We start from the raw sequence: 144,179 nt of genomic DNA on the forward strand, positions 1-144,179 counted from the left end.
ACAAAGCTACCTCCCTGGGTGTTATTTTGTGGTCCCTGCCTTGCTAAATAGGTGTGATGTGGCAAGTTGTGGTATCCCCTGCCGACATCTACAGTCCTTGATACGACAACAATGGTTCACTTCAACCATCTACAAATTGGGCCAAGTTTTTCTAACCTTACCCCTTTTTCTTACCAAACTCAGTCATGTTTTAAGTGTGGGGATGTACATGTATGAGTTGTGATCAAGTGTCATGCCCATATTGATCAAGTCAATCTGATCTATTAAGGTTTTAAGTGTGGGGATGTGTCCCGGCGCGTCTGCTTTGTAGACCCTCATGGACACATCCCTGTTGGACGATTTGGAACCACAATTTGATGATATAGCCCTGACCTACACCTTTCCTTTGACCTTTTTTTTTACTGCTCACAATTCTGATGTCTAGTTTGTCCGTTATTAAATTTTCCATCATTTTGGGTATTTTAATGTGTGTTTTTTACTATTTTTTCATGTGAACCTAACTTTATCACCTCAGAATTCAATTTTGATTGAATAGCCCTATTGGGCTTGCTCCCTTGCATACTTTTATTTTTCCCCCTTCTATTTTGGCTCACCGATTTTATTTTATTAATTTTTTCAGTGTGTTTTTGTGTTCGTTTTTTCTAATTTTTTCCATGTGAACACCCTTTAGTGCTACCAAAATGTGTTTTGACCTGACACCACTGTCCCAGAAGTTTCCTCTTTTTTAAAAAAATTTGGTTACCCTCCGTTATGATGCACAAATTTTCTCATATTAATTTTTGACTTTGTTTTTATATGTGTTTTTGTTGTTTTTCCCATGTGAACACAATCTACCACCCTTGCAATTGCGTTCTACCTTTCCCATTCTGTCTAACCCCTCAATGCATACCTTTTTTTTCACCTCATCAAGTTGCTCCCTAAGGATCTCTCCATATTAATTTTTATTTCTCGTTTTGAGTGTGTTTTTTTTCGGTTCTTTCCATGTGAACGGGTCCTATCTCCATCAAAACTACGTTCTCACCTGATAGCCATGTTCGGCACGTCATTTTGCACACTTTTTCTTCTTTTTCTGCTTCATTTCGGTGGCTGGATTTTTCAAAATTAATTTTTCTATTATTCATGTTTCAATATTCTGCGTGTTTGCACGCAAACATCCCGATTTACGTCTTCTAATGCACTCGATAGGTCCATCATGCCGTCCTCCACCCGCACATGTGCCTGCACGCCCTCTCAATCCCAACAACGCAAAAAAAAAAAAAAAACCCCACCCCATGCACACACACGAGACGAGCAGGACGATGGTCATTAAAAAAAAACAAAACAAAAGAACCACATAATTCCTTAATTAATATTAAAAAGAAGAATGGGAAAATAAAGAGCAAACAAACCACATTCCACCTCTCGCCCATAACCACCCCTTTTCCCTCCTCTCTCTCCTCTCTCCTTTTCTTTCTCTCTCCCGGTGACCTCTCCCTCCCTACCTTCCTCTACCCTCCCCCCACCTTGCAGGTCGCCCTTCTATTGAGAAGTAAGCATGGGAACTCTCCTTACATTAGAGAGGATAAGGGTAGCTAGGTGTAAATGGACTGGAGGACAGGGGAGCAAGGAGAAACCCTAACCCTAACTTCTCCAGAGGCTATATAAGCAACCCGAACTACAGACTCACTGTTGAGGAGAGTGTACTAGTTGTACCTTGAACAACTGACTAAGCAAGATCTTGTTCTTGTACTTGAGCTCTCTCTCTCTCCCTCTTGTGCACAATATCTCATGCTTCCAACTTTGATTTGCAACATGGTATCAGAGCCATTTGTGATCCTTTAGCTTCCCTCAACTTCCCTACATCAGTTAAGTGCACATGAGGTTTCAATTTCTACCTCTTTCCTCTTGACCACCATAGCCACAGCTTGACCCACCTCTGTTGGAGGACCTAGGGAGGGCAAATGAGAGCATTTTAGCTCAAGGTTTCTTCTGGGTGATTTGGTGTGGCACATCAAAGGTTGGGATTAGGAGATGAGGAGGGTAGCATTGCAGCAAACACATAAAACGGTGTAGATCTACAAGCGACATCTCCCAGCTTTCATAGTCCCCCTAGTGGGCTATCTCCCTCTTAGAGGGTTTGAAGAAATTCTCCCTCTATTGACTACTATGAGCCAAACCCTAACTATGAGTTTCTAGCAACCATAGCCAGAAAGCTTCAAGCTTTTCCATTTTTCAAAATTTTCAATTTATAATCATTAACAATGATTCTAATCACTGAAGCACATGCTTTGAAGTGTGTTCCTGATCTGTGAGTGGCACCAACACTTAGGAGACATCATAAGCTCACCGAGAAGTGTGAGTTCAATGTCGGTAATAAGACCATATAGTAGCATCCAAGTTAATGCAAGATCGGTAAGTGGCATAAGATCTTGCAATGGTCAAGCTCTAGAAGAAGCCCAAGTATATTTACAACAACATCCAAATAAGTGGCTCTACAAAGTACATGACAGTAGACAAAGTGCATAGCTAGGTAAGCATCAAGAGCAATTGCTCTCTAACCTATATGGGCAAAAACAACCCAACTAGCATAGAACCTAGGCAATGCAGAAGCAACAAAGCCATAACTGCTAAACCTAAGCACTGTCAAGAAGTCTAGTGATCAAGGAGTAACTTGCAAAGAACTAAGCATCAATGAGTGATGAAATCTCAATAACCAACTACCAAGACAATGGAGCAAGCACTACTCAAAACATGTATCTGCATCCAAGTAAATCTAAGATCCATAATCGGGGCATTAAGGGCCAAATAGCATCCAAGCTGCATAAGTGATAAGCCAACCAAATGCAAATTGCTCCACAAAATTCTCAAATGCAAGTCAATTCAAGCCCAAATATCTGTCATACTACAGCCAAACCCAAAAGCATCCACATTAGACATCAGTCCCATAATGGGTAGCATGGGGCATAAAGCTTGTCAAGTGAAATGCCAACTGCAAAGAAAATGATAGTCAACCAAGAATTGAGCTCTACTCTTTGCTCAAGAAGCATTTGGGAGCATAAACATCAAAGTGGCATCATCCAAATACATTAGCATATCATCCCAAGTAGTCATAAGCACTCGTAGACCATAGGCATAACCAAACTGGAGGTAAAAGAACATGTCAACCAAGGTAGCATAAATCCCAACCAACAACGAAGTGTCCGCATCCAAATCAAGGCTCAAAGCTCTCAAATAGCATATCCAGGCATAAACCATGATGACCAAGCATCAATACATCCAACAGTACACCTGAATATTAACAAAGAGCATTATGCATAAGTCGTCCATGATAAAACCTTGTTGCCTAAACAATGTATAGCCGTAAATCCCTACATAAATCGAGCTATGGAAGCTCAAAACAAGTCCCAAAGCATCTTAAAACATTGGGCAAACATCCCCAAAGCATTTGGGCATCAAATACCAAGCCTCGAGAGCATCACATAAGCTAAGAGCATGACATTTTCTTGTTGTAAATCAACTCAGATCTATTACAAAAAATTTTGCAATCTGAATTTGGCAGATTTGACATCACAATTGCATCCAAAGCGTGCCAAAACCCCAAGTTAAAGTCTTACCTTGCCTAAATCAGGTTCCAGATGCTCGATATATGAGAAAAAATGGGATTTTAAAGCCAGTTTTTGAAACAGGTGAAAAAAAACTGTGAGCTACTACTATGGGGCGTGCTGGTTATGCTGAGAATAAGGGGGCAAATGGGGGCATACAAGGTTCCCAATGAAGCCAAGAAACACCTGCAAGGAGGCTATGAGGGCCGGGGAGAGGCAGAGATGAATCTTACCTCGAGGGGAAGAAGTCATGGCTGGCATTGAAGCTCCAAGCTCTAGGTCTTCAATCCGGGCTGAAGTAATGTCGGGGCCAAGCTCCACGATCAAGCTCTGATCCAAAGCTCTGACACCAGTTGAAGGGGATGCAATGGCATTGGGGAAGGAGAAGAGGAAGATGCAGGAGAGAAGAACACACACAATGTAGGTGCTGTTCAACTGAACTGATAGCCTTATTGCACTATCATATTACATATGAATAAAAAATGGACGGTCATAGTGTACACACGGGTAGGCCCAAAGGCCTTTTACCCCAACAATGCTTACTTCTCAACACCCCCCTCAATGCCAGGTGGCATTGGATAAAGCATGATAGGATATCCCTCCTTAATCCACAATGAGATGCCTTTATAAATTAGGCTACAAAAGAAGGTTATAGATAGAGAGTGTTAGAAGACTCAAAAGAGTCGGTCATTTGTGGATTGGGAGGTAAAGTTGGCCTCCAATTCCCTAGGTACTTTTGAAACACTGAGACACTTACTGGTGATATCCGGTCTTTTTACATTTATTGCGCTTCATTTTGTCAGGATATATCTTCCAGAAATTGCTTACAATATGCAATTTTTTGTGACAGAAGGAGCACTTAGTAGAAGTTGTATGGACTAACACTTGCTCATGGAAAGTAAATGCTGAAGTCCCTTCAGTATGGTTTCTCTTTTCTTCATCCAAGCAAGATTGGATGGTACTTGCCAAGGTTGGGTTTGGGATATTAATTAGGGTAGTCACAAGAGTCAGAAATACCTTCTTCATGGACTTCAGAAGGATGGCAATGGCATCTTCATGAAGGTCAGGTGTGCCATGAGCCCCTTCATATGTGAAATAAACTTGCTTAGATCTTCTCCCTATTTGTACTCCAAGCTAAAAAACTCAATCTTTAGAAAGATCTTTAAGTTCTTCCCTATAGCCCCATAGAGCCTTTCAAGCTCATCCCACTTCTCCTTGGCAGTGGAGAGTTGGTCAATATGATGAATTAAAGATTCATCCAAATGAAGCATGACGATGGCCTAAGCCCTTTCATCATCTTCTACATCAAGAGGACTGGATGGGTCAATAACTTTGGTCCCTTTTATGAAGGGCCAGTAGCCTCGTTCTATCATTTTATATTTTGCCAAGTCTTGCCAATGATGGAAATCTTTTTCATTGAGCTTGCGAATTCGAGGCCTTACATCTACATAGGTCATAGCCATTATAGGAAGGTCTTACATAGTGGCTTGACTAATGGTAGTGTCAAGTCCTTTACAGGTGGCCAAGTACAAACCAAATAGCAGAACTGATAGCCCTACAAATGATAACCAACTTTAAAGCTGCAGAGATGAAAAAGGTTGGAAATCATACATATGTAATATCTCAAGTTTTGATTTTGGAGGTCTTGTTCTTCGAACAACCCTTGATTTAAGCTTTACTATTTTTCTAGGTTTCAATGAGGTGAGCTTTGACTGGACTTCAGGCTCTTCGTCTCCTTGTGGTTTAGTATACGAGCATTTGGTTGAGCAAGGTCGATTAGTGACCTCGACACTCAATTAAGAGTCCGAAGAGATTTCAATCACATCAATATTCGTAGGGTAGTAGTATTGATGTCAGTAAATGTCTTTTCAATGCTTAGAAGCACTCATCTCAAGATTGAGATGTTTAGGTATTACTTTGTCAAGCTTAGTGAGACACTTATGGTTATGGGCTGATTTCATGGCTGAATACCATATGCTCTTATGACAAATGTCTTATGCTTTACCGTACTGTGGTTGGTTATGTCATGCAGTTGGCTATGACTCTTCTTCATGTGGGAGCTTTTGCATCCTTGGTTGATGTTTTTATGTCCTCCCGTCTGTTGAGGTTTCATGAGCCTTTGTAGCATGCTCCTACCACTGATATACTTGCATATGATTGTCTTTATGAGCAGATTCCCTCTGTTGGGATAGCTCTCGACTACTTGAGCTCTGTGGATGCTATGGATAGCCCTATTCATGATGACTTGGATTCATTTTCGTCTTCTACAGGTTCTTCTACTTCAGATGTTGTATGCTTCCATTGTGGGAAGCTTGGGCATGTTCATAGAAAATGCTTTAGATGGATTAGAGAGCAGCAAAGACAGAGACGGACTCAACATGAGCAAAGAGTCAAAGATACATCAAATGCAACAGGTGTTACCACTCTTACTAGTGGTGAGATACATGTAGTTATTCATGATGATGCAATTGAGCATGTACTTCTATCATCTTGTTTCCCTCTTACTAGTGGTGAGATACATGTAGTTATTTGTGATGATGCAGGTGTTACCACTCTTACTAGTGGTGAGATACATGTAGTTATTCATGATGATGCAGTTGAGCATGTACTTCTATCATCTTGTTTCCCTACAGCTTACTTGCTTAGTGATAAAGCCTATGCATTTGATTGGCTTTTGGACTCTATGGCATCTTGTCGTGTTACCCCTCATAGAGCATGGTTCTCTTCTTACATGGAGGTTGACGAATGTATTGATTTGGGCATTGAGCAGTCTTATGCTATTCTTGGTACAAGGGGATATACACCTAGCTTTGCCTAATGGTACTTTTCTTATACTTAGGGATGTTTTACATGTTCCCATACTCAGTAAGAGCTTGATTTCTGTTAGTCAGTTGCATAATGCAGGATATACTATTTCTCTTCAGGATAGGTCATAGAAGATCTGTCATGGTTGCTTGGTTTTGGCCAGAGGTTCTAGAGTTGGTTCTCATTACCCATTGCATGTCTCTCATGTGGGAGATTCTATTGCAATTATTCAGATACCACATGCATTGTTATGGCATTATCGCCTAGCTATATGCACAATAGAGAGATGGAGATCTTGCCTCGGTTAGACTCATTGTTGCCTCCTATGTCACTTCCAGATCTTGATGCTTGCCCTGATTGTACTCTTGGTCCTTGCAGAGCCCCCTTGGCTTATGGCAATCATACGAGGCATGCTCCTCTAGATCTTGTCCGTTGTGTAGTATATGGACCTATGCCTTCCCAGTCACTTGGTGGAGCATCGTACTTTGTGACCTTTGTTGATCATGCTACCCACCGTGTTTGGGCTTTTCTCTCGGTGCAGATTGAGGATACTGCAGTTATGCTTGACAAGTTTATGGATTCTGCTGGTACCAGGCCTAGGTGCTTGCAAATGGATTATGAGAGTCATGCTCTCTCTCCTAGCTTTTGGACCTCTTGTCAACAATATGGCATTGATTTCTTGTGCCCACGGTATTATGGGATTGATTTCTTGTCAACAATATGGCATTGATTTCTTGTGCCCATGGTATTATGGGATTGCTCATGGCATGTGCCTGACCGTACAAGCAAAGGTTGCTTCTATGCTTACCATAGCTGGGTTGTCTTATGGATTTTGGGCTGAGGCCCTTCTAACGATAGTCTATTTGGTTAACAGGACGCCATGCTTGACCTTGGATGGTATTACACCCCATGAGGAATAAAGTGGTATGCAGGACTCCTATGATTACTTGAGGATGTTTGGCTGCCAAGCATCTGTACATATGTCACATGACCCTATGTCGCATAGATGTATCCTCCTTGGTTACGGAGATAGTGACTTTAAGGCCTACAAATTATGGAATTGTGATGCCTAGTAGGTCATACGCAATCATCATGCTATCTTCTATGAGATGCAGATACCTATCAGGCCTCTTGATGAGCGTTCAGTATGCTTTATGGTTGATTTTACAGCAGTTATAATGCCATTACATCAAGTTGTTTATGCTAAAAATGAGGCACTTATTGGCCCAGATGACATAGCTATGCATAGCAGTCAGGGTCAAGATGTTGATGGTCAGTTTGCTAGACCCCTTGCAAGCTCATGAGAGCCATTTTCTTGTAGTTTTGCAAGTTGGACAGCCAGCCATATGTCAGTCTTCTGCTTTGCTGAGGCCACATGTAGCCTTGAGACTGCGTTGGACGAGTGCGTGGGATGTTGGCTCTCTTTTAGTGATTGACTCTGGAGAGTTTGACTGCTCTCCACTGTCTTGTATGCACTACAGTGATGCTATGCGCGACTCTGATGCTTTACAGCCGTGCACTGATGAGTTTTGCTTGCTTCATGAGAAGCATTCTTGGATTGCTCCATTGTATGGAGCTACGGGATTGCTTATCTCCTAGATATCATGGATTGAGGGATGCTTGACTCTTCTTCTCCAGAGGTTCTCCACACTTCTTACATAGCTTGCTTTCCGATTGGGTGTTGGATGAGATGTCATGATTCCTCACCTTGTCTTTTTTTAAAAAAAATTTCTTTGTTTTCACTCCCCAGCAACATTGGCCTTTTAGTGGGAGGTTCTTGGGGTAAAATGCCTTTGGGCCTACCCTTGTACATTGTGACCGCCCATTCTTTATTCATATATAATATGATAGTGCAATAAGGCTGTCAGTTCAATTGGACAGCACCTACATTGTGTGTGCTCTTCTCTCCCGCATCTTCCTCTTCTCCTTCTCCACTGCCATTGCATCCCCTTCAAGCATGGGAACTCTCCTTACACTGAGAGGATAAGGGTAGCTAGGTGTAAATGGACTGAAGGACAGGGGAGCAAGGGGAAACCCTAACCTTAAATTCTCTAGAGGCTATATAAATAGCCCAAAGTACAAACTCATTGTTGAGGAGAGTGTACTAGTTGTACCTTGAACAACTGACTAAGCAAGATCTTGTTCTTGTACTTGAGCTCTCTCTCTCCCTCTTGTGCACAATCTCTCATGCTTCAAACTCTAATTTGCAACACCTACTTCCTTCTCCCCCCCCCCCCCACCCTCCCTTCTTCCTCCCTCTCCTCCTCCTCCTCCTTCCCCTTCCCCTTCCCCTTCCCTACTCTCCTCTCCCTCCTCCCCTCTCCCCCTTTCTACCGCCCGCAACCGCTCACTCGAGTTTGCTCGCCTCCCCCAACAACGATGCCGCCCGCAATCACCACCATCAATGCCTGTTGTTAACACTGCAGTCTCGCCATCCCACACAGCGTCACCAACTCCCTTGCCCACCACCCTCACCGTGCCCCCTATTCGCCATCCTCTTTGGCCCCCCACCCGCGCCCCCACCAACCCATGCTACTCTTCATGACGAACATCATGTACTAGCTCTCACAAAAAACCTTATCTTTGTAGTTGGCACTTTGGATGATGCAAGTTATGTAGTTTCTTTTGGTGATTCCTCATGGAAGATTACCTTGGGAATCTTGTCATCGCACATGGTGCTAAGTCTAATACTCTCTACCCCTTGCTTGTATCTAGGTCAATTAACCATATTTTGGCAATGGATGTAGTTCCACATGGATGTAGTTCCATATTTTGGCAATGGATGTAGTTCCACATGTATCTTTGTGGTATCGTTGCCTTGGGTACATGTCCTTGAAAGGAATAAAAATTCTTACCGAGTTGCATTATCTTCCATTCCTTAACTATAAATATTTTGACTATTGTGATCATTGTTTATATGGCACACAGACATGTAATATGCATAAAAAGTCTGGCATGACACACATGGGTGAGCCAATGGTCCTTGTTCATTTGGATGACTATATACATAAGGTCTAGGCATATCCTAGTAAGCAGAAATCAGAAGTCTTAGCTACATTTCAACATTAGCTTGCTTTGGTTGAGAACCAGTCTAGGTATAGGGGGTTGAAATGCCTTAAGGTCAAATAATGGAAGTAAGCATGTCTCTAAAGCCTTTGAGAAATTTTGTGACAAGAGGGGTATTAAGCATTAGTTGACCGCCCCATACACACAACCTTAGAATGGTACAACACTGAGCACATGAATAGGAAAATTTAGGAGTGAGTTCACAGTATCCTTAGCCAAGTAGGCTTACCATAGTATTTTTGGGTTGAGGTAGCTACCATTGTCCTACACTTGATAAATCGGTCCCCATGTACTACTATTGACTATCAGGTTGCAAAGAAGGTATGGCCTAGAAAAGCTCCCTCATATGCTCATTTGCGTGTCTTTAGTTGTGAGGCTTTCTACCATGTACCTAAGGACAAGCACAATAAATAGGATCCTAAGTCTAGAAAATGCATCTTTCTTGGTTATGGGGATGTAAGTAAGATGGGCTATCGCCTATGGGATGTGTAGGCTAGGAAGGTTATCCATAGCCATGATGTTGTTTTCGACGAGGAAAAAATGCATAAGTAGCCTGAGCTATCATTGAGGTACATAGGGTGATATTTCAAGAGGAGTCTCCTGCTACAATATAGCCACTAGATAGCCTGCAGAGCAGTGAGGCTGATGCTCCAGTGGCCCAAGTCCCTAATGCTTCATAGGATGTATAGGCTCCACAACCTGTTTTGAGGCAGTCTACTAGAGATAGATGATAGCTTGCGTGGTTTGAGCCCTCTATGAATTATACTATGGTGAGAGATGCTAGTAAGCCTCCTACTTATGATGAGGCCAGGTGTAGAGGTGATAGTCACACTTAGGAGAGAGCCATGCATTCAAAGTATGACTCACTGCAAAAAAAACATGTGTGAGATTTGGTTCCTTTTCCTAGCAACAAGTGTGCTTTGCCATGAAAGTGGGTATACAAGTTGAAAAGTACCTCGGATGCCCCAAGCTGAGATACAAGGCTAGATTGGCTTCTAAGGGCTTCAAGCAAGAACATGATGTAGACTTTGATGAAGTATTTTCTCCTGTTGTGAAGATGACTACCCTATGCTTTGTATTGGCTTTGGTTGCTCAGCTCGACTTGGATCTTTATCAGATGAATGTCAAGACGACTTTTCTTTATAGGGACTTTCATGATGAGATTTACATGGAGTAGCCTAAGAGCTATGGAAACCTTGGCAAGGAACATCTAGTGTGTGGATTGCAAAAGAGTCTTTATGGCCTTAAGAAGGCACCTAGAGGATGGTATCACAAGTTCGATGCCTTTATGCATTCACAAGGATATTCCCACAGTGATATGGATATGTGTTTATACACGAAGAAGGCTCATGATGCCAACCTTATGATATTCCCACAATGATATGGATTTGTGTTTATACATGAAGAAGGCTTGTGATGGTAGCCTTATGATTTTGATCCTTTATGTGGATGATATGTTGATCGTTGGGAGTGCTCATAATGAGTTGGATGCCTTGAAAGGTCAACTCGGGAAGAGATTTGAGATGACGCCTCACATGTTCTTGGGATGGACATTATGTGTGATTGCTCAAAGGGGCTCCTCTACTTGTTACATAAGGAGTGCATCCATAGGGTCCTTGAGTGTTTTCATCTGTGCATGACGTTAAGCCTATTGACTATCCTTTAACTTCTCATATAAAGGTTAGTCAAATCGATTGTTCACTATTCAATGCTGATGAGCAGAAGGCTGAGATGGCCAAGATCCCTAATGCATCTACAATGAGCAATTTGAGTTATGGAACTAAAAGGCCCTTGAGTTGGGTAGGGGCCCTAGTGTTGAAGGGATTTATGGATATGTTAGAGGGATTTATGGAACTAAAAGGCCATGGAGTTGGATATGATACTTGGTGTTGGAGGGATGTTGAGGGGTGGGTCCATCTTGGAAATTCAAAATGGTGTTAGATGGATCTGTCATTTAACTCTCCGTGGTTAAGTTCACCTGCGTTGTTCCAAAGGAGCTTCGTCATTCGCTTTCTGATCATGGCTGTTGCGTTCGCCCCTTGGTAGGTTGTGCTTTGTCTAATGGCACATGGTGGAGGATAGGGAGGCCATTGCATGGATGATGGGGTCTCTGAAGCTGGTAGTGGGGCCTTCGATTGTACTTGGAAAGAAAAGAAAGGTGCATTACATGTGGGTGTGTCCCATTGTTGCGTGATGCATTGTGCGCGTGCTAGTGGGATGGAGCTTAGGGTGATAGGTCTAACCAGAAGCGAGTGTTACTTCCTCGGGTGTGTCCTGGCCTTGATGTGACCTAAGTAGAAAGTGGGGGATCAAAATGAGACTAGGGGGTTAGGAAAGGAGCTGGCCGACCACGGCCACCAGATGCGCCTAACTTGAGGACCCCTAGGTGCAGTGGCTATGGTGGATTTGCAACTTGCAATGGTGACGTGTTTTTTTTAATACCACAGGGGTGCTCTCAGACTGTACCCTGATCTTACTCGGATGAGTAGCAAGGTGGCTTTAGGGATTTAGTTAAGAAGGCGTGGCTCTGCAGGTACTCCTTGATGTTAGCCCTCGCATTAGGCAGTATGGTTGAGAAAAAAGGGTGGTTGCACCTCGTAAAGTGGCTATCATTCATGTCTTCAATGATCCTCATGCAAAACAAGGGAAGTAGGGTTGCCCTCATCACGAGCCTAGCCATAACACAACTATCTATTCCTAGGTTAATGTCAAAAAAGAGTGGGGGGAGGTCGGCTTCCTCAGCTACTAGCTTTTGTTTAAGCAGAAACCTAATGATCCTCAAGTAATTACAAGTGGTTATAAAGACTGGGTCTAGGCAGGAAGAGGACTCCTAGAGGAAGTGATTAATAGAAGGGCACATGTCCCCTACTCTAAAGGTCATACATTCCCCGGGAGTTGCTGCATTGACATTGTAGATCTTTGGAAAGTCATACCTGCCAAGCATCCCCCTATTGTAATCCACCCCATGTTTGCGAGGGTAGGGCATGTAGATGGGATCATTCCGTTCTTCCTGTAGCGTGCCACAGAAAGCCATCCATGCATCCAAGTTGGTGTCCCAAATCCTTCTCTACCACTTTGGCTGCATCTCATAGCCTTGGATGGTTTTGGAAACGTGATAGACCTTGTCATGCTAGTAGTCTGTGGGCTCCTACCTCCATTGGGTGATGAGGATATCCTCATCCCATTGGTTTGCTAGGGTATTGCCCAAACAAATGATTCCTTCAACTACTTCTAGGGGTAAGACTCGGTTTAAGGCCCATGGGAAGAGGAAGGAGAACTCAAAGGGTTAGGATTGGAGCCCTTGCTGTTGTTAGACAGTCAACTCCTATGGCTAGTTAACATGGTAGTGATCCTCGCGTGGTGGCATGGGCTCGTTAGGAAGTTGTTGTGGTCGTGCCTGCGCCTTGTGCTAGGCTTGCTCCACAAGTTCCGTCTTCTTCTTCTTCTTGCAACAATAATGCGCTTGAAAACCTAGGTACCCTCCAGCTCTTATGGGGGTAGATTAGGTGAGGGCGGATTGGCCTCCCAAATTTGCAGTTCTTTTTTGAATGCTTGCTCGAGGTCACGCCCTTCCTTAGTGTCTTGTTCCACAAGGAGTTGGATTAGGGGTGGTTGGGGCTGCTCTTGTTCCTCGAATCCAAGTTCTCGGAGCTCATCGGTGGAGAGGCCAGTTTGTCGCAAGTAGCTACATTGCTGCTCCTTGGTTATGCCCATGCTAGTTGGAAGTGTGCGCTCTTACAAGCCATATCTTAAAGCTCTACTTGTCAGTTCTAGCTTCCTCCTCATTCTCTCCACCGAGTCCTCACCTTCAACTTGTGTGACATGAAGCACAATGCTCAAAAAGGCTTGTCTCTATGTGTTGAAACACGCTTCAGCAACCTTACCTTTGGACTCTGCAAGCACCCTTTCACATTCTAATACTACTAGGCACTCTATCAGTCCTTGCACTCTTTCAAGGTTATGTTCCTTCCACTACTGTGCCTTTTCTTCCATGTTTTCCTTACCCCTCTCCATCTCTTGAGACAGCATCATTACCACTTGTTGCTGCTCCCTCTAGATTTCCATAATCTAGGTCTTTTTCTTATCCCAATGATTCAGCTGCTCCTCGGTCATCCTCCTATCTTGCTCAGCCATAGAGTACTATTGGTAGGTGAAAGGGATGCAAGAGACGCGGGAGAGAAGAGCACACACAATGTAGGTGCTGTCAACAATGTTATGACATCCTTATTGCACTTTCATATATATATGAATAAAGAATATGGGTAGTCACTATACACGGGCAGGCCCAAGGGCCTTTTACGCCAACAATCTCCCACTAAAAGGCCAATGGGTCAGGGAGTCAAAAAGAAAAAAAGAAAAAAAGAGATAGGGTGAGGAATCATGACATCTTACCTAACGCCCTATCGGAAAGCGAGCTGTGCAATAAGTGTCGAGAATCTTCGAGTCCAAGACATCTAAGAGGCAAGTGATCCCACAGCTCCATACAACGGAGCAATCTAGCACAACTCATGAGTGCAAGGCTGTACATCATCATCATCATCAGAGTAGCGCATAGCATCAGCATGGCGCATACAAGAAAGTGGAGAGCATCCAAACTCTCCAGAGTTAATCACTAAAAGAGAGCTAGCATCGTGGACACAAGTCAGACCGGGTCTCAAGATAGTATGAAGCCTCAGCAAAGTGGAAGACTAACATATGGCTGTAGAATCAGCCATAAAGCATACTGAACGAGCATCAAGAGGCTTGATAGGTGTCTGCATCCATAAAAGACAGCATGATGGCTGCTAGAACCTGCTGGGCATCTAAATCCCAAAACCTGTAAGCCGTTAAGTCACCATCTCCATAACCAAGGAGTATGCATCTACGTGACATAGGCTCATGTGGCATACTGGGCAGATGCCTGGCAGCCAAACATCCTCAAGTGATCATAGGAGGGTCTCATGCCACTCTATGCCTCATGCGGAGTAATAACATCCAAAGAGAAACACGACATCTGATTAACCAAGTAGACTGCTGTCATAAGGGCCTCAGACCAAAAGCCATAAAAAAACCTAGTTGTGGTAAGCATAGAAGCAACCTTTGCCTGTAAAGCCACACACATGCCATGAGAAATCCCATAATACCATGGGCATAAGAAATCAATGCCATATTGCTGACAAGAGATCCGTAAGCTGGGAGAGATAGCACGAATCTCATAATTCTTTTGCAAGCATCTAGGCATGTTACCAGTAGAATCCATAAACCTGTCAAGCATAGTAATAGCATCCTCAATCTATACCAAAGGGTAAGCCCAAACACGGTGGGTAGCATGATTCATGAAGGTCACAAAATACGATGCTCCACCAAGTGACTGGGAAGGCATATGTCAATATACTACAACATGGACTAGATCTAGAGGAGCATGCCTCACATGATCGCCATAAGCCAAAGAGGCTATGCACGGACCATGAGTACAATGAGGGTAAGTAGCATGGGGAAAAGCAAGCAATAAGTCCATATCACATAAAGCATCCATCTCAGTGTGTCATACATGGCCTAGGTGACAATGCCATAACAATGCATTTTGTCTCTGCGTAATTACAACCATAGAATCTCCCACATGAGAGACATGCACTACATAATCAGTGCCATATCTAGCACCTCTGGCCAATACCAAGCAACCATGACAGATTTTCCATGAAGTATCCCCAAGAGAGACATAATATCTTGCACTATGCAACTAACTGACAGAGATCATGCTCTTACTGAGCGTAGGTATATGCAAGACATCATGGAGCATAAGAGAAGACCCATTTGGCAAAGCCAAGTGTATATCCCCTATACCAATAACATGAGAATCTTCCTCAAGGCCCAAAGAAATACATTCATCAACCTCCCTGTAAGAAGAGAACCAAGCTCTATGCGGAGTAACATGATAAGATGCCATACTATCTAAAAGCCAATCAAAGGTATAAGTCATATCACTGAGCAAGCAATCTGCAGGGTGACATGATGCCAGGAGTCTAGGCTCAGCTGCATCATCATGGGTAACTACATGCACCATACCACTATCAATAGTGGTCTCACCTACTGTATCATTGACTCTGCTCTCATGTCTAGTGCGGCGAAATCTTTTATGCTCTCTAATCCACTTGAAGAATTTATGCTTCACATGCCCTGTCTTTCCACAATGAAAGCAAACAGAACCTGTAAAACCTATAGAAGAGGACAACTGCTTTGTAATAGCAGGAGTAGGGCTGTCTAATACATCCAAGGAGCCCAAAGAATAAGGGAACTCTCATCAGAGAGAACAAGCTCATCAAGAGGACTGTCTGCATGACTAGAAGAGCTGGAGGTCATCATAGCATATTGCAAAGGGGACTCATCCAAACCAGAAGGGGAGAACACAAAGGCATCAACCACGGATGCAAAAGCTCCCACACAGTAGACAAAAGCATGACATATTCAACCATTGTAGCTCACAGTCATAAAATCATAAGCATGCCTTGGAGCCATAAATGCATAAACATCTTCGAAACATAGGAGTATACATAATTTTGCATTGTCTCATACCATGTACTGGCATACATGTCTAGCCAAGAATGGCAGGTGGCAAATAAACTTGCAAGAATCAAGCTCCAATAAAAGCCCAAATATTTGTGTAAAAGCATCCAGGTATAAGAGACTCTGTAAAATACATAGCAGCACACCATGTGCATACACAAGTGGCCATAAAGAGCAACTGCTCCCTGACATACACGGGCAATAACATCCCAAATAGCATATATGCCATACAACAGAGAAGCAGGATGGCCATAACTATAAATCCCAAGCACTATCCAAGTCCACTGATCAGTATGTATCTTGCATATCAAATGCAAACGAGCAATCATAGCTCAATAGGCAATTGCCAAAACAAGGGAGCAGTTCACTGCTCAATACCTATAACTGCATCCAAGTAATAGCCAAGATCCATAATCAAAGCATCAAATCCCATATAGCATCCAAGGTCGTAACAAAAAAAGCCAAGTCATAACGGAAAAAGCCAAGTCAATGTCCAACTGCTCAAGGGAATACTCAAATGAATGTCGAGACGAGCTCAAACAACTGCCATCCACAACCAAAGCATAAAGCATTCACCAAGACATCATAACTCGTACTAGGTAGCCTAGGCATAAACCATGTCATAGATGAAATACCAGCTGCAAAGAAGTGACAATCAAACCCAAATCGATCTCTAATCTCAGCTCAAAAGCATTTCGGAGCATAAACAAGACATGTGGCATAGTCGAAATACATCATGACATCATACGAGTAGCCGGGAGCACCCCGTGAGACCAATAGGCATAACCCAACTTAGCATAAATAGCTTCAGTCCTGAAGTTTCCAATAGCAAATAACCTCTGTAAATTGAGAAAATTAGTGCTCAATCCAAGCTCAAATCCATAGGCAAACCATAGGCATACATTTTCGTATGTATAGGCACCAACCGGACATAATCGGGCATCAAATGCCAAGACCTGTAAGCATAAAATTGAAGTAACAGGTGGCTTCCCTATTTTAGATAGATCTGGAATTGTTCAAAACAATCAATGGCTAAGCTAAATCATCTCCAAATGTGTCTCACATAAGAGGCATAACATCCACAAGTGATCCGGTATCAATAGACATCAGTAGAAGCATCACATAAGCCATAGGTATACAAATACATGATGTCTTAGACCTGAAATCTATTGCAAAATATTTTGTTATCAAAATTTGGTAAATCCAATATCACCATCACGTCCAAAGCGTGCCAAAACCCCAACTTAGACTCTTACCTTGCCTGAATCGAGTTCCGAATGTCCGAGATATGACAAAAAGAGTGATTTTTGAGCCATTTTTGCAAACATGCGCAAATAAAACGTGAGCATGTTGCTATACCTGAGGGGCTAAATCAAGGTGGGTAGGGATAAGCAAGAGCCCAATGAAGGCCTACAATATGCCTACACAATCCTATGACAAGTCCAAGCAAGAGGTGAAGAGAACAAGCTTCAATGATGGAAGCTATGGTTGCCTCTTCATGAAACCCTGTTGTTCATATCAAAGAATGGCTGAGAACTAAGTAAGAAGCAAGCTCTCATACCTTGTGTAGTTGCCGGGAAGGCTGGGAAGCGCTCGCGAGGGACCTACTCTGATACTGGTTGAAAGGGATGCAAGAGACGCGGGAGAGAAGAGCACACACAATGTAGGTGCTGTCAACACTGTTATGACAGCCTTATTGCACTTTCATACATATATGAATAAAGAATATGAGCGGTCACTGTACACGGGCAAGCCCAAGGGCCTTTTACCCCAACAGTAGGCTTATGCGATCTGTTATGATAGATCTTCAGTAGTTTGCGCACAACTTTCAAGCTCTGCCTGGTGCAGCTTTCTTTTGGTCATGGCCATGGCCATTAGTGCGTCCACCTCCTCCTGCGCGTTCTTTAGGTTGTCTTGTAGGCTTCCAGTGAGTTTGTTGATGGCCTCAGTCCTCATTTCTGACATGGCTTCTATTTTTCTCTCTAGCCATCCTTGCTCTTCCAATGTGGTCCACAGCTGGAATACCAGGGCATCCTCCTGTTCTTGGTATTTAGGCGATCTTCATTTTCTTGAGCCTTCTTTTCTTGGGCATTGAGTTACTCTTTCAAGCTCCAAATTTCTTTCTGATGCTCAGAGGATTGTCGTGTCATCTCTAGTCGTAGGGCTGCTGCAACCTCTCTTTCGGCCTCCAACTCCACAACAGTGGCCTTCTTCTCTTCCTTGGTCCTCTCTAGTTGAGCTAGGAGTTCAACCACATAGGTGTCATAGTCCGCGACTGGGTGCATCATTGGCATTGCTGTGCTGGACGCTTTGAGCTTTTGCCGCTTAGGGTTCTGCCTGGACACTCGACGTCCAACTGTAAATAACCTTTTGGCTCTTGTCCTTGGCGCCATCTCTTGTACTTTTGTGACCAAAAACTGCATCATGGACATGAGCTGAGTGGTGTCCATGGCAGACGCTAGCTCATGTGTGGTGGAGATAGTGGCAATTTGAGGCATGAGAGACGATGGGAAGGGGTGCAACAGGGCCTTTCCCTTTCCCACCAAACCTAATGGTGGATGCTTTGGAGGAGGACTTTTTTCAAACTGAACTTGCTTTGGAGGTCGAGGATTCTCCTCTTGCTATCGTTCTACTAGTGGTCAAAGCTTTTGTTGAGCTCTCAATAGTTTTGCACATAAAGGTGTTCCAATGTATTTCATCTAGGGATCTTGCTGCGATGCTCTCCAACAACGACACCCCGATTCTGTTTATAAGGGCATTGTACCTTTGGCCGGAGAAGAGAGTATGGACCATCTTTGCCGGCATCTTGATCTCAGGATTTGGAATATCCGCTAAACTTACCCCACCCATTGTGCATATGACAGCCTTGTTCATCCCTAACATGCTGTACACATCCCTTTTTGGGCATCGCTCGGTCCTATTGGTTAAGCCTAAGACCTTCTCCACCACCTCATGGCTCAATTCCACCTCTACTTGGTGGGCTTCTTCCCCTTTCATGATTGTCACCATGCCACAATTCCTTTTGGCATTGAAGCTCCTGACAAACTCTACGCATTTTTCATAGTTGACCTCCTGCCCAACCTTTTCTACATACTTCGGTAGGCTACACTGGTCCAAGAGTCATTTTATGGGTGGCTCTTCCATGATGACGTCCTCTAGGTTCATGGCGTGCTTGAATGTGAATTGGCTGTAGCGCCTTATTTCTACCATCAAGCCATACTTAGCTTGCTCTTTCTCTGTGAACAGAAGCTTTCTGCCTTTATCTTGCCCTCCCATTTTAGGTTCCTGTCATATATCATGGTTCACCATTAGTATTCCTAAGACATTTTCTTGTTGGAAAATAAACAAGAATCAATCATGCTTTTATGGCAAGAAGAACATGCTTTAAACAACAAAAGGAATTTTCCCTTGAGCAGTTCTATTCATTTCCAAGATCTTATGACACTTTTCCTTGAGTTCACATTTCTTCATGTTTACCGTCTCCCCCCTTGGGAATGAGAAGAATCCTCCTAGGATTGGGCATGGGAGAAGCAAGACATTTGAGCACCGTAGGGTGCTATTTACTTGGGCATCAACCAATTATAGAAATTAGGGTTGTATTCCAATTGGGCATGACGATCGAGATTACGAGGGCTAATGCATACTTGGGTAATGTAAGTCAAGTCATCGATTAGAAAGTCACCTGAGTTGATGCAGCTAGCCACATGTAGCTCTTCTTCCGCCGTAAGGATATGATCAATGCAAGGATTTGGTCATCTAGGTGTTTGGAACGAGTGGTGTCCAAGACCCTAAACGAGGTCGGTGCTACATAAGTCGGGTCATACTCAGTTGTCTTGATGGCACGTCACTGCTCAGCATTAGTCATTATTTGGCAACCCCGCTTCTCCCATTAGAGACGAAGGTTACCCCATTTTTGTAGGAACGAGGAGTTAGAGTTAGTGAGGCGAGTAAGTTCCTCGATCTCAACGGTTGACGAAGGCCTTTGGGGCTTGCGATATGATGTTATTAGTTGTATGATGAATGCATGCTCTTTTGAGATTTCGCCGTTATCAATCAACTCCTTTGAGACCTTGGGGAATGTCACCAACATGAACTCGTATTCTTCCCAAGTGCAAGGTAAGGAATGAACCTCAAGGGCAAGGGCTTCATCAAGCAAGCCGAGGTCAAGTCTTTCGTAGCTCCTAGTGAATGTGGTAAAGGTGTTATCCAAGAGCTTGATGCAAGTCACCGAGCCATCTCCCATATTCTTAGCAAGGTCCTTGGCGATTGATAGAAATGAACGTTTATCGTAGGAAGCCCTAAGGCCTGTTGGTGGTTGGGGTGGAATTGGGCTAGACAATGATGGTTCTAGTGGCAACAGACTTAACAATGGTGTGTCTAAGGGTAGCTCCATAGTTTGATCTGTGTGTCCAATGCTGCTTTGGTGTACTAAGGGTGGCTCTAGTGGTATAGATGGTGTGTTGCCTTCCTCTTGTGTAGCTACTGGGGTGCTAAGTTCTCTGGGCTTAGATAATTTTGGGGCATCAAGTTGTTGTTTGGGTCGATAGATTGGTTGGGATTTTTTTACCACAGCCATCGCGGTTCTGTAGTCTTGGCTGCTCGGGTTTTTTGGGTGTTCACAGCATTAGCAAGAGCGGGGCTTCCTAGAGATGGGGTGGCAAACGATGGTTGTGGTTGGGATATGCTTCTAGGATTTCTCTTCTTAGGCACCCATATCCAGGTGTTGCCTTCGTAGTATCCTTGGGCTTGCAACAAATCTTTGGGGATCCATCATGGCTGGATTGTGAGCCTATGACGATAGCATTAGATCGGTCGCTTAGGTTTTGAATGATAGTTGTTAGCCCTGCGAGGTTGTGTTTGTTTGCTGCATGTAGGCCACTTTTGGTTCCTTGGCACCCATTTAAGCATGGGATTTGCGGCCTTGGGGATGGCCTTAGTTGGTGGTGGTTTTGTGGTTTGGGTGGGATGTGATGACTCACGACCCCCCTCCTTAGGCTCAGTCCTAGGTAACTCTATTGGTGGCATGGCAGGCTTGGGTGGAGCCTCGCTGCCCTTGCTGAAGGCCGTCACGATTCGAATGTTGCCACTGGCAAGGTGAATACGTTGTAGATCGTAGTCCACGTTGCAGTGTGCTTGCTTCTTGAAAGTGTATCCTAATAGCGTTTCTTGATCTACATCCTTCGTATTTGGCAACACATAGAAGATGACTCGTAGGCTCTTAGACTCAATAGAGAGTGCAATCTTGCACTTCCCTAGGAGTGCATATGGCTTGCCCCCGAATGGGCTAAGTTTAGCATTGGTGGGTTATAACTGTGGCTAACCAATGAGGGTACAATGTGCATAGGTCAAGACATTGAAGTCAAATCCCTCGTCAATCAAGACATCAAAAGCATGCATGTGCCGAGCAGTGGCCGTGATATGTAGGTATGCTAGCGCTACTACCTCTTCATCCTTGTCCTCTAGTTCAGTGATGGTGGCTACACGGACATTGATAGGGGATTCTAGCTTAGGGGGCTCATGCAATGGGTGTGTGGGAGGAGAATACTTCTTTATGCGACTGCCATTAAAGACACCTATGCCCTCACCTTCAGTGTCGAATTCTATGGTGTCTACCTCCTCCCTGGTCTTCCCACTACTAGAGTATCAATCCTCATACTCATCATCAGAATTGGCTTATCCTGTTTGCTCGGACTCTCATCTCTGGCATGTCCGTCATTGATAACTAAGTCCCAATTGTACATTAAGTCTAGGTTATGCACCTTAGTCCATCTCCACTTAGGAGCATTTAGGAGATCTCTAAGGGGCTTGAGATTAGCAGCGGAATTGGCCAGTCAACTTGCCCACCCAATACTCAAGGGTCTCGTGCAGTTCTAGCTTGTTGCTAGGAATATGGGAAGGGATAGGTCTAGATTGGCTGCTTGAGCTCTTGGCCATCGTACAAAGGGTCACTACAAGCTCCCTCCTTGAGACACTTGTGGTTTTTGTAGCATGTTTGTACGTCTCCCCCTCGTCTACGAATGGGAAATCAATAGTTGCCAGGACGTGCATCCAATCTCGCTCATCGTCACAGCAAGGAATGTGTTGGGTCAGGGGTTCGTAGGACTTCCTTATTGGTGTGTCACCCTTGAGCATGTCAGAGATGGCATCCAGGTCGATAGGGGTTGTCTTCCAAGTGTCCATCTCAACCTTTACCGCTTCCGAGAATCTCTTAATGAACAAATCTTTTAGTCGGGAAAAGTTCGCTCACTCCACCGCATCTAAGCTAGTGTACCACATCCTACCTTTATCACCTAAGCAGAGCCCAAATGCCTGGGAGCATTGTGCAAGGTTCGTGAGACCATTGGCCTTGCAAACTTACTCAGACTGCTCTACGAAGTTATATGGGTCACTATTAGGCAGCTGCTTAGCTACTGCATGGATTTTTGATTGGCTCTTCGCCCCTTGAGTAATTCCTAGGCTTGAGAGGTTGCTAGTGCTACTGCACTCTATTCAACAGCCTTGTTGTCCATGAGCCACTTGGTCACAAGCTCGCTCAACGTGAGGTCTGTTTCTAGTGCACTCTCTCTCCCCATTTGGTCTCGCCTTGCTTTTACTAGCTCGAACTTTGTATACATCTATGTTACACTACAGCTTCCTAGCTCTCTGCTCGCTGTTGTAGGTTGCTATGCCCTGCAACGCTTTCCTAACTACTTTCCTTTCTTCCTCTAGGCTTGCCACCACTGCCTCGTTTATTGGTCTACCATGGATTACTGTTCTGGTCAGCGGGTCATATTCATTGACCATGTATTGGACCGCAATTGGGAATTCACCCACGTCCAGTAGATTGTCTTCTTGGTCTATGTTTGCTCTTGACATCATTCTTGCTTCCTGATCCACGAGGTTGTCAATCAATCCGAGCAGATTTGGTAGCGCTTTGCCCTCAATCTTGTTGTCCTTTTAGTCCCCTTGTTGTCTTCATGAGTCTTATTAATGGGACTCTGAGGTACCTGACTATGTTTCCGGGCTCCTCCTACTGGTGGGTTCTTCGAGTTATTACGTCTGAGTGTGTTCCTTATTATTGAAAACAGTCCTCAACTTTTGTACACTCAATGTTGGGTGCTCTATTGTGTACTGTGCAAATTTAGGATTTTTATCCTTTTCCAGTGCACTTATGTGGGAGAAATCATTGTGCAGGGTGCACTGCAAAGTGATTATGCAATTCTAGCTATCCCCCCTTCTTGTCTATGACCTAATATGACTCTAAGTGCGGTCTTTGGTCGCTCTCCTAAGGATTTTTTGGGGTCCATGTTGCTCCCTCTATGTTCTATCAAGGCTAGGTTACAGTCTAGAGGCCAACCTTTGGGCTACATGTCTAGTAGCCCGAGCTCCTATAGTTTGCCTCTAGGACATGCCTCTAGGCCGTACGGTCATGATTTCCTCTAGTTACAAGCTTTGACGAGCTAGGATGGGTTTCCACGGGTGTTTTGGTTTCGATCTTGGCTGGTCCTTAATGTCAAACTTCTTGTGCAATCCATACTTTACTTCAAATCACTCTCTCTAGAGCACCTATAATGATGAGATCATTGACATAGATTATCAAAACAACCACTCTATCTCTTTTATATCTGATATTAAGTGAATAATCAACCATGCTTTGTTGAGATCCCATGTTGCATAAGAACTTACTGATCCTCTCACACCAGGCTCTTGGTACTTGTTTCAATCCATATAATGCCTTTCTCAATTTGTATACATAATGTGGATATTTGTGTGTCCGATTGGAGTTGGTTGTCAGATTCCTATGGTTGGTCCAACTATAGAGTGTTCCAATTGTTGTGCGTGTCCGACTGGACAATCAAACAATTAGTCCGATCGGCCCCAAAGGTATGGTCTGACTCTCGCAGTCAAACGGTCCAACTACTCGATTTTAGGAGTCGGACACCAGTGGTCCGCTGTGAAACGACAGGGCGCACACGACGATTTTGATCAATTTCTTCAAGCTTGGTCCACGGCTACCTGTAAGGCTCTCCACATCACATCTATGCCAATCAAGGGAAGGTTTTGCATACCTGGGTCACATGAATAGCTCGAAAATTGAGTGCCCCAATCTCTTCTACTCAACATCTCTCTCTCTCTCTCTCTCTCTCTCTCTCTCTCTCTCTCTCTCTCTCTCTCTCTCTCTCTCTCTCTCTCTCTCTCTCTCTCTCTCTCTCTCTCTCTCTCAAGCTCTCAAGCTCTCCTTAAATCTCTCAAATGCAAAATGAGGTCTCCCTTGCCACTCCTGGCCTCTTATTGCCCTGGCCCAAGTTTTACATTCACCTTAGTCTTACTCCTCTCACCAGCATTTAACCCATAATTTTATTTTTATCCTTCTTTTCCCTGTTTCAACTTGTTATACAACAGCATAAACCCTACTATGTGCTCATACTGTTTTTCTCCTACCCTACCTAAATGTAAATAAAAATCATAAAGAAAACACCTACACTACTCCAACCTGCTTTTCCAAATCCAAAAAACCAAAAACTTACTTGGTAAGGAGATCAAATACCTCTTCAAACTCCCTCGCTTCCTACCTATCTACCTCAAGCACCGGTTCAGGGATAACCCTACTTTAATGCTCGATTCGAAGCGCGCAAGCGCTCAAGGCTTGAATCTGTTGATCCCGGCAATGGAACCAAAATGTAGAGGCAATCAACCACTAAGACCCATGGACCACTTATTGTTTCAAGCATTCCACGTCGAGTTCTAATGGCTACCTCTCACATAGCCGGCTTGCTATCTATCTCCGAGTGTAGTGAGCTTACCTCCATGCCCGATCGAGTTGCCTTCTCTCTTGAGCACTTCGATAGCTTCATGATCCAAGTGTAAGCTTCAAGCGAGCTCCATCCTCAAGCTCCATGCTCCAAGCTCCATTGCCGCAAGCAAGAGAAGAGAAGAGAAAAAGAGAGGAGAAGATGGAGAGCTTCTCCACCACAGTCCCTCACCCTCACACACTTACTCCCTCATACTCTCACACTCCCTCTCTCAAGCACAAGCTCAAGCAAGCAAGAAGAAGAAGATAGCTAGTTTTGGCCACACACAAGAATGAGCTCTCATTCATCTTTTGAACTTTATATACAAAGCCCTAAATCCCATTTGGGTGGTCATCTCCTTTTTACATGGCCGGCCATAGCCTAGGCCCTTTTTTCCATTGTCCTCCTATCTTCTTAACTTCCTTCCTACCGTCCATCTACCTTTACAATTTGCACGAGTGAGAGCCGAGCACTCTTAAAATAAATCGTGGTGCACCTTGCATTCTTTTACAAAAGCATTGACTTGCGCTTTTTTTTGTGTGCCTTTCTCCTTGATTCAAAACTTTTCTGCACTTCTTGTGTTTCCATATTTTTTCTAGTGCGCCTTCGTCTCCCATTTCACTTTTTCCTTGGCCTTATCTTCTGCTTTAGATTTTCCCGATTTTCCACCTTGTTCAACAAGGGTGCAGATGTGCACAACCTTATCTACTACTAAGGTAGAGTATATTGCAACTACTAAGCCTTGCAAGAAGGCTCTATGGTTAGACCATTTGGTGGCAGACCTTGATATTGATGTTACTCCTACACTACATTTGTCAAGATCTCGATTGACGAGAATCATATAGATCTACTCACTAAAAGTATCTCAATGGAATATTTTGCCTTCCTAAGGAAGATGGTGGGCATAAAATGAGATGATATCTATTCCTCATTCGATTGTACTTTATGTACATTTGTACTTTGCCACTTTTTTCTTTTTCTCTTCTCATTAGAGACACATTCACCTTTAAGTGGTTGATTATTGGGGGTAAAAGCATGCATGTATATGCCATCTTATTTTCATTACACATATTATGACTACACACCTGTATACTATAGGTAGTGAACACCCATCATTGTCACTTTATTCTTTGTTCTTTTAGTGATTATTGAATAAGGATAGGCCAGTCACACATTGTGATTGTTGGAGTTTCCATATATAGTGTCTCTCTCTCTTGCTTTCTTACTCTATCCACCATAGCTCTTGCTTCTACTTGTGTGCTTCCACTCGCGCTCTACCCTTGATTTGATTAGCAAATACTTATCATGTGGACCTTCATAAAAGTGACTAGTCTACCCAAATAAAAATATCAAAGAGTGTACATATGGCAATAGTGAAGATATTTGAGGATGTTCAATTGCTTGTGACACCTAGAAGGGGGGGGGGAGATAATTTACATTCGTCAAGAAAATGCAACATGAGGAACCCTTGTTACTATTTAGGAATCATTTGAGGAAGTTTATAGAGCATAATTTTGACTGTTCATGGCCAACATTGTGATTTCAAGAGTATTTTCTTTGATTCTATACATAGATCTTGTGGAGAATTACACATTCAAAGAACAAAATGAAGTGCAGGTGTTGTGGGAGCTCACACTCAATCGCCAAGACCCACGGACCGCTTATTGCTTCAAGCATTTCAAGCCGAATGCTAATGGCTACCTCTCACATAGCCTATGCGCTCTCATGCCTACTGGGTGTAGTGAGCTTACCTTCATGCCGATCGAGTTGCCTCCTCTCCCACACACTCCGGTAGCTCCACGATCCAAGTGCAAGCTTCAAGCAAGCTCAATCCTCCTACTCCAAGCTCCAAGCTCCATCGCCGCGAGCAAGATAAAAGAAGAGAAGAGAAGAGAAGAAGAGAGGATAAGATGGAGAGCTTCTCCACCCCATGGTCCCTCACCCTCACACACTCACTCCCTCACACTCTCACACTCCCTCTCTCATGCACAAGCTCAAGCAAGCAAGAAGAAGAAGAAGAAGAAGAAGAGGAGACCTACTTTTGGCCAGACACAAGAACAAGAAGAACAAGAATAAGAACAAGAAGAAGAAGAAGAAGAAGAGGAAGAAGAGGAGACTTTTGGCCACACACAAGAATGAGCTTCTCATTCCACTTTTTGGCTTTTATACATGCCCTACTCCTCCTTGGGCAGTCATCCCCTTTTTACATGACCGGCCATTGGTCTAGGTCCTCTTTTCCTATTTCCTTCCTATCCTTCTTGCTTCTTCTCCACTTCCCGTCTATCTTTACAATTTGCACATGAGAGAGCCTGGCACTCTTTTACAAGATTTCAGCGTGCGCCTTTGTATTTTAAAATGCACCTTTCCCCTTTTGCATTTGCCTTGGACTTTTAAGGTTGCCCTTGCACTTTTGGCCTTTTCTCCTCTTCTTTCTTCAATCAGGCTATCTTTTTTCCGCCTTTGCCCTGCGTCTTTTTTATTTCCTTTTGCTTTCTTCGTGTTGGGGTTAACATTACCCCCCTCCTATATGAGTGCTAGTCCCATGGCACTCTTCATCGAAGGTAGCATGCAGAGCTTGCACCGAAGACGTGGGTGGAAGGGACTGTTGTGGTTTGCCTTGGAGGAGTTCTGATGTTGGTGCGGATGAAGGTCGTTGGTGGCACTTTGCTGTTCTGATTGGCTGGTGATATGATTGTTGTAGGTGGCGATAGGGCTACTCTTTGTTGGGAATGGTCACTCATAGCTGGCACGGGTGTTGGTGTTCTTGGGATACTCATGGTGGATTCTGCTCATGATGATTCTCTGGTGGTCTTGCATGATGAAGTAAAGGACAAGAGTTCAGAGTTGAGTGTTGATGTAGAGCTGACGGCGCCTTCGTTGGAGTCTTTAATACCTGCAATTGGAAAATCTCTCATGTGGTCTCTCCCTAAGGGGTAGTGCTAGTCTTCTTATCGTGCACAAGACATATTTTGATTAGTTTGGGAGACAGGTCGAACTCTAAGCAAACCTGGAGTATTGTTCTGCACCACTTGAGCACCCAAACTATGTATAGGTTATAGTGTGAATATTAAGTGAGTACACGTGCATATTTAGGTATTACTTAGTTAGAAGACTGTCGGCCTGGTTCCTTGTATAGCAATGGGTCAGTGAAGCAAGGGGCTAAGTTGATGGAAAAATTTGTCAATGAAGACAGGGAGTACACTTGAAGATTGCTTGAGACATCATTATGGTCTTGTCAAGGCAATGTATCATAATTGAGCTCCTTGATGTCTTAGCTTTTGGTAGCTAGTGGCTACTTGTAGTGCTTGAAAATTATGGTGTACTTTTCCATTGTCTTTCATTCCTTGCTTACCACTGTTGATTGTAATGGCATTGAGATGGAGTGCAAAAGAATTGTGCAAGTGATTCAGGGTGACAGCTCTAACCATAGGCGAGGCGAGCTCCCTAGGTATGTCCTACCCTTGATGTGCCCTGAAAAATTGTGGGGGATGTACAAAGGGCTAGGGGATTAGGGACGGAGCCAGCCGACCAAGGTCACTGGACGTACCTAATTTGAGGACCCCTAGGTGCGGTGTTGTGATCGTGTGTGTTTTTTTTTCTTCTTTTTTTTCTTTTTTTTCTTTCTTTCTTTTTTTTTGGTGGAAAAAATGAATACAATCAATGCCATACATTGAGGCTGTTAGCCTTTCATTTGGATTGAGAAATGTTGGGATCCAAAGGCTATGAAGAATGGATATTACAGAGATGATTGTGTCACTAGCCTTGATACTAGAGGAACTGTTGTTGAGATGAAGAGATACACTTGAGATTTTGCAAACCTCTTTGTAACATGTGAGACATCGAACAATTGAGGTAGCATTTGGAGTAAGCTGTGCATGGACAAGGGCAGAGCATCTTGCGAATTGAATCCTGGATGATGAAGAGACGTTCGCCCTTGTTGAGAGTGTGGCTCCTGCCCGAACATAGACTTTGGCCAAGAAGGAGGAGGTAATCGATGATTATGCTTTGGCCATGCTCAGTTGCAATATGTGCTTTCTGCAAAGGTGTCCTTGGGTTCTCATCCAATGGCACTTCCGTCATGGCTTTTGTTTCTTGGTATTCCTGTCACTTCCTCCATAATGATTCTTTGTGGGATTGGTGGTCTTGTGGTGACTTGGATATTAAACGCTTCTAGGCATTGACTTGTGTCATTTTGCATTCACTTGGAAAGGCGTGAGAGTACATGCAAGCCACATGCTTCAACCATAATGAAAATGCCCAGCTAAACAAGACATCGCCAACCTGAATCCCTTAGTTTTGACTTGATGCGTATCACCTGCACTTGGTCATCGTTGCTCATGGGGTGTGTTGGCCTTTGCTTCTTTTGGTATTATTTACACAGTCACAAAACACGTTGTTTATTTATGTACATGTTCATGAAACCATGTCACTCCGTGAGGATAAAAACCAATTGTAAAACTCAGGATTGTACTCGAGTGTGGCACACATATCTAGCTTTTGTGGTAGCCTACTTAGCAATAATAAATATTTGGCAACATCGAGTAGCATGGTGCCTTGTCCGAGTCTACTGGAAACATGTAACTCCTCCTCAGTGAGAACTTTATCAATCAAAGGGCTCTCTAAGCTAGTTCCAGCTAGGTCCATACCTCAAACTATAGCTAGAACTCGAAATGAAGTTGGTGCCACATAGGTCGGGTCTCTTTGGGACCGCCATTTGGCCAGTCGCTCCTCTGAGACTGTCATGATTTGGGCTCCAAGTTCGGCCATTGTAGCGTGGTTTTCAAACCAACGTTTTTCAAATTGGCTTCTACCCTCTAATTGTCGCTTTAATTGCTCTATCTCTAAGAGATTTGGCTGGTAGAGCATTTCATTAAATGTCACAGTTAAGCATAGTTCGTCAGTCTCCTCGTCAAAGATGAGTCGCATGCGTTCCTATAAGAGCTTGTCATAATGTCCATCAAGATATTCTTGCTCTTCCCACGATAACGGATAAGGCAAATATTCCTCAGGCTGCTCCCTAGGGAATGTGCCCATGTCTGCATGAACATAGACACGTGCAAATAATTTCAGTTTAGTGTCCCACTCGATCAAGCACTCTACCACATCTCTATGTTCTATGAGGGCTTGCTCAGTTGCTATCTCATGCAAAGTTCTAAGGGTTTCCTTAGGCTTTAGCATAGCTGGGGGCTTAGGCCTAGATGAGCAAGATTGATCAATGCTAGGATTGCTTATGCCTTCGAGGTTTTCATGTTTCTCCTGAGGCTTTATGGTAGTTGTGTCATGCTTCTCCTCGGATGTGACCGGTGTGGTCTTAACATCCTGTTGTGACAGTGTTGTATCCACTCTTGATTGATCAATGCGAGTTTCTCTATCGGTGGATTGAGTGTCGCAAGCAACAGTTGACGGTAATTATTGCTTTGATTTATCAGAACACATGGATGTGTCTGAGATTTCACTGCTGTTAGGAGAGATGGCAATGGGTTTATCTATGGATAAACCAGACGCTTTGTTCATCATCTCTTCAGTATTCTTGATCCCAATCTTCTTGTCGTCTGCAGTAGCTTGCAGTTGTCATTGTTTTTGTTGTTTTCTTCTCTTTCTATTGGGCACTAGAGGTGTATCCTTTAAGGACTTAGGATCCTGAACTAGGTTAGTAGTTGATGTGCTTGGTTGGGCCTTAGCATTCTCTTTTTGTGGCATGTCATCATGGGATTTTGCTACGGTCTCACTAGGTTGAATAGCCTTGCTAGGTTGCGAGGGTTCAACTACCTCTCTTTTTGGAGAGTCTAGCTGTCCAGCTAATTCTCCTCTGTTCAGCCCCGCATTCGATTGCATTGACAGTTGCTCCTAGCTAGGTATTTGCTCTAGATTTTTGTCCTTATCTATTAGAGCATGTCTCCATTACTTCTTATCAAGGTGAGTGTTGTGTTTAGAGCTGTTGTTCTCTTGCTCTGGAGGTTTGGGTGACTCTAGTGTAGAACCATGAGACGGTTTAGGGTTTTTGTCATGTAGGCTTGGAAGAAACCAATTGAAGAAGTCAGGGTTGTATTGATGGGAAGCATAGAGATCTAGGATTGCAGGGTCTTGAGTGAGGCAGAAGACATATGCGCTGACATCAAGTACCATGCTTCCTACTCCTAGCCTGCTAGCCACGTGTAGATCTTCTTCTAGAAGTACTTTATCATACAAGGGATGTTTTTGGACAGTGGTAGAAAGCTGGACATCATGGGCAGTTGCCAACACTCTCAATGATCGGGGAAACGTACGTGAAATCATGTATTGATGTCCAAAGGGCTTTCCTTTGCTCAGCAGTGTCATTAGTCGGTGGCCAATTTCGGCTGCCAAACTTTGGTTGGAGTACCAATTTTGTGCAAATGTACCTTGTCCTTTCCCTTTTCGTTTGATTGCTTCAAGCATTTCCTTGTTTGTCTCACATAGAGCTGTATAAAATGAGGGTATCAAGCGCAGTTTCTCTAGCTGTGGCTTTTGGGATGTCCTTCATGACTTCTTCAACAATAGCTGCATAGCAGAAACAAACATACTGCTGCTCATACCAAGTCAGTGGTTCAGCTATGAGCTTGTGTGCTCTGGTGTTGGCCTTCCGATGTCCACATGGATGTATACACATGTGATGGCTGTCAGCTTGTGATCAAGCTTCACCATGCACTTCATCTCTGGTTCATTGGTCAGATGCGCCATTTATTTGGCCAAGTCTTCGAGAGATCTATCCTCAAGCCTAGGCTTTAGGTGCTTTGAAAGGATTGGAGGTGTCAAGGATGTTTGTTGTGACATCTCTTTCAAAGGTGAATTGCTAAGGACATGTTCCGCAATGGGTGTTGTCACAGCCAAAGGTTGTGACTGCTGTTGTCCCTGATTGGAAGTAGTGATGGCTAGTTCAGTGGACTGGCTACCATTGGTAGACTGCGGTGTCAAGTCCTTAGGCAGATTAGAAGTGGTCATGTCTTTTGTTGCCCTTTGCACATTCACTTGTGCAGGTTGAGCAGTGGCACAAGGTTGCTGCTGCCGTGCTTCCCGTGTCCATTTAGGTAAAGAGGATGTAGGAGATTTGGGACTCCTACGTGGGCTTGGCACTGACTGGAGAATTTGCTCATGATTGTTAGACGATTTTGTCATTAGCTTTGTTGAGCAATCAGCCTTATCATGAGCAATGTTGTGCATGTGGTGCTCATTATCCTCTTGGGAAGTCAAAGGCTCCTTGGACACTAGTGGAACTTGTGCACGCTCTACAGTTACCTCTGATATTTGATTGCTAAGCATGCTAGGCTGGGGATCTAATTTTTGATAGGTCATGTTTGGTTTCTTGATTTCAATCGTGAGGAGCTCAATCACTCCAATATTTTTGGTTCGAGACTTGGATTTTCGTTTAGGTTTCCTCCTACGCCTCTTTGCTTTTGACATAATTTGGGCTTCTAACAGAGGTGGTTCAGCAGGGGGTTTGGTACCCAAATCCATCGGTTGCCTGCATAATACCCTTGAGCACAAAGCAATGCCTTGGATATCCATCGTGGCGTTGTGCTAGCTCTCCATCGATGCCTTCGTCTATAAGGCTTGGGCTTCTTTCGTGGTCTTCTACGATATTTGTAAGTCCAAACCCTATCCTTGGCCTTGTCTCCTAACATTTTTGTTTCAAGTATGGCCTCACTCACTGGTTCTCTCCGTTCAACCTGCGCTTGTATCAACTCTTTCAACAACTCCTTGCTCTCATTACTAGGCTTGCTCGGTATGTCAGAATGCTCCTTGCCCTTCCCTCGAGGTTTGGTGAGGTCACCCTTGCTAAAAGTCATGATTATCCGCACACCTGGTAGTGTTAGGTGTATCCTCTGTGCTATATAGCCGGCTTCACACTTCATTGCCTTTTTGAAGGGCCTTCCTAGGAGGATTTCCTTTCCACAATTCTTGCTATTTGAAGGAACATAGAACATGACTGGCAAGCTTTCTGTTTCAATAGTTACAAGGATTCTTCACTTCCCTAGAAGTGCTTGTGAGTGTTCCCCATAATAAGGATTAAGAGTTGCATCAGTCGGTTTGAGCTCTGGATGACCTAGTAGAGTCCATGCTTCGTAAGTCAAGATATTGAAATGTGCTCCTTCATCAATGAGAGCATCAATGCTATGCTCTCTTTTTGCAGTGAGTTTGACCCTAAGATAAGTATGTGGCACTATGTCTTCATCTTTCGGGACTTGGTTTACAGCTTCAAGCCTTCTGATACATGCCTTTGAGTCCCTAACTGCACAATCAGACGTGGATTCTCTACTAAGGTATTGGGTCGTATGTGTAGCACTACTCAAGGTACATCTACTGTCAGGACTGTCATGTGTAGTCATCCTCGCATTGATAGCTTGATGATGTTGCATTCTGCTTCAACTAGACACAGTTTGAACACAATGTACATGTGTTCTTGTGGTGTGGCCTTTTTGCCCTTGATGGCTAGATTGGCACATTGAGGTTCTAGGGTCTTTGTTTGTCTTTGTTTGGGTACGGGCTTCTGTTTGCTGCTTTGCAAGTGAATATCTATGCTTGTGTAGAGCCATTACTACACTAGGGCCTAATCTGGAGGACCTGTTACGGCGCGCATTTTCTCTCCAACCTACTGGGGGAGGTGCGGAGGGGGCCCCCTCTGTGAGGGTCCGGGTCCTCCGGCCCAAAGGGCCGTTACAGTAAATACCATGCATGATTGGGAGGACCTCTAGTAGCTAATTTTTGAACTATTTGTTGTGGATTTTAGCCTAGTGATAGATATATGATGTGCCTTTGGCTGTATACGATTTCTGGAGTCTATTTTGGTGGTGGCAACTCAATTTCTAGCCAAAATGGAATTCTGAAAAAATTGCAGTTTTTGGGCCGAGTCCCAAATTCCACCGACTGAGGGCCGAGTGGGCCGAGGGCCGAATGGGTGTGGGCCGAGGGCCGAGTGGATCGCTCGGACGGGCCGAGTCAAAGTTAGAGCCGAGTTATGCGGGCCGACGGCCGAATGTGAATGGGCCGAGTCAGCCGACCGGGCCGAATGAGTTTTTGGGCCGAGGGCCAATTGTGGGGTTCGGCCCAGAATGACCATCATTCAGACGGCAAACGCAGCGCAGTTTTGGTAGATTTGATTAATAATGATTCGTTTTTTATGATTTTGGTCTTGAGGGGTCACATAAACTTCCAGAATGCAAGAATAGACATGAATGAAGGATTCTATATCCCTGGAATAGCAAATAACCTCCAAAGTACAAATCGGCAAGCAAATCAAACCCTCTTTCCCTGTTTTGACAGCAGAAACCCTAATGCTTATTTTCTTTGTTTTTCTTTGTTTTCTCCTACTCTAATGCATCCAAATCACAAAGTAAATACCTACACTACTCCATCTCAGAACATAAACCTCAAAAAAGCAAAAAACCTACTTGCCAAGGAGATCGAATACCATCTTCAACCCCCTCACTTCCTACCTATCTCAAGCACCAGTTCGGGGAAAACCCTACTTCAATGCTCGATGTGGAGCGGGCAAGCACTCGAGGCTTGAATCTGTTGGTCCTGGCAATTGAACCAAAATGTAGTGGGAGCTCACGCTCAACCGCCAAGACCACGGACTGCTTATTGCTTCAAGCATTTCAAGCCAAATGCTAATGGCTACCTCTCACATAGCCTATGCGCTCTCATGCTTACCGGGTGTAGTGAGCTTACCTTCATGCCAATCGAGTTACCTCTTCTCCCGCACACTCCGGTAGCTCCACGATCCAAGTGCAAGCTTCAAGCAAGCTCGATCCTCCTGCTCCAAGCTCCAAGCTCCATCGCCGCGAGCAAGATAAGAGAAGAGAAGAGAAGAGAAGAGAAGAGAAGAAGAGAGGAGAAGATAGAGAGCTTCTCCACCCCACGGTCCCTCACCCTCACACACTCACTCCCTCACACCCTCACACTCCCTCTCTCAAGCACAAGCTCAAGCAAGCAAGAAGAAGAAGAAGAAGAAGAAGAGGAGAGCTACTTTTGGCCACACACAAGAATGAGCTTCTCATTCCACTTTTTGGCTTTTATACATGCCCTACTCCTCCTTGGGCGGTCATCCCCTTTTTACATAACCGGCCATTGGCCTAGGTCCTCTTTTCCTATTTCCTTCCTATCCTTCTTGCTTCTTCTCCACTGCTCGTCTATCTTTACAATTTGCACAAGAGAAAGCCTGGCACTCTTTTACAAGATTTCAAGGTGTGCATTTGTATTTTAAAATGCACTTTTCCCCTTTTGCATTTGCCTTGGACTTTTAAGGTTGCCCTTGCGCTTTTGGCCTTTTCTCCTCTTCTTTCTTCAGTTGGGCTACCTTTTTTCTGCCTTTGCCCTGCGTCTTTTTTATTTCCTTTTGCTTTCTTTGTGTTGGGGTTAACAACAGGCTGTGAATTCATTTTCTAGCCAAGTTACAATCATTCTCCACATCTCATATATGTGTTTTGTAGCTAATGTCCAATAATACTATCATTTTCTATATATCTGATGATAAAAGGCATCATCACCTTTTTGTTCAATATTGTTTTATGCTTCCTTGTCGATGATTAAAAGAGCTAGGAATATATATAATTGAATATGGGGTGTAGCTACATGGTAGAGCATCACAATTCAGATAGCAAAGAGGCCTTTCTACTTTTTAAATCGATGTAGGATAGTGACGTGTATAATGATTAAAGGAGAGTGATGTGCATAAAAATGATAGATCATTTTTTAGATTTGGATCACAAAAAGAGAGAGCATGATGATGTAGGTGCTATTATAAACAGGCTTGAGACTTAAGAGTAACTAAAGCCAAACTCTATGGAGTTGTAATGTGCTATTGATATGGGGCCATTTTTTAGATAAACCATATCTAGAGGGGCTACTATTAGATATAATTTTAAATTATGAACATTGTTGAAGTGTTTTGGGAGGTTAAGGAAGGTGAGGTGGATAGATTTATGCATTGGGATTGCAAACCTATGCCTAATGCATATGGAGTACATTATGTATTTGGCTACTCCTTCACAAATGAAAAGGCTATATGGATAGGCAACTTTCATTATTTTGTAGTTGCTTGTATACAAGGCCTTTGGAGGAGGTATTGAATTATAACACATGTTCCTTCTTGGGAGTATGTTACCCTTGAATCCTCAAATAATGTAGGCGATCATGATGAGATTGAAGATCCAATATACGGGGAACACAATGATGCTTTGATTGATGCATTTTGTGTTCATAATAAGTTTTTAGCTGTAGCTTCATATGATAATGAAGAGCTTGTGGATTCTATATCTTGAAATGCACAAAGACAAAGACAAGGATTGGTACTTTGTTTACAGATGCATGCTTGTCAAGGGGGTTGGGTGCTAGTAAGCACAAGAAAATGCCTATGAATTCAAGTTCTTACAATCAAAGCCCAAAGTTACATTGCAATCCCATGTTGACAAAGCTATTAAGTTTCCAATGCAAAGAGTAGGATGTGGGAAAAAATTCATGTTATTGTTAGAAGTATATGAGGCTATCTACTATACATCATTGGTCCATTTAATCTAAGATACTTTCTCTATTACTACTAAGTATGCATGTTATGCTTGTGTGTCATGTATGGAGTTTCTAAAATCTTAATTGATTGAGGCTTTTATATATGCTTCTTATATACTAAACATATAGTGGGGTTTTTTACTTTCTTTTTTACAAGACCACAATTCATGTGGTTGGAGTCATTGCAAAGCTCTCAAGGCTATGCCTCCCTCACTTCACATTTTTGTGACCAAAGGCAAGTAGCTATGTAGGTGGTCACTTCCCTTTGCTCACAAAAACTCAATTAAACAATGTGATTCACACAGAATCATTAAAGTACTCTTTAGTATCACAATATGGGCCCCTTATTGTTGACCATATTTTGTGTACAAAAGCATAATTATAAAGCTACTTGTTTCTTTTAGCTTATTTATCTTAAAATCATACAATGTATACTATCAAAAGATGTGGTTTTCAACCTAAAAGGATCTCATCTTTTAAGGATTCATAATGAAACATGGAGGAGGCATTGTCCATATGACATACATGCAAGGATGCACAAAATCAAACAAAGTAAAGAGGTGACAATTCTTAGTTTTCAATACTCAAATTTATTATCAATGACTATTATAGTTCTCAAAAGGAAAACAGCACACCTTTCAAGGATTCCTAGGGAATTTAATGCCAAAGAATTGCAAATGTGAAACAAATGAATTGCAATCATTAGGCATTGAATGCCAGGACAAAAGTGAGATAATATAAAGCAAACTAAGGCTAATTGTAAGATACAAAAACGCAAAGATGTATGGTTTAACAATAGAAATTTAAAAATACCTTCTTTTTGGAAAATGTGTTTTATCGGCAAGAATTGGTACATCTATGATATTGTGCATGGAAAAGTTATTAGTGTATTATTTGGTTATTGTAAACTTCAACAATTTCTCCACATCCTCATAGTCAAGAATAATAGATCAATGTACACAAAGTTAGAAGGAAAAAAGGTCTAGACTTATACCTCATCAAAGGGAGTATGGAAATTTCGTACTATAGACATACAGCCTTGTCTACTTAGTCATGGGCCTCAACTCCATATAAAGATCATAGCCAAGTAAAGTGGGGAGAGAGAGAGAGAGTGTGTGTGTGTGTGTGTGAGAGAGAGAGAGAGAGAGAGAGAGAGAGAGATAGTGAGTGAGTGAGAGAGAGTGTGTGTGTGAGAGAGAGAGAGAGTGAGTGAGTGCGTGCGTGCATGCGTGTGTGTGTTATATGACATTGAAATGATTTCATAATACTAACATTATAACAATGACACAGAAGCCCAACTCCAACGTCTGATTTATTCACTTGTGATAGGGAGGATAGCAATAGATCTTGCTTATGTAATAGCTTCACATTTTTTAGATAGCATGGACTTTTTTTTTTGGCTTGCAAAACATCAAGGTAGGTGCATCTCACAACATGCTTCACATGCATACTTAGGCTAGATGTATAAAGGCTTAAAAACTTGAGTTAAATTTTAGTTTCTTTATTGATAGTCTATCTGTACATAGAGATCTAGTTGCACATGTATAGAATTGAGCATATACACACTCACTATGTATATATGTATACATGTTAGTTTAGAAATATATTTACCAAAGTATTAATGACAACTCGAGCTAATAATCATTGGGGATTGTTTATTATTATTATTATTCTCTCATTTCACATTAATAAGAATGCATAGACACACAAATACATACTCTATTAATCATGCTAATCTCTCCCTTCATAGTTATAAGAATGCGTAGACACACATATACATACTTTATTAATCATACTAATCTCTTCCTTCACATTAATAAGAATGCATAAATACACAAATACATGCATTAGTCACTATGATCTTTAGGTAGATGCTATATCCAATTACAACTAAGCATGTTATTTGACAATTTATTAATTCATATTTGAACACGCACACCCCTTGTGTAGCATGTCTTTGATAATCCACATTTCAAACTTCAAGATGCATATTTTCTAGCACACACACACGCGCGCGTGCGCACACACACACACACACAGAGGTATCAATGTAATATTTAACATGTCTTTCCTTCTCTTGCAAATGAAATCTATCAATGCTACTTGGCACGTTGGCTATAGTATGCTTTGTATACATTTTGTTGTATTCATGGCTATCTTCAACACACTGGAATTTACCTCACTATCCTTGTTGCAAGTAACCTAGCCTCACCATACTTAGCTTACGAACCCAATACTAGTATGCACATAGGATCACTTTTCTTTTAACAAAGCAGGCAAATCATTATGTGATAGGTGGTGTATATTAAATATACATCAGTGATAGTAAAAATGATGGGACATAGTAAAAATGATGGGATACTTGCCTAAACATTGTTGACTCTAAATCAAATCTGTGAAGCTATACATACATACATACATGAGAGAGAGAGAGAGAGAGAGAGAGAGAGAGAGAGAGAGAGAGAGAGAGAGAGAGAGAGAGAGAGAGAGAGAGAGAGAGAGAGAGAGAGAGAGAGAGAGGGGAGAGGAGGGGGGAGGGGGAGGGGGAGGGGGAGAGGGAGGGAGGTGAGGGGATGTTAAAAGTAATACACATTATGATAAGACATCAAGGAAAGTTTTGAATTGAAAACTGGTTTTACATATGGACATGCATAGGTGGTTCACTTGCATTAGGAACCATTGACATGCATGGGTGGCTACTTGCATTGAGAAGCATGTCCATTCTACTCATTATGGTTCTATACGTTGACCATGATCTTGCATAATACTTACTTTAAGCTTCATATGCACATATCACAAAGGGAATTTCAACCAAGGTAGGTACATTCTTTACATGTATTCTTTGCAAACCCTTTGCCACTTCCAAAATAGCTAGAAAACTCTTAGATACATAGAAACATGATACAAAAAAATAGTTGCTTAACAAATGCCCCATGTGGTTCTATTTACTATAATCATGATGAACATGGCATCGAGGGGTTTGAAGCTATGCAATAATGTCAATACTATACAACATCATTGAAGGGAATGAGCCCTGAAGTGGAAGCATGGACCGAAAGCAAGAGCTTTGGTGGAAGGAGCAAGAGTAAGAGAGAGAGACACACACAATGTGGGAACTCCAACAGTCACAATGTGTGTTCGGCATTCCCTTTATTCAAATGTCACTGAAAGAATAAAGAACTAAGTGACAGTGATGGGCACCAGCCACTTGCAAAGTATAGGTGTGTGGGTATGTGGGTACTGTCAACATAACTAATACACGGGTGGCTAGGCACAAGTGGCTTTACCCCCAACAACCTCCCACACTTAAAGGCCAATGTGTCCCTAGTGAGGAGAGAACAATAAAAATGTGAAAAAGTACAAATGTACATAAGTACAATAGGATGAGGTAAGACGTCATCTCATCCAATGCCCATCAACTTCCTAAGGAAGGCAAAGCGCTCCATTGAGAGACTTTTAGTGAGTAGATTTGCAGGATTTTGGTTAGTTGAGATCTTGACAAGCTCAATGGACTTGTCCTCAATGACCTCTCGTACAACCTCTCGTATAAAGTGGTAACACACCTCAATGTGCTTCGTCTTCGCATGGAAGACCGAATTCTTGGCCAATTGAATAGCACTCATATAATCGGTCCAGAAATTCCTCCAACACACCCCCACCATGGTATGTCCATAACCTCAAGAAACCCCTAGCATCCTCGCACCACCATCCCCCTCACCATCAGCAAGTGCCATGGGACTGGCACTCCCCTAAGACGGGGGTAATGTTAACCCTCAAACAAATAAGGTGGAAAATTAGGAAAATCTAAAGCAAAAGATAAGGCCAAGGCAAAAGTGAAACGGGAAACGAAGACGTGCCATGAGAAATATGGAACACAAGAAGTGCAGAAAAGTCTTGAATCAATGAGAGAGATGCACAAGAAAAACTGCAAGTCAATGCTTTTTTAAAAGAACGCAAGACGCACCACGATTTAATTTAAGAGTGTTAGGATCTCACCCATGCAAATTGTAAAGGTAGATGGACGGTAGGAAGGAAGCTAGGAAGATAAGAGGACAATAGAAAAAATGGCCTAGGCTATGGTCAACCATGTAAAAAGGGGATAACCATCCAAATGGGATTTAGGACTTTGTATATAAAGTTCAAAAGATGAATGAGAGCTCATTCTTGTGTGTGGCCAAAAGTAGCCCTATTCTTCTTCTTCTTGCTTGCTTGCTTGAGCATGTGCTTGAGAGAGGGAGTGTGAGAGTGTGAGGGACCATGGTGGAGAAGCTCTCCATCTTCTCCTCTCTTCTTCTCTTCTCTTGTCTTGCTCATGGCAATGGAGCTTGGAAAATGGAGCTTGCTTGAAGCTTGCACTTGGATCATGGAGCTATTGGAGTGCTCGAGAGAGGAGGCAACTCGATCAGGCATGAAGGTAAGCTCACTACACTCGGAGATAGATAGCGCGTCTATTATGTGAGAGGTAGCCATTAGTGCTCGGCTTGGAACGCTTGAAACAATAAGTGGTCCGTGGGTCTTGGCAGTTGATTGCCTCTACAACCCTAGACATCCAAGAAACAACACCTCAGTAAAAGTGAAGGCATACCTAGAGCTGGACTTTCCACTATTTGCATATCATGCATAGTTGAAGTCAATGTAACTCACAACTGTAGTATCTTGGCCACCATAACAAATGCAAATATCTACAATGACTTTTAGGTACCTCATGATACACAACATCCTAATGTCGTCACCTAGGTGTAGCTACATAGTGTGCCTAACTCCCATTGCAAAGGCTATGTCAAGATGAGTGGCTATCATGGCATACATCAAATTCTCTACTGCATATACATAAGTGTGATCTTGGCCATCTTGGCCTTCTACTCATGTGATTGGGGAAAATTGGTTTGACTAGCCTTCACATGGAAAGGTAAAGAACAGCCAATAGGCTTAACATCTTATATATGGAATCACACCAGCACCTTTTCTATGTACTTCTGTTGTGACAGGTAAAGTAGCCCCTTAGAGAGATCGTGTGTGATGCGCATGCCAAGAATATATGAGGCATGTCCCATGCCATTCATCTCAAAGCTCTTCTTGACATGAGTCTTCAGAGACCATCCATCTCTTCATGAGTTCTCCTAGTAATCAACATATCATTGATATGAAGTACCAAGATAATAAAACTATTATCACGAGCCTTCTTTGTGTATAAACACGAATCCATATCACTGCGAGCATATCCTTGTGAATTTGTGAAAGTATCAAACTTTTGGTACAATTGTCTAGGCATCTACTTATAGCCATAAAGGCTCTTTCTCAACTTGCACACTAGGTGTTCCCTGCCCTTTTTCATAAAGCCCTTAGGCTACTACATATAGATATCCTCATGCAAGTCCCCATGCAAAAAAGTTGTTTTCACACCCATCTAATAAAGGTCTAGATCTAACTACACAAGCAAAGCCAAAACCAAGCATAGGGTAGTCATCTTGACTACATGAGAAAAGACTTCATAAAATTCAACACCATGCTTTTACTTAAAACCCTTAGCAACCAATTTTCCCTTATATGTTGGCTCGGGTGTCCAAGGGTACTCTTTCAAGTTATACACCCATTTGTATATCAATGCATGTTTTCCACTAGGCAAAGAAACCAAATCCCATGTATGGTTTTTCTATAGCGAATCAAACTTAAATGGTATGGCCCTCTCCCAAGAGTGACTATCACCTTTGCATGTGGCCTCCTCATAAGTAAGCAACTCGCCAAAAGATGTCATCATAACATGGTCCATGGAGGGTGTAAACCAATCAAGCTGACATCTATCTATCTCTAGTAGATCATCTCAAAATGGGATGTGGGGTTTTTACATCTTGTCCAATATCATGATCATGGGCCACTTGAACATTAGCTTTACAAGATGTCTAGCTAGTTGTACAGTAACAAGAGGACCCTCTTGAAAGATCACCATGTGTACCTCAACTACATTCTCGGGCTACTTATGTATTTTCTCCTCACGGAAAACAACATCATGGTTGTAGATAACCTTCCAAGCCTATGGATCCCATAGGTGATAGCCTATCTTACTTACATCCCCATGACCAAAAAAGATGCATTTCACTAACTTAAGATCTAGCTTATTATATTTGTCCTTGGGTACATGGCAAAAAGCCTCACATTCAAAGGCTCTAAGATGTACATATAAGGGAGGTTTTGTAGACCATACCTCCTCTATAACATGATGACCAGTAGAAGTACATGGGGATCTATTTATCAAATGTACAATTGTATTAACTACCTCAATCCAAAAATGATGTGGTAACCTACCAAAGTAAGCATATTGCACACTCTTTCCTAAATGATCATGTTCATGCACTTTGCAACACCATTTTGGGTTGGGGTGTATAGGGTGGTCAACTAATGCTTAATACCCCTCTCATCACAAAATTGTTCAAATGCTTTAGAAACATACTCATCCCCATTATTAGACCTTAGGCATTTCAATGTATAGCCAATTTGATTCTCAATAAGAGCAAGTCAACAATAAAAGATAGATAAGACATCTAATTTTTGCTTAATAGGATATGCCCATACCTCATGTGAATAATCATTGATGAACATAACAAAGTACTTCGCACCATCTAATGATTGATAAGGCATGGGACCACAAACATTAGAATGCAAAAGAGGTAGAGGCTCACCCATGTGCATAATGCCAAACTTCTTATGAGAACTACAGGTATGCCTGCCATAAAGACAATGGTCACAAGAATCAAAACATGTGTAATCAAGAAGTAGAAGATACTACAAAACAAGTAAGAATTTTCATTCCCTTTAAGGACATGTGCCCAAGGAAATGATGCCATAAAGATACATGTGGTATGCCAACCACAGCCAAAACATGATCAAGGGATTCAAATACAAATAAATAATAGAGGTTGTGAGCCATGGCACCTTGAGCAAAAACAAGATTCCCACAAGTAATCTTCCATGCAAAATCACCAAAAGATACATAAATAGCCTACATCATCCAACTAGTCAGTAGATAGAAAGCTTTTGGTCAAAGTCAGTACATAACATACATTATGCAAAGTAAAAGAGCTACCTAAAGGAAACTATAGTCTTACATCCCTAATGCCAATAATATCCCATACCACATCATCTTTTAGTCATACGATACCTGTCATGCTATGATAGGATTGAAACCAATCTTTATGTGGGGTGAGATGAAAGGAAGCAATGATTTTAAAGAAAAGAAAATTCTCTTAAAACAAGTCAAATACCTTGAGTTCAATGGCAAAGGATCCAAGGTAGAGAATAACACGAAAGTTTGGGTTGAAATTCTAGAAGAGTATTTCTCCACACATCTGACACTAGTTCCACGAATTAAGCAATTAGCTCCTAACTATGCCTAATAGGCGAAGCTCACCTTTGGTGGAAGTAATGGTTCCAAAGACAAGGCAATCACTAAAAGCTCTCAAACTTAGGAACAGATCAAAGATGCAGTGCCAAAAAGATAGCTTCCCCTTCCTTCAAGACCATGAAGATGGATGAAATTTTCAACCTACAATAGGGAGACATAACCTTAGAAGCCTACTATTCTAAGTTTGTAACTATAACAAATGCATCCTTTAGGAGGCTGGAGCTAAAAGCAGCCTTCTGGGAGAAGTTGACAGCTAGCAAGAGAAAATTGGAGTAGAAAACTACATTGTAAGGCTAAAAATACGTGCAAAATGGATGAAGAGAGTGTCAGGCAACCTCGGCTAAGATGTCCTCCACGAATAGGGTATAGGAAAAGGCTAGATTACCTAAAACCTACAAAAATGAGATTGACTCAATGGGAGGGAAAGCTGTCTATTTATTGAAAGTTTAGGGCCTCCTAAATTAGGGTTTACATTTGGGACATGCCCATCCAAGGCTTCAAGTTAAAGGTCATCAAAGATATTGAAAGTTCTATGAAGATTGGGAGAATATCAAGGAGAGTCCATTTATCTTGGTTTATTTGAATTCGTGTTTTTGGATCAATCTTTCAGCAATAAACAAGTTTGTAAAGAACAACAACAATGTGGTTGGGTAGAAAAATCTCATCCATGAAATTAATTAACATCTTTGAGAAACTAGGGAAAGAAGTTTGATTGCTTGTGCCCTAACTAGCCAGACATAGTCTTCTTATCTTTAGCAAACTCCAAATATAAGAGAATGGTTTAAGCAACATATGAATGATTTATAAGGATGGCACTACTCTAATGTGATTTTCATGAGTTTAAATATAATGGTATTTTAGATATTTCAAATCAACTTTCAGGTTCAACCTCTTGACAAAACATTATCAAAAGATTTAAATTACCCCTCATTAGAAGAAATGATTACATACTAGGCATCCCCAATATTTAACTCGTGTAAGAAGAACTCCATACAAAACGCATTTACCTTTGTAGATATTAGAGGATCCACCACATATACTTTTTTCTACTTGTCGATGAGAGGAAGAATGAGCATAAGCCACCTTTTTAAAAATTTCAAGATTAGATGAGATAGGACTCAAGACTAATAAAATATACTTGAAAAATGCATCATGTTTACTCAAAAAGGGCCCAACATTTGTGGAAACCTTGTATAGCTATATAAACACAAAAGAGGGCAAAATGGGACCCAAACCCTATGGCCGGGGGGAGACAATCCGCCACTATCGAAATGCCTCCCTACATGCCATAGGGTTGAAGTCCCATTTTTCATTTCTTTATACTCGCAATATGCTTGGATTAGTTTTTTACAATGTTTGAAACATCTAAGAGTGGTCAAGATAACTTTTAAAAGTTTAAGCACTACCCAATAGTTAGTTCTCTATGAGTTAACATTATGTAAAGGATCACTAAATGAAATTTGAGTATACCTTAGGAGGACCAGCATTTGTTGTGTCATTGATCTTCTTATTATTCCTATGTAAGACTATGGTGTCCTCTAGAGATATGTTGAGATACTATGAGTTGCCTCTTCACCTCAACATCCATCACCACTCGGCCTAGAATCTGATCAAGTCACCTAGTATTTTCTTTCCTCAAGATCCATTCTCTTGTTAAACATTTTGTTTTCCTCTTTGAGCCTATCATCTTGCATTTTTTTGGCCTCCTCGTCCTGCAATTCATTCTCTCTCAATCCATCCCTTTCACCTTTTCTTTGTCCATACTATCATATTCCTTCTCTTGCCCTTTTTCTTTCTTTGCACTATCATCTTCCTTCTCTTTCACCATTTCTTTTTGGATTTGCTTCTTCTAGTCTTGCACCATATGTAGAGTTTGCCTCTTCTTGAGTGTGTGCTCTAGCCCTCTCTAGTGTTCTAGGGCCTTTAAAACCTTTCTTCTCATGTGGCTCATCCTTGCCTTTGTATGAAATTAACTTCTAGATCTAAAAAACACCAAAATAAGTGACAAATATGAGAAAATGTAACAAATAAGAGCATCTATAAGCATGACACTTGAAATAGGGAACTCAAACCCTATAATACACAAGAACACATGAAGGTTGACTCACATGTAGGGTTTGGATCCCCTACAGAGGGTAAAGCCTCTTAAACCTTGATGTGAAGGTTGTGAATGGTAAACCTTTGGATATGGTGGAGATTGATGCAATAAGTTGGATCCAAGATTGAAAGTCCTCAATGGCAATTTGGAAAGAGGAGGCAATATGCACTAAAGGTAGGGGTTAACAATTTGGAAGAAAAGAGGGGCAACACGCACAAGATGTTATTTGATGGTGAAAAGTTAAGAGTTGCAAGATTATGTATGCCCTAAAAGTGAATAGACATGTATACAAGGCTAGGGGGAAAAAACATCCTAAAGAAGGAAAAAAGGTGTCCTCACAATTCTAAGTGTGCTCACACACATCACTCCAAAATATAGTAACAAATCCCCCATTGGAGTGATGCAATGAAGGAGATCTGGCACTCATATATAGGGAATACCATGCCCACAATCAACAAAGGGGAGTAAGCCCAAAGCTTTATGGAAAGCTTCAAACTTCTCACAAGGCACATCCTTTGTGAAAATATTGTAGCTTTGAAAGCTTCTTTGTACTCAGCTTCACAACTAGAAATGGCCACAAAGGGCTGCTTCTTGCTCAACCATGATATGCATGACTATCAAGCATGAAGCAATAACCACTTGTGGGTACACAAGTATCATAATAACCATCCCAGTCATAGTCTAAAAAAGCATGTAAATCTTGTGGTAATGAATTCAAGTTCGCCTTAAATTTGGCAATATGTGTCTCATTAGGACCAATGAGTAGCATAATATCAACATAAACCACAATAGTTGAAGGCACATCACCCTCGTGTCTAAAATATAATGTGCTCTTAGTGGATTGTTCAAATAATTGTGTGCAATCAAGTATGCATGTACCATCTATTACCAAGCCCAAGGTACTTGCCAAACCATGCAAAGCCTTTTTCAGATTACATGCTTTATTTTCTTGCCCCTTCTACATAAAACCATTAGGTTAAAAACTTATACTTCCTTGTGTAAATCACCATTCAAAAATGTAGTTTTGATGTCTAACTTATGTACATTCCCACCATTATGAGTTGTTAATATGAAAATGCTACAAATATTTTTCATATGGTAAGTGGGAGCAAAGGTTTCCTTAAAAACCCTTCGCCACAAGTGTAAAGTTGTAGTGAACAACATTACCATCTAGCTTGTGCTTTAACTTGTAAACCCACTTAGTACTAATGGCCTCCTTTCTGTGAGCAAAGCACATAAGAACCAAGTACCCTTTTTTATAATAGCATCGTACTCAGATTGCATGACAACCATCCAATTTCTAAATTTCATATCTCTTCGAAAGTCATAGGCTCATCCTCATCACACAAACTAGAAACAACTAGTGCATATAAAATTTTAATGCATAAGAGGTACTATGAGAGTGCGAACAAGTACAACTAGCCAAAGATGCATCTAACTTACTATCACACAATTTTTGCACAAGCCATTTTGGCATAGTCCAAATTGCTCTATCTCTACTTTCTCGTCAAGAAGTATAACATTCACACTTACATCAGAAATATGTTGGTCTGTGTTATCATGAGAAACTTGTATATATTGAAAAACTGCATCATTTGGCACTACATGTGACTGCACACTACTGAAAAAAGAGACAACAATGTGTCATAGATATCATGTGAGCATGTATCTATCTCTTTTATACATGAAAGTAAAAGTTTAACAATAACTTCCGTGAAGACAATAGCATAATTGACCAATATATACTTACTTTGTGGATGGTATGACCTCATTACTACACTCGACAAAAATACATTTTATAGCCTTGTCATTCAACTTCTTGCATTGTTACATTGTAACCAAAGCATAAGCCAAGTAACCAAAAACATTCAAGTGAGCAACATAGTTTTTTAACCATGCCAAGCCTCACAGGGAGTTATAGAACTGCAAAGCCTTAATGAAACACCTATTAAGTACATAAGTTGCACATAAAACATATTCAAGGTAGAAACTATGTGGCAAAGATTGACTCTTAATCATACATTATGCCACCTCCATAAGTGATTTGTTTTCCTCTCAGCTACACCATTTTGCCACAATGTACATGGTATTGTACATTGGTGCGTTATCCCACATTCACCTAGATATGCATTGAATTCCCTAGATATACACTCCCCCCCCCCCCCCCCCCCAAATCAGAATAGAGGGTGCCCATTTTTTATATCCTTACAAATATTTAGCCATGTTAACAAATTGCTTGAAGCACAAAAAGACTTCAGATTTAGCTTTTAACCCATATACCCATGCATGGCTGGAGTAGTCACCAATGAAAGTCATGAAATACAAGTAGTTGCCAAAGTATGTTGTTTGCATTAGACCACAAACATCACATCGTACAAGCCATAGTTTGCGAACAACTCTCATATGAACCATATTTTGGAAATGAAGCACACTATTTTATCCAATATGCAGTCTTCACAAATGTATCCTATGCCTCCTACACATCAAAAGAGAGAAATGCCTCCCCTAACTTTGATTCTTTTGAGCACGTGTACGGTCATAATTGTATTGTGCTTTGAATTCCCATTCTGTATCCCACACAACATTTGCAGATCGAACTTGGAGGGAGAGGCATGCGCAATAGCTACACTAGTCTCTTTCTTCTTGGCCTCTTTCACGGCCAATTTAGGATAGTCCTTTACGACATGATCTTTTGCCTTATAATACCTACAAGACATTTAACTCTCTTTTCTTGTCTCATCCTTATCAACCTTCTTTATCTAAGAAGCAGTTGTAGAATTCTGCTTACTAGTAGAAAAGGAAGCTTTTTCTTTAGGATTTTGACTAGCTACAAAAGCTTAGTTTGCAACATGCATGATGGACATTTTTTGTCTAAATTGTTCTTACAACAAAATAGAAACCAAATCATCAAATGACAAGGCATTCGGATTGCCTTTCATCATCAAATGAACAGTGGATGCAAAATTCTGATAAAAATTAGGAAGTCCATTGAGAACAATATGCATAAGTGAGCTGTTAGGAAAAATCTCATTTGTAGCAATCAGCTACTCCTTAAGATATTTGATATTTGTCAAAAAGCTATCCATGGAGTCACCTTCATCCATATGTTCACTTTCTAAATGGTTTCTAAAGAGAAAGGTTTAAGGAATTGGTAACAAGTTCAACATGTTTTGCATAACAATGTGTTTGCTAACAAGAATAAACCTTACTTCATGCTTATTTTAATGATCAAAAGTTGTATTCTAAGTGGTTCTTAGGACCTTTGCGTGATCAAAATGAATCCACATTGTGATGATTCATTGAATGGGAGAGTTGATGATCAATCATATTGTTCTTGAAGCTATTATCCATGATACAAAATACTAAGTTAAGCAAGAAAATAGTGAAGAAGTATGGGGGAGTAATGACACTATGAAGCTGCATGAGAGTGACAATCAAGCTCAAGAGATGCATGTATTCAAACTAGAAGACTTTATTGTTGTTACATGGTTGTTTTCCATTCATGATATTAGTACCCATATCTAGTTTGTGAAATTTGCTACACTATGATGCAAGACGATTACTAGAACCATACCATAGCATCATAATCTATATTTTATTACTTGGCATGGCTCACTTCGGTATGCAAGGCATCAAGTGTGGTCCAATCGATTCTTCTATATCCTTAATTACATTCAAGAAGAATTGATAAATTATGGGTTCAAGTATTGGTATTCACAAAGCCAATCTTTGGGCTATGCATATTTTTAAAGGCCTAGTTGAACCTTAGTCATAAGCACTCCCATATGTGAGAGTGCCTTAGTTATCATGAGGAAAGTAGTTCTATGTGACGATCGAATTACCCATACATATCATGTTTCTTTTTTTAGAATGTATATACTATTGTATCATTACTTTTTAGATTGGGATCCTACATTGCACAGAGTATGTCCATCAACCATCTTATCTAAAGGTTACTATCATCCTATTCACCATATGGTTATGTCTACCATGTAAACCAAGTATCTACTAGTTGTGATATGTGTCATGTATGGTCATCTCTTACATGTGAGCCTCAATCAAAGTTAGGAAAGAACATTTGAAGCTTGATAATGTACTTTTCTTTCATTTTATTTGTCCCAAATATTTTAGGTTGAGGTCTCTTCTTGCATTTGTCTCATTAGGCAACCTATCTTTTTCATTTCCAAGGATGCATCTATTGTCTTAGGTAGGGTGCATATTTTTCAGTAGAGCCACGCCACATTTAATGCATAACATTTGGCATTTTTCATGCAAGTTTGAGGCCACTTTCTTAGTTGTGCCCTATTTATAGCTAACCCTGTTTCACTCTAGTCAGTCATTCATTCATTCTCAACCAACTTTCCACATCATCTTCTTCTTCTCCTACCTATATAGTACCCTCAATTGATGCTTCAAGTTGCATGTTGGGATTGGCTATTTTGCAACCTTGTACCATCAAATCTTCCATCAATTTTGTTCCTTTATTCTACTTCTTTTCTATTGTCTTGTGCTCAATTTGCTCCAAATTCACTTTCCTTTCTATTGTGCACTTTCACATGGTATTAGAGCCTTACTGGGAACCTTGTCGAAAGTTGGATATGATTTAAGAGGAGCATTTTTTGTGGCAAAGCTAAGCAACATAATCCAAGAGCTATAGGTAAGCTTTTTCAAGTAGGGCAACTGGTTTTCAATCATCGCCTCCAATTACATTTTCATTTGGATATTCATCAACCAACTATGTTTTTTCTTTACTGGGAGCACCATCAAAGTGGCAAGTGGTATTATTGGTTTCTAGGAAACCATTCTAGCCACTCATTGTTCACAAGTGCACCAAATCAATGTTTAGATTAGGGTGGCCTATTTTTCAAGCTATCTGGATCTGAATTGGCCTAAAATCCAGTGCATTTTTTATCCTAGATTTTACCCTCCAATGATTGTGTTTTGACATTCCATCTCTGGAGACTCTTTGACTAATCCATTGCACATTAGATTACTATTGTACAACAACCAAGCAAACCCCAAACAAGCTGACATAATCATCCTAAATCTCATTTTTACATTAACAAAACAAGGTTTTCTTGAAGGATATATATGACAAACTAGTATAACTAACAAGATCATGTGGATTGGATCCATTAGGATCATTGAGCTGAAGATCAAGACCAAGACAAGTGCTCATTTGATTATTGTGAGTGTGAGGATCATCGAGAAGATGACTAAGATCAAGAAAGAGATTGTGATCTAGATCGATAGATGGATAGGTTTTCTATTTTACCACCTTCATATCACTTTATTACCCTTTCCATGGCTTCAAGTCCACAATTGGAGATTATGGTACCACCTATTCAAGTGTTCATCCTCCCATCTCTCCCCACTCCCAAAAAGTTGGATAGGACAAATTATTATTTATGGTCATGCAAAGTCAAGTGCATCCTTTACATCTTTGACCTATGGGATTTCATCACAATCCTTCATCACTCACCAACCATGGAACCCCATGTTGGAGTGGGTGTGGACTCGGTGTTTTTATGGGATTGGCTCGATGTTAGAGTTTTCCTTCTTCTCCTTTTGAGTTATATAGATCCTATGGTCATGAATATTATATGAATCTACACTTCCACAAGGGTTTGAATGAGCTTGGCATCTCTTTATCAAGTTTAGACATTTGTGCATTGCATGACTCTCAAGTTGAAATCTACAATATCTCTCTATTATAGATTCTCATATGTGAAGGGCCACATCAACAAGATTAAGAGATTTGGGATGATCTTGCATCCCTTAGGAAGATCATGGCTTCAAATGACCCTAACTTATGACTCTTCCATCACATTTCATATCACCAAAGTGTGATGTCTTCTTCACTAGTCTTCTGGCCTCTCATTCAAGGGATATTATCACTTGTTGGGAGGAGCTAGTCCCCATGGTGGTAAAGCAACACATGCATCATAATAAGGAGATAGATTTTCATGGAGCAAGTACATAGAGTTGTGCTTTTATGGCATCATCTTTGGGTAAAGGATAAGCCAAGTAAGAGAAAGGGAAGAAAGAGTTGAAGAGATTGGAGTCGTCTTCCAACTTTGGTACTGATACAAAGAGACAACAAAAAGGATATTCCAAGTATCCATATTGTGGGAAGACCTCACACCCCGAGGAGAAGTGCCAGAGGAAATACTCTCAAATTTGTTTAGGAGCAAAGGAAGAAGCAATAATGAAGCATCCATCTACATCTATTCTTACCATCGAGCTAGTGTTCCTTCATATCCATCAATTAGAAGAGCATTGGTCAGCTCTATTATCTTATGGGATCCTAGATTATTGACAACGGTGCTTTAAGTCATGTGAATCCTTGACAAGATTGGCTCAAGATCTTCATACTCAATAGGGTACAATTGCTGTGATGACATCTCATTAGTGCTTGTTTATGGTGTTGGCACCTCGCTTGTGTTTTTTGGTAAGCTTTGTATTAGATGTCCTCCATGTCCAAAGTTGGGCTTCCATCTCCTCTCTATTCATGGCCTTACAAGATTGAATACTCAAGTTCTTGTCCCTTAGCATGCCATATTTGTTGAGTATTATTCTTCACTAGGACCTATTGTTGTGACAAGTTGTTGGTAGGAGAGGGGGCTATATTGGCTCCATTCCCCTTCCAGTGTGTGAAGCACCCTCTGAGAGGCATCTTCTCCCAACTACACCCATTCCTAGTTGTGCACTACTAATCCCACACATATTATCCCATCCTCCACCATCTCCTTTAGTGGTTCCCTCATACCCTCCATCCCTTTCAAAGGATGATGATATTGGAGATGTCATTGCCAATTCCCTTGCCCTTTATGTTCCAAGGGGGAGATTCTTAGAACCATGAGGAGCTTCTTTAAGGATGGCAATCTTATATGTGCATTTATTTCGTGTGGCAGTCTCTTTCCTTCGTCCTTAGGCCACTATCCCCTACAATCACTTGCATGTCCATCCCATGGTCCTTTGTCCATGTTGCTTGTTTTTGGCAAGTTACCATGCATTCAATAGCTACTCACCATCATCTCTCAATTGGGTTAGAGGCTTGCCTCATCTTTTTCAGATTGGACATCCTTGGAGTGATACATTCAAGATCTGTCCACTCCCATCACCCTATGGTAGCCTTGGTTGGATCAGTCTTTTATGATGAGATAGGATCTTACTCCTTATCTAGCATCTTCATTAGCCAACTTCATCCATAGCAACACTCCTCCCACCACCCTTAGTTCCACTCCATTTCCTTTGGCCTTCTGCCACATTTAAGATTTGAGAGCAGTTGTTAGTAGTCCTATGTGTCATGTATGGTCGTCTCTTGCATGTGAGCCTTAATTTGAGTCAAAGAGGACATTTGGACCTTTGAAAATGTATTTGCCTATTATTTCATCTATCCCATATGTATTAGGTGGAAGTCTTCTCATGCATTTGTCATCAAGCAACATGTCTTTTTCATTTCCAAGTAGACATCCATTGCCTTGGGTGAGTAGCTAGCTAGGCAACATTTAGTGCATTTTGTTTAGCATCTATTGCACTTTCTACAAGTTTGACTTGCATTAAATGCATGTCAACCAGTTTCTTGATCATGCCCTATTTATGGCCACCCTTGTTCCACTCCACTCAATCTTCATTCTCAACTAGTGCTCCACATCATCTTCTTCATCTCCTACCTCCATCTCATGCCCTCACTACTACTTTGAGCAATGTGTTGGGGCTAACTATTACAACCTTATATCATTCAATCTTTTGGCAATCTTGTTTCTTCATTATATTGTCTCTCTTATCTCCTTCTTATGTGTTCACTCTATATTCACTTTCCTTTCCATGTTGTGCACTTTCCAATAACATCCATGTACACCATATTGCAAATCACATGACACTTCAATATGGGATAACACTTTAGCACTACTTGATTTTATATGCAATGCTTTCTTAGACCCACTTTGTATTTGGGGGCCATTAATTTGTCATCATCTCCCTTTCTTTCTTACTCCTTTACATTAGCTTGGTTACTAAGATTATAGCATCAAGAGTGGTGTTAAAGAGAACTCAAATTCTTGAATTCAATTACTTTTTGTAGACATATCATATGCTTAAACACTACACTTTGATATTAAGATCTCTTATCATATGTCATCATACAAGTACACAAAATATGCCTATATGACCATAATTCTTGTTAGCAAAACATGAGTATCTCACTTTGGTATGTTCACAACTACTTTTGCCTTTTGTTTATTTTCATTTAGAACTTGCTTACCATCCAATGTTCTTCGAGAATGAACTTTGAGGACTCTTAACAAGATTGTTGGTTTTACTGCACCACAATATAGCATCATTGGAGCATTATGAAAGAGACTTTGCTCAATTTGTGTTCAATTTCAAGGTGCCATAATGTTAGATTACATGACATATTGGCATAAAGGTAGTTCTAACCATCAATGTGGCAAATTTAAATTCATCATCTCATGCATTAGACAAAAGCTAAAAGCTACGAGCACATACACTGGCATCACTTGCACATTTATGAGCCCATATGTTGGCTTCTTTAGCATATTTGTGTTTTACTTATTTTTTAAGCAATATTCACTAAAACCACTTTTATATATTTGAGATTTGAGGTGTTCAAGCAAATGGTTGGACAAAAAAGAAACTAGTTCCACCATAGAAAGAAAAATGGAACTAAAGCCAAGCACACAAACATTTGGGCAAAGCTATAGACATCTTAGAAGCAAATGGGAATTGTGTACATAGGTCCAATGGTCTTTTAGGCAAGCAAACATGAGTTATTGAAGCCTAAGGTATCCCTACTTTACACTATCATGCAATAAAATTTGTGAGTCATGCATGCAATTTTTGTTTAGCTTAGCCATGTTATAAGCTTGTTGGGACTTGTGGAGTAATAAGATATTTACAATGCTAGAAGTCAATGACTCCATACTCCCTTTTTGTTGTAAAACAATGAAGCTAGTCATAGTCAAAGCATTATTTGAATGAGAATGTGGATCACAAGTGCACATGCAGTCTTGATGCTTCATTGATCTAAGAAAGAGTGGGTGCAACTACTCCTTAGGTTGGAAGTTGACAATGTTTACCATTGGGTGCCATGTGGAAAATTTTCTTAAGCAAACAAGTTGGCCATGACGACCTTCATTACATAAAGAAGATGTCACTATTACAGACAAAAAGGTTGCCTTTATGCAAAGATGGTAGGACAATGTAATGTTTGTGCTAGCAACGATGGGACTATAACACATGGTGTGTATGTAGTTTGATGTTGATTGAGGTTTTCTATCATGAGTCATGGATTTTCAAGCAATAATGTTGATGAGAATGTTATCATTCCTTTCTAGATAACATAATCATATAATTTGTAATATATAGCTTACTTGTAAGGTTGATATTGCAAGGTCTCTCATAATGTAACATTGATTGATTTGAATTAAAGAAGGTATTGAAGGGGTTGCGTAATTAGGACATGCTTCTACTTTATGTGTTTCTTCACTAGTCAATGCACTTAAGTGGACCAACGTTAGTTTTAAGATACACATCGTTTTTGTTTAAACATTAGTTTTCCATATAAGTAATGCAAGTGAGCAAAATGGGATTTGATATCAATGGGGAGATAATATTTTGAAATATCATGAACAAGGAAGAAAAGACAACACTTATTTATGATAGTTGGGACAATTAGCTAGAGTATCCAGCCAATATCATATAGTGTTTCCCTGGTGTGATGTCACTTGTTCTTGAACCATCTTGTGAAGAATTTTCAAATTGCAAAGAGAAAGTATACAACCCAAAGTGGTTTTGGTGGGGTGAGGGGTGTGGAGGACTTCTTTTGCACCTACTCCACATCTTAAAAGTAAATACTTTACAATACTTATTGGTTTAAACATGAAACATGTCCACTTCTTGTCTCTACCTCATGAGTGGCTTTCCCAAATGGATGCCTTTCTAGTTTTCATTATATTACTGTCTAGTTTGAGACAATCATTAAGGATTGGCTTATTCACTTCTTGGACATAAAATGACAAAAAGTAATAATTTATCATTTTTTAAAAAATTCCCAAAATGCTCTCAATGTTTATGAGTATCCTAGATTGTATTTGTAATCACAAAACATCTAAATTACCAATATGGTAATTGCCAAATTGGCCACATGTTTTTCTCAAGTTCTTTCATCGATCTCCATATAATGAGCTGCAAAACTTTATAAGAGCCTTACATTTCATTACATTAAGACCAACGGATTAGAAATAGGAGAACGTGTAACATTTCCTTCACTAGAAAATGTGAATTTATAAGTTCATAACCTTATGAGAACAGACCAACACTCTATTCATGATACGATAATATTCATGATTTCATAGCATGGAATCAAAATGACAAACTTTATATGTCCAACTTGTAATTTACGAGGCCAAAAGCGAACTTGGGAGTACAACCAAATTAATTGTGCAACATTGTGAGATTCTCAAGATAATCCTAGTTTTCCCCAAAAATCTATAAACCTTGGAGCGAAGTTCTAGGTTTTGGTAGTTTCCTTATACCAATGACCATTCTAACAATGGAGTGGGTCGTGAAGCCAACCAAAATCTCTTCCCTTAGGGAGGAGGGTTGCTTTATTGACTCGTGATAAACTACAAGTGTTAGATGAATGATGTTTATTCATTGGCTTGTATAAGCAAGCAAGCTCTTCATGAGAAGCATGTGAGCCTTGTCACACATCTTGATGATAGACACACCTAGAAAAGGGTTGCTTTGGTGTTGGCTTTGTTTGGCCTTATTGGATGGGCACATGCAACACTTGTCATACCTATGCACAAGATGCAGGACAAGGGGGTTCACTATTGAGGCATATTAGAATTCGAGGTAATAATGTGAGCACCCTCACACCGACATTGCCAACCTCATGTGATAAGGTTTCTCCAAGGCGAGTTTCTTCACACCAACATTGCCAACTCATGTGATAAGGTTTCTCCAAGGTGATCTTGCATCCTGAGTGTTGCAAAGCCCTTTCCAAAAGGGAAACAAGGCTTAAACTGCACAAATTGTGAATTGATCAAGGACAAGTAAACATAAGAATGTATTTATTTATGGAGGTTTTTATCTCACTCAAGAAGAAACAATTGTAGAATGAACGACAATAATATAAAATGCACGAAACTAGACCTTCCACAAGGAAATATAATCAGTAGTACTTGAAATACAATAGTTTCAAAAAGTGAAGGCACACACAATGATCTTATGGTTTTAGTCAATGGTGATCTACTTGAAATATAACAATTTCATATACTAAAACCACACAATGATTTTATTTTCCAAGTCAATGTTGGTTTACTATAATGGGCAAGAATGAGCTAAACTTCTTCGATCAAGTGTAGTGCTAACAAAAAATTCAGGTTAGTGGATAGGCAAACTTCTAAAACGGGGAAAAAGCATCTAAATTTTTGTATGGAGGCTTTAAACCTTATAAATATACATTTAAGCTATAATTTGTGGAATGTGGAGAAAAATGTACAAAGTTTAAATGTCTCGAAAATGATTTTTAGTGATATACCTGGTTGGTTACTATCGATAAAACAAGAAGAGAATGATTGTTATTAAATAACATCAAACTTCATGGTTGGAAGCTAAACTTAGTGTGTAGTATGTATTGTGTGTTGGTGTTTTGAAAAACAAACTTGTATCAACTCAAATAACAAATATAATCAATTAATAATAAAGTGATACATAACAACAACTGCAATAATAATTAAATTGACTTGACTTTGTGAAGCTAAAGTCAATATATATTTTTGTATAGGATTCTCATATTTGGAAATGGGGTGTGAAAAGAAAAGGGGCTCTTTGAAAAAACACCAGATTCAAATCAATCAAGTAACAGTAACTTTAACAAGGGCCTCTTTGAAAACTACATGGAGAGTGTACTTTGTAAGTGTCCATGGCTCTTATTATCGATGGAAAATATGAAAATAAATCAAATGAATATAAAAATAACAACAAATCACTCATTATTAGTTATTCGGCAATAATTCCAAATTGGCTATTTGAAAAACTGTAAATTCTATGTGAATGTCTGTATCGAGTTCATGTTTTCGTTGAACACATATGTGGAAAAGACAAAACAAATCAAATAAAAAAAAGTAAAAACGACACAAATGGCACATTAGTAATATATTGCAATAATGGCAGTTTGAAAATTTCCAAATTCATTCTTCTTTTTGGTATTGGATTCATGCTTTTTATTTGAAAATATATCAAAGAATCTATTAAAAGATTATGTGGAAAAAAAAACATATCAAATGAAAATAAAAGACTATGAGTTCAATGTGTATTTTTGATGCTTTTATTAAAAGGATATGTGGAAAAAACAAAACATATAAAAAACAAATAAAAGGAACAACAAAATCACAATAAAAGCTAAACTGGCTGTTTAAGAGAAAATCTAAAATTGAGTGTGTGAATTTTTTATGTTGGGTTCTCATTTTTTGGGGGGGGGGGGGGGGGGGGGGGGGAAAGAGACTTTAGACAAAAAGAAAAAAAAGAAGAGAAGGGGCAGAGAGAGAAGAGTGATGAGATCATTTTCCCTCTAAAATACAGGTTTGTCTTTTCTATCATGATGGTGGTGATGATAATGGTGAATAATGAATGATGCAACATATCAATTCATGCCCCCAATTCCCAACCATATTTTTTTTGGGTTTTGGCTCCCCCTTCTTCCCTTCTTCCTCGGTTATGGAGAAAATAGAGCAGAAGAGAGGGAGCTCTGTTTCCTAACCATAGCACCACCAATGGTGCATCATCACCACCCAACTTTATCTTCCCTGCTTGTGCCCTTGCGGAGTGACAGATTGTTGTCTATGCCTCATTAGGAGAACCCCACCTCCTCAAAACCCTAGTTTGCTCTCTGGAATTCTTCAAATCCCTGTCCTCTGTTCCCCTCCCATTGCCAATTCTCTCTCTTTTAGCCCTGTTTTGGTACCGCCATTCGAAGCGCAGGAGCAGAATTCTCTCATTGTCCTGTTTTGCGACCTCTATTTGAAGTGCGGGAGCAGAATTGCTCAGAAATTCGCGAAGGTGCAGGAGCAGGGGAGTCTCAAGCCCAAGGTAAAGCAAAAGGGAAGGCTGCTTCCTATCTGCATTTCTTCATTTTTCCGGAACGATCTGTCTGCCCAGGTTACAATTCGGACAATTCTGTACCATCTGGTTTGTTGCATTTCTGTAGAAGAGCAAGAAGAGAAGGGAAGCTCCATAGCTGTTCCTGTCAAATGGTGCTTCAAGACTAAATTTTTCCTTTTCAGCCTGGAAAAGAGCAAGAAGAGCAGGGGAAGCTCATTACCTATTCCTGTCAGATGGTGCTCCAAGTCTGAATTTTTCCTTTTGGGCCCTGGAAGTACACGGCATTTTGGTAATTGAACTACACAGCATTTGGTAATTCACGCTGTTCTATACCATCTGGCAGCCTCCATTGTTGCATTTTTGTAGAAGAAGCCAGGGGCCAAAGAAGGAAGCAAAGAAGAGAACGGAAGCTCCCTCCAATTCCTGTAAGATGATACTCTGAAACTGAAATTTGGCCTGCAAGCATACAAAAAGGAAGTCTTGCAATTCTTTGTTACCTTGATCATGATTGCAATGTTCCCAGCAGCAAAGTTCTTTGTCACTTTGATTATGATTGCGATGTTCCCAGCAGTAAAGTTTGCAGCTTTTGACAGGCATTTCTTTCGATTCCTGGCAGCTCATTCTCTCTCATAGATGAAAGGCGGTTCCATTTTGTTGCAAGAACCTTCCCACTCTCTCAACAGACGCACAAAGAGCCTGCCTCTTTGGGTAGCACTGGGTCGGAAATTGCCATACTTGAACAGACTGCATCTTATTGCTACGCTGACTACCTGCTTCATTCCACGCACCTCCTCGAGCCATCAAACTGTGTCTTACTGCTGGCAGATATATGGTAGGAGCAGTGCATTTGTTCAAACATATCAGTGGCTTGTTCTCAAAGCACATTTAAACTACCTCTGCTGGTTTTTCAGTTAAGGATTTAATGTACCGGGATTTTGAAGCTTGCTTTCATCATTGTCTTGAAATTTTCAAGTCTCACAACTAGCTAATTGATGCACGCCTTTTGTTTTCTGACTGTCTAAAGGTTCTAATCCCCATCAGTTTTTCACGTTATTGTTATACTCCTTTTAGTTCATAACAACCTTTCAGCGAGCTACTTATATACATAATTGCTTGTGGCAATCTAGTATTTTATGAGTTGGACAAGGCATGTAGAATCACAGTCCTTGAACAGCATTCTTCTGAAGATGTGCTTCTATTGTAGCTATTTTAGGGGTGTGTCCTGTGGGTTTAGCTCCTGGTTGTGGCTAGTGATTGATATGGCATACATGAACACACAGGTTTAGTGCACGTTGCATTATGCTGTTCTCAGGTAAGAATGCAGCTCGATCTAATCAGTAACATGTTCTGCTCCAATGAAGGTATAGGAAAAGTCGGTGGTTGACTTGCAGCAAGTTGAGCAATAAGAGCTGCATAAACAAAGGATGGCACCAGGAACGCGCCCTTCGGACATGTCAGTTATCGTACCCAAAGCTGAACAGGCACATTGGGCTTTTCCTGGAGAAGAATGGATTACAGGATCTTCTAACAAAGTGTTACTTGAACGTGATGGACATGCTTTCAGTTTAGAGAAAAGTACAAGTTTACTGTCCAATTCATGGAATGCATCTCATGAAATGTCAGGGCTAAACTATACTTCACATAAGGCTGCTTTATCAGCACAAACGAATCTTGGTGACAGGAGTTTAAATCACTGGAATAGTGAGGACTCAGCATTGAACTCAATCCCTGCTCTTTTTCAAAGCAAATGTAAGTCCTCTCATGTTCCAGCTAGCCGTTTTAACTTTTTCCCAATTTAACTCTGCATCATGTTGATCGGTGCAACAATCTCCATACAGTGCAACATTTGCATGTGAAAGATTGCAACTAGAAGGGCTAAACAAACCTTGTGGTTACTTAAGTTTTCAGAAATCATATCAATTATTGCAGTGTGCTTGGTGTTGCGACAGTATGTTCAACTCATTACTTTTGTTTCAGATTCCAAACTTGTGTTCGTGTCATATGCCTTGTTTTGTGCATTTTCAACCCATTTATCTAATGTCAACTAGGCCTTATTGCTTTTGTTTTGTTTATGTTAGCCTCTTCCACAGAGGTGTATGAAGTCTCTATCCTACTCTATCACCACTATCCTCTGCGCCCTGAGGTTTATGTCCAACCTATTGATATATCTTCTCCCTTTTTAAGTGTTTTGAAATGTAATTTGATCTGGACTCTACAATATGGGCCTGGTTGCTAGATTGTTTAATTGATAAAACTTTGATTAGTTAGGACCAACACAGATAAAACTTTGCTTTACAGTGAGGCTTTCCACCCCGGACATGGCTACAGTTGATGTTGGCCCTGTTCCAACAAAGAAAAGTCTTCCCCAGTTTGATCTCCTCACAGAGTTGGAATGGCGAACAGTTGGAAATATTCTTCCAGATGATGAGGAACTCTTTTCCAATGTTGTTAATGATCTAGATGTCAGTGCTTCTGTGAATGGCATGGGTGTAAATGAGGAATTGGATTTATTCAGCAGTGGAGGGGGGATGGAGCTAGAAGGAGATGCACAAGATTCAGTCGGCAGCTTGAAGAACAGTTCAAAGTTCTTTGAGTCCATTTCAGTAGGTTCCACTATGCAGAATGGATCAACTGCTGTTGCAGGAGAGCACCCTTTTGGGGAACATCCATCAAGGACTCTCTTTGTCAGGAATATCAATAGCAGTGTTGAAGATACTGAGTTACGAGCCCTGTTTGAGGTAATGCTCTTTATGGACTCCTTTGCATAGGTGTGAATAATGACAGTTTTCCATGCTAAAGCTGAAGTGAAAAGAAAAGAGAGTTTCATATAGTTTCTTCAAGAACACGGGTGATTGGTGAATATATGTTGACATTCTGAGATCCTCTTTCTCCCTTGTATTACAGTCTCTCCTTTCTTGATGCTTCTTACACAAACTTTTGTAATTTGCAGTGTGCTCCACTCTCAGAATGTTCTATCTCTCTTTCCCTCTTTCTTTTCCACACCCCCCAGCCCTACAACAATCCTGTCCCCCCCTCCTCTCTCTCTCTCTCGTGATATTTCTTGCTATGCGCACGGTATTGTGTATTGATCAATGACTTGTGTATGGTCTTGGTATTTTTCTGTACTATGTGCACACTAATATGCCTTGATTGATGACTTGTATTTAGTCTTAGTCTTTTTTTCTGTGCTGTCTGTGCAGCAATATGGAGACATACGCACACTTTATACTGCTTGTAAACATCGTGGATTTGTGATGATATCTTATTACGATATACGAGCTGCTAGGAGTGCAATGCGAGCTCTACAAAACAAACCTCTTAGGCGGCGTAAGCTGGACATACATTTTTCCATTCCCAAGGTAAGTGATCACTGTTTTGGATTAGTACCAGACAGTTGGTTTTTAATGTTCCACAGCTTGCCAGCATGATAAAAGCATCAATTGCTTTGCAGAATATGGAGTGGCTGTTTCTGTTTTTGATGGGTATTTTATTAAATAAATGGTGAATTTTTTCGATACTGAAAGCTTTTGCACCTTAGTAGCAAAGCATCACAAAAGGTATTGTCCAAAGTTCTGATTATCTTTTAATACATAGTTAATTCTTTTGTGTAGAAACGAGAAAGACCACTTCACAATTGACCAAGGGTTCACTAGTGTTTGTAAGTGAGGCATACAAGTGAAAATGAAATATAGACCCATGGTCTCAACATCTCTTCTCACCTTTGGGCAATAGCTTCATTCACTAGTGCTTGTAAGTGAGGCATACATGTGAAGATGATATGTACACCCATGGTCTCAACGTCCCTTCTCAGCTTTGCACAATACTGATGCTGAAGTAGAATGGTGCCTCTTCCTTGATACTTCAGAAGTTTGTGCCGTGTTGTTTTGTCTCCTTTATATATAGCTGGACAGCTCCAGTGTCTGTATATGATTAATGCATTTCTCACTTTTGTTGGATGCAATGACCAGAAGATCTCATCACTAAAAGTGCACATACTGATATTCAGGATTTGCAAAGCACTGGTTATAGCTTCTATATAATTACCTCATCTGATTTCTGGCTGCCCATATTCTTTTGACCATTTGTTCTTCACAAGCAGCCAGCTTAACTCGGAAACAAGTTCCATGAGAATTTGAAGGGTGGTTATATGCCAGGAAAAGTTGCTCACTCCTTTTCCTACTTACTTTTCAGTGCAAGTTGTATAAAAGGCTTATGTGAGTGAAAGTTTTAAATGGTAGTACCAAGGTGACCAATACAATGCCGGCTCATTTTTTAATAAGCTATCTAAATGGTGCAAGTACTGGCAGATAGTGTACAATCTGATGCAGATAATTTCTGTATGTAGGTCTAAGGTAGGAAAGTTCTTGAATGGTTTATCAAAGTGACAGATGCAGCGTTGCCTCATTTTGTTCATTAGCTGTAAAATGGTGCAAATACCGGTGGGTCATCAGTGTTTACTCTTGTATTCATACATGGTCTCACGAAAACAATTTCAGTTAGTTGGACCATATATTCTTCTTTAGATAGCTTCTTTGAAAGTAAGTTTATACTAGCTTGCACAAAAATAATATGAGTTACCCCAGCTGGCTGATCACAAGGGCAGTCTTCTTTACTCTTGAGACATTTAGTCTGAGTGAGAAAATGTCACAAATTTATTGATCTCTTTGTACAACAAGATCAGCCCCAAGCAAATAGTATTTCCAAGTACAAAGAACATTAACTACAGCCAACAAATCTTTCTCATAGACCTATAAATTTTTCTTGGTCCTTGTAACACTCTACTATCATAGGCTAAAACATGTCCCTGTTGCATAAGATCTGCACTGATCACATTAGACAGCAGAAGCTCGAAGGTTTGGCAAGATCGACACAGGATCCATAGGAAGCTTTTATTTCATATTTTTGAAAGCTGCAATTTCTTTCTTAGCCCACTTAAAATGCACACCCTTTTTCTGCAAAGCATGAAGAGATGATGCAATCTCTGCAAAGTAGCATATAAAGTTATGATAATACAGACACAAGATAAAAAATTGAGCATGCATGATAATACAGACACAAGATCAAAAATTGAGCATGCATCATACAGATTGTTAAATGAGTCCAACTATGTATTGCATCCACTTTTGCATGGTCCATATGCTCATCACTCTTGGATATTATGTCTCAAGAGGTGAATCTCTTTCGAAAAGAATTCACTATTTTTTAGCATCTTGAACCGGCCTATGCTTTCTAAGTTCTACAAAAACAGTTGCCAAATGCTTCCTATGCTCTGCCTCATTCTTTGAGTATACAATGATTTCTTTAAAGAAAGTGCCAACAAAAGACCTATGTGGTTGAAAAATGTGGTCCACCATGCAATTAAACATTGCGAGAGCATGTAAGCCCAAACGGCATAACCAAGAACTCATATGAGCTAGGTCTATCCCACGATCTGCATGCCTCTTAAGGGGAAGTCCTCCTAGCATATTCTCTTCAAAGCAACCCTTAAATTCATTTAAGAATTCAGTCCTATCTTTATTGAGCATAGAAATATTTGATTTTTAATCCACTCAATGACTTTCTTAGCAAAAACTATGTAAGCTCAAAAGTGATTTTTCATTCTGAAGAAGTAGTTGGAATAGATGCAAAAGGGATTGACTCTCCCTTAAGCTTAACATTCAAAACTTGTTGCTCTCCTTTGCATGTAAGAGAAGTCTTCGTGTTGTGATACAATTCTACACATCCATCATAGCATGGACACTCTGATGCTAAGGGATGCTTTGGAGCAAACAAATCTTTCCAGCAGCTGTTTTGCCTTCCACAAATGGCCCTTTTGGTTGCCTACTTGCATTGTAGGATGGCTTGAACCGTTTCCCCACCTTTTACCCTTTTATTGAATAATTTAGACTTGCTGCCCTAAATTCAATTTGGCTATTCTTATTTTCAGAACTGTCTTTTAAAGCAATACCTTAAAACATGTAGCATGTCCTTTATCAATGCATAGGTTGTATTTACATTTTTAGTCAGCTAGGCCATGCTGATCATCTATTGTCTTTGTACAATAATCATAGATATTTTTAGGCAGACCACAATAGTAGGTCTCTATTTGCTTTGCCATTGTGACCTCATGAAAAGAGCTGAATGACAACAAAGCTCTTGAAACTCATTCGTGTATTCTTCTGCCACATTGAATTTGTCTCCTCCACTTTAAAGTGTTTGTGAGCCATTGAGAGGAGAAACCTGTTTAAAGTGTACTCACTTTGCCAGTGCCTTGCCTTGTATTAAAAGGGCAGCTCACTGCAGTGCATCCCCTTTGAAAAAAGTGGTCGCCTTGCTCACTTTGGATGCTTATGAAAATCACCCTGAGAGTAGGCTGCATTAAATTGTTAAATGAAGGTCAAACCCTTGAGTGTATCATGTACACCATTGAAGGTTTCAAACTTGACTATTGCATCACCTTCTCTGTAATCTTTGACCTTGCCCAAAAGTGTCAAATCGTCATAAATTTGTGGCTGCAAAAATGGTGGCCCTAGTGATGCTGTTGCTACGTTTGCATTTATCAATTGCCTTATAGGGCCTCCCAACTGGCCAAACATTCTGATTTGCATACTTGGCTGTATACCAATGTTGCATTTCTGATTGCAATGTCCAATTGCATATTGTACCAAACTTTCACACTGATGTGAAAGCTTCACTTGAATCTTAGAAATGGACATTTTTAAAGTTCCTTTAACCTTGCCCTTGGCCTATAAAGTTCCTGGCAGGTCCTTTGGTTGTGCCCTTGAGCCACCAACCTCGTGACAGTATCAAGTGCCCATTGACCATGCAGCTGATTACCATGCCAACAGCGAGGGGTTTTAAAATTCATATTTTAATCAAAGATATTAGTTGCAATTACCAAAAATTTAGAGTTCTTTTACATTTTGGTGATATCTTCCACAAGATATGTTCACCCAGTTTTCACAAGTTAAATTAAGTGCAAAGTAGGCGATGATGTCAAGATGGTTAGTTTTGAAGACTTTGAGAAACTGTTTTGGGACTCTTTTGCTTCCACACAAGCTACAATACAACTTGGCTTATTGTGAGAGAAGAACTAGGCATTTTCTGCTTCCACATAAGCCATGATGTAAGTGGGCTTATAGTAAGTGTTTAGTCAAGTGGGAAAATCAGCTTGAAGATGCTTCTGCCCAGGAGAGGGTGAGAGTTATCAATAGAAGTTTCCATACCATGTTTTCGAGGACAAATTTTTTCTTAGGGCTCTTGGAAAAAGAAGCATTTCTTAGGGCAGAAGGTTACTGTATACATGGATTATGGATGTTGTGGCTATGTATGTGACACATGGGTGGTAGTCAGCATGCCCCTCACGCTCTGGGCGACACACGTGCTACAATGGCCGGGACAGAGGGTCGCGACCGACTGTATATGGGGAGACTGACGGACCCACAGTGGAGTATCAGACTAGTGGATGGACACTTGTAGGGCAAGTGGGCCTAAGCTAGCAGACATGATTAGAGCAGGATCCAATATGCAATAGAAAACTCATTGGTGCCCACAATCTGTTGTCACATTTGTGGTTTGAGGATTTTTGGGGGACTTATCATGAAGGATTCTGAACTGGAGGGAAAACGTGAGTAGGAGGGTGATTTTTTGTTTGAGTTGTGTGTGTTTTCGAACATCTTTACAACCTCCTTATTCCATTTAGTCTTTTTATTTGGCCACTTGATTATTTCTCTGCCACATTGTTACCTCGTTCCCCTATCAATGCACTAGTTTTAACCCTCTCGTTGCACTGGACTGTCTTCAGTCAGACTTTGGGCAGTCTCTATGTACTTTTGATTAAAACAATTTCACAAGACACCTTACCTCTCCTCAAATTTTATATGGTGGAACACTCGCAACATATTGAATTGGAATCTTTTGACTTCCTTATCTTTAAGTCCAAGGTCAGGGGTCTTGAATATGCTGAGTCAAATGTGAGACCATTGTAACAGCAAGCTCAGGGTGAAACTTGCAGCACAGTGTATGGCGAGAAGTGATTCTTGGTAACTAGATCCAAGCCTTGAGGACTACTTGAAAGCTGAGAAGAGACTATATCCAAGATATAGCCAAGATACTCCAATAACCCGGAAAGATTGTCCTCTTCAAGGGATATGTGAGATTTACCCACAAGTGCATGCAAAAGAAACGTAGCATTTTGGTTATGCAGTGGAACAGCAAGCATTCACACAACATTGAATCTTTGACTTCCTTATCTTTTAAGTCTAAGCTCATGGCACTTGCATAGCCTGATTCAAATTGTGAGACTATATGGCAGCCTTTTCAGGATGAAACTTGCAGTGCAGTGTATGGCAAGCAGTGATGTTTGGTAACCAGATCTAAACCTTGAGGAATACGCAAGGCATCCAAGATAGTGCCAAGACATCCCAATACCATAAGTGACCTGGAAAATTGTGCCTCTTTAAGCAGTATGTAACGAGGTACCTGCAACTAAGAGTAAAAGAAACATATCATTTTGGCTGCAAATAGAAGCATCTAGGCATTCCTTCTAGGGTACATTGTTGTCAAGGGTGAGCCTACATTTTTGAATATGGGATCCTATGTTTCTGGCTGCAAATACAAGGATCTAGATGTTAATTCCAGGCTACATTTTAGTCAAGGGTGAGCTTTACATCATTAAATAATAAGGGTCTGTCTTTGATTTTGGATTTGTGGTGGTCTTTGCTCTGATGTGTGTTCAAAAAGGCTCTTCCTCCACTACAGGTTTTCTTTGGTCAGTTTTCCATAACTCACAGAATGCAATTTTCTTGATGAGAATCCTTGTGGTTTGTACATGATTGATTAAGGGATCCTATGTCTGGCTGCAAATATAAGCATCTAGTTGTTGGTTCCGGGTTACATTTTTGTCAAGGGTGAGCTTACATCATTGAATAATAAGGGATCTGTGCATAATATTGGATCTGTGGTGATCTCTTCTCCAATATGTCTGCCCAACATTTTTCCTTTAACTGACAGAATGTAATTTTCTGGATGGGAATCCTGGTGATTTATGCTTGGTTTTTCTTCTGAGGCATACCAGTGTTTTTGTATGCTGAGTATACTCTTCTTTCGTAAAGATATCTTAGTATCTCTGTAAAGTTGTAGACCTTGTAGCTAGCAGAGGAATAGACGGGGGTGAGGTGGATATTTACATCCAGGAGACTAATTGATTGTGGTTTACTCAAATCTGATCACAGGACAATCCTTCTGATAAAGATGTAAATCAGGGGACTTTGGTTGTGTTCAACCTTGATGCATCTGTTTCAAATGATGACCTTAGGCAAATTTTTGGCATTTATGGTGAAGTCAAAGAGGTTTGTGTGTTTATCTTGTTACAGATTGATAGGATCTAATCTCTGATATAATTTCTATTCTCATCTGGCTTGTACACTGACAGATCCGTGAAACCCCACACAAGCGCCATCATAAATTCATTGAGTTTTACGATGTAAGGGCTGCGGAGGCAGCCCTGAGAGCACTAAACAGGTCAGACATTGCTGGGAAAAGGATCAAATTGGAACCTAGCCGACCAGGGGGTGCAAGAAGAAGGTATGTAATGGCATTGTGAGTTGTCTTAGTAATCGACTACTGTTGATTTGTGTTTTTAATCTTTGTTTTGAACAGTCTCATGCAGCAGTTAACACATGAACTTGAACAAGAAGAAAATGGCTTGTTGCGTGAATTTTCCGGATCTCCACTAACAAAATCGGCACCAGGTGTGATTCATCTGATAGCCTTTTATAGGGACTTAATTAGAGAAAATTCTAGTGAATGCTCTTTGTATGACTTGTTGGATGGCTTGACATTAACCTGACAAATCTTATCATTATGCATTTTATTTGTGGTGAGGTCTATTGAATCTAGTAGTGGGCATGTAAGTGAGATAGCAGGGGTTAGGTTGATTTTCTCTCTTGTATGTGGAGAGAGGAGTAATACATGGGGTAAGGAAGACAATTTTGATGGAATTTTTGGGTCATAAGCATATGGATTTTGAAACCAATTGCAACATCTCAAAAACATGTATTGAAGGCGATACTTGTCTATGAAACATGAGATAAATGGTATATAAAAAAACAGTAGTACTGCTTAAGTTGGGTGAATGAGAAGTTGTGACATGATGATCATGTTCTCACAAGTTCTAGGATAACAAAGAGGTAGATACGATGAAGGAGAGCCATGTTAGATATGATGAGTTCCATTGTAAAATAGTAGGCCCATTGGCAAATCATCCTTCTGATGTAAGCATCAGTGATGCTAAAAAAAATGGGTTGATTAAGGTGTCACATAATGAGAGAACTAATTAGGACTATAATGCATGAACTTCATCTTGGAAAGAAGAGAGACAAAATGGAAGCAAAGGCTTACATACTAGATTGTTCAATACTAGTTGCCTCTTAAATAGACTTTCGATATATAAGTTTGGTAGCTCAAAAACCTCTCAAGTTACAACCCTACATTGTGGCTGCATCCTCATGGGATTACAACTACAATTGCTCCACCTCTTGACCTCCTTTAATTGCTTTATTAGTTAAATCACCGATGATGTCACCTAGACCACTAGCATGCATTGGACTAAAGTTCATTTGCTTCATTTTGAGAGTTCATCCAATTGAATTGACCCTTGCTTCTCAACACCTCAACTCAAGGGTAGGTTGTGTTGATCTATTACATTGTTTTGAAACAATAGTCCCCTCCTTAATCTTGACCTAAAGCTACAAGAAAGAACCCATGACTTAATAGCTTCTATAGAGTTCAATGGTGGGACAAACAAAGCCCCTCCCATTTTGGGTGGTTGGCTCCTCCCATTTTGGGTGGTTGGCTTCCCACACAATGTGGGAGAAGTTACGAGGGCTTTTGAAGTAAGTCTTCTGAGTTCGAGTTTGGAGTAGATTGCTCTTCATGATTCTACATGAGGTTGGCTTGTTTATCATGCCAATAGTGCTGAGAATAGTGTAGCCAAGATTTTTGCACTTTATACACTTTGATTTGTTCCTATTATTGCATTTAGCTACCTCATGCCTTACCTTTTCACAATCAGTGCAAGTTGGTTTTGAAGGTTTCCTCTTGCCGAAGAGAGCAATTTCTTTCGCAGTCATTGTCGTGCTTGTAGTTTCCTTTAGTTCTTTTTTTTGGAGTAGAAGAGCTGATACGCAATGTTCAAGTGTAACATTTTTTAATGTTCTTGAGAGTATCTTTCATGGAGTCATATTCTTGGAAAGACTAACTGTAAGCTTTGCCAGTGCATCCTTTTTAAGAAATATTGCATCAATTTCTACTAATTGTGCTGTAAAGTACTCATTTTGTTCAGGTATTACGTAAGATAGTCATTGAAATCATATTTTAAACCATAAAATTCTATCTTAAAATGAAGCTCTTGGTTCTTTGCTTTTGGGCCAAAGATCTTGTTGAGTTCTTGCCATGCCTTTTTTGTTGTGCCCTAAACATTAATGTAGTGTATTAGACTAGGTGTTGCGAACACGGAGAGAAAAGTGAATGCAGAGAGAGCAAAGTGAACATGGAGAGGAGGAGACAAAGAGAGAATGTAGGGAGAGGTGGGAAAGGTCCCTCTGAGACAAAAAGGGCTAGAGAATCCATACCCGCCATTACCAATATCGTTCCCCTCTAAAAGGGATGGGAGACAAGGGAACCACTAGAGGAGACGGTGGGGGATGGGATGGAACCTGTGGGATAAATGGTGCACAATCGGAAATGGGTGCAACAATAGAAAGTTGCCTCTCAGGGCCTTGCACAAGGGAAGGGGAAGGGAGCATGGATAGCTTGCTCTTTTGCCAACCTATCACTAAGGTGGCTCTTGTAAAAGAATCCTCAACAATGATACTTGGCTCGGTGAAGATGTGGGTCCCAAGTCTAGGAAGGCCATAATTTGAGAGGAGAGGGATGCCCAAGTTCAGAACATGTAAGGCCTTAGAAATGGAGCTCAATGGATGGTTAGACAATAGAGGCAAGGTGCTTACACCACTGATAGGCACCGAAGAGATGTTACTAAGAGTGAGGATATCCTTTGGCGGATGGAGATCTTGCAACAAATCACCTCGGAGAGTTATAGGACTCGATGCACCATGTCAATGAGCCAAGGCTTCTTAGAACACGAGACAGTTGAAGAAGGCTCCTCCACCTGATCAATGTGTAGAAACACGGATTCAACAATAATAGCGGGTGGTGAACGTAGAGATAGATGAAGGCTTTGATGTAGATCCATAAGGTGAGGGTTTTTTCTCGAGCACTTTTCCTCGGGGGTGTGAGTAGGTCTTCCCACAATGAGGACACGTGGGATATGCTCGATGCTTCTCTACAAAAATTGTATCAGAGTTGGAAGATGACTTCAACTTTTTCATCTATCTTTTCTTCTGCTCGGCTTGTCCTATACATGGAGATAATGGTGCATAAGTATGGTCATGTGCATAGGCTCTACTAGAATCTGGCTCACTGTGACGTGCATCTTGCTTAAGCACCAATGGGACTAGTGCCTCCCAAGTGAGTCTCTCCCGGCTACAGGAAGTGAGGAGATTGGTGTAGAACACACCATATGTTGGTGACGGAAGATGTGAGAGAAGTCTAACAGCTATGTCTTGGAAGCAATGTCCGTACCAAGGGATGCAAGTGCATACCAAAGCTCCTCCCCATCCTGTGGATATGAGCCCTCATTATAGGGGAATCTACGATAGAAAGTTGTCGTAGCTTCAACTTGAGAGATAATCGATGGTCAAATGTCTGGATCTGGAAGAGAGATGCGAATATGTGTAACATGCACGAGCATAAAATCTGTACAACTCAAAAAGATTAAAGAGCTGGTTCTGGCATTCAACCGATCCCATAAAGTTGTCGAATCTGTGGTAACACCATCATGAGGATCCACTGCAGGGCTCGATACTTAGTAGAGAGGAGGAGCAGTAAACACAGATGAGTATAGGTCTTCAACCTGTAAATGCAGCCAATCTAGGGGCTAGTAAGAGACTAGGAGTGCCCGGAAGTGGAATACCTGCAATAGATGCAGATCTGCCCTGCTTCAGTCTTGACAAAGAGGCTGCCTAGCACCAATAACAAGTCGCCTAGGTCACAAAAGACCAGCCAATATAAAACACAGCTAAAAAGCCTAGTCTGTCTGCCTGAAAACAGGCCCGCCCAGCCTGCAAAGGTGCCGTCCGACCTGAATAGCTGCCACCCAGGAGGAATGATGGCCTGGCACACGAAATGCAGACCAAAGACAGCTGCCTGCACTAAAATGCTGGCCTGTACCTGCAGAAATGGTGCTGCCCAGCATGAAAGAAGCTATCCAGGTCAAAACACAGATTGTCCCTGGTAAACGCAGCCTATAGTGGGCTGGAAACAGGCCGCCCTGCACTGTTTGATGCCAAACGTAGGGGCTGCAACATGTGTGGATGGCCCCTGGCTGGTTTTAAAGTTAGATCAAGCATAGTAAACTAGAAGGAAAAAGATCATGGATTACACCTTCCACCTATTTTGATTCACCACTTGATGTCTAGGGAACAGCAAAAGAAGCATAGCAAGAACTCAATAGGATTTCTGAACAAAGAACTAGTAATGCCACTTAAAGATAGAATTTATGGGTTCAAATGTGACTCCAAGGATTCTCTAATTGTATACACAAACAAAATGAGAAGAATTATGACACATCTAGCAAGAATAGATGCAAAAATTCCTGAAAGGAATGCAATAGTAATCCTTATTGTAAGTCTTTCCAAAGAGTATGATTCAGCTAAGGACACTCTGAGGAACATGGATAATGTTTCCTTGGAACACTACATGTTTGTTTTCTTACTCAAAGAAAAGAAACTCAAAGGAACTACAACTGTGAGAATGAGATGGCAACCTTTCTTGTAATTGTAAGGGCGACCCATGCTCAAGCAACATTGATATCATGAGTTGAAATTTGATGGTTGAATTCGATGTCTGAGCTTATGAGACATTTGTAACACCATCAAACTTTGAAAGCTGTTTGTAGAGTATAGTTGCCACAAGATGGGCTTTAGGAGATGCGGATTGCATGTTGCAAAGCTGATATTGGATGTGTGTCACTTGAGTCGTAATAGTCATATCGAACTAAGTGATCTCTAGTTATTTGTAAATTGTAGCAGCTCTCATGGTTGACCGAGCATTGTACATAAGTTGGAGCTTTACTTAGACCCTAGGAGATGGCCCACAAGAGGTGGCTGCTGAAAGTGCATCCTTCAAGATTCATGGAAGAAGTGATGAATACGTTTTGGTATTATTGTTGTCCCAACAGATAATTGCTTCATCATAATCATCTTCCTCTTAGTTGGATGGAACATGAGAGGATTTTTGAAGACGTAGGACGAAACTTGGAACTATATATTAGAGTTGCTTTTGCACAAACCCTGCTTTCATCAGTGTAGTCTAGGCTAGATAGTGAGGGCCTTTAAGCTTGTCACCAATGTTGCAATATGGAGGAGCCATTGATAGATGATATATTGAGAAGATAAGTAGGGGTCTAGAGAGAATACTTGGAGTACTTATGGTTAATAAGCTTGAAATTTTGAATTAAGAGTTCAACAATTCAAGCAAGAGATAGTTTAGATTGAAGATAAGGGAGGGACAAGATGCGAAGTGAGTGTAGTGGATAGAGGCACAAGGTGAATTGGGTGGTTTGCAACGGTGGCCATACTATGATAGCGTATTTGCGAGAGCTTGAGGAGTTTTCTTCTACATATTAGGGAAATATGGATGGGACATGTTTGTCATTGCCACGAGAGTTTGGTTTGGTTTTCTTGCCTTGGTAGTTGCCCCCATCATGATTGGAAGATTTTCAGGGCTGAGTTCAAGGTTGCATTGTGTGCGCGAATGGTATGTTGTATATGGTACTGTTCCGTACAATCGTACCATATGGTGCTATTCGGGTAGCAGTATTAAGAAATACCCTAACGCAAACATAAACAGAAACCGTAGGACAAAGCACAGACTGATAAAAGAACATAGTTAGGGTTAGGGTAACTTAGAGACAATGAACACAGTGAATAAATGAAGTGATATAACTACTGAATAATACGATGCTCATGCAGCAAACACACTATGCAGTGAATGAATACTGAACCTCGAACTCTTGTATCTCAAGGATTAGAGCAGGGGGAATGAGTTGGAGAGTGTGTCGTACTCTAAACGGATCCCGAATCGTAGCAAGGCAGTCTGCGGATGTCGAACACCAGCAAACGCATAGTGAGAAGTTGGATCTGATGCAGACAACAGTGAGGAGAGAGAAAGACTAAAAATGCAGGCATCAGGTGAGAGAAAGACTATAAACGCAGGCAAGATAGCCTGTAGGAGAGAGAAATACTAAAAACGAAGATAGTAGGTGAGAGAAAGACTAAAACGCAAGCAAGACAGCTTGGAGGAGAGAAAAATATTGAAAACATAGGCAATAGGACTGTGATGACGTGGTAGGTTGTACGGCAGCAGGTCTGCACAGGAAGAATAGTCACCTGACTAAAATCAGCTCCAAATTGTGTGAAGAGGATTGGAAATCAAGCGCCAACTGATGGAGACAGCAATGGACAGCTTTGGCTGAGATGTCCTACGCGAACGGGGTGTAGGCAGCAAGCTGAAACACCTGAAATCTGTAAAAACGAGATTGAGGGAAGAGTGGAGGACTGGCTACCAATTTATAGAAAATTAGGGTTCTAGATCCTCTTCCACTTAACTCTCTCGATCTGTGCATTTCTTAGCACAACACCCCGTGATTTGAAAATACATAAGGAATATAGGGGAAGCGGCCGATTAAGTGACAGATAGGAAATGATAAAAGAGAGTTTTAAATCCAAGTTATTCACAAAACTAGCAAACCAATCCCTCACACTGACTAGGATAAGTGCCTAAGGATGATAAAATTGTGTGTGCGCCAATCATATGGTAAATATATGTAGAGGCAAAAAAGATGATGGTGGGCTTAGCAAGACAAGCAAAGCGAGCAAGCAAGCAAGGATAGGGGAAGTGTCTTTTAGGAGAACTACCATGTGGTATGCCACAAATATGGTGAATTTTAGAGTCGATCACTCCAATAGACCGAAGACGGATAAATGCGCACAGATGCACGTTTACATGAACAGAATGCCAATGCATGGGGTAATGCAAAGGGAGATGCAAGATGACATGCTCGTGCAATGTGCTATGCAATGGTGCTACTTGGACAGTGCCCTCGTAGAGGAACTGTTCACTTGTCCAAGTGCCTTTTTACAATCACGTCATCTTGACAGTGCGGATGAAGTTACAAATGTCCATAATACAATACAAAAGAATAAATGAATGTAATGTCTAAAAAATGGAAGCATCATCACTGTCACTATCAAGAGTAGAAGCCACCCCCTCTCAAACTGGAAGGGAAAGCAAGAGGGAAGTACCCTCTCCTCGTCAAGCTGAAGAAGTAGGGGAGGGTGTACCCAAGCCGATCCTTCTCCCCCTCTCCCTCTCTCTCACTTTTAAGTTTCATTTATACATATTACATCCTCTTCCCCTCCTCCTCCCTCTTTCTTTTCCAAATCCCTCTCTCTCTCCCTCTCCTCCTTTCTCCTTATTCTTTTCCATAATTCCTAGGCCTCTTCATGAAGCTTTTCATCTCTGCACCACAAATCTTGAGATGACCACAGGCAAGTCAAATTGCTATCATTGGACTTGCAAGTTTTGTGGGAAGGTGATGACAAGTAGTATGATAAGGCTCATCATCCATTGGACCAAGGTGGGTGGTCAATGTGGCCCATGTTCTAAATCCTTGGCCGATGAAATCATGAAGTACTCTCCCTTACCCAATCAAAGTGGTCATGTGTTATCAAGCATGACAAAGCCTTAAGAGGAGGTGGTCACCTCCGATATGGAAGTGGATACTTCTAAGACTTCTAATCATAGTCCATGTGCCTCAATAGCCTCGGGCTCTGTCGCTAGTGTTGGAAGTAAAAGCCCATGCAGACAAGCTTCGCTACAAGAAGCTATAGGTGGTATTTCCAGTCCTTTGTCTTTCCTCAAAGAGAGGCAAATGAATGCAAAGATAGAGATTGCATGTACTATCATAGAGAGGGAAATGAATGTAAAGATAGAGATTGTATGCACTATCATTGAGATGTCCTCATCTCGAGATAAACTGGGGATATTGATGGTTGAAAGTGCCTTCATCTATCCAAGTGGCATCCTCTTCGGGATAATCTTTCCACTGGACGAGGCATTCTCTCAAGGTTCTGGATCTCAATTGTCTCTCCCTAACATCTAAGATCCTGTCAGGCCTTAGTTTAAGGACTCCTTGACTAGGCATTACAACTTGTTGGTCATCAAGTACATGGTTAGGATTAGGTACATACTTTTTCAATAGGTTGATATGGAATACATTATGAACTTTTAGGTTCTCAGGGAGCTGCAGTTGATAAGCATTAGGTCCTAGGCACTTGAGGATCTTGTATGGTCTACAATACCTTGGACTTAGCTTCTTGCAATCTTCTAAGGATAGGGAGCTCTTCTTAGGGCATACGCGAATGAAGACCATGTCCCCCTCTTTGAAGACTCTATCTTGATGCTTCAAATCCGCGTAGGCCTTCTGTCTATCCTTGGCAGCTTGGATGTCCTGCCTTATTGACTTTATTTGGTCATCCATCTCTTCCAACATCTGCCTTGAAGCTTCAACCCTCAAGATTGGATCTGAGAAGTTTAGGGGACTTCGACAGTCATGACCATACAATGCCTGGAAAGGGGTCATCTGAATGCTTTGTTGGTAAGAAGCATTGTAGGAAAATTCAACCAAAGGCAAGTATTGAATCCACCTCTTCGGCTCACGACAACACTATGTCCTAAGCATATCCTCGATGACTTGATTTACTCGCTTTGTTTGGCCATCTGTTTGGGGATGGTAAGCTGTGCTAAAACAGAGTTGAGTTCCAATGGCTTCAAAGATAGCTCTCCAGAAGTGTGATGTGAAGAGAGAATTACGATCACTAATGATTCTTCTGGGTAGCCCATGTATCTTGAATATTTCCTTGATAAACAATCGTGCAATGTCTGAGACTTTATAGTTTGTCTTGATTGGAATAAGGTGTGCAACCTTAGTAAGCATGTCAACCACAACCATGATGGAGTTGTATTCTCCCTGAACTTGGGGTAGGCCAACAACAAAGTCCATACTGATGAATTCTCATTTCATTTGGGGGATGTCAAGCGGTTGCAGCTTCCCTGGCATCTTGACATATTCAGCTTTGATACGTTGGCAAGACAAACACTCCGTGACATACTTGAAAACGTCACCTTTTCCTATTCCATTTGCTTCGGGTGGATAGGTGGAAAATAATGGTCAAAGCTATTGCCATACTTGGTCCATGCGAGGGGTGGTATGGCGTCACCTACAACGACATGTGGACCAAGAAGCTCGATGAGAAGAGGGAGAGAATTAACATATCTCTCAAGCCAATGTGTGCTGGATGGGCAAAGTATGGTTGCACCATACTTTTCGATGGATGGAGTGATAGGAAGAAATGAGGTATTATCAACATCCTTGTTTCTTTACCTCTTGGCACCTTTTTCTTGTGGGCCGTGGATGCGAGGCAAAGAGGACGAAAAACAATGGGGGCTTTCGTATAGGCACATATCCAACAAGCTATTATTGAGGTAATCTTAAAAATCAAAAGTTAAATTTTAGTTTATAGTGCATTATTCATTATTCATTTCAATCTATATTTTTTAGAATCTTTTAATCTAGATTACTTGTAAGTTGTCATGACTCATGACTCATGAATGATGAGTCATGAGTCATTCTTCTATCTCCCCGAAATCTAATTTCCATCTCTTATCTTATTATTCATAATCATGAATCGTGATTCATCTATCCCAATACCTCTTTCACTTCATCTATACCCTTAATCTCGATTCTCACTTACCTTCGCTTTCTCTTGTGCCATGTAGGTTGGTGTGGGCAACGTGGTACAAGTGGTCATCGACAATGCTTCTAACTATCGGAGGATGGGACTCTTGCTTGAAGTGCAGTTCCCATCCATTCTTTGGACCCCTTGTGCCACCCACTGCATTGACCTTCTCATGGGAGACATTGGGTCATTGACTCTAGTTATGGTTTACCTGACTCTAGTTTCAACTGTTATATGGCCTTGCAATTGTTGTCTAAACTCAAATTCATGGAAGCTTTGTGCTTTCCACAATCTGTCTTTAAGTTGCACAGTTTATATGCATGTGGGCTGATTTTATATATAATTTTATATGTATTTTTTAATTGTACTAAACATATGAAACCACCCTGGTTGAGTTAATATCAAGAGTGGAACCTCCCTCAAAGACACCCTACTAGATAAGCAAGAAGGAACTTCAGGATCTTTAAGCGTGGGGTTGCTTACTCGGAGTGACTGAGCACTATGGTTGGTAATTTGGTCATGGCAGATATTTATGGTGGCTATGACAGGCATTAAGGAAATAGGACACTTTCAGAGAGAAGGTACAATGAGAAGTTTAGGTACTGGTTTCCATACCTAGATCATTGTGGAAGCTTTCAAAGAGGCTGGTTGCATGACATGGTTTTGGACGAGTTCAGCACAACCAAGGACAATTAGAATTCTAATGGGAGAGAATGTAGTGCACTGTGAGGTGACAAAACAGATACTTTTTGGCAATAGAAAGAGTTAGAACCTTATGAGAAATTCTCTTATACCATGGATACAATGTTTTGGACATTTAAAATGGCCCTAGATGGTCATTTTAATGGTAAAAAAAGTGGCTTTTAATGATTTGACCGACTTTCTAATTCTTTAAAAAGTTTGGCCTGATTTGTAATTTACTTTAAGAGTTTTGGGCCATTTAAAGCTACTCTTGGTCTTTAGTCAGTCAATTGGCCGGTTGTGGTTGGGAACAAGTTCAGCGATGCAACCTTCTTCCCTCCTCCTGTTTGTGCCTACTGTGAGGAGCAGGGAAGAGAAGTCTAGCTGGTGAGCTGGAGTGTTGTGGCAGATTGTGGCTGAACAGTGAAGTCTGATTGAGGATGGGCATGTGGTGTACAAGTGTCTCAGATTGGACAATGTGGCTTTGAGGATATTGAATTGAAGAGTGTCATTTCATTCTGGGCTCTCAGAGCTGTTACTTGTAGCTGTGTGTTAGGTGATCATCATTCCTCTTTTCCACTGAAATGGTAACCGATGTTATCAGTAAGTCAAATCTAGAATTGTAGGTGCAAGACAAGCATTGCAAAAAGACCATTCATTAAAGTTTCTATAAATGGCCCTTGATTGCTAACCTTTTGTATGCCAAGTTGGAAAGATCTAGACATGATTTGACAAATGCAATTTGTTGAGTTAATAATGGGTAGATCAACAGTATCATTGCAATTGTGTCGACTAAAAGCTCACTAAGAATAAAGAATCTGATTTTTCTGAGAATGCTGTATGCTCTTTGACGTGTGGAATAACTTGCTTTTACTTGGTATACTATATGTGGACACTGATATGATCATAATAGGAATGCACATATTTTAATGCAAAATACCATGCATGTGTGCTGATATAGTTGTACCTATCTTGGGATTGTGAGTATTGCTTTTCTGATTATGATAAAATAACATCGTCAACTGATAGTTTGTCTCTCTTTAATTACCATGTGGAACTAGCTGTTGTTGCATCTATTTATTAACTCAGTGCTGCTTGTGTGTCCAATTTTTCAGTGGGGCTAGGAAATATGAACAACTTCCCTTTCAATATTCCAACTGAAGCTTGCCATTCTCCAGCCATTGGACTTGGCCTCCATCAGAAGTCTCGTCTTCCTTCAAACACGTACCAAGAGTTTAGTGATTATCTGGCAGAATCCCTGCAGTATAGTCAGTCATTAACAGCAGTCTCTGCATTGAAGGCTCAGATGGCTTCTTTTAATAATCAGAAAGGAGAAACCACTGGCTTCAAAAGTGCAGCTTCACTTGAGCTGAGAAATGGAGGTACTTGTGACATTTTGCTCATTATCTGCTTAAGTTGATGATATGCTGTTTTATAATTATTGCACACATGTCCTCAATTTCATTTTGTATGCAGGCAGCAGGGCAACTTCATCATCATATGCTCATCTGGCAGGGTCATTACCCGTCTCTGACTTGTGCAGCAGCTTAAATTCTTTGCATCAGAAACAATGTCCTCAAAGTATGTGGCCAGTTCCACAAGTTAGACCATATGGTCTGAGTGGACATGCAGTGCAGCCTACTTTTGTCAGTGCCGGACCTCCTCCCAATCTTTTGAGTGCAGCAGCTTGTTCTCAGCATACTCATGTTGGCTCAGCTCCTATAACTTCATATCCTCTGCTTAATAGGTATCAAGGTTATCTCAAAGAATCTGTAGATGCATCTTCCATCTTAATGGGAAGTGGCTCTTTTGGTACAGCTGGTCTAGGCATAGGTAGTGCTCCAGTTCAAGTTCTAAATAGTTCCTCAGCTCAAGTTCTTGGCAATACTACCAATATGGGCCCAGGGGCTATGCTAAGTAATAGCCTTGTAGATTGTGGGGTTTATTCAAATTTGTGGCTTATGGCGCAAGCAAGAAAGAGTTTGCCCTCACACGGTGTACATGACACAACACCTTGTCCTTCTCACGGGGTGAATGACAGGGGCAGGGGTCGTAAAAGTGAGAATCCAGTTTCACAAAATGATAAGAAACAGTACGAGCTGGATATTGATCGAATATTGCGAGGAGAGGACCTTCGAACAACCCTGATGATTAAGAACATACCAAACAAGTAAGTTCTAATCTTTTGGATCTTTTAGCGAGTTGAGTTTGTTTTCGGATTATAATTTCAGGATTGCTCCTCGCTTTCTTTTCAAACTTTTGCAGGTATACATCAAAAATGCTGTTGGCAGCTATTGATGAACTTCACAAAGGCACATATGATTTTATTTACCTTCCCATAGACTTCAAGGTTCATCATCTGGTCTCTGCAACTGTCGATTCATGTGTCCTTGCATTGGATTGATCTGTCTAATGGCCATCCTTCCTGAGGCTTCTTCTGTACCCCGCCATATATCTAGAACAAAGTGCATGCTGCAACAAGTAAATCCAATGGTTTTGAAATAGGCGATTGATTTTGTTATTCCATGCTTTGGACCTGTTTGATAATTAGTAAAGTTGTCCAGGTCCTACTTCGAAGCAATGCCTTTATTGAACCGATGCGGTAAAAGGACCAAATGGTCGCAGGGGCAGTTGTGCTGGATGCATAGGACATTGTTACAATTACTGGTTTCAGATCTAGTTTTAGAACGTCAGTGAGTTACTAGAAAAATAGACATAGGGCACTTTGTTCTCCTTTTGAAAAGAGTTTTTGTTGAGTAGGGTCTGGTTTATCATGAGCTTGCCTTTGCCTAGGCGTTTCATCTTCATGACAGGTGTTCCCTTCTTGCCCTGTACAAAAACCTTTCTCAATTCAGTAACATGTTATCCATCACTTAAATATTCCACCAGTCTGCATTCTTTGTCAAGTAGTTTGTAGATAATACCAATGGTTGCTTCTCAATTAAAACAGCCTTGTTATCTCTTAGCTTAGTCTGTGCCAGTGTTTCCTTCAGTAATTGCTTTTGATTTTGGGATACTTATTGGGGGGCAACTGAGGCCACCTTTACAAGCAATAATCATTCATTGTATGTTACATTCTGGTACAGCACCATGTGTTAGAATTCATTATGACAGTGAGTCTGGACTCTCTAATCAGACTGCATCTATTCCGCATGTCTGTCTCAATTCTGGTAAGCGTGTTACATATTGAACAGTGACATTACACTAGGCTTCTGTGTGCACATGTAGCACTGGCAATGGATTGCGTATTCTGTGAAGTTTTTTTGTTCACTCCAACCTAGAACTAAGGACATGCCTGCGCCACTACTCTGAGAGTAGTACTCTAGTACTAGCTGTAGGCTGAGATAAAACACAATCATTTTCTGTGTGCTGCTGGTAAATTCTTGTGGATGTAGCAATTAGGAGGCTAGCTTGTTCAAAGCAATACTGTAGTGTGTATGTCACAGACTAGTCCTGTATGCAGACAGGTGGACAGCCCTGATTCTAGTTGATGCTCCGATTTTGAAGCCCTTTGTTTGAAAACGGAACCCCCAGTACAAATTTGCCACTAACTCTGCCAGGAGTATTTGTCATAGAAAGCTAGGCTTCATTGAATGGAGGATTTAGTTGAGTATTTTCAAGGAAAGTTCAATATAACTACAAATAGATTTCTAAAATATATGGTCATAGTTCTAATCTTTTCTTGAAAAGGTAGGATTTGTTGCTTTTATTTGGGACACAAAAACTGATGTTTTCCATGGTACTGCACAGAAACTGATGTATTTGTTGTTCCTTAACTGTACAGAACAAATGCAACGTTGGCTATGCATTTATCAACATGACAGAGCCATCACGGATAGTACCATTTTTTCAGGTTCTTTCATTTTCATTACCATTAACACATTTCTATACATTCTGTGCTTGTGGAAAATGTTTGAATCAGATGAATGAGTGGATGAGGTGAAGAAAAATGATCAATTTCCTGGGTTATCTTATGCAAGCTAGAGCTCAGTCTTTGTGCTTAATAAAGAGGACTTGTCAAGCATGCCTTTGATTCCCAATATGAGTTGTGTGCAGTGTTGATCAAATGTAAGCTTGCTACAAGTTTCTGCATTTCTAAACTTTTCTGCACAAATGGAAATTGATATCTCAGGCTTTTAATGGAAAAAGATGGGAAAAGTTTAACAGTGAGAAGGTGGCCTCTTTAGCATATGCAAGAATACAAGGGAAAGCAGCTCTTATTGCTCATTTTCAGAATTCAAGTTTAATGAATGAAGATAAGAGATGCCGCCCTATTCTTTTCCATTCGGGAGGACCTAATGTGGGAGACCAGGTATTACCTTAGCTTGTTCCTTGGCACAAGAAGTTTTAGACAGATTCCCACAATAATTCTCACATTGTGAATTACAACAATGACACGAGCTTCTGCAATACCCCAGGCTGGCAGCCCCCTGCTCCAACTGCACCTAGCTAGGTATGGGGTGCCACCTGAGCAGAAGCTCATGATGTTGAATGCTATAGGAAAAGGAAGGTAAAAGAGACCCTTTTCCCAGTAGATATTTGTCAGATATAACTTGAACAGCTTCAGGAAGCTGGTGATTAGGACAGTCACTTTGCATGGCATTTCTATCAAATTTTGTAGCATGTTTGCTATGAACTTAAGAATTTCAACCTTTTTCTCTGTCTCATTGTAAAGGAGCCATTTCCAGTCGGGACGAATCCTCGCTCTCGCTCTAACAAGTCTCGTGGAAATAATGGCACCCACCAAGGGAGTCCAATGGGGATTAACATTAGAGATTGATCGCTTCTGAAGTTTCTTGATCCAAGGGAAGTATGGATTGATGTGGTGCAAGCTTTGAGAGCACTCATTGTTGGCAGCTGGTCTTTCAAAGGAAAGATGGGCTGATAGAGTCAGCAATGCCAAAGAGTGTACACTGGTTTCTAGTTACGGCATTAGTGATGGCCACCTGAGCAGTCTCGTGCTTGCTTGTGCCAGATTATTTGGAGTGTACAGGCTACGTGCATTGGATTTTTTTTGTATCATTCATAGGATGACAGCAGTGTCTCACTGGAAGGGTAATTGTAAGCGGGCCTTTCAAGCATTACTGCTCATCAATTTGTAATTTCCATACAGAGGAAGTTTTTGAGTTGACGTTACGTCAAAATGTTCAAACATGCACTGATTGACTTCAGCAGCGACCGATTTCCATGTATTAGTGCTTTAGTCGCATGGAAGATTTTTTGTTCCCACCTGCCACAGGTATAGATACTTGCAGATTGTAGGTTTATCATGAAAACAGGCTAATTTGCTGCAGCAGTAAATCGCACATGCTCAAGTTCAAAATTTTAGTCTTACTATGAAAACAGGTTAATTTGCTGCAGTGATACATCATACAAGCTAAAGTTGAACTCCACTTTGATTGTCATGCAGAAGGTACCATGAATTGTTGTGCACATAAATGCAAATATAAATCATGCATGTACCCAAAGACCGGACTTTGAAGAATACATGATTCCTCGCTTTCCATACTGTCCAAAGCAACAAATATCTAATCAACTTGAAGTTCTTTGACACTCACGGAGGAAAAATTGCAAAAATAACCTAAACTATTTCCCATGCAGTTGGGAGGTAAAACTAGCATTTAAGTAGCCCAATAGTGCATTTGAAGGAACTCTATTGGCTTCGTAGTGACAAAGTAGGTGTTATTGTGTCTATGTGTGTGAGCATCTCAAATACTGTGTCTATATAGGTGTGAGCATCTCAAGTGAGGTGATATCTTAGCTAGATGATGTGACCATTCCATCTGTAGCAAGGTTTTTGGCTTGATCAAAAGCATAGCCTTTGTTTAAGGGCAAAATTTTAAATCTTTATTTTGCCAACAATTATGTAATGGCTTATTCATATGCCAAAGAAGAGTTGCATGCTGGTCCACCCATGGATGGGGTAAATTGTCTCTATGAACTTGAATAGAAGACATTTAGTGCCTTGCAAAGAAAGTGCTTCAAAACTAGGAACATCACTATCGATTTTCCAATTTAAAAGTAGATCCATTGGATTGAGTGGAGGGATAGGTTGATAAAGTTTTGAACTTGACCTTTGCTCATTTGCTTGTGATACATTTAAAGCCTATGTCTGTGTTATCTCTTGAAAATGGAAATATGTCTATCATGTCAATTGTATAACATAAATATGTTCAATCTTCAACTTTTAGACAAATAATGAGGTCTATACATGATCTCCAATGTATATTGACACATAAAGTTGCATTTTGATGGTCTATTTACACTATGGGATGTCAAGATGAACTTTCTTCTCGAATTTGTACTAGAGGTGAGTTGACTCAAGGCAAACTTGGAAGTGTGCTTATGAGAGCTTGCAAAACCATCTAGTGAGTGACATGTTTTGTTTTCATATTGATGTGCATGATTGCCAACATGATTGGCGAAGGTTACTCTTGGTTTTGTTTTCATGCAAGAGCGTGATAGAAAAAATGCAATCGTTGGTGAAATTAGCTTATCCTCAAGTAATTAGCATGAAATTCTATGAAATTTGATTTCCCAAAAGTTCCAATGCTTGAAATGTAAATACATTGGTATCTCTTTGCTTTGAAGCACGCGGCAAATGCAATTGAACATTTAGTATGGATTACACAGTTATGAGCCTTAGATGTAAAGGCCATGTGAAATGTATTGAACAATTGTGAGCCTCACATGCAAAGGTCATGTGAGTGGCTTTTAGTATTTCAAATTTTGATTAAGTTTTGCAATACCAAACTTAACTCTTATTTTATTGATATCTAGTCTATTCGATACCCAAAGTGTCTTAATAATCTCATCGATTTGGCTAAAGCACTCTATACAAATTATGATTTGAAGTTAGAAGCTACAATTTCTATATGAAGGGAAATTAGACATCTATTTTTGGGAATATTTTAATAATACTTGGTGCCACATTGACTTGTGTAAAAGGATATATGAGACTATTTTAGGCATACCATATTGTAATACAGAGTCTTAATCTTTCAAGTTCTCTCTCTTAGCTTTCATGGCCACTCTTGCTTTCTCTCTTCGCTCTCTCTCTCTCTCTCTCTCTCTCTCTCTCTCTCTAGATTGTCTTTTCTCTTCTCTCTCTTTGTAAAGTAATTTCTCTCTCCACATTAGCTTCTTACATTTGTGATCAAAGCTCATCTTTGATCCATTTTCTTTCCATTTTTCAATGTCCTATTTTATTTTTTATTTAGAAAAATACAAGATAGTTTGGTGCAATAGGTATAGGCTATTGGAGTATCTCTTGTATGATAGGAAGGTTTGCTTTAGGTGGAAAGGACCAAGCTTGGAGTCTTTGACAAATAGAATGGACAAAAATGGCAAGAAAAGGATCATTTTAGTAGGCTGTATATCATTATACCATTTAAAAGGCATTTTAGTAGCCATTTTGGAGAAAAGGGGCTCACTAGAGTTGGAGAGGATTTTAGTTAATTTCTCTTTAGGCTTGTAGAGAGTTTTTATATGAGAGTTTCGAAGTAGTAGGCACTACTATGAAGTAGCTCAACTTAGGGAAGCTGTTAGGCCAAGTAGTGTCAAAAACAATGTAGATTTAGGGGACCTTAGTATTGATCATCAATTATATTTCAACCATCAATCATTCAAAGGGACATTGCTCCTATGCTAGACATTAATTTGGCATGGTTTTTTGGCTAGTACTAGAGCTAATGTAACAAGGCAATCATTAAAGCTTTGCTTCAAGCTTTATTTACCTTCAAGAGAGCTTCATCAAGTATCTCCAAAGAAGCCTAAAAATTGAAGACATTGAAGGCCACTTTCACCAAGATTGCAAGATGAAGCAATATTTGGGGCAAATACTCAAATTAGCCCATTCGTCCATCTTTAAGCTTTGAAGACCACTACAGAGTATCGGACATTTATATCAAAGTTGCCTACAAAGTATTATTGCCATTGCATTATGTAATGGGGAGCTCTGAGCATTCTGACATTTAATTGTTTGATTTTTTTGCACATATTTGTAATAATTTGAGAATATTATTGAATAATTTATTTGAAGCATATTCAATTGGAAAAGCTATTTGATCAGTCTGTGTTTTATAAATTTTAATTGAAAAACTTGTACAAGTAGTATCTAAGGTTGCATTTTTTATTGAAATTTCATTACCAATACGTTTGATAGACCACTATTTCACACAATTGCCATAACTTTTATCATTAATGTAATAAGCACCATTTATTTTAAAATTTTTAAAAGATAACTAACTTGTTTAAACTTAATTGATAAAATAAATTCACAAGGTGTGTAAATATCTTGAACGTGCATATGCTAATAAAATTATTAAAAATAAGTGATTCAATTTTAATTTTAAGTATAGTTTACAATTACATTAACATAATTTAAGTTATATACGTTTTCAAATAATTAAGAGTAAAATTTTTTGAAGGTGTGAATGTGTCTTAATGTGCACATGCCAAGAGAATTTAATTAAAAAAATAAGGAATAAATTTATTTCATATAAATTATACTTAGATTTAACAAGTTAATTAGTCTTAAGACTTAGTTCACTACTTGATGTGTTCATGCTTTTGTAAGTTTGTGTCAATTAGTTTGATCGACATACCTATGGTTACTCATGCTTTAAAGATTATTTTTCTATGTGTTAATTCATTGTCAAGAGGTACATGTGCATGCTTTAAAACTGTGCAATAATTAGTACACATGTCCATCAATTACTAACTTGTTCATACTTACTCATGCCTAAAAAGGTGTATCATAATTGTGTGTGTGACCATCTATGATTGAGATATGTACCCTTACTCGTGCTTAGTGTATATTGTAAGGGTGCATGTGTTATGATTGACACGTGTGTGAGTGTGGTCATACATTTTGAGATAAGCATGGCCATAGAAGTTTAGGATTGATGCAAGCATGCTTAAAATTTTATTGGAAGTCATGCATGTATTAACTCATTTATGCTAATTTGTTTTTGTGGTTCTTTGTATTGAATAATCTATCAAAAATAAATTTAAATAATATTGAGAATATTTTAATGATTTTAAATAGTGATCTACATACTCATTTACATGAGTTTATTTTTATGGGCTTTCACATTGAAAAAAATATTTAAATAAATTTAATGATCTTTAAAATTTTTTGATAGCTTTAATTATCAACTTATATATGTTATGATGTTTAATATGATTTACTTTTGGGAAAATAAGTTAGTATCTATTAAATCTTATTTTTTAGAGTTCAATATTATTTTCTATTTGCCACATGGTGACAATGACTTGCTGCACGTGTATACATGTAACATTGCTCATATTAGCTTGTTAGATAGGTGGTATTTAAGTTTTATGCTTTTGCTGAGTAGATTATTAGTAGTTGGTTTTACAGAGAATGTAATGATTTTTGTATTTACCAATGGAGTGCGTTTAGTGCATAGAATACTAATTTGTTGCCACTGTTATGCAAATTAGTATTCATAAGTGCATCAATTATTTATATGTATGTGACTAGTGATTATTTTTGCAACCTCTGGACAATTGCTGAACAACTTGATGAAGGAGGCAAATAATGATAGAAAGTCTCTTGGTTGGATTAGTTAGTTGGTGTTTGGGTTTGGCAATAATATTGTGGATCTTGAAGAAGTTGTACCTCACATACTTTTTAGCATTGATGGAAGTCCATGCAAGTTGGTCCCCATAAGCATCCTTGGGCCTCAGTGCAAAATTGGTTCTTCACACTTTGTTATCTTTGCCATGACAAAAGCCTCTTTTATTTATTTGGACATACCATCTCCTCACTATAAATATTCCTTTGGTAAGCTATTAATGATTGAAATAGAAAGCACTCTCTTGAGATTTTGGAGAATCACAAAGTCGAAGGTGATAAGGATATCAACTTAGACTTGCATTGATTTTAATTCCTCAACAAGCACGCCAAACTTTTCAAGTTTTCTATCTTAGACATTCTAATGGAATTTGAATGATTGAGGATCTAAACGTTCTCACCATTTTGTTAACTACCAATATGTTGTGGGCTCTCTATAGCATGGTCCTAAGTTTGCTTGTAGGATGTGTCCTCTAGGTCCATGTCCTGAGACTGATCATAAAAGATTGGTAATGGAGAGCTCATTCTTGGTGGTTCTAGGGTCTCTTCTAGGTCATTTTTTGGCTCCTTAGATTTAACACTAGAGCTAGATGGATCTCCTAATATTGTTACTATGGTGAATCCCATATCTTTAATTTCCCAATTGATGTAGTTAGGCTTCTTGTAAGTTTTGATTAGATCCTCTTTGAAACGTTCTAGTTCTATCCTTAGCAATGTTGTGCCAAAATCGTACTAGAGTGTGGTGTGAGTTATAGCATATTTCTTCATAGGCTCTTCACATTTGCCTCCTCCATTGGTTTAGTGCCAATTCGTATGGTGTTTAAGCACACATGTTGTCCAATGAACATGATAGGTAGCCTGTGACTACCTCTTGTTCCTTCAATAGCTCTACCCAAAGTCACTTGATTTAGTCTCAAGTCTAGTTCTTGTCTCTTCTCTTGTCCTTGCCCAGTCTCTACTTCTAGGATCTTTGTGTTGTGTATGAACGATTTCCTAATAGTACCTTGTATACCCTTGAAGGCATGTTCCAACTACGTGGGGGTTGCTTGTTGATGTTTTGTAGCTTTGTGGCGAGAATATTAGGTTTTCCTTCTTGTGTTAGTTGTGCATGGAGATCAATCGTCTACTACCAAGTGTGCTAGTTAACTCTCTAGTTTCTTTAGGTCTATAATATCTTCTTACTCCAAATTGTTTGTTCCCACACCTCCAAGGTTCCTTTATGAGTATGTTGGGGGTTAAAGGATGCATGTGCCTTGCCGCCTACATTTTCTTGTATACATACCCACACACGGACACTGTAGGTGGTGGGCACCCATCGCTCTCACTTTATTCTTTATTCTTTTAGTGACAAATAGAGTAAGTGAAGGTAGGTCACACATTGTGACTATTAGAGTTCCCACATATCGGTCTCTCTCTTTTTGTTTGAACATCCATAGCTTTTGCTCTATTCTTACTTCTACTTGTCCTTCCACCTTATGGTCACCTTTCAAATGGTATTGGAGTGGACATTCAAGGAGCTTCATCAATCATTTGCTTCAGCCCTTGAAGGAGCTTCAACTCTGGGTTTCATGGTAGCCATTGTCCCTTCTTCCTGAGGTATGCATTGAGTTCTTCCACCTCCCGGCTTACTTAGCTTGCTCCAATACCTCATTACAGATGTGTTGAGAACCATTGTGTGCTTGGTTACCTTTATTAGTGGCCATAGGGTAGCCACCCAACAACAAACATGCATGCTATGCCTATTTTCAATGCTCTTACATCTGATTTGCAAGCTGCTCGCTCTCTTGGTGCCCATTGGCTCCTATTTCAACTCTTGGACACACTAGACATTGTCTTGGCATCATTGGTTTACATTTGGCCATCATTTAGAGTTGTTAAACGATGTGGATCTAGGACATGACACAAGCTATGGTGGATCAAAGATGTAAACCAAGTTCATAATTACATGGACAAGTAGAGATAAACTATTACACAAGTGAATTAGGTTCCAAGATAGATTGGCTTGGACTCATAAACACAATCTTGTGTAGAATTGACACTGACAGACACTTAACTGAAAGTACAAAGCATCATGATATTGTGTTCATTTCATAGTCAAGTACAATGCTTTATAGGCTTTGAGTTGTTCCACTCTCCTCACTGCGCATATGGGATTCAGGACAGCTCCTCTTGGAGCATACATCATTTGTCTATTTCTCAACAAGAGTGTTACAATCTCTATCATTACTATAATACACAACATACCCATTGTATACAGGTTTGGGATAGCAATATCTTCACTGTTTGAGCTTCATGAATGCTCATATGCTCATGTACTAGTGTTGAGATCATTAGTGGATGTATTGAGGTGCTATTTGGGATGTAGAGTTTCATATCTAAGCTTTGATAGGATTTTACTATTGTAAACACTTGGACAACAAGCATTTTAATGAAAGCTTTATGCCTATTATGTCTACATATACTTTTGGTATGCTACATGGCTATAGTGATGCTTAGTATTGATCTACATGCCCAAATATGCTTATGATATGCTTGGAGGCTTGGATTCGAGCTATACTTGATGCATTTGAGCTTTGGTTAGTCACTTTAGTAATCCTAGTTATTATTAGTATTGAAGACTTATTGGATACTTGTGCTCCTAGATGTATCATTGATATGCTTGGGATTTTGGGACGCTTTAATATATTTTCATTGAGCTTGGCTTGCTCACTTACCGTTCTTGATTTGCTTTAGTGGATCTGATTTGATTCTTTTATGTAGAGCTTGGTTCTTTGAGATAGTGGGACTCTTTTGACACATGTTTGTGCTCTCATGTATGTTACTTGATGCAATCACTTTTTCTTGTGGGCCGATTTGACTTCATATGCTTTGGACATTGGCACTTGCCTCCGTCAATAGTTTGTTAGTGATGTATATATGCGTATTGGTTATGTACTGAGCATCATTTCTCTTTGACCCATTCATTATGCATTTAGAAGATCTTTGCAATTGCTCTTGAGATCTTTTACATGTATGATGTATATGGTTATGAGGTATATGATTTACTGACACTTTTAGTTCTTAACCATATTTGATGTTGGTGGTCTATGCCTATTCAATCCTATCTGCATTATTTATAATTTGGTTGCTATTTGGATATTTTTCTGTAGTTGGATTAACATACACTATTGCATTTACTACAATAATGATGTAATTATTGTTTTCAACATTCTTTTGGAGAGTAGACACTTTGATTTGGCACCCTCTTAATTATATTTTGTGGATAGCTATACCCTCTTTTGCTCCCACCCTTTTTCCCTCCCTTTTGGCTTAGTTTTGGGATTGTTTTGTTATAATTATAGTAGCCCATACTCTTGTGATTTGCAGTCATTATGCTAGGTACTTCTGTTGCATCAACCACCCGATAGTGATGTTTTCAACATTGAAAAGCTTAATGGTAATAACTTCCAATATTGGTAGACACAAATATAGTAAGTATTGGTGCAAAAGAAGTAGGTTAGGCCATTGAAGACAAAGGGAAAAAAGGCAAAAGGTTGGGGTAGAGAAGACTGGAATGAGCTTGATGAGTTATGCAACTCCACTGTCATATTGTCTTTGTTTAAGTAGATGTACTTCAATGTTATCTCTACGGAGGTATGCATATGAGTTATGGAAAAAGTGCCTTGATCTTTATGACAAGGAGAGTCTTGCATCTTAGTTTTATTGGTTGAAGAAGCTTGTGGAACTTCGCATGAAGGAGGACACTCCTATATCTATTCGTTTGAATGAGTTTCACTCTATTTTTCAGCTAGCTTGTCTCATAGGACATTAAGTTTGAGGATAACATAAAGTCTTTGTTCTTACTTGCCACACTGCTTGAGCCATGGGATACATTTTGTATTCCTATGAGTGCTAGTCCCCTTGAGGGTGGATTTGAATGCAATGACGTAGATAGTTCTTTACTCACAAAAGATGTAAACATGAAGAATATTGATGTAGCCCGCACTTCTTATGCACTTATTGCTAGAGGCAGAAAAGGTGGAAATGGTAATGATACTCATGGTAGAGACTCACAACCCAACAAGGGTAAGTATTAGTCTCGTGGGCAATTTCATAGTAAGTCATGTGATTGTAAGTTTTCTTTGATATTTCATTATTGTGGGTTATATGGTCACATTAGGCCACAATGCCATAAAATGCACAATGAGAAAGGCAAGGGAAAAGTACATGAAAATGCAAAGTCCAATGAGATTGTACCTAAGTCCAATGAGATTGTACCTAAGTCCAATGTGAATATTAAGGAGATAAATACCTTGGAGTACAGTTCTAATGACTACATTCTTGCAACTTCATCTCTTGATGCTACTTAGTTGATTGATGCACCTAGTTACTCTCATTGTTGGCTTTTTGATCAGGGGATTCCTTTCATGTTACCTTGCATTGCCATTAGTTTCATGGCTATTGTAATGTTATGGGTTTTGTTAAACTAGGAAATGACACTGCATTGGATACCATTAGTATAGATGATGTTAGATTGTAGTTTGGTTTTTGGTGCTTCTTTTGTACTTCATGATGTACATAATGTGCTAGCTTTGATGACAAGCCTTATTTTAGCCGGACAATTGGATGATGATAGATACAATGTATCTTTTGGTGATTCTTCATGGAAGATCACCCATGAAAACCTTGCTTTTCCTAGAGGTGCTAAGGTTGGTAGCCCCTACCTTTTGCTTGTTTTTGGCTTGTTTCTTCTACATGTATCTTTATGGCATTGTTGCCTTGGGCATATGTTTTTGTAATGAATGAAAGTATTGACATGTTTGTAGTATCTCCCACCTTTGGATTATTCTTGTTTTGACTTGTGTGATCATTGTTTGTATGGCATGCATACTCATAATTTTCATAAGAAGTCAGGTTCTATGTGTGTAGGTGAGCCATTAGCTTTTGTGCATTTAGAAATTTGTGGCCCCATGCCATGTGTCCTTGGGTAGCACAAAGTATCTTATTACATTTGTATATGATTTTTTGCATAATATTTGGACATATCCTATTAAGGAGAAATTGGATGTTTTGCCTACGTTTCACACTCTCTCACCATGGTTGAAAACCAATCCGAGTTAGGCTAAAATACCTACAGTCTAATAATCGGGGTAAATATGTATCTAAGGCTTTTGAGAAGCTATGTAATGAGAGGGGTATTGAATATCAGTTGATCGCTCCATACACCCCACCCTAGAATGGTATTACTACTATAGAGCGCATGAATATGACTATCTAGGAAAGAGTCCATAGTATGCTTAGTCAAGCAAGCTTAGCACAACACTTTTGGACTAAGGCAACTACTATGGCCGTGTAGCTCATTAGTAGATCCCCATGCATTGCTCTTAGTGGTAGAGTTACATAGGAGGTATGGTATGGTAAACCTCCCTTGTATGTTGGATGTGAGGCTTTCTGCCATATTCCCAAAGACAAGTGTAATAAGTTGGATTCAAAGTATAGAATAAACCTTTGTAAGAAGAATTGGGAGGTAGTGAAGAGTATGACGAGATACTTGTGTAGCACTAGAGCTATATGCATATGCTTTGGAAGGAAGGATGCATCTGTTCTTAGATATGTAGATGTTGATTTTGTAGAAGGTGCAGACTCTAGGAGATCTACGTAGATGTTCATTTTGTTGGGAGTGTAAACTCTAGGAGATCTATTATGGGTTTTGCATTTACTTTCACAAGTGGTATAGTCTCTTGGGTCTCTCATTTGTAGCCATCTACAACTTTAATTGAGTGTAAGTATGTTGCAGCACCATAGAGGCAGGCCTGCACAAGAAAGCTATATGTCTTACTCATTTAGTGAGAGACTTGGGTATGATAGGAGAGATGCCTACATCCCATTGTGATAGTCAAAGTGCAATTTAATTGGCATCGGGTCTTATCTTTCATGCAAAGATAAAGTGCATTGAGGTGAAGTATCATTTCATGAGGGAGATGCTTGAGGACAAGTGCAGAGCTTATCAAGATCCATATGAATGATAACCTTTTAGATTTCTTCAAGAAGATTTTACCTTTTGAGTGCATTGTATACTACAGAGTGTTGATAAGAGGTTGTTGGGTAAAGACCAATGGCCTATAGCTAGGTGGGTATATTGTATAGTCATATAGAAGTGAAGATAACAAAGAATAAGCGTACCATTCATTGTACTTATAAAATTCTCTTGTGTGCTTTTCTTTCTCAATCTTCTTGCATCCCAAAGCTTCTACTTCGCATCTCAGAATTGTTTCCCTTTGGGTTTTTGGCAAGCCACATTTGGTAAAAGTGATTGCTTTGGCATCTTGTTAGTTTTTAGGGAAATTGAGACTTTGTCAACTCTATCCCTTAAGGGGTAGAATTCATGAAATCATGAAGGTGACTAGGAAGGCCCCCCAAATATCAACTATCAAAGCACTATTAACTATACTAGTCTAGTATTAATTAGCATCATACATGTGCAAAGGTGATTTCGAAGGAATGTTGTATATGATAAAACTTTCTTTTGGTGTACATGGGATAGATTGTATATTTCAATGGGATATTTTTGTTCAAGATGAGAAATGAAACTCTCACACAAAAGTTTCCAAGGTTACTGTTGGGGTAAAAGGTCCTTGGGCCTGCCTGTGTACACTAACCGCCCATATTCTTTATTCATATATATGAGATAGTGCAATAAGGTTGTCATATATCATTATTGACAGCACCTACATTGTGTGTGCTCTTCTCTCCCGCATCTTCCTCTTCTCCTTCTCCACTGCCATTGCATCCCCTTCAACTGGTATCAAAGCTTTGGATTAGAGCTTGATCGTGGAGCTTCGCCTGGCATTACTTCAGCCTGGATTGAAGACCTAGAGTTTGGAGCTTCAATGCCAGCCATGGCTTCTTCCCCTCGAGGTAAGATTTCATCTCCCGCCTCTCCTCGGCCCTCATAGGCTCTTTGTAGGTGTTCTTTGGCTTCATTGGGCACCTTGTATGCCCCCATTTCCCCCCCTATCCCCGGGATAACCAACAGCCCCCACTGTAGTAGCAGCTCACATTTTTATGCGTTTGTTTCAAAATTTGGCTCAAAAATCCCATTTTTTCTCATTTTTTGGGCATCCGGAACCCAATTTAGGCAAGATAAGAGTCTAACTTGGGGTTTTGACGTGCTTCGGATGCAATGATGATGTCAGATCTACCAAATTCTAATCACAGAATGTTCTGCAATAGATTTGAGTTAATTTACAGTAAGATAATGTTATGCTCTTAGCTTATGTGATGCTCTCGAGGCTTGGTATGTTTTCCCAACGTTTTTGAGATGCTTTTGGGGATGAATTTGCTCAGCCATTGACTATTTTACACAGTCCATAGGCAACCTAAAACAGGGAAGCCCCCTGTCATAACATTTTATGCTTATGCCCGATTTTGTCCGGTTGGTGCCTATACATATGTGAATGTATGCCTATGGTTTGCCTATCGATTTGAGCTTGGTTTGAGTACTGATTTGCTTAGTTTACAGAGGTTATTTGTTGTTGGAATATTTAGGGCTGAAGCTATTTATGCTATAGTTGGGTTATGCCTATTGGTCACGGGGTGCTCCCGGCTATTTGAGGTTATGTACCGATGTATTTCGATGATGCCACATGGTTCTTTTTGCTCCCGGAACGGTTTTGAGAAAGAATTAGAGCTCATTTATATGGTTCACTATCAATTTTTTATTTGCAGTTGGCATTCCACTTATGATTGCTTATGCTTAGGCTAGGTTTATGTCTTGGTGGATGCTTGGCTGCAGTATGGTAGATGTTTCGGCTTGTCAAGACTTGAATTTGAGGACTTTTGTGGAGCAGTTGGACATCGATTTGGCTTTTTCCATTATGACCTTGGATGCTAGTTGGCCTTATGCTCCGATGTTATGGGTCACTGGATGTTTGGTTGATGTAGACATGTATTGAGCAGAGTTGCTTCATTGTCTTGTCAAAGTTTTATTGAGCTTTGTATGCTCATTGATGCTTGGATTTATTGCGGGTTATTTTGGTCGATTAGTGGAGTTTATAGTGCTTGCAATTATGGCTTTATACAAAAAGAAGCAACTTATGATTTATCATGTGCATCTTGCTAACTATGAAAAATATAAGTGTGATATATGTAATTTAAGAAAATTACTTTTTCAATATTATTTTTAGGTTATGGCTACATAAAAAGTAAGTCTTTAACTGGTAAATTAATTTTGTATATAATATATTATATCAATATAAGTATCTTTTAAATATTTATTAATTAATTATAAAATTTAGCTAATTATACAAGTCAATTATATTAACTAACTTTAAGCTACTGGTTTTCAATAATTTTTGAAGGGAGCAAGCCTTGAAGTGGAAGTATGGAGCAAAAGCAAGAGCTATGGTGGAAAGAGCAAGAGTAAGAGAGAAAGAGAGACATACACAATGTGGGAACTCCAAGAGTTACAATGTGTAGTTGACCTTCCCTTTATATTCAAATGTCACTGAAAGAATAAAGAATGAAGTGACAATGATGGGCGCCTACTACCTATAGTGTATAGATGTGTGGGTATGCGGATGTGCCCCTAGTGAGGGAGAGTAAGAAAAAAGTGAAAGAGCACAAGTGTATATAGGTACAATAGGATGACGAAAGACGTCATCTCATCTAATGCCCATTAACTTCCTAAGGAAGGAAAAACGCTCCATTGAAAAACTTTTAGTGAGTAGAGTAGGATTTTGGTCGATTGATATCTTGACAATTCAATAGACTTGTCCTTAACAACCTCTCTGATGAAGTGGTAATGCACCTCGATGTGTTCCATCTTCACATGGAAGATCAGATTCCTAGCTAACTGAATAGCACTCATAGAATCTGAATACAGTGTAGAGACCACATGAGTAATGCCATGCCTACTTAGAGAGCCTTCTTACAAGCCTTAGTGGTGGCTTTAATATACTCTACCTTTGTAGTAAATAGGGCATGCATTTTTGCACCCTAGATATCCAAGAAATAACACCTCTAGAAAAAGTGAAAACATAGCTAGAGATGGACTTCCTACTGTTTGCATGTGCTTCATAATCAGAGTTAGTGTACCCCAGAGCTCTTGTATCCTGGTCACCATAACAGATGCACATAGTTGCTATGCCTTTTACCTCATGATACCCTTGACAACATCCCAATTTCATCTACTAGGTGTAGCTATATAGTGTGCCACAACTCCCACTACAAATGCTATGTTAGGAGACGAGTGGCTACCATGGGATACATCAAACTACAAACAATTGGTTTGACTAGCCTTCACATGAGAAGGTAAAGGATAGTTGACAAGGCTTAACATCTTGTAGATAAAACCACTCAAGGACATTCTGGATGTACTCCTTCTTTAACAAGTAGAGGAGCCCTTAGAGCGATCATATGTAATGCACATCCGAAGAATATGTGAGGCATGTCCCATATCCTTCATCTCAAAGCTCTTCTTGAGCTGACCTATCAAGACATCCAGCTCATCATGAGCACATAGAGGATCAAAATCATAAGGCTTCCATCATGAGCATTTTTCCTGTATAAACATGGATCCATATCATTGCAGGAATATCCATGTGAATGCATAAAAGCATCAAAATTGTGGTAGCATTTCCTAGGTGCGTACTTAAGTCCATAAAGGCTCTTCCTCAATCTATACACTAGGTATTCCTTGCCATGTTCTGCAAAGCCCTTAGCCTACTCCATGTAAATCTCATCATGCAAGTCCCCATGAAGAAAAGCCATCATGATATTCATTTGATAGAGATCCAAGTCAAGCTGAGCAACCAAAGCCAGTACCAAGCATAGAGTAGTCATCTTCACAATAGGAGAAAAGACTTAATCAAAGTCCACATCGTGTTCCTGCTTGAACCCCTTAGCAAACTAATCCGACATTGTATCCCAGCTTGGGGCATCTAGGGGTACTTTTCAACTTATACATTTGCTTGCATGGCAAAGCATGCTTGCCACTAGGCAAAGGAACCAAATCCCACATATGATTTTTTTGTAGTGAGTCATACTCTGACTACATGGCCCTCTCCCAAGAGTGACTATCACCTTTGCACATGGCCTCATCATAAGGAAGAGGCTTACCAGCATTTGTCAACATAACATAATCCATAGAGGGCTCAAACTGTGTAGGTTGTTGTCTATCTCTATAGTAGACCACCTCAAAGATGGTTGTGGGGCTTGTACCTAGACTGGTTCTCAACTAGAGCAAGCCAATGCTGAAATATAGCCTAGACTTTTGATTTTTGCTTAATAGGATATGCCCTAACCTTATGCATATAGTCATCAATGAAGATAATGAAATACTTCGCGCCACCTAATGACTGGCAAGGCATGGGACCACATACATATAAATGGACAAGAGCCAATGGCTCAACTATGCATGTCCTACCAGACTTTTTATGCATATTACATATTTGCTTGCCATATAAACAATGATCACAAGACTCAAAGCACTTATAGTCAAGGGGTATAAGATATTGCAAATGAGTAAGTATTTTCATTCCTTTTAAGGATATGTACCCAAGGTGATGATGCTACAGAGATACATGTGGAATTGTATCCACTGCCAAAACATGGTCAACTGACCCAAATACAAGCAAGGGATAGAGAGTGTTGGACTCAGCACCATGTGTAATGACAAGATTTCCACGGGTAATCTTCCATGAGGAATCACCAAAAGAAACCATATAGCATGCATCATCCAAAGGGCCAATAGAGATAAGACTCTTCGTGAGAGCTGGTGCATGACATATATCATGAAGAGTAAACATGGAACCTAAACCAAACTACAACTGGACATCATCAATACCAACTATCTTGAGTGCCAGGTCATTATCCAAATGGACAAATTGAGTCAACCTATGATAGGAGTGAAACCACTCTCTATGAGGGGTCACATAAAAAGAAGCCCCTGAATCTATCAAAAACCAACATTGAGTATACCCTGTCAAAGTATCAGTCAACTATGAAGTATCAAGAGAAGAAGCTTCAAGTATGAAATCATTATCAGAGCCAATGCACAACATAAATCTCTTCAATCTTAACACTAGACTTGCCAAGGACAATGCTTTGATAATCATTTTTGTCACATGTGCTTTACCCTTGCACTTGTCTTTGTGCATTTTATGGTAGTGCGACATAGTATGCCCTACTTTTCCACAGTAATGATAAGTCAATGAGGACTTACAACCATGGGACTTATTGTGAGACTTTCCATGTGATTGAGAGCGAGACTTTTGAGAGTCTCTACTAGGGCAGCCATTATGGCTTCTACCATTATTGCCTCTAACTGTCAAAGCATAAGTGGTGGATGGAAGCATTGACATTCTTCTTGTTAAGATCTTCAATCCAAGAGTGCACCCTCTACATCCTACAATTGTAACCCATCAGTAAGCTATATTGGCACATATAGCAGTGCAAAAGGTATCCCATGATTAGGTAGTGTAACTAAGAGAAACAAGGGAAGAAGAATGCCCTTAAATTCAATCCGATGTGAAGAAAAGTGGCTGATAACTAAATGAAACTCATTTAAGTGGGCTGACATAGAAGTGCCCTCCTTCATGCGAAGGTCCATGAGTTGGTTTAGCTCTAATACATTTGAGAAGCGAGGGTTTACTTGTCATAGACATTGTGAATCTTTCCCATAATTCCCATGTGGACTACCCATAAGAGAAAACATTATAAAACACATTCTTAGAGAGGGATAATGTGATGGTGGACTTACATAACTCATCTAATTCAGCCCAATCATCTACATCAATAAGTTTGGGTATGATACCCTTATGTTTCAAGGTCCTAATTTGCATTTTGAGCACTAAAACTTGCTATATTTGGGCCTTTCAATAGCTATGGTTGATGCCATCCAACTTGTCAATATTAAAGATAGTACTATCAATTGAGCCACTAGCCATAATGAAGGCAAACAAGTGCACAAATTGTCAAAACAAGCTGTTGTAATTACTACAAATAGTCGTAAAACCATTGCTAGATCAAGTTGAAAACAAGGGGTACTGACCAACTAATGAACCATCCACAAACATAATGCAAAGAACTATCGAATGAAGGTGATTGCTTGCATAAATAGTGTAGTAAACTATAATTATAACATGTTGAAAATGAAGTATATTAGTAATAAGAAATCAATGCGCAAGTGGGGCAATCATTGATATAAGATTAATATAAGGCAAATTGGAATTGCCACGGAATAGCTCGAACTAGCAGTGAGTAAATATGTGAGTGGCACCAAGAAATGTCAAAGAATTAGTGTGTCAGAGTGAGATATATTCCATAGGTATAACCATCATTCATAGAGTGGGTCTCAGGGTAACAGAAGAGACTAGGCACAACTGGCTGAGCAATGTAACAAAAGCTCAATACATAACCAACCAAGATGTATACATCATTGAAAATATCATGACAGAGATAGGTGCTAGCCCAAACATAATGTCAAATCAGCCCACTAAGCATCAACTGGGTACATGAAACATGACAAGAGCATGTACATGCCACCAAGTCCCATGGTCTCATTGTAAGACCCTCAAGCTCACTTGCATAACCAAAAGTTGAATGTAATATCCAAATTTCAAAAAATAGCTCTCAATGGAATGAAAGTTGAATGCTAGACGAGCAAACGAAGCTTAAAACATCATGTGAAATGCATCCATACATTGAAGATCCAAGTAGCATACATCCGGGAGCATCTAACTCAAGTGTCTTGCAAAGCTCTTATTGGAGCATCAAATAATCACACATAATAGTGAATGACAATCAATGTCAAGATTTAAAGCTCCAAACTCAACTCAAATGCAATCCAGAAGAATGACCAAGCATGTAACATGAACAACCATAAGCATCGATACATCACCCAGAATAATCGATAATAAGCACCTGGGAGCAATAGGCATATGCTTTCACTAATAAAATGCATTCAACCCTATTATAAAAAGTAATAAAAAGCCTTTGTGAAATTGATCAAAAGAGTGCTCAAATCAGTCCAAAGCCGTCTCACATCAATGCCATAGCATCCCCCAAGAATCCAACATCAATACATAAGCATATGGAGATCCTGAGAAGCATATAATACAAGCTCCAATGTTTGAGAAAACTTTGTTCAGGCCTATATAACAACATGCCTACTATTTATGACAACAAGAAATGGAGGTTGGGAGCTCCAATACTCAAGTGACCAATGCCACGGAGTGTCGAGGATGATTTCTAAGAGCCCGGAGGAGTACCAGGAGCTAGAGGGTGGGACAAATTGATCAGGACGAAGGGGGCAGCAGCAGACAAGTGCAAATCACATTGATTTTACTGCCCCTGTTGCTGCTCCTACTACTGGTGTTGAGTGCTATTGAGTACTTATTGAAGCTCAGTCAATGCCCTTGAAGCTCCCGAACAAGCCTCAAGTGGAGGAAGCAACTAGGGAAGAAATGAAAGGAAGATTCATACCTTGGGAAGAAGAATCCATGGCTACCATTGAAACCATGAGCTGAAGCTTTTCTCCACAAGGTGAAGCAATGATGGGTTGGCTCAAGCTCTTAGAGAAGATGGCTCTGATATAGCAGTTGAAGGGAGTGAGCCCTGAAGTGGAAGCATCGAGCGACAACAAGAGCTATGGTGGAAGGAGTAAGAGCAAGAGAGAGAGAGACACACACAATGTGGGATCTCCAATAGTTACAATGTGTGACTAGCCTTTTCTTTATTCAAATGTGACTGAAAGAATAAAGAATAAAGTGACAGTGATGGGCACTCACCACTTGCAGTATACATGTGTGCGAGTAACTATAATACACAGGCGGCTAGGCACAAGTGCCTTTACCCCAACAAATTTTAGTATATTTTTCACTATATTTTGTAAGAGAGTTAATAATAATAAAAAATTGATGAGAACAAGATAAGTTCTATTCCTAATTTACGAGGATTTTTAATGGTAAATTTTAAATAATATGAATTATTTAAGAATTTTTAAAAATAAAATAGTAAGCTTGTGACATAGAGCATATTCTTCATATTATGGATGGTTGAAGGTCCCACCATGTCAACATGCTTGAATGGGTCATGGCATTTGAGAAAGGGTGTTAAAAAGAAGGGAGTTGTAGATAAGGTGTTGGCACACGAATTGGTGCTATCTCCTCATCTCGTGAAAATTATATTGCCTCTTGTTAATCTCACTCTTTTACTTTTGCTTTAACTCTTACTCTCACTCTCTCAAGACTAGCATCCTCTCAACCATGAGATGAATTGTGAAGAGAGGTCCCTCTTTTAACAAAACAATGTCAAATGCTATATTTGTGGTAATCCTAATTGCAAACAAATGTCTGCAAAAGGGGTAAATACCAAAATTCCCAAGGAGATTAAGGAAAAAATTAATATACATCATTACCTTTCTAAGGATTTCATTCTCTGATTCAAGCAGTCTTCTCTCTCTTTATGAAGAATACGATTTTGACTATTCACCCTCAGATACTAACTCTAATTGGTTAGAATATGATGCTTGGTATCAAGATCTCTCAAGTTATGACTCATCTCTCTTAGACGAGTAGTCTAAAGCCACACATGTTTTTAGTGAAGTGTCTTTCTCATCCCCTAATGATATTGAGAGTAGTCTCAGTAGCGACTATTCTTTTGATTCTGATTGTGATTCAGGTTATGCTACTGATTTATTAGATGCATCAATTGAAGCATCATTTAAAGCTTCAGATGAAGATGATGATATGGCCTCCCTTGGTGATTCTTTTCATTCAACCTTTTCAGTTACTCATTAGGCAGAACAATAGAGTGAAGATAATGAAGATCTAGACAGGGTGCAAACCATCAATGCTCATCAGTTCTTTAATTTTACTAGTAAAGACAAGGATAAATATTTTCCTTCTTCAATGCCATCGAGTTCTAAATCTTTCTGTACCTCAGAGTGCAATAAAGATGTCTCCTTTGAATTAGACAAAGGATAGGACTTTATAGTTCTGATGAAATCTCTAGTAAAGAGAAAATAAGAAATAAGAAACTCAAAAACAAGATTAAGGAAGAGCCGTTCTCTAATCCTCATGATTTCTTGAGAACAGGAACTCTTAGCATAGAGACTCTAAAGAAAGCTAATATTTTTGTTTCCTCATAAATTGAAACAAAGTCATAAGCCCAAGGTTAACCCTTTGAGTACATTTATTTTGGATAAGTAGGACAAGCTGATTGATACATCAGTTTGGGGAAAATAGGATTGTGTTACAATCGGCTACAGGGACGGAATAGTAATATGGAGTGGGGTCATGGATTTTTAGGAAACGGTAAGTCATAGGAAGCTTGGTGTATCCCTTTCTTTGATACCTGTTCTTCTCATAGCGCCCTAACACTTTGATCATGTCGGCAAAGATCACCCGGGTCACTTCTTCATAGACATACTTAATCAGCTTGACTTGTCGACTGTTAACATGCAAAGTTGAGTTTATGTGAGATTTGACAAAGATGAACAGCTTCACGATCTTTAAATCCTCCATCCACTTGATTCTCTTCAAGTTAGTCTGAAGGTACCTGAGTCGGTGGACTGCTATGTAGTATATCCCTGAGTCTCTCGTCCATCTCCGTTCCGCATATAGGGGTGAAGGATTATAGATGCGGTCTAGAATATTCATCATGCCTAGCCTCTAACAATAATCCGAAGCACGCATTGCAATCATGAACATGACCTAGAACACCAAGAACTTGCTCCATGCTTCGTGACTCTGCAACCCAGTATCCATAAGTGAGTAAAGAAATGTTTTCAACAGAAAACATTGCTCTATTCCACTCACCTTCCCCTGCCTATCCCCTTATTCCCTTCATTTTCTTCCATTAAGTTCCCTTGTAATCTTAGATCCTGTTGGTTCGCTTTGATACCAACAGTAACGTGTTTGCTCGACCGCTTGTGGGACACGTCTTAGCAGCCCATCGGGAAGAGGGTCTAGAAAGCTCTGCCTGGCACTCACAAGGAATGTCATAGGGTTTGGGATCTAGGTCTCCTTGAGTCTACCCCGAGAGGAAGTGTCTGACCATTTCCACTTAGGATCGACGTGAAGTCATGGTTCCTTTCTTATCAGCAAGGTCTCTAGGAAGTAGCTAGCGTCAATAGATGAACCACTTTGCGTAGGAACAACAGAGTCGAAGCGGATTCATGCTGCACTTGGTTAATGGAGAATGGGAAACGAGAGGGATGTGAAGCTCAACCTCTCTATCATAAGGCATAGTCCCATTCCTTTCCCCTAAAACAGCTTAAATCGGGATTCTAACTCTATTGATGCTAGGTCTTCATAGTCTCGTTATCTCGTCTTTTGAGAAAAGTTCCCAACTAATCGGGACCACCTTCTATAGGACGAACCTAAGTCACGTCCACCGCACTTTCCTCAATTTATTTAGTTATCTAATTACCTACCACATTATGTTTGACATGCAAAAGCAACTTCCTTAATTAATCAATTTAATCACTGGTTCCTTCACGTAACTTAGGCACTGACACAAAAACAATGTCAAGCAAGTTCCTTTTTCAAATATCTGATCTTTATTTATCATAATCCTGGAGTACATCAAGTATCATGCTCGAAGGCTATCCCAGCAATCTACAAGATTGCTGCTCCAAGTTCTGCCTGTAGACTAGTACACGGGCCTCTTAATCCCATCTCGAGTCACATCGGTCACTTGTGCAGGATTCGAAGATAAGGAATTTATAGCCAGAGCCTCCCCTGGCACCCAAGCATGCTCCCGCTCCAAGTAGTACCCACGGAGAGACCTCTTGCGGCGGGTTAGGTCCATATACTCAGCGCAGCTAATAACCCCCTTGGATAGGGCTACGCAGACAGTCAGAGGTAACTGTTCTTGCCTCTCCCTCCAGGCTTTTAACCTGAAGCATTAAGTGTTTTTCCTTGAATTAGTTCCTTGAGCAAGGAGTTCAAACAATGTACCTAAGTGTACAATTACGATCATTTTGGAGGCTGTTTGTATGATCAACTGCTAAGGTGTGATTCCTTTTTCCTGGATGCTCCCAGCATCCCATCCTGGATTGTTCGCGACTTGGCGAGATCCTAGTAATCTCAAATAAGATCATGCAAGTAAATGTTATTGGTAAGTTAACTTATTTTGACTTGCTTTTTTCCTTGGGTTTTACCTTATGGTATCTTAACCCTAACTCAAAGCATTAACTGGTCAAGCAAGGCAACATACATGCCTTATTCGTAACCCAACCAAGGGTCTTTTATTCTTCCAATTCTTTACTCATCTCCCTCCAACCAAGTTTAGTTAACACACTTGGTAGCACCTGCCCGTGTACATTGTGACCGCCCATTCTTTATTCATATATAATATGATAGTGCAATAAGGCTGGACAGCACCTACATGGTGTGTGCTCTTCTCTCCCGCAGCTTCCTCTTCTCCTTCTCCACTCCCATTGCATCCCCTTCAACTAGTATCGGAGCTTTGGATCAAAGCTTGATCGTGGAGCTTGGCTTGATATTACTTCAGCCCGAATTGAAGACCTAGAGCTTGGAGCTTCAATGCCAGCTATGGCTTCTTCCCCCCGAGGTAAGATTTCATCTCTCACCTCTCCTCGGCCCTCATAGGCTCTTTGCATGTGTTCCTTGGCTTCATTGGGCACCTTGTATGCCCTCATTTGCCCCCTTATCCTCAGCATAACTAGCAGGCCCTACAGTAGCAGCTCATGTTTTTTTGTGCATGTTTCAAAATTTGGCTCAAAAATCCCATTTTTTCTCATATCTCGAGCATCTAGAACCCGATTTAGGCAAGATAAGAGTCTAACTTGGGGTTTTGGCCTGCTCTAGACGTAATTCTGATGTCAGATCTACCAAATTTAGATCACAAATTTTTTTGTAATAGATCTGAGTTGATTTATAGCAAGAAAATGTCATGCTTTTAGCTTATATAATGCTCCCGAGGCTTGGTATTTGATGCCCAAATGCTTTGGGGATGTTTGCCCAATGTTTTGAGATGCTTTAGGACTTGGTTTGAGCTTCCATAGCTCAATTTATGCAAGGATTTACTCTATACATTGTTTAGCCAGCAATGTTTTATCAGAGACGGCTTATGCATAATGCTCTTTATTGACATTCGGGTGTCCTATTGGATGTATTGATGCTTGGTCATCATGGTTTATGCCCATATATGCTATTTGAGAGCTAGTGAGCCTTGATTTGGATTTTGTTGTTGGTTGGGATTTATGCTACCTTGGTTGACAGGTTATTTTACCTCCAGTTCAGTTATGCCTATGGTATACGAGTACTCCCGACTAGTCGGGACGATATATTGATGTATTTGGATGCTGCCACTTTGATGTTTATGCTCCCAGATATTCTTGAGCAAAGAGTAGGGCTCAATTCTTGGTTCACTGTCATTTTCTTTGCAGCTAGCATTTCACTTGACAAGGTTTATGCCCCATGCTACCCATTATGGGACTAATGTTTGATGTGGATGCTTTTTTTGGGTTCGGCTACAGTATGGTAGATGTTTGGGCTTGAATCGACTTGCATTTGAGAATTTTGTGGAGCAGTTTGCATTTGGTTGGCTTATCACTTATGCAACTTGGATGCTATTTGGCCCTTAATGCCCCGATTATGGATCTTGGATTTACTTGGATGCAGATACATGTTTGAGCAGTGCTTGCTCCACTATCTTGGCAGTTGGTTATTGAGCTTTCATTGCTCATTGATACTTGGTTCTTTGCGGGTTACTCCTTGATCAGTGGACTTCTTGATAGCGCTTGGGTTTAGCAGTTATGGCTTTTTTGCTTCTGTGTTGACTAGCTTCTATGCTAGTTGGGTTGCTTTTGCCCATACAGGTCAGAGAGCAATTGCTCTTGATGCTTACCCGACTATGCACTTTGTCTACTATCATGTACTTTATAGAGCCACTTATTTGGATGTTGTTGTACAGATACTTGGGCTTCTCCTAGAGCTTGACCATTGCAGGATCTTATGCCACTTACCGATCTTGCATTGACTTGGATACTACTATGTGGTCTGATGTACTACAGAGTCATGTTTGCCATTATGGTTATGGACTGATTTCATGGCTAAATACCGTATGCTCTTTTGAAGATGTCTTGGCCTTTACACTATTGTGGTTGGTTATGTCATGCACTTAGCTACGAGTCTTTTTCATATGGGAGCTTCTGCATCCCTAGTTGATGCTTATGTGCTTCCCTCTCTAATGAGGATGGAAGAGTGTAAAATATTACACGACGCAACAAACAGAATCTGAGAAAGAGATAGAGAGTACACAACAGATAAGAGGAGAATCAGTAAATTCTTTAACTTCAAACAACTAATACAAAGATGGCTCTGTCCACCCATGCACTTCCACTATGTGAAGCTTAGATTGCGATCTAGACAGAAGATAGGTGAAGAGCTTAAGGCTAGCTGGAATAACAACTCTGACTGGGTGAAAGATGAGTAAGTGATGGTTGCGAAGGGGTTTAGCTTTTATAGCCCACGAAGGTCGTTAGGTCCGGCCTGCTGACCGACCTACCATATGAGCCTCCACTAGTCGGCCAGGGAATATTCTAGGGACCCCCCAGCCAGGGGCCGCTTCCGCGGCCCCCGGACCCCACAATAGAGGTCCCTTTTAACTCCCTTACTCCACAACTCGATGCAATGCACCTCGAGTTGCTACCAGCTTAACCACTCCGTCTAACCCAAAGATTAGACCCACAACAGTCACCTTTTTGCCATCCGATCACATAGACCTCATCTGATATACAAGTCAGGACTCAACCAATGTCCGGGATCACATTTGGCTTCTCCTCATAATGGGGGCCTTACAACTTTGAGCACCATGGATCATTGGTAGCATCTAATGAGGGTGGGGCATTGATCATATCTAACACCCCCCCTCAATGTCTACCCATAGGTGAACTATCTCCTCGGCCCAATGCCGAGTCTCTGAAGATGAACTTGAAGCAGATCCTTCGTAAGTGCTTTGGTGAAGATATCTGCTCCATTCTCCTCTGTTGGACAGTAGACCAATTCCACTATCCCATCCTCCATCAAATCACGCACATAGTGATACTGGATCTCTATATGTTTGGTGCGTGCATGAAACACTGGATTTTTGGCAATGGCAATGCAACTCTGATTGTCACATCTCAGCACAGTTGGTTCTTCATCCTGCACTCCCATATGCCATAGAATCCTTCTCAACCATACGGCCTCACATGCAGTAAAACAAGCTGCCTTGTACTCTGCTTCGGTAGAAGACAATGCCACTGTTGGTTGCTTCTTACTAATCCAAGAGAAAATTCCTGAACCCAAAGAGAAACAATAACCAGAAACTGACTTCCTGGAATCAATGTTTCCTGCCCAATCTGAGTCACAGTTCCCCACAAGAGAAGTTTCGAAACTGTATGTGATACCATAGTCAAGAGTTTTCTTCAAGTATTTGAGCACCCGCATCCAGCCTTCCAATGACTCTCATGAGGTTTGTTTGAGAACCTGCTTAAAACACCAACAGCAAAACTGATATCCGGTCTGGTGTTACACAAGTAGATCAGCCGACCAACCTCCTATACCTCCCAATGTCTGCTAGTGCTGATGTATCCTCGACGGATAACTTTGCATTCACCTCCATAGGTGTAGCTATCTCCTTGCACTCGGTCATGCCAAATGCCTTCAAGATCTCCCATGCATACTTCTTCTGAGAGATGAAGATCTTTCCTGGCTCTTGCCAGACCTCAATCCCCAAACAATAGTGCAGCAAGCCCAAGTCTGCCATTTCAAACTCAAAACTCAAAGCTTTTTGAGTTTGGTTGATCATATCTTCATAGTCACCTGTAATAAGAAGGTCGTCCACATATAGGACAATCACTATAGACTTTTTACCATCCCTGTAGACATACAAGTTAGCATCTGAGGCACATCTTTTGAAGTTTAGGTTTAAAAAGAACCTATCTATCTGCTGGTACCATGCTCTGGGGGCTTTTTTCAGCCCATACAATGCCTTCTTCAGTTTATACACTTTGTTTTCAGAATGGGGTGCCTCAAACCCTGGTGGCTGAGCCACGTACACCTCCTCCTTGAGGTCACCATTTAAGAACGCTGACTTAACATCCATTTGATACACTGGTCACTTCTTGTGGGCAGCCACTGCGAGTACCGTGCGAATAGTGGTCATTTTGGCAGTTGGGGCAAATGACTCTTGAAAATCAAACCCTTCAACTTGTGGAAATCCTTGGGCAACCAGTCTAGCTTTGTATTTTTCTAAGGTACCATCAGCCTTGTACTTTACCTTCTAGATCCACTTGGTGCCAATAACCTTCCGCTTTGCTGGTCGATCCACTAGCTCCCAAGTGTCATTCTTCATTATGCTGTCATACTCTGCCTGCATAGCAGCCTTCCATGATGGATTTGCAAGTGCTTCTTCTAAGTCAATTGGCTCCTTTACTTCTCTCTTAATCTCCATCAAGGCCATATTGACTATGTGAGCAGAAGCCCTCTTTTGCTCCTCTATTCTCTGAGACCTCCTTGGTCCGTCTGCCTTCTCCTCAACAGATGCAGGCATAGGATTATTGTGGTCATAGAGTTGCTTCACCCAACGCAGCAATGGCTTTTCCAGTGGGGTGATGTCAGGTTGGTGAACTTTTTCCTCATCATCTGAAGATGATGCTTCCTTCTCCTTAAGGATAGGGATAGCTCTCGGGACAGGTTCATAGTGGACTACTTCTTCGCTTGATGATAAAGTGGAAGAAGTTGCCTTCTCCTCCTCCACTGTATGCGGCTCCTCCTTGAACACCACGTCACGGCTCGCGATGATCTTCTTTGCCTCTTGGTCATATAATTGTAAGCCTTCTGCTCATCACTATAACCCAAGAAGATACATTTTTTGCTTTTTGGTTGTAACTTGTTTCTCTTCTCATCTGGAACATGTGCATAACATTCACATCCAAAAATTCTGAAATGTGAGACAGATGGTTTCTTACCAGTGTAAGCCTCATCAGGTGTTTTTCCCTTGAGAGCCTTTGTATAGCTCCGATTTAGAATATAGACTGCAATATTAACAGCTTCAGCCCAAAAATGGTTAGGCAATCCCTTGCCCTTTAGCATGCATCTTGCCATCTCCACAATGGTGTGATTCCTGCATTCCACAACACCGTTCTGCTGAGGTTAGTGAGGCGTCGTCAATTGATGCTTGATCCCTTTGCTCTTGCAAAAGCCTTCAAACTCCTTTGAGTTGAAATCACCACCACCATCTGTTCTAAATTTCTTCACACTTTTCCCTGTTTCATTCTCAACAAGTATTAGCCATTCTTTAAACTTACCAAAAGCTTGAGCCTTATCACGAAGGAAGTACACCCACATCTTCCTACTGTAGTCGTCGACAATCAACATAAAATAAGAAGATCCCCCCAAGGCCTGTGTAGGCATCTTACCACACAAGTTAGCATGCACCAACTCTAGAGGAGCCTGTGCTCTATTCTTGCTTTCTTGTGGAAATGCCTTTCTCTGTTGCTTGCCCATCATACAAGCTTCACATGGTTCCTTCAATTTAGTTATTGTAGGTAGGTGAGCAACCATACCTTGCTTTTGCATCTCCTTCAATACTGCAAATCCGATGTGTCCAAACCTTTCATGCCAAAGCTTACTTGTGCCCACTCCAGCGGTGGCTGTAAGAGCACTTAGCTCATACAGGTTGTTCCTTCTTTCTCCTTTGCCAACAATTGTGCCAGCACTATCAATAATTTCTGCACCTGTCTTCTTGAACCTCACTTCATGACCAAGATCAGTTATGGCAGCAAAACTGATAAGAGATTTCTCCTGATTTCGGGAACAAACAACACATTTGAAAGCTTTTTGACTTCACCATTTGCAGTAATAAAAGAAATAGTACCTGTGCCCGTAGCAGGGCATTTAGCATCATTTCCAACTGTCACAGTGATGGATTCTTGTAGAGGCTGCATAGAACTGTATAGACCTTTCTTGTTGGTCATGTGACGGGAGGCCCCACTATCCAACACCCATGAGTCAGTGGTAGATTCTTCTTGCGCCGAGGAGAACACTTCCTCAATGGTCGCCATGAATAAGTCCAACTCCGCTTCAGCCGTATTGGCTGTCTCTTTCCCTTTACTTTTAAGGGTACCATTCTTTTCATCTGCCTTCTTGACACGACAATCTGCATTGCATGTCCTTTCTTCTTGCAGTAGAAGCACTCTCCTTGAAACTTCTTCTTGCCGCCCTTCTTCTTTTTGTCACCATCATTTTTGGTGGAGGAAACACCTTTGCCTTTTGCATTTGCAGAGAATGCAGCATCTCCATTGTTGCTTCCTTCTCGGGCTTTCAGCCTCAACTCCTCCTCCATTAATAATGCACAAAACTCCTCAAAAGTCAAAGCTTGAGGTCTCACCTGAATATTAAGGGCAGTTACTAGTCCATCAAACTTTTGTGGACAAATCCGAAGACACCTCCGAGCTAGCTCTTCGCTAGTCTTTTGTATCCCAGCGCCAGCCATGTGGTTGTGTAGATTCTTAATCCGAGTGATGAATGCTTCAACTGTCTCTCCTTTAGCAAACTTCTCCATTGCTAGTTGATTCTCCAAGTTTTGAATCCTTGTTTGGTTTCGTGTTTCATACTGACTCCTTAGTACATTCAAAGCCTCTGACGCTTTAGTTGTATGCTGAATCAGAGTCAAAACACTGTCAGAACAGCTTGTAACTAAGGCACACAATGCATCTGCATTCCTTCGTTTCCAAGCTCATAGAAGATTTGCATTCGGAGGAATCATCACACTAGGATTTGATGGGTCGGGGGTAGGCTGTGGTTCTGCGTCAGTCCCCAGCACAGTCTCTAGAAAGCTCATAAGAATCAAGGATAGTTGTACTGTTTGAATAGCCGATACAGCAACACCACCTCCTGCACTGCTTCTAGAAGTCGACATAGTTTCTCTTTGCTGTTGAAGCCTTTGCCTCTTGCACGCTCTCAGATCTCTAGAGCCCCCTGGGCTCTGATACCACGTAAAATATTACACGGCGCAGCGAACAGAATCTGAGAAAGAGATAGAGAGTACACAACAGATAAGAGGAGAATCAGTAAATTCTTTAACTTCAAACAACTGATACAAAGATGGCTCTGTCCACCCGTGCACTTCCACTGTGTGAAGCTTAGATGGTGATCTAGACAGAAGATAGGTGAAGAGCTTAAGGTTAGTTGGAACAACAACTCTGACTGGGTGAAAGATGAGTAAGTGATGGCTGCGAAGGGGTTTAGCTTTTATAGCTCGTGAAGGTCGTTAGGTCGGCTTGCTGACCCCGACCTACCATATGAGCCTCCACTAGTCGGCCAGGGAATATTCGAGGGACCCCCCAGCCAGGGTCCGCTTCCGCGGCCCCCGGACCCCACAATAGGGGCCCCTTTTAACTCCCTTACACCACAACTCGATGCAATGCACCTCGATTTTCTACCAGCTTAACCACTCCCCCCACAACAGTCACCTTTTTACCATCCCGTCACATAGACCTCATTTGATATACAAGTCAGGACTCAACCAATGTCTGGGCTCACATTTGGCTTCTCCTCATAATGGGGGCCTTACAACTTTGAGCACCATGGATCATTGGTAGCACCTAATGAGGGTGGGGCATTGATCATATCTAACAAAGAGTACTTGCAGCAACATGCTTCTACCACTTATGCTTCTACTGATAGTTGTCTTGATGAGCAGGTTCCCTATGTTGGGACATCCCTTGACTCCTTGAGCTCCGTGGATGCTATGGATAGCCCTATTCATGATGGCTTGGATTCCTTGTTATCTTCTACAGATTCTTCTTCTACCAGATGTATGCTTCCATTATGGGAAGCTTAGGCATGTTAAAAGAAAATGTTTCAGATGGATTAGAGAGTAGTAGAGATAGAGACGGACTCGACATGAGTAGAGAGTCAGAGATATAGGAGATGTAGCGTGTGTTACCACTGCTACTAGTGGTGAGGTACATGTTATTACCCATGATGATGCAGTTGAGCATGTACTCCTATCATCTAGTTTCCTTACAACTTTCTTGCTCAGTGATATGGCCTATGTCTCAGATTGGCTATTGGATTCTATGGCATATTGTCATGTTACTCCACATAGAGCATGGTTCTCTACTTACAGGGAGTTTGATGGATGCATTTCTTTGGGCCTTGAGCAGACTTATGCTATTCTTGGTATAGGGGATATACACCCAGATTTGCCTAATGGGACTTCTCTTATACTCAGGGATGTTTTACATGTTCCCATGCTCAGTAAGAGCTTGATTTCTGTCAGTTAGTTCCATAATGCAGGGTATACTATTTCTCTTCAAGATAGGTCACGGAAGATCTGTCGTGGTTGCACAAAGGTTCTAGAGTTGGTTCTCATTACCCAGTGCATGTCTCTCGTGTGGGAGATTCTATGGTTGCAATTATCTAGATACCACATGCATTGTTATGGCATTATCGCCTAGACCATATGCACCACAGAGAGATGGAGATCTTGTCTCGTTTAGACTCATTGTGGCCTCCTATGTCACTTATAGATCTTGATACTTGCTTTGATTGTACTCTTGGTCCTTATAGAGCCCCCTTGGCTTATGGCGATCATACGAGGCATGCTCCTCTAGATCTTGTCCATTGTGCAGTATATGGACCTATGCCTTTCTAGTCACTTGGTGGAGCATCGTACTTTGTGACCTTTGTTGATCATGCTACCCACTGTGTTTGGGCTTTTCTCTTGGTCCAGATTGAGGTGATAGGTTTATGGATTTTGCTTGTAATGGGCCTAGATGCTTGCAGATGGATTATGAGAGTTGTGCTCTCTCTCCCAGCTTTCGGACCTCTTGTCAGCAGTATGGCATTGATTTCTTGTGCCCATGGTATTATGGGATTGCTCATGGCATGTGCCTGACCTTATAGGCAAAGGTTGCTTCTATGCTTACCACAGCTGGGTTGTCTTATGGCTTTTGGGCTGAGGCCCTTATGACGGCAGTCTATTTGGTTAATAGGACACCGTGTTTGACCTTGGATCATATTACACCCCATGAGACATGGAGTGGCATGCAACCCTCCTATGATAACTTGAGGATGTTTGGCTGCCAAGCATCTGTACGTATGCCACATGAGCCTATGTCATGTAGATGTATCCTCCTTGGTAATGGGGATGGTAACTTTAAGGCCTATAGATTATGGGATTTGGATGCCCAGCAGGTTATATGCAGTCTTCATGTTGTCTTTTATGAGACACAGATATCTCTCAAGCCTCTTGATGTGCATTCAGTGTGCTTTATAGTTGATGCTACAACCGTATGTCAGTCTTCCGCTTTACTGAGGCCACATGTAGTCTTGAGACCCTGTTGGATGAGTGTCCGGGATGTTGGCTCTCTTTTAGTGATTGACTCTAGAGAGTTTGACTACTCTCCGTTGTCTTGTTTGTGCCATGCTAATGTTATGCTTTCCAAGTGAGGTTGTGTCAAGGTTGATAGTCCCTGGCAATGGCCTGCTTCGTTTGCACACGGGTCATGACATGTAATGGGATAGGTGTGGCCTCCCCGTCAAGTGTCTCAACACCAAACAACCCCAATGGAACCAATGGCTCGATTGCCAAACTAGAGGATGGCCTATGCTTAGGGCAATCGACAAAGAGATGGGTGATTCCACACTCAATACATCTCAAGTCAGCCTTATCTCTATTTGCTTGCTCCCTCTTGGGGTAGCACGAAGAAATGTGTCCTAGGTGACCGCAACTCCAACACACGATTGGTTCTTGGGTTTGCCCTCCTAGACCTCTACCTCTCTCTCTACCCAATGCCATCACTAGTATTGCTTGATAGTCCATGAGGACAATGTTGCCTTCCACATCGTATGACACGTACGTGCTTATATAAGGCTCATCGTTGCTAGGCTCGTCCACTTTAGTGGATTGGAGTGTCACTTGCTGGATGGGTCAAGTAGGGTCCATGCGGTCTAGGGATACTTGTGGGATTGATTTCCATCATAGGGATGGTTGGTTTAGCGTCATTCAGTGCTAGGAGAGCCAATGGGGCTCCCCTTCCAAAGAAGTTCGGTGGCCTATTCACAAGGTGGGGTTGACTGTAAGGCTATGAGTATGGGAGCCTCTGAGGTAATCGACAATGCATGGTGTCATGGCCGAACCTACCACAATTAGCACAAGGTCATGACCTAGGGTCCTGACACTCAGTTGGCAAGTGGTTTCCATTACAATGCACACATTGGATGTGTGGGTGCGTTGGTCGTCTCATCATCTCTTGTAGTTTGGCTATGTCCATCCTAATCTCTGCTAGCTCTTGTCGTGACTTAGTGCCCTTCCCTTCATCTTGAGTGCTTGAGTCTGCTCTTTCACTCGGCATTGAGGCTCTCTTGAAACTCCTAGAATTGGACTCTTCTTGATTCAAGCCTCTGGAGCCTCTTTCCTTGAGGTGGTCATCCACTCTGATAGCTTCTTCAAAAACCTTTGCTAGTGTGCCTCACTGCAAGCTTGAGTTGTCGACTAAGGCTTTATAGAGTGCTTCCTTTGTATTCCGTTGATGAATATCGTGGATACTGCCCTTTCAATTCATATCTCACCCATGGGAATTCTCTTGAAGAGGCTCCTCATGTGGGTCACATAGTCTCGAATATCCTCTCTCTCTTTCTGCTTTATGTTCATAAGTCGCACCAACAGGTTATTGGAGTATCCGGGTCTAGAAAATCTCTTAAGGAAGAGATTTTTCAAGCCATTGAAATCGATATGCTCCATAGCACATCTAGACTCGTGTACTAGGTTCGACCCTTGTCGCCTAAGCATAGTCCGAAGGATTGGGAGCATTGAGTAGGATCAGTGAGGCCGTTGGCTCCGCAAACCTACTCAAATTGCTCCACAAAGCTATATGGGTTGTCAGTTGCTTGGTATTTATCCATTTGCTTTGCTACCATAGGGATTTTCAATTGGCTCCTAAAGCCTTGGTTGACTCCCAACCCTATCAGTAGCGATGTTGTGAGAGCTACGTCACTTTATTTTGTAGCCGTGTTATCTAGCAGCCACTTTGTTAGGAGCTCGCTCAATGTGAGGTCTCCTAGCACTCTCTCACTTTTTGACTGATTTCGACCTGCTAGGGCTAGCATTCTCTGGATTTCTTGCAAACTCTAGTGCAAGTTCCTAGTTTGCTGATCCTGGATGTATGCAGGTAGGCCTTGTAGAGCTCTACGAGCTAGTTTTCTTTCCTCCTCTAGGTCTGCTATGATATCCTCGACTTGTCTACCGCAGTGTTCTAGCCGGGTTTGAGTGTCATATTTGTACACTAACTATTGGACAACCTTAGGGAAGTCTCCTAGGTTAAGCTCCTCATCGCTTCTATGGCCTGAGCTGCCTTCTTCCATGTCTAGGCCTTCTTGTTCTGCCAAGTTGTCAATAAAGTTGATGAGGCCAGGAAGATCCACTTCCGTGGTATTGTCTGTGTCCTTGTTCGTTCAGATTTTTGGTCATGTTCTCCGCTTGGTCCTACTTTTGGGGATTCCATCTCCCTTCTATGTTTTTGGGTCTTCTCTTATTAGTGGGGTCCTTCAAGTTCTTAAGTCCATATGTGTTTCTTGTTACTCACAATCAATCCTCAACTTACCCTCACTCTATGCGTGCATGCATGTGTGCGCTCTTTTTTGTACATTGTGCGAAATCAAGCTTTTAGCTTTTCTTAATTGTGCTTTGAGTGATGGAAATCAGAGTGAGTGAAAAAACAAAGTGCGTGCAGCCCCGACAATCTTGTCTACGGATTGGCTTGACAAGATCACGTGTTCAATTCCTAATTGTTCTCGCCGGCTTCTAGGGTTTTTTGCTGTGCTATCTCATTCGACTCAGTTTGGGTCGAGTTGGAGTCTTGCAACTAGCCAACAACGCCAGACACCCTTCCAAGCAGTCCGACCACAATTTCCGGGTCTGTAACTACTTATAAGACGTTTGATGGGTTCTTCCAGCATGGGTTACTCTTCTCATTTGCCAGGTTTCATCAAATCCCCAGATTTTCCTTCTCAACCTATGCCTGATTTACCAGTGTTTGATTTTGGCAATCGAACGTCCGATTTACCAGTGTCTGATTCGGAGAATCAGACAGGGACGGCGGGTCCGATTCTCACAATCTGACAAGTGTGTCTGATCGGATGACTTGAGTTGGTTTGATTGGGTGTGTTCGATTCTCAGAATCCGGCAGGGTGCTTAGTCCGATGTAGAGGTATGTCCAATTGGACAAGGCTATTGGTTTGATTCTATGGTCCGATCATCGTGATCGGATGGGTTGAGCATTCGATTGGATGGGTTGTGTGTTTGATTGGAGTTGGTTTGATTGGAGTGCATCTGAGTCCAATTCTGGGAATTGGACATGTCACTCAGTTTGATTTTGGGAATCAAACTTGTCGCTAGGCGGTCTGATTCTGGGGATCGGACAGGTCTGTGGGTCCGATTATGGGAATTGGACACTGTGGGGGGCATCCGATTTTGCCGACCAAAATATGTTTCTATCACTTATTTGCCAAAAACCTAAGCATAGATGTTGCCTCTACCCATAACAACAGTTAGGAATCAAGAAAAGGTGTGGGCCAAGGGCATTCTATACCTAAATCTCACAGAAAGCCCCGATATGCTCTGATCGATCCAATGTATACCTGGACCTACAAGCTCTCTCTCTCTCTCTCTCTCTCAAAGAAGCTATAATTGTAAATGAGGTTTTCCCTGGTCACTCAGGACCTTAAACCTTTGCTGACCAGTACCTTAGCATTCTCAGTCACCTCCCTATGACTCCGAGACCTCTGAGCTCTCTCTTTCCCCCATTTTGCTCTGTTATTGCCCTATGCAGGACTATTTTACAACAGTGAATTGTAAACTTCCCACTCTAATGTCTCCTTCCTATCCTACTCTAATTGCAACAAAAATCAAAAGCAAGGTACTAAATTGATTTCTTCTACTCAACCAATCATCAAAAACCAAAAATACTTGTAGCACGGATTAAAACTTAAAACCTCCTATCTATCTCAAGCTCGATGCTTGATTTGAAGCGTGCAAGTGCTCAAGCTTGAATCTATTGGTCCCAGCAACGAAACCAAAATGTAGAGGCTTGAGCACAAGCTCAACCACCAAGACCCACGAACCGCTTATTGATCAAGTGTTTCAAGTGAGAACTAATGGCTACCTCTCACATAATTGATGCACTATCCTTCTCTATGAGTGTAGTGAGCTTACCTTAAGCATCCTCAAGCCTCCACCTCCAAGCTCGATCCTCCATAGCCGCATGTGAGACAAGAGAAGAGAAGAGAAGAGGAGAGAAGAAGAAGAGAGGAGATGATGGAGAGCTTCACCTCCTTGATCCCTCACTCTCACACACTCACTCCCTCACACTCTCACACTCCCTCCCTCAAGCACACACAAGTAAGCAAGAGAAGAGAAGAGAAGAAGAGAAGAAGATGAGTCTATTATTGCTAGACACCAAAAGAATGAGCTCTCATTCATCTTTTAAACTTTATATACAAAGCCCTAAATCCCATTTGGGCGGTCATTCCCTTTTTACATGGCCGGCCATAGCCTAGGCCCTTTTCTTCATTGTTCTCATGTCTTCCTAGCTTCCTTCCTACTGCCTATCTACATTTATAATTTGCATGGGTCAGAGCCTGTCGCTCTTAAAATAAATCATGGTGTGCCTTGCGTTCTTTTACAAAAGTATTGACTTGCACTTTTTCTTGAGCACCTCTCCTTGATTTAGGACTTTTTCACACTTCTTGTGTTTCCCGATTTTTCTTGGCATGCCTTTGTTCTCCATTCCACTTTTTCCTTGGCCATGTCTTCTGCTTTAGATTTTATGGATTTTCCATCTTGTTCGTTTGAGGGTAACATCTATGCATTGCAAGACCTCACTTGTCTTTATGGTGACTATGCCAACTCTTATGAGATAAAAGTTGGTTAGGAACTCTGTGCACCTTGGATGGTTCGCTTTACCTTCAAAATTTTGAACATATTTCTCAAGGGTGCATTGCTTTGTCAACTCCTTGGCTTCTAGTTCACCTGATCTACAACTTCACTCAAATTCAAGATTTCTTTGTATCATATATTCCCTTTTCTCCATACAATTGAATTCAAGCGATATTTAGCATGTTTGTTCCTTGTGAAAGTATTTGGGGCTTGCCCTACCGCTCATAAACAACCTTGTCCTTGCTAAATCTAGCTATTCTCTTAATATATATGCATACACGAGGGCCATAATTAGAAACCCAAAATCCCATACTTGCTTAAAGGTGGAAAACTTTGTGGCAGTTGAATACTTTACTTAAGATGCTAGTGCCTCCAATGCATAAAAAGTTTGAAAATTTTATACTTACGATGCTAGTGCCTTCAATGCATACAAATTTTAAATTTTTTTAACTTTTTCACTCCTTGTTGCCCCTCCTCTTCCTTAAAAATTTTCAAGGCTCCCAATGTTGTGGAGGGTTAGTTGTTGAGCAAGGAAATCTTTCATCATACAAGTGTTTTCTATCATATACATTTTTTATTTTTTATTCTTTTGAATAAATAAATAAATAACAAAGTGACAATTTCCAAATTAAATACAATAATGTACACAATATTGGGGTTGAGTGCTGACTAGTGGTTCTTATTTGCAATAGCCAAGCATAAAAGTAAGGGATGTATTCCATTGATGCATAATGATCCATGTTGCATAGCTTAATGCTAACATGTGTAATGTAGGTGATGACATATGAGAGGAAAACCCCTAAACCTTGCCATTGGCAACACAAAGCTCCTCCTCACTTAAAATTTGGTCCAAGTAGGGGTGTAGCATAATGTGCTCTTCCAATGATTGATTCTAAGTTAAATCAAGCACTAAAAATGACATTAGGGCAATGTATATGGGATCATATTCAGCCATCGTGATGGCACATCGCTGCTCAGCATTAGTCATAAGCCAACAATTGTTCCTTTCCCAATATTCACATTGTGAAAACCACTTCCACAAAAATGGGGACTTAGACTTGGCTAAGTGGTCTAATTTGTCCAGGTCCTCTTGTGTGGTCTCTACACATTTGCATTTAAAAGAGGTGATCAAGTACCCTTTAAGAGATTTCTCTCTGGTTGCTTAGGTAGCTATTAGTTCTTTTGAGATGGTAGGGTGCTTTGTGAAAATAAATCCATATTCCTCCCATACGCACAAAAGGGTTTTGACTGCTACAATTGTACCTTCATTTAGAAGGTCTAGGTCCAACTGTTCATAGCGCTATGAGCATACAAGGTAAAATTATTATTGTGGCATTGAATGCTATTAACAATGCTTTCACTCATATCGGTGCCCATGCCAATAGAGCAAGTTCTGCTATTGATGGTTTGTAATATGATAGGCTCAATCTCGGAGCTGATTCAAGTTTAGTGTGACATACTTGGTGGATACTATTACTTAACCTTGGGAGAGGATTTGCTTGAGATGTTTGCTTTGGCTATTCAAGATTGGTCATGACTGTGGAGGTGTTGTCACTAGTGCTAGTAGTTGGCTACTCCTTGAGTTGATGCTAGCTACTACGTGGGTGGATGTTGGCTTCAAGAGCTAGTTCTAGTGAAGGATGGTGAGGACTTATTTGTGCTAGCACTTAGGATTGGCTCCATAGCATTCTTGTTGTTGTTCTTGGTTGGGTCTATTGATGAAGTTGCACTCCCTAGCTGCTTGGGTTCCCATCTCTTATTCTATTCTTGAGTGGCACTAGATGATGATGGTTGGGGTTTTTTATTCTCTAACTTAGTTGGTTGTGGTGGGGGTGCTTTGTAGTAGATGTTGATTTTGAGGTACTCGAAGTAGCATTGAGTCTAGGAGCATATCTAGCTTTGTCTTGCTAGAGGGAAGCACACAATCAAGAATATTAGAAGTTTCACTTTTCCTTTCATTTTGATTGCTTTTATCACCTCTAGGGTTGGGCAATGGTACAATCCCTACTGAGGTCATTGTTTTGGTTGTTATGACAAAAGATGCTCCTTCGTTTTTTGATAACCAAATCCATATGTTACCTGTATAATAACCTTACACATGTAATTAAGTCTTGAGAAATCATCATAGCATTGTCCTAAAGTTTGTCTTCTATAATTCTAGCTTCTAGGCCTTGGTCTACAATAAGTGGGCTTGGTTGGGTATTTTACAAAAGAGTGAGACTCGTGCTCTTGGATTTGATATTGGGGATCCACTATTTTCAAGTATGTTTTGTTTTTGCCACTTTAATCACTAGCTCTTGTTTGATCATTTTCTCTTTGTGTATTGCATTGAGCAAGTTTTAACCCCCTCACTAGAGGTGTCATATGTTAAGGACATTGATGGCATCACCAACTTTGTGGAAGGTAGCTTTCTCTTGTTGAAAGCCATGATTATTCTCACATTAGTAAGGGCCAAATGGATACATTAGGTGTTATTATTAATATTACATTGCATTTGCTATTTGAATGTTCTTCCCAACAATATTCTTTCTTCAACCCCCTCTGCATTTGGAAGTACCTAAAGATTACTAGAAGGCTCTCAATCTCAATGGTCACCATAACCTTGCATTTTCTTAGTAAAGAAAAGGGATAACCCACATATGGGTTGATTTGAGCAATTGTTGGGATCAATTGCGATTCCTATTTCTATCTAATCTTGGGATAGGTGAGCGTGTTGTGGTTTTCCCCTTCATCAATTAGGGCATTGATTGTGTGTTCTTTCCTTGCCATGATCCTAAGCCTTAGATAGGTAGGCGGTATTGGTTCCTTATCTTTGGGATCGATCTTTGTGATGCTGAAAGCACATACAACAATGGATTGTGGTACAATATTGGGTTGCAAGACAAATGGGGCCAATGAAGTCAATGCCCAATTTCTCAAATGGTTGGCATGCTATTACCAATATCAACTCCATCTTATCTTTCCAAATGGGCAACTTTCATAGGTTGACACTCGTCACAATGTTTAATAAACTATACAACATTGTAAAAAAGCATAGGCCACCACAACTAAGACTAAGGAATCTTGCTTGCAATGGTGTTTCTGATGAAGTGTCCACTAACAATTCCTACATGCACTTCCATAATAAGTACATTGTTCATCTCGTACTCTCAGACACAAATTCTCAACAGACCATCATGTCCTAGTTGATATATTTGACTTGCAATCAAATTGTAAGGTTGGATTTTAAGAATGAGTTGTCAAAGTCGATCCTCTTCAATTAGACAGTCTAGAATTCCTTTTTCAAGGATTTGTACAATGCCATTAGCTAGATACAATGTGAAGTCTACTTTATACAATTCTTCTTCACTAGAGTTCTTGAACAGATGGATGCCTACCAAACCATCCATGATGCCCTTTTCTATGGGATAGCCAGTGGTTATTCACATGACACATGGTTTGCCATATAATGTTGTTCACCCTTGCATACTACTATTGAGAAATCAAACTCTAGCAAAAGCAATAACCATCTAGAAATGCACCCTATTGCACATATGGTTGGTTAACAAGGTAGAGCAATGCCTGATCCACAAAAAAATGTGAATAACATTACAAGGAGATAATGTCAACATTTCTTAACCATAAACATCAATGCCAAGCCCTGTCTTTCTATTATGAAATAGTTCATCTTTGCATCAATGACCTACCTACTCCCATAGAAAATCAATGTGCACATGAAAGGTAATTGATTAGTTTGGGGATCGTAAGATGGGTGCTATAGTGTGAAAGGTGAGAAGGATCGAAGCTTGCACTCGAGAGCTATGGTGGGATAGAAAGAGCAAGAAAGAGAGAGACAAAAAATTGGAACTCCAACAGTCACAATGTGTGATCGGGCCTTCCTTTATTCAAACAGTCACTAAAAGAATAAAGAATAAAGTGACGGTGATGGGCGCCCGCCACCTGCAGTGTGCAGCGGCAGTGACTATCAGTGTAGTAATACATGGGCGGCTAGGCAAAGGCTCCTTTACCCCCAATAACCTCCCACTTAAAGGCGAATCTGCCTGAGTGAGGAGTGAAAAGAAAAAGAAAAAGACAGTACAACATGTACAACATCATGAGGAAAGACATCATCTAATCCCACACCCATCAACCTCCTGAAGAAGGCAAAGTGCTCTGTAGAGAGGCTTTTCGTGAGTAGATCTGCAGGATTCTGGTCAGTCGAGATCTTGACAAGGTCAATAGACTTGTCCTCAATGACCCCACGTATGAAGTGATACCTCACCTCAATGTGTTTCGTCTTCGTATGGAAGACTAGATTCTTGGCTAACTGAATAGCACTCATAGAATCCGAATGCAGTGTAGGGATAGCATCAATACCAAGGTCAACAACCAAACGACCCAACCAAATGGCCTCCTTGCAAGCCTCAGTGGCTACAACATACTTGGCCTCTATAGTAGAAAGGGTCATGCATTTCTGCACCCTGGACATCCAAGAAACAGCACCTCCAGCATAGGTGAATACATAGCCGAAAGTGGACTTCCTACTATCTGCATGTCCTGCATAATTAGAGTCAGTGTACCCCACGACTCCTGTATCCTGGCTACCATAGCATATGCACATATCTGCAGTGCCCTTCAGATACCTCATGATACCCTTCATAGCATCCCAATGCTTCTTGCCAAGTGCAGCCATATAGGGTGCCACAACAACAACTGCAAAGGCAATATCTGGACGAGTGGAGATCATGGCATACATAAGACTACCCATTGCGGATGCATAGAAAAAATTTGCCATCTCGGCCCTCTGCTCATCTGTCTGCAAACAATCAGCCTATGATACCTTCACATAAGAAGGCAATGGACATCCAATAGGCTTTACGTCCTGCATGCGAAAGCGCTCAAGGACTTTATGAATGTACTCCCTCTGTGACAAGTAGAGGAGTCCCTAATGCCTGTCGCATCTAATGCACATACCAAGTATGTGAGTGGCCTGTCCCAATTCTTTCATCTCAAAGCTCTTCTTGAGGTGAGCCTTAAGAGCATCTAGCTCATCATGAGCTTTCCTGCTATCAGCATATCATCCACATAGAGTACCAAAATCAATAAAGAACCATCATGGGCTTTCTTTGTGTAAAGACATAGATCCATAGCACTCTTGTTGTACCCCTGTGACTGCATAAAGACATAAAACTTATGATACCACTCCCTAGGTGCCTGCTTCAAGCCATAAAGACTTTTCTTCAATTTGCATACTAGGTGCTCCCTGCCAGGTTCTACAAAGCCCTTACGTTGCTCCATATAAATCTCATCATGCAAGTCCCCATGTAAGAAAGCCGTCTTAACATCTATCTAGTATAAATCCAAGTCAAGCTGAGCAACCAAAGCCAAGACTAAGCGCAGGGTGGTCATCTTAACCACAGGAGAAAATACCTTATCAAAATCCACACCGTGCTCATGCTTAAAACCCTTTGCTACCAATCTAGCCTTGTATGCCGGCTTGGGGTGTCCAGGGGTTCTTTTTAGCTTGTACACCCACTTGCATGGCAGAGCCTTCTTGCCCGTATGCAAGGAAACCAAATCCCAAGTGTCATTCTTATGCAAGGAGTCTATCTTAGACTACATAGCCCTCTCCCAGGAGTGACTGTCACCCTTGCGCATAGCCTTATCATAAGTGAAAGGCTCTCCTGCATCTGTAACCAAGACATAATGCATCGAGGGTGAAATTTATCAGGTGGATGTCTATCTCTAGTAGACCGTCTCACAGCAGGCTTTGCTGCCTGCCCAGCTGCCTGTCCAACATCTTGATCATGAGCATTTGTTGTAGCTGTAGGCTGTCCAACTGGCTGTGCGGGAGCTCTTGGCTCCTCTTGAAATATGACCTTGCAGATCTCAACAACTCTCTCAGGCTACTGATGCATCTTGTCTTGATGGAAGACTACATCATGACTGTGGATAACTTTTCGCACCTGCGGATCCCAGAGATAGTAACCCATCTCGCCTGCATCCCCATAACCAAGGAAAATGCATTTGACACTCTTAGGATCCAACTTACTTCTCTTGTCCCTGGGCACATGGCAAAATGCCTCACATCGAAAGACATGGAGATGCGCATAAGAGGGAGGTTTTCCAGTCCATACATCCTCTGCAACTTGGAAATCCAAACCACTAGAAGGTGATCTGTTTATGACATGCACAACTGTACTAACTACCTCAGCCCAAAAGCTCTGTGGTAGGCCTACATGGCTAAGCATACTACGTACACGCTCTTGGATGGTTCTATTCATCCACTCAGCCAAACCATTTTGGGGGGGTGTAGGGGGTGGTCAACTGACGCTTAATACCCCTCTCATCACATAACTGCTCAAAAGCACGTGAGACATACTCACCCCCATTATCTGTTCTTAGGCATTTTAGCCTATACCCAAACTGGTTCTCAACCAATGCAAGCTATCTCTGAAACACATCCAAGACATCGGATTTCAGCTTAGTGGGATAAGCCCAAACTTTTTGTGAAAAATGATCTATGAACATAATAAAATACTTTGCACCACCCATAGATTGACAAGGCATGGGGCCACAGACATCTGAATGTACCAATGCCAAGGGCTCACTCATGCATGGCCTACCAGACTTCTTATGTGTAGATCTAGTCTGCCTGCCATAAAGACAATGCTCACATGAATCAAAACATGCATAATCAAGGGGCGGTAAGTACTGCAAACCAGAAAGCATTTTCATTCCCTTCAAAGACATATGGCCCAAACGAGCATGCCAAAGAGATACATGGGGGATAGAACCCACAGACAAAACATGATCAAGGGAAGAAGCGGATACAATCAAGGGATAGAGGCTGCCAACCTTGGCACCTCTCGCAATCACAAGTCTGCCACGAGTGATCTCCCATGCAAAGTCTTCAAAAGATACATGATAACCTGTATCATCAAGTTGTCCAGTTGACAGGAGACTGCATGTCAAAGCAGGTACATGATGTACATCCTGCATAACAAAATTGTTGCCAGAAGGAAACTACAGCCTAACATCACCAATGCCCACAATATCAAGAGAGTTGTCATCACCCAAGTGCACAAAACCCGAAACAATACGGTATGAATGAAACCACTCTTGGCAAGGTGCCACATGAAAGGACGCACCTGAGTCCAAGAGCCAACACTGTGCATACATAGAGTGTATCTCTGTCATCTGTGAAGCACTAGAAGAAGCTGCAAGGATATAATCATCATCAACATCCTTAGGTTGCATAACATTGATCTCTTCAATTTTAACACTGGACTTTGCAGGCACTATGCTTCTGCGATCAGAAGACTTATCCGGCAATTTGTCTTTCCCCTTATCTTTGCACCTTATTGCGCAGTTCATGGCATTGTGGCCTAATATGGCCCTTTTTTCCACAATGGTGACGAGTAACATCTGCATTCCTGCGACGGGATTTGCTACGTGACTTCCCAAGAGACTTGGATCGAGATTTCTAAGAATCCCGTCCACGGCCATGGCCACTGCCATGCTTTCCATATCCATCATTCCTGCCTCTAACTGTCATAGCATGTGACACACGAGAGGTATCCAAACGGTTAACCTCTTCCTGCAGAAGAGCACTCTCAACATCAGATAATTTCAAGGTAGTAGTAGAGGCACATAATGCAGTGCAAAATACATCCCATGACTCATTAAGAGTACCAAGCAAGAAAAGAGGAGTGACAACCTCTGCAAAAATGATGTCATGCGAAGTCAAGTTCTTGAGTATAGCATGGAACTGGCTCAAGTGAGCAGACATAGTCACATTCTCCTTCATATGCAGATCCATAAGCTGCTTCAGCCAATACATCTGACTCGCTGGACTTTTCTTGCCATAGAGATTCTTGATTTTATCCCACAACTGCCATGCACTCTGTTCTTCCTCAAATACATTGTAATGAACCTGTTCTGTGAGAGATAATACAATAGTGGACTTGCATAACTCATCAAACTCAAGCCATTCCTCATTTGGCATAGTTGCAGGCGGATGCTCACTCACCGGATGCTCCCTCAACCTCAATGGTTTGACCTGCGATTTCGGCACCAACACCTGCCAAATCTGGCTCTTCCAATAAGAGTAATTCGTACCATCAAGCTTAGTGATGTTGAAAATTGCATGATCAGTGGACGAACTCTCCATAATGTAGGCTGGAAGACTGTAGATAGTTCAAAACTGTTTACTGCAGAAAGTGAACAAAAAACACCAAAATCAAGAGAAAATGGTGAGAAAAGTGTAACCAAAGTTGCTGCCCACCAAGTACTAGTGAAAGTACAGCATTTCGGAATATTTCAGGATGAAAAATCCATGTCAATCTCTGGAGTTATATGCTTGCTGTAATAAATGACAACAGGGTACTATGAGAGTCAATTTCTGACCAAATCACTACACCAAGTCAATAAATGACAACCAAGACATGACCAGCCATAAACGGGCATAAATCAGCACCAAACAATCATCAAGACCTTGAGCAAACACCCAAACATGTCACCAAAGCATCCATCAGTGTGAGTAGGCATACCCCCTGGATAATAGGGCAAAGTATACATAACACTGGCAAGACCTGACACCAATAGGTGTATGCTCACTAGAGTGCAAAGCCCAAGCACAGGTCAAAAGCAACTCCAAGATATCAGTGCATGAACCATGCAACATTTAAGTGTAAGAGATCCCAAAGTCTCAAGTATCTGCAAAATGCTCAAAATAGCATAAACCTCCTGCTCAATGTCAGTCAAGCTTACAAGATGCTCCCACTAGCACAAAAGGCGGATAAACAAGCTCAACAGCTCAATCAAACTAAGTCAAAGTACCAAAGACATGTAATCAAGACAATGCCTCAATAGCATCCCAAGAGCATGACGAATACAGAGCAACTGTAGGTAGCATCCATGAGCAAGACATACATTCCAATAAATATCTCTAACAACCAAAGTGACATCCAATAAAAAATTTCAGAATAGCAAATGAGAATCCAAGCCAAGTCTTTAGAGAGCACTGAATCTCAACAAGTACATGGTACACTATGCCAAGACAAATGCATCAAGCCGTAGGCATCGGGTAAGCATGTACCCAAAGAATATGTAAAACAGTCAAAGCACTGACCACTGTCAAGCATAAACCAATGTCAATAAGTGTGGGCTGAAATAAGCTCAAGCTTCCAAAAGCATTTGGATCCAATGACAAGCTCCAAGTCATCCATCGATGATCAATACATCATAGCTTAACCCAAGACATACATCCGGAACCAATAGGCATATGTCAAAGCATGAAAGATAGCTTCAGCCCAAGAGTATTCATCATGCATTTATGTTATAAACTAAGTATTTCCAGCCATACAATCAGGCCAAAATCATAGCATTACATGTAGCTTCAATCCCCCAATCAATTGACATTAGTAGAAGCATCACATAAGCCATAGGCATACAAATACATGCTATCTCAGACGTGAAATCTGTTGCAAAATATTCTGTCATCAGAATTTGGCAAATCCGACATCACCATCGTGTATGGAGCGTGCAAAAATCCCAACTTGGACTTTTACCTTGCATGAATCGGGTTCCGAATGCCCGAGATATGACAAAAAGAGTGATTTTTGGGCCAGATTTTGAAACAGACGCAAAAAAAAACGTGAGCTAGCTGGGGGGATCTACTGTCCCACGTGTCAACAATGGGACCTAAAGGGGGCACAAATGGGGGCCAAAGAAGGCCTAAACCAAGCCTCAACAAGCCTTGATAGGCTGGACGCAAGATCTAGGTGAAGGAAGCTCCAAGAGGTGTGAGCTATGGCTGCCCACAACCTATGAAAACCCTGTTTACCTAGACCTGTGGACTAAGATAAATCTCTGAAATAATGAAGAAATATCTCAATGTCAATGCCCTGATTGTGCCTCAATAGACTGGGAAGAAGCTTGGGAAGCTGGGGAGTGATAGGAGCTCAAGAGAATGAGCTATGGCTACCGTGAAGGAGACCCAATGTGAGTGGGGAGTCAATGGGAAGCTGAGAATGCCACGAGCCAAGCTCGAGTCGGGAAGCCGTGCTCTGATACCAGTTGAAAGGTGAGAAGGATCGAATCTTGCACTCGAGAGCTATGGCGGGAGAGCAAGAGCAAGAAAGAGAGAGACAAGAAATGGGAACTCCAACAATCACAATGTGTGACCAGGCCTTCCTTTATTCAAATTGTCACTAAAAGAATAAAGAATAAAGCGACGGTGATTGGGTGCCCGCCACTTGCAGTGTGCAGTGGCGGTGACTGTCAGTGTAGTAATACACGGGCGGCTAGGCAGAGGTGCCTTTACCCCCAACACAGTGACATCGTTCTTCAACATTTCTTATGCTTTCTTGCATTTTCATTCTAGTCAAAGATGATCAATAAGTTGTACAAGGGTTTGAGCGATCAATTAATGCACAGTTTAACATAAATCACCAATAGTATCCTATGTGGCCAAGGAAGCATTCCACACTATTGTAGTTGGTCGATCATGGGAGATCAACAATCACTTTGACTTTCAAGAAGTCTATTACAACCATGTTCCTTGACATACCATGCCCTAGCATATATCTATGTTTATCCCAAGAGGCACTTCAAAGGGTCTAATGAGAGACAATACTATGTATATATTTCAAAGACGATGCAAAGCTTCTCTAAGTGCTCCTTCAAATTGGTGTGAACACAAAGGTTATTGACAAAAACTTCTAGAAATTTCCTTAGAATCTCTTTGAGGATCTCATACATAAGGTGTTGGAAGGTAGCAGTAGAGGCATTAATTAGGCCAAAGGGCATGATTGTGTAGCCAAACACTCTCCATTTGGTAGCAAACGCTATCTTGTGCATGTCATTTTAGGATGAACCTACACTTAGTTATATCCTGAGAATTCATCCATGAAGTTGTATGGTAAACCTACACTCTCTTCCTTTCCCGCCACTCTCTCAAGCATGGTAAAGGATAGTTATCCCTATTCCTAGCAGAATTAACCTTTTCAAAGTTGACATATACTCTAACTTTTTCATTTGTCTTGAGTACATTGACTATCGAGAATACCTAGTCCATGTGCTCAATCTCATAAATGAATCTTGAACTCAAAAGTTTATCAAATTCTTCCTTAATAGCATGAGCATGCTTAGGATTCGTGGCGTATGGTCTCTATCTTACTAGGATAGCATCCAAGATCATAGGGTTATGTGTTATAATACTAGGGTGTATTACTTTAGTTCTTCCATAAACCAAGCGAATACATCAAAGAACTCCTTCAAGAGGTTGACAAGGCCAATTTTGTTCTTCATAATTAGGTCATCGGCTATGAACATAGGTTGGGTTTTCCCCCTTTACTAACCAAGTTGACTTCCTTGACTTTGGTTGCTCTTCAATGGGTTCACTAGTTTGTTCCTGCCACTTAACACCCAATACCAAGATTCAATAGCCCTTGTTGAAATTTGTGAATTTTTTGGGGAGATCATTGGGTTTCTTTTGCCATTTAGTCTCTCTAAATCCTTAGATTGTTTCTTGTTAGCCTCCTTTAACCTTATGTGTCATAAGTGGACTAGGAGGTCCTTAGTGCACGGAGTCTTAGGTGGTCGAGGAATTTTGGGATCATTATTAGAGCTAACCTCAAATTCAAAGTTGAACTTGCATCCTTTGCTAGATGAGGTGTTCCATTAGGGGATCATAGTTCTGATTCAACCTCGTCCAATCCTGCTTCTTCACAATCCATAACCTCAAGATGATCAGTCACAATCCCTTCATATCACTCCATTCATTATAAGCAATGCATCTATCTATTGTGGTATCAAGTCCATGATTTTTTGCTCATCTATTTGTGTCATAATTAGTGGTTTCTCCTTCATCTACAAATATTCCATCCCTAGAGTCATAATCCATGTAATCGTCATTTGAATCCTCTTCTCTATAGACCCATCATCTATTCACTCATTGATTGCTAGCATTTTCTTCATCCTTTAGAAGAGACCAATAGTACAAGAGGTTTAGGGCATGCACCTTGGTCCACTTCCATTTCGAGGATTTCATGAGAACTTCAAGAGGTCTTAAATTGGATGCACAATCACTTAGCAGTACTCTCTTTAGATACTCAAGAACTTTGATTAACTCTAACCTGTTTGTTAGGACACAATACGTCATATAAAGAGATTTCTTATTTGAGCTCCTGATAATCATGCAAAGTGGCATTGAGGGCAAGTCATTGTCCTTAAGTGCATGTTTGTCCATAGTCGTTTTATAAGTGCTTACTTTCTTGACTAATTGCTCACTATGATTTTTATATTAAAAAAATGGCAAGTTGATGGTTGTAAGAACATGCATCAAGTTAAGCTCATCCCATGAGTTTGTCTTGCTATGCAATCCTCCCATGATCACAATAGAAATGGTTTCCAAGTTGATGGCATGTGAGTTCTATTATATATCCATCTCTATGCAGAATACTTCTATTTGAGATGTTGTAGTCAACTCCTTTCATGACAATAAAATTTGCTGAAAAATAGACACGTGCTATTCTGATCAGCCAATCTCTGAGAGCTTCGAATGGTCTAATTATTATGCCATTATCCAATCACATTGAATCAAGCAATCTCCATAGGGGGAAACCCCAAGCTTGCAGCACTGCATGGCTGAGAACACTCACTCCTCCCCCCATGTCCAAAATTCCTCTTTACGTGGTGTCCCCTAATACAAGCATGTTCATTGGATAATGTTGCTGGTAATGGATAACATCATGCCCAAATATCCCACAACTAGTGCATCTAGATCATAGCACTTTTCTAGAAGGCGATTCCCCCTACAATGCATACATTGAACATTTAGTCTTGTGGGCTATCTCAAGGCTTCTTAATGTTTGATTAATTCTAGCTTAAGGTTCAATAATTCTTGTGTAAATTCCACTCCCTTTTCTTTCTCTTGTACTTCAAACACAACTAATTGGATTGTCATGTCATTCCTTTTCTTCACTAAGCATAACTTGTTTTTTATAACCTCCTCTTTATCACTTATGTTTGCTTACATGAAAAGGGTTCAGAGGATGGACCCACTATTTTGAAAAGTTTGGACGTGATCACTCAAAGGAATGACATATGATAAGATCATTTTGCACTTTGTGGCTGCTTGGTTTCATTGAAGCTAATCTTGGCAAATTAGTTGTTGTGTATGTAAATGGTTCATGTTTGCAAGCATTGCCCATCTCCCTCATTGTCTCAATGTTTCAAGTTATTCATGATACTTCATGTGTTACATGACCTAGTTCAATTTGCATGCAAGGGTTGGTTTGTTTTCTTAGAAGTAGGGTTTATTGCTTCTCTTGAGTGTAGTCAATAGCTCAAGCATGGAGGCTTAGGCTATAGCTCAAGGAGGCTCTAGTTTTCGAGTTAGTGTGACACACTAGGTCACATTTTGTCACTTGGTTATGTGAGAGTACTTATGTTTGCTTACAGGAAAAGGGTTTAGAGGATGGACCCCTATTTTGAATAGTTTGGACATGATCACTCAAAGGAATGGCATATGATAATATTGTTTTGCACTTTGTGGCTACTTAGTTTCATTGAAGCTAAGGTTGGCAAATTAGCTATTGTGTATGTAAATGGTTCATGTTTGCAAACACCGCCCATCTCCCTCATTGTCTCAATGCTTCAAGTTATTCATGATGCTTCATGTGTTACATGACCTAGTTCAATTTGCATGCAAGGGTTGGTTTGTTTTCTTAGAAGTAGGGTTTATTGCTTCCCTTGAGTGTAGTCAATAGCTCACACATGGAGGCTTGGGCTATATCTGGGGCTATAGCTGAATGAGGCTCTTGTTTTCAAGATAGTGTGACACACTAGGTCCCATTTTGTCACTTGGTTATGTGAGAGTACTTAACTCCTTGATTGGTCAATTTGGTGCACTTTTGATTCTCTAATGTCAAGAGGCACAATTCAGATGTGATCCTTGGAATTCCTTTTATGGGTCAAGGTACTAAGCAACAATGGATTGCAAGGGCAAAGTGTACGCCTAAATGTGTGAAAATGTCACTTCACAACTCTGAGCATAGTCACAAGGTCTATGTGACACAAGTTGAATTATGTTCCTTTAATTCCCATCACAATGAGTTGAGAATTTAAATAAGCTCAATAAATTTTCAATGTCCTTAGTCAGGATAGAAGTTACTAAAGCACAAATTGAACAAGGTGTCATGGCAAGTACATTTTCTTCTCTGTGTGCTAGGGTTGATTGGATGGTCCCTCTTGACACTCTTATAGAGTTGCCACTCTTGCTAGACTCTTGAGTTATTTTGAGATCCTCTCCTTTGTTCCTCTCCATGATCACTAGTTGCTATCACTTAGATGTTGAGATGGAAGTGGTTAGATGTTGTGCCTTCATATCATGCACAAGAGTACTTGTTCTCACACATTTTGCTTTTTCTTTCTAACTTTGGTGAAATTGCTTTTTGGCTTGGCTTTTTTCACCAAGACCTTGGTGCTACTTCAAGTGCAAGGTTCAAATTGGTAATTACATCAAGACAGTGGTTGATGGATTATCTTGAGGGGTTGGTGCTGTGCCGATGTTCTTAAATAGGGATAATCACCACAACAAGGAGTTTGTACTATAGTTCAAGAGGTTATGGTGCTCAACTCAAGCAAGGGATGCAATATCACCTCAATGGGAAACTATAGCATGTGCTATCTCGAGTGTTTTGTGTTGATGAATATCTTGCATGCTAGCAAGATTGATGACCTTGAGTCGTCAAGGTTACAACAACCTCATGGAACAATTGGCCAATGGCTAATTCAGGTCCATTCAACTACCTCGAGGATGATTGAAGCAAGTGGTGTTCTCTTGAGAGTGGCAAGGTAGTGATGTTTGCCTCGAGAGGGCAAGGTCACCACATCTTGTCTTGAGTGATTCTAAAGTGCATCAAGCAGGGGGATGATTAATATTCACTTGAGTGAAGGTGGCTAGGTGGGGAGTCTTGCCTTGAGTGGCAATACTAGACTTGTCTCGAGTCAGCAATGCAATTGCCTTGAGTTGGATGGCCAATTGGTGAGTCTTGCCTCAAGAAGGGAGGCACGATATTGTCTGAAGTTGGGCAAAGAGAGGATCACCTTGAGAGGGGGTGGTTGCGATAGTTGCTCGAGAGGGTGAGAGGTGAATTGTCCTACCTAGACTAAGGTTGCTAGGCTAAGTGCATAACAGTCAAGACATTGGATGGATTTCTATCCTTTTAGAAGTTGCGACTCACTTTGGCAACAATCTCTCATCTTGTCTCTCAACACTCTGCTCTAACTAGCCATCCTTCTCTCTATCCCAAGAAAGTAAAAATACAAGACTAGCTTTGAGGTATAGTGAACTCACCTATCTTACCTTCCTATATTGTAGTCCAAAATCTTGAAGGCTCTAAAATGGTTCCACGTCCCAAATAATACGATCCAATTCCATCATTCCTTTACATCCACCCACACCAAGCACAACAATGAGTCAAAAGGCTAGTACAGAAAAAGAGAATAGAAAGAAGATTGTTAAAGAGCTTCTCTTTCTCTTAGTCCCTCACTTAACACACTTCTCACTCACTCTCTCAGTGACTCTTAGTGACCCATCTCACACACCTCTTTCTCTTAGTCCCTCGCTCAACACACCTCTCACTCACTCTCTCAACAATGGTTTGGCAAGCTTGAAGTGTTGTTCCCATACTTGATGTAATGTGCCCGCCCAAGCCGCTTCCTCATTGGCACATTCTTAGTAGGCCATCAAGAGATGTCCTAGAAAATGCGGTACGGGATTTGATGAAAATCCTCAAAGTTTGCTAACTAGGCTCGCTTGAGTCTAGTGGAAGTTCCAGCCGTTCCCATGATGATCGACTTGAGTTTTTGGTTCCTATTATGAGTCAAATCAACTGTAATAGTTTATTAGTGTCAACAATTCGACTTTCCACTCCTTATAGAATTGCCTGACTGAAATGGACTTGCATTGCGCTAGGTTTAAAGAGAATGGGAGACAAAGGGGAGTATGGCACTTTGATCCCTTATGCCCATGGCCCTACAGCGATGCAAGTTAGGCTTTCTAATATCTAATGGTCTATCAAAAATGTAAATTTTATTCCTTTTTGGGAAAGTTCTCGACTCATCGAGTCCACCCAACCATAGGTCTGGATTTGTCGGGTTCCATCCTCCCACTTCCCTCGAGAGAGTATTTTTAATTACCTATCACCTCAGATTCAATATATAAAAATAACTCCTTTGATTATCTCCTGATACAAATTCGTTGCACACCTTTATTTCACGACACAAAGACAGAGTCAAGCAATCCCTTCTCAATAGTTCCTTTAAGAAAAATAAGTTTTTACAATGTTTTTTGTTATAGCTAGAAATGATGTCAACCCGAAGGTATTATTCTCTCTAAGTTTCGTTCCTAAACTAGTATTGGAACTTCTAGGATAATATGTGGTATTCGAAGGGTAGTTGGCAATTTGTAAGAGCCTAAGGAGTTTATGACGAGAGCCTCCTAGTATCCTCACCTCCTCCTACCAACTAGGGTTCCCTACGATAAGACCTTTCGTGCCATGATTGGTCTATACTCACTAACGTGAAAACAAAAAAGAAAACCCCTTGAGTAGGTTTTATCCACATTGGCCTTGGGGAGGTCTAGTGCCATCAAAGAACATTGCCTCAGTTGGCGCTTTATACTCACTAAAATATTGCCTCGGTTAGTGGTCTGTACCCAATTATCCATCTTTTAGCCTGATGATTTTAGGAAAGATTAGTATCTAACTTACAATCACAAACATCTTATTTTGAATGCATTATACATAAGCTTTAAACAAATCATTTCTTTCCTAAAATAATAATATCAAGGAAAAACTTAGCATAAATGGCAATACCTTCCAATAGTCTTCTTGAAATTCCCCTCCCTCAGGATCTAGTTCGGATTGAATCTAAGCAACAATTCTATTTTTGAGAACAACTCCCTTGATGGACTTTTCTCAATGGAGTTTTGTGGATTCTTGCCCGTGATAATTCCAAAAAAAAAAAGGTTAGTTCTATTACAAAAAGTATTTTTTTAACAATTTCATCTCAAGACGTTTTATATACCGAGAGTTAGCGTGCATGTTTATCCATTAGAGGTTCCGTTAGTTCAATACAAATCAAAATTCTTAAGTCTTTTTAGGAACATAGTAACTTCCTTGTACTTCTCCTTGGTACATCTCGTACAAACCCAAATTATCATTTGGAATTTGCGCTTAAGAATTTCTTAAAAGATTTTGTGTAGGAGATTTTTTAAAAAATCTTATTTTACAAATGTAATTTTTTGTTGCCAACTCATAGAATGAGGGCCTGCTAGTTGCCTTTAATATCAAAATATAGTACCTGGGGATCTATGATGAGTTCTTGGTTGATGGTATTTGTAGCTTCGTTTGTAATCCCAATACTCATTATTCCGTTTGTAGTGGTCGTACCCGCAATGTTATTGGTAGCTCATGCCTTCGTGACCTTCATAACTTTCTTCTTCGGGGCCATGGTCTTTAATCACGAGATTGTAGAGGGGATTTTGGCAAGAGAGCTTGGGGGTTGTCGCAAATTGGATTGATGGGGAATGGCGATCACTACAAATTTGGAAAAATTGAGTAGAGTTTTGATTCCACAAGGAAGTGGGGGTAGAAGGGATAGGGGATTCGATTCTAAGAGCCCACAGAGTATCCTCCTTATCTTCGTGATGATAATTCCCATCCTTGCGCTCCTCTTGCCCCACTCCATCTTGCTCTATACTCTTGAGAAGAGCCTCTCCTCTCTTACTAAGGTTGCCCCCAATAGCTCCTCATGCCCTATATTTATAGTTAAATTGAAGAAGAAGGGTTGTGGCCAAGAAGAGGAGCTCTTTGTGGAGGGTATCTTGGCAATCCAGCAATGTGGAAGCTTCCAAGATTCAATTTAATGCTGGCGATTTGATCTTTGAGGTCCAAAGAGGCTACCAGAGATGCCATGACTCATTCCTCTGGCTCTCGGATGATCTTCCTTTAATCTAAGCCTCTCATCAAACTAAGAAGAGAGGGAGATTGATGGAGTCTTTTGCTAAGATTGAGGAGGAGAATTCACTCTTTGCCTCGTGATTTTTTCATCTCCAAATTTAGGACGAGAGAGAGAAAAAATATGGCATCGTTTTTTTGTTAAAAAGGGGGGGCGGCCTATTCGTTATCATCTTCTTCTTAATCTTCTTTTTTTTCTTTAAAGCTTTAAGATTTAAAGCTTAAGGATTTTAAACTTTCCCTTAATTTCTAAGTTTTAAAAGTGTTTAGTCAGTTCTGACTTACAGCCCATGACTTCCGTTCGTGTGGTAACTTTTGTGAAGGATGTCTATAGATCCTATCAACTCTAGAAGGTGTTGGGTTACAAATTTCGGATTATTTTATTCGAGAATTCCTCTATTTAATGGTCTAGAATTCTTCAAATCTAATTGTGAGAAGTGGAGAAGATTGAAAATAAAGTTTGAATATCACATCCTCTTGCCCTTAGAGGAATCAAGATGTCCTCATCTCGAATGAAACTAGGGATATTGGTTACATCGTGATTTTTTGTCAACCCAAGTGGCATCCTCTTTAGGGCAGACTTTCCATTGGACAAGATACTCTCTAAGGGTTTTTCTTCTTAGAGTTTTCTCTCGCATGTCAAGTATCTTTACTAGTTGAAGTTCGAGGACTCCTTGACTTGGCATCACAATTTGTTGGTCGTTAAGTACATGGTCTGGGTTAGGAACATATGCTTTCAATAGACTGATATGAAATACATTATGTACTTTCAAGTTTTATAGGCATTTAGTCCTAGACATTTTAGCACCTTATATGGACGTCCACAATACCTGGGACTTAGCTTCTTGAAATTCCCCAAAGATAAGGAACTTTTCTTTGGATGAACTCGTATGAAAACCGTAACATCTTCTTTGAAAATGCATTCTTGTCTTCATTGATCGGCATATGCCTTTTGTCGATCCTTGGTGGCTTGAATATATTGCCTTATAGTCTTTACTTTTACTAATCTATTTCTTCTAGCATTTTCCTAGATGCTTCTACCCATAGGGTAGGATCTGTAAAATTTAGTGGTGTAAGACAATCTTGCCCATATAGTGCTTGAAAAGGAATCATTTGAATACTTTGATGGTATGATGCATTATAGATGAATTCAACTAAGGGTAGGTATTGGATCCATCGTTTGGGCTTCCTATTACAATAATCTCTCAATATGTCTTCAATAACTTGGTTGACCCGCTCTGTTTAACCATCGGTTTGGGGATGGTAGGCTAAGTACTGAAGCAGAGCTAGGTTCTAGAGCTTCAAACAAACTCTTCCAAAAGTTTGATGTGAAGAGAGAATCGTAGTCATAGATGATTCTCAGGGGTGATCCATGTAATCTAAAAATTTCCTTAATGAAAACCCTGGCGATACCGAAAGCCTTGTAATTGGTTATTATAGGAATGCACACTTTTATTAGCATATCAATGACTACCATTATGGAGTTATATCCTCCTTGTACCAAGGGTAATCTAACTATGAAGTCCATGCTGATATACTCCCATTTCATTTGAGGGATGTCAAATGGCTGGATTTTTCTTAGCAACTTGACACATTCGGCCTTAATGCGTTGGCAATTTAGGTATTCGGTGACATACTTGAGTACATCACCCTTGAGTCTTTCCCAATCAAAGTTTCTTCTGATTGTATTAAGAGTCTTAGCATAATTAGGATGACCCGAAAATGGAGAATCGTGAGCTTCCCAGAGTGTTTTTGTGGGAAGGTCTAGATATCCTTATGATAAGGTTACTCCCTAAAACAACAATTCCATCGATCGAGATGAACTTAGTTGGTTTTTTGCTTATTTGATGATTTCATAATCTAGTTGGTCGTTAGTATGAAGAATGGGGTCATGTTAAGGTAGGATAGTTTAATGATCATTTGAGTCCTCCATCCATTGGATTCACCCAAGGTTGATCTATGATATAGTTAGCTTCAATGAATCCATCCATCCCATATTGCCATCTCGAATAGGAGAGGTGAGAACCGTATACCCATTATGAATTATTCAAAAATTATTTCATCGTTTGAATGCTTGGCAGTTATATACATGGTGAAATGCAGAGAATTCCTTTTGACTTTCTCACCTCTGTTAGTTAACTCTATTTTCTACTAGGGTCTAAAATTTTTCATCAAAAGGATAATATCTTCCCACTATTCCTTATTATCAAGGAGACAAATGGGTGGACAAAAATAATTATTTACATCAATAGGAAGGGAATACATTATTCGAGTAGTTCGGGAGCTCATATAATTCTTGGAAAATGTTTTTCTACAACAATTTAGGCATGGCATTGCGATACATCCATTACATAGTAATTAGGATTGTCAGAATGGATATCCTAAAATCTATATTTTAGGGGAAGATCATGTTATCCATATTTCTTGTAGTTGCAGCAATTGGAGCATCCTACAACCATGACTTGGTCAGCTAATATAACCTTTGTAACCTCCTCATAGATGTGCTGGTTTAATTTAACTTGTCATCCTCCGGTGAACATGTTTGAGTTCACTCTGGCCTCATAAAAGAGATAAATCTTGGCAACCTTAAGGGTTTCCATCCACCTTAGCCTCTTTAAATTGTTCTGGAGAGGTAAGCAAGATGCTTTGCGCATCAATGTAACAATACCATCCACTTAATATCCATCGTCTTTTGTAATACACCAACAATCTCACTTGAATACTAGGAAGAGTATTCTGAACTTGATGATTAATCCAAATGAGGATGTGACTGTTGCTCAAATGGATGTTTTATATTATTTTGCACAAGCTTTTTCTACTAGGTTCATTATAATGTTGGAAAGGATTTGTTACTTACAATTCCTTCAGAATGTGACTTTATATTTTATGGATGAGAACAAGAGTCTAGAACGTCTCAAGCTGAGTATGAAGTTCAAGAAAAAATATCTGCATCCTACATAGCTTTGGATACTCTCTTGGATATATTGATCATTTTTAATGAAAATCTTTCTCCTTGCTCTTTCATTTTTTGGGAGCATGTGCCATTTAGACTACATTGTTTTGTGTCCATGAGAGTTATGTATATGTTTTATGGTGTATATATGGTGTTTTATCCCTCTTGCATGGAGTTGAAGATGAAAATGAAGCTGATTGAGAAGATGATTAATGGTGGTTTGAGATTTTATTTACGAGATGGATGCTTATGGCTTAAGATAACAAACCTCTTATATCCTTTACAAGTTTGTCATGCTTTTCTATTTTAAAGTTGTGATAACGGATAAAGGTGTTTTCCTTTCGTTGAATTCTTTATTAGATATAGGTTATGAGTTGGGGCTGTGATTGGATGGTTTATTGAAGATATTAAAGAAGATCGAGATGAGTTTATCAAACTTTGGGAAGATAAAGTATCTTACAGTGGGAGTGATGTCTTGATTTGTCCATGTACTAGTTATTAAGCTATTGAACTCATGTTGTACTATTTCAAAGGCCTAATGGTCGTGCTTATTCATCATTTTAAGCCACACAATACTTGAATTATTGCATTTAAAGGCATTTGCACATTGCTCTTAGGCTTGTGCTTTGTCATTACTATCAAAATTGGTGCTTATAAAAATCTTTGTGCTTTGACACCTTTATAGAAGGATTATTAGGCAAGCCTTTAGCATCCTTGAACCTTTTATCTTTTTTAGTATTTGCATTTCTAGCATGCAAATGAGCCTTGTCAACTCTTGAGATTGTCTTTACTTGTGATGACTTAAGTTGTAGAGTCTTGGCAAAATGCGCGTACAAGGACAGTAGTTTCTCAATGATTTTGCACAAACCATTTATTATGCAACTATGGACTCTTGACAATAGAATATCTTAAATGGGCCTAAAGTTTGAGTCCTTTAAGTTTTTATTGGGTGCTTTCTTCCAATTTGTATTATCAAGAACGTTAAGCCTCACATGATAGAAATTGTTGAAGATGAGTTGCAAGGAAAAACCTAAGTGCAAGAAGATTGATCAAATGTATCATAAATTAAATTGTCATTTCATGTAAAGTTTAAGGAGGCTAAGATATTATTTCAGGCACCATTTATTTATGACATGTACATGTGATATTTTCCAAATAATCACTTATGAGTTATATGACAATTTATTTTTGTAAACATTTTCTAAGAGCCAGGCTCACTCTCATAAAAATATTAAATAATTCATATGTTACATTAGAAGACCTACAATGGATGAGAGGGCTGTGAGCAATCTCTATTTACTTTTACCTAAACCATTTTCACCAAGACTAAAGTGCACACAAAAAGGAGGACATCATAAGCCATGTGAGAAAGAGCAGAGCATGCCCAATAAAGAGTGGAAACTTGATATAATGTGTAAATGTGGATAGAGAGCCCATTCTTATGTGTGCAACTTTTGAGTTTCCATTGTTCTATCTTGTCTACTAAGCTTGTGGAAACCATCACTTGAGAGTGAGGAAGAGCGAGTGAGAGTGTGAGTTGAGCAAAGGGACTAAGTGAGGATGAAGCTCATCTTCATTACTTGCTTCCATCTCTACTTTTCCTCTCTTGTTGCCATAGACAGAGGATAAGGATTGAGTGAGAGGTAATATTTGAGGAAGAGAATATGAGAGAGAGTGAAGGACCAATCAAGAGAAGCTTTTCTTCTTTCTCTTTTTCTCCTTTTTCTTCTCTACCTTTGTCTCTTAGCAGTGTAGCTACAATGGTGCAAATACGAAGGAGAGATGGTAGCTTGAGGAGTTGCACATAGATTAAGAGACTAGTAATAAGCCTTCCACATACTTTGGACTACAATGTGGAGAAGGTAATAGGGTAGGTCTACTACACCTTTTAGAGAAGACAGGGAGGAAGCTTACATTTAGAGCAAGAGAGTCAATTAGGTGAGAGATAGTTGCACCATAGCTGTGTTGAGCTCATCAAACAATCAAAGTTTTTGTCCAATGTCCCATTGTTGAGCTCCCATAGAGCCTAACATTTTGGTCTTTGTTGCTTGGACCAAGGACAAGATCATGTCACTTTTAGGTGCTTGTGTCCTTACCATGTGGTGGAATAGGAGGCATTGTGCACTTGATAGGTGCAGAATGGTGAGGAATTGATCTCTCACTTACACAATTTGCTCACTCCAAAATGCTTACGGCTAGTTATGAGACCAAATTAGTGATAAATCAATTTAAAGATTAGAAGTAGATTGTAATAAAATAGAGTAGATTAGGAATCATTGAGTAGATAACTAAGAAAAGTCTAATCGATTGATCTCTATGATTGATATACTTGAGACCTTGAGTGGGTATTTAGAAGTGGATAAGGTGGTTGTTGAGCCCATGACTATGTGATAAAGAGTCCAAGCCTATCTTCTTGCATACTTAGACTTGCCTATGGCTGACATTTAGAGTCTAGCCTACTTGTCTACTTGCACTTGGACTCAAGTAAACTTACCTACCTACCCCAACCTAGGGTTAACTTGCTTCTTTGCATGTGTGCATGAATAGTTGAGGCCTAGTCTACTCGACGACTAATGCCACCATGGTAAGATCCTCTATCCAGCTTGGTGTAGAACCTACTTGGGATCATTTCTCACACACATTTATAAAAAAAAAGGGCGCCTTCTACTCAAGAGTAGCCCATAACTAATCACTAGCAAAAATGAGCTAAGTGTACTACATAACCAATAAATACTCAAACATTATAAATAAAATATTATTATAACCAACAATTGCCTTGATAATAAAACTATGAAGTTTATTACATCACTCTCTTGTCCATATGAGGATATATTGGTTTCTTAAAGGGGGAGAGGATGTGACGTCTCCCTTTGTACAAGTGACCCCTTTTCCCCAAAGGTTATACACCTTAATAATTTTTGAAGAAAATAAAAACAATTTTTAGTAGCATCATCAACATTGTGAAAAAGACACCCACTTCAATTGCAAATTTGGAGGTGATAAAGATAGTCGATTTGCATGTCAAAAAGTATGAGTAGATGGGAATGACAATGAACATGGTGATAAGGATAAAGGAGATGGTAGCTTGTTACAACCCCTAACCACAACTAGGTCATGTGCCTTAACAATTCCCCCTTTATTCCCACCCACTCACCCAAAAAGGAAAAACACAAGGTGCTACCATGTAGAGAGAGTGGGTGTGTGGAGAGAAAGAATAGTGTCAAGTTAGAGTGAAAGTGTGTGTGTGAGTGAATAGTTAGAAATTGGATGGGGGCCCTTGTACCTCCCCTTCTCTCCAGAGGTCACCCATCCTACTATTGTTCGTGCCATTGTGCACTTAATTGGAAGTTTCCCGTAATTGGGCTAGACATCTAGCCCCCAAAATCTTTTAAGGTGATGGATGACTTCCGGTCTATCCAATTATGGAAATCTTCTTTCATTTGGCCTAGGATTCAAACCTAGTCTCAACACATCGCCACTGCACCAATAGTGAGCCGGTTTTCTCTAGCAAGTGTGGATTGCATTTCCAACACCCCCCTCAAGCCACACCTTGGTTGAGGTCATGGTGCCACCCAAGCTTAGCAACCTAAGCTCCGATACCAAGTTAGAAATTGGGTTGGTTCTCTTGTACCTCCCCCTTCCTGTGAGGTCACCCATTTGGGTATTATTCATGCCATTGTGCACTTAACTCAAAGTTTCCTGTAATTGGGCTGGCCATCTAGCCCCCAAAACCTTAAAATGATGGATGACCACTGGTCTATATAAATTATGGAAATCTTCCTTCATTTGGTCTAGGATTCAAACACAATCTCAACACATTGCCGCTGCACAAATAGTGAGCTAGTTTTCTCTAGCAAGTGTGGATTGCATTTCCAACATGAATAGAGTCCAATAGTATGAGAGAGAGAGAGAGAGAGAGAGAGAGAGAGAGAGAGAGAGAGAGAGAGAGAGAGAGAGAGAGAGAGAGAGAGAGAGAGAGAGAGAGAGAGAGAGAGAGAGAGAGAGAGAGAGAGAGAGAGAGAGAGAGAGAGAGAGAATATATATTTCTAAGGCCAACATTGTCTTGTGAGACAAAACCATGTACAATGATGATCATCACTAGACATCAAAGTTTGATGTGCTAAAAGATAAATAGTGATATACCATGCAAAGAAGCTAAGGTGATTTATAAGAAAAGACAA

The 144,179-nt window shown here is 40.6% G+C and overlaps 1 protein-coding gene and 1 long non-coding RNA gene across 3 annotated transcripts; both read left to right on the forward strand.

Moving 5' to 3' along the window:
• The first annotated feature begins 58,387 nt into the window (after window positions 1–58,387).
• On the forward strand, window positions 58,388–59,600 carry LOC148029346 (uncharacterized). 2 transcript variants are annotated; one of them, XR_015692410.1, is made up of 3 exons: window positions 58,388–58,905; window positions 59,100–59,342; window positions 59,511–59,600. It is a non-coding gene; the product is annotated as an uncharacterized LOC148029346 (long non-coding RNA). The 2 variants fall into 2 exon arrangements; XR_015692411.1 differs by lacking the exon at window positions 58,388–58,905 and adding an exon at window positions 58,957–58,974.
• A 13-nt stretch (window positions 59,601–59,613) lies between these two features.
• LOC148029347 (protein MEI2-like 5) lies at window positions 59,614–83,729 on the forward strand. Its single transcript, XM_087688125.1, has 13 exons — window positions 59,614–59,749; window positions 60,279–60,666; window positions 61,216–61,655; window positions 62,118–62,276; window positions 68,130–68,246; window positions 68,330–68,481; window positions 68,557–68,648; window positions 79,616–79,882; window positions 79,977–80,670; window positions 80,766–80,850; window positions 82,285–82,353; window positions 82,633–82,812; window positions 83,176–83,729. Exons 2-13 carry the CDS (start codon window positions 60,342–60,344, stop codon window positions 83,278–83,280), a joined length of 2,685 nt encoding a protein of 894 aa, XP_087544251.1. The 5' UTR covers window positions 59,614–59,749; window positions 60,279–60,341; the 3' UTR covers window positions 83,281–83,729.
• Window positions 83,730–144,179: the final 60,450 nt, after the last annotated feature.

The sequence above is a fragment of the Lygodium microphyllum genome, chromosome 11, assembly GCF_053477565.2.
Source record: "Lygodium microphyllum isolate KBCC chromosome 11, Lygodium_microphyllum_v1.1.10, whole genome shotgun sequence".
Classification (NCBI taxonomy): Eukaryota; Viridiplantae; Streptophyta; class Polypodiopsida; order Schizaeales; family Lygodiaceae; genus Lygodium; species Lygodium microphyllum.

Bases quoted from the DNA above. Each gene is read 5' to 3' on its own strand.
- LOC148029347 (XM_087688125.1), top strand. From the start codon at position 60,342: ATGGCACCAGGAACGCGCCCTTCGGACATGTCAGTTATCGTACCCAAA. The intron at 82,354-82,632 runs GTTCTTTCATTT...TTGATATCTCAG, and splicing joins GGATAGTACCATTTTTTCAG to GCTTTTAATGGAAAAAGATG. The intron at 82,813-83,175 runs GTATTACCTTAG...CTCATTGTAAAG, and splicing joins GACCTAATGTGGGAGACCAG to GAGCCATTTCCAGTCGGGAC.